The sequence below is a fragment of the Thamnophis sirtalis genome, unplaced genomic scaffold (genome assembly GCF_051295495.1).
Source record: "Thamnophis sirtalis isolate CommonGarterSnake01/CBP01778 unplaced genomic scaffold, rThaSir2_p1.2 scaffold_5, whole genome shotgun sequence".
Lineage (NCBI taxonomy): Eukaryota > Metazoa > Chordata > Lepidosauria > Squamata > Natricidae > Thamnophis > Thamnophis sirtalis.
In genome coordinates this window covers 136,449,404-136,593,582 of record NW_028261385.1, presented here as the reverse complement: position 1 = coordinate 136,593,582, position 144,179 = coordinate 136,449,404, and the positions used below count along the sequence as shown (strand labels likewise).

At 39.5% G+C, this 144,179-nt stretch overlaps 2 protein-coding genes and 1 non-coding gene across 14 annotated transcripts in view; all 3 read right to left on the bottom strand.

Annotated features, from left to right (window-relative positions):
* The window catches only part of SDC1 (syndecan 1), a 47,368-nt gene extending 35,057 nt beyond the window's left edge, over nucleotides 1-12,311 (bottom strand). The window contains exon 1 of the mRNA XM_087716973.1: nucleotides 12,022-12,311. Coding sequence (XP_087573099.1) covers nucleotides 12,022-12,087 — 66 coding nt within the window. The 5' untranslated portion in view covers nucleotides 12,088-12,311. The remainder of the gene's footprint in view (nucleotides 1-12,021) is intronic.
* A 2,871-nt stretch (nucleotides 12,312-15,182) lies between these two features.
* Nucleotides 15,183-15,285, bottom strand: LOC148045661 (U6 spliceosomal RNA). The gene has a single exon (XR_015696835.1). It is a non-coding gene; the product is annotated as a U6 spliceosomal RNA (small nuclear RNA).
* A 31,430-nt stretch (nucleotides 15,286-46,715) lies between these two features.
* On the bottom strand, nucleotides 46,716-122,160 carry PUM2 (pumilio RNA binding family member 2). Of its 12 annotated transcripts, none has more exons than XM_087716970.1 (21): nucleotides 122,037-122,160; nucleotides 111,590-111,658; nucleotides 99,335-99,440; nucleotides 98,995-99,182; nucleotides 97,563-97,735; nucleotides 90,126-90,399; nucleotides 89,445-89,538; nucleotides 88,610-88,732; nucleotides 82,816-82,958; nucleotides 80,544-80,682; nucleotides 73,029-73,172; nucleotides 70,116-70,397; nucleotides 67,427-67,663; nucleotides 60,484-60,751; nucleotides 59,844-59,973; nucleotides 55,363-55,497; nucleotides 54,580-54,717; nucleotides 53,743-53,868; nucleotides 50,373-50,494; nucleotides 48,950-49,142; nucleotides 46,716-48,518 (listed from the first exon to the last, which is right to left on the bottom strand). In XM_087716970.1, exons 2-21 carry the CDS (start codon nucleotides 111,638-111,640, stop codon nucleotides 48,387-48,389), a joined length of 3,198 nt encoding a protein of 1,065 aa, XP_087573096.1. In that variant the 5' UTR covers nucleotides 111,641-111,658; nucleotides 122,037-122,160; the 3' UTR covers nucleotides 46,716-48,386. The 12 variants fall into 12 exon arrangements, with proteins under 12 accessions (XP_087573096.1, XP_013922080.1, XP_013922081.1 ...); XM_014066605.2 differs by lacking the exon at nucleotides 122,037-122,160 and adding an exon at nucleotides 121,498-121,551 and having other exon boundaries at nucleotides 88,610-88,717; XM_014066606.2 differs by lacking the exon at nucleotides 122,037-122,160 and adding an exon at nucleotides 121,498-121,551 and having other exon boundaries at nucleotides 88,610-88,717; nucleotides 90,126-90,396.
* Between the last annotated feature and the right edge of the window lie 22,019 nt (nucleotides 122,161-144,179).

The window sequence follows — 144,179 nt, the reverse complement described above, 5'->3', positions numbered from 1 at the left end:
AAAATGTGTTTTGTGAGGAAGAGAAAGAGCGCGCTTCACCGATGCCCGTTGGCAAAATTTTGGAAGAGAGGCAAGAGACTTCAGGCACCGAGCCCCCACCCCTGGCTGCGGCAACTGGAGCGGGCAGGAGGCAGGGAAGGGGTGGGCAAGACCGCCGCTTTTCCACCGTGCGCTGCCCCCCATCTCCCCTCAAAAGACCCCCCCTGCCCTCGGCTGCCCGACGTTCTCTCTCTCTCTCTACCTCTCCCGCCGTTCCTTCTCACAAGCCAAGGCTGGGCGGGGAAGCCACCAGGGCCTCCAAGGGCTCTGCTTCCAGCGCATGGTCCGCCCCCTCCTCGCCTCGCTTCCAGGCGAGCCGACTGAGGTGAGAAAGGAGAAAGAGGCGGAGGCGTTCACTGAGGGGACGGCTGACTCGGGGAGGGGGCGGAGGTGGTGTAGTAGCGGGGGATTCTTCCTCCTCGCCTCACTTGCTCCTGTGCTTCCACGCAGCTCCCCCCCTCCGGCGACGGCGCTGCATGTGTGAAGAGTCGGCCGTTACATGGCCCCCGGCCGCTGCAGCAATCATGGCCCCCGGCCGCTGCACGGCCCGGTGCCAGGTACTCCACGGCCCGGCACCGGTCCGCGGACCGGGGGTTGGGGACCACTGGTGTAGGGTTTCCTGCCTAGGCAGGGGGTTGGACTAGAAGACCTCCAAGGTGCCTCCCAACTCTGTTATTCTGTTATTTAGCAATGGGAATTCCAATCTCAATTAAGTTGAGGACTGCCTGTAGTACAATCTGTGCCTTAAATCAAATGCCGGAATACAGCGAGGAAATCAAGCAAAAACATATTCCTTTGTGGCTTGCTTACACAGTGCCAATATTGCCAATTCCTCATGTAGCACCTGTACAAAACACCCTATTTTTCACAACTTGTTTAATCAGGCAAGCATAAATTATAGCTGTTAATGTGTGGCATCGCTCACACATAGGCACCTTGTAATACTGTTTGCTCAAACAATAGTTTATGCGCCTCTTCTAAGTTAACCATCCTTCTTGCTCCAGTTACAATAAATGACAATACTTTGACTTTTGACTTTAATAAGATTTGTATGCCGCCCACTCCCTAGGGACTCTGGGCGGCTCACAACAAAGTAAAAACATTTAAAATATATAAAATTACAAAGTTAAAATCAACACAGCATCCATTTCATCAAATGGGGCTGGAATACTCAACAGCCCCAGGCCTGCCGGAACAGCCAGCTCTTAGTCGCTTTACGGAAGGCTGGGAGAGTGGTGAGGGTCCGGATCTCTGCGGGTAGCTCATTCCACAAGGCCGGTGCAGCTACAGAGAAGGCCCTCCCTCGGGGAGCCGCCAGCCGGCACTGTCCGGTCGACGGCACCCGGAGGAGGCCCAACCTGTGTGATCTAATTGGTCGTTGGGAGGTGAATGGCAGGAGGCGGTCTCTCAGGTAGCCAGGTCCAATACCATGTAGGGCTTTAAAAGTAACGACTAGCACCTTGAAGCGGGTCCGGAGACCAATGGGAAGCCAGTGCAGCTCGCGGAGGAAAGACAATAGTCTTTCTCTTGGAATAACTGTGTGAGGCTGTCATTTAAAACTTGAACAGGCAGCGCGTGAATACTAGGCAGTTATTTCCAGTAAATATTTTATTTCCCCTTCCGATCATTTATTTCCTTCACAACTGCTATTTCCGCATGTCTAGATTTTAATCAAAATTACCATTTAGCATTTGAAACATGGGAAGGGGGGAAAGCAAGGAAAGAACTCCTTTACTTCGTGAAATGAGTTTTCTCTCTTTGATCTGGCTGGAAGTGTAAGGAACCTATACTTGACTTTGGTTCCACCACAAAACCGTGTTCGACTAAAGCGCGCTCGACGAAACTGCGTAGCTGACGTCATCACAGGGCGACAACAGCCCGGAGACAGAACCACGCTGTAAACGCTAAACCTAAAATTAATCCCTAACCCTAAACCTAACCCCCATAAACCTAATCCTAAACCTAACCCTAAACCTAACCCTTAACCTAACCCTAAACCTAACCCTAATCCTAACCCTTAACCTAACCCTAACCCTAACCCTTAACCTAACCCTAAACCTAACCCTAACCCTTAACCTAACCCTAAACCTAACCCTAACCCTAACCCTTAACCTAACCCTAAACCTAACCCTTACCTTAACTTGAATCGGCTTGCTTTCAAAGCGCTATTTAAAGCGCCCTTCTTTCTCCGCGCTCGCTGTTGTCACCCTGTTGATGACATCAGCGATGCGGTTTAATCGGGCGCGCTTTAGTCGAGCGCGGTTTTGTCGTGCCACGCTTGACTTTATCTTGAAGCAATGTACACAGCCCAGTACAGAAAATGTATCCATTGTCCCATAAGGACTTCAATCATGCAAAGACCTCAATATTAATACTTCATTATTATACTTCAATATACTTCAATATTAATACTTCTCCACAGAAAGGAAAGCCAGCTCCAAGCATAAATATGTAAGGATCTGCCTATATCGTTTAATAAGTAAGGAACACGGGTGAAGCTAGTCGAACTTCAGTCTGCCTACCGAATCCAATTTTTATGGCAGTATAATTAAAATGACCTTCATGACAGCTGATCAAGCAGTTTTGTCCATCCCAGAGTGTCTGGAATAGGTAACAAGATTACTAAGATACAAAGCACCTACGTGAAGTCTATTTAAAAAGAGAATTTCCCTATGCCATAAAGCAGCTTATCACAAAAACTACTAGAAGACCCTGACAGTGCATCAGAAAATGTGAATTTACAGGTGGAAAAATAATTATTGAGAAGAAAGAGAAGAAAGGGGGGTAGGAAGGAAGGAGGGAAGGAGGGAGGGAAGCAAGGAGGGAAGGAAGGAGAGAAGGAGAGAAGAATGGAGGGAAGGAAGGAGGGAAGAAAGGAGAGAAGAAAGGAGGGAAGGAAGGAGGGAATGTAGGAGGGAAGGAAGGGGGGAAGGAAGGAGGAAAGGAAGGGGGAAAGGAAGGAGAGAAGGAGAAAAGAAAGGAGGGAAGGAAGGAGGGAAGGAGAGAAGGAGGGAGGGAAGGAAGGGGAGTAGGAGAGAAGAAACGAGGGAAGGAAAGAGGGAGGGAGGGAAGAAGATGACTGTAGTTTTTGATGTTTAAAATGATTTTGTCATTATGGAAATGCCTCGAAATGTAGTCAAATGTAAAGCAAAACAGATGTTGATATTGTATTGTTTTTGCAATCTGTTGACTGTTGTATCATTTTTACTAATTAAAAAAGAAAAAAAAATTATTGAGACCAGCAGTTGAACCTCACATAGCAGACAAGAAATAAGAGGGTTTTTTTTTCCTTCTTTAATAATATTCCCAAATAAATCAAATAAGCACAGGTTACCATTTACCTCCTTTTCTCCAGAAAAAGATACTGTCAATTAGCATATGACTCAAAAGGAGATTGCAGATAAGTGTGAAGAACAATACATCAAGGACAGATGTAAAATGTAACAAACAGGTCTTCATAGTCATTCTGTCTGCTAGTAAATAAATTTATGATACATGTCTTTCATCAACGTGTCATCTCCTACTGAATTGTTAAACACTTCAATATACATTAACTCAAAGGTTTCTTAAGATGGGTATGGAAGACGCTTAGGTTTCAAATTTCAGTAAGCCGCAAGAGAAGCAGTAGTGCCCGCCAGCCAATGCTTAAATCACCCAGTATCAACCTAAACTGATATTGTGCCAAATTAGACCAGGCAAATGCCAGAATGCCAAGCAATCCCAACAGCCTGAATGATGGAACTGATTCTCAGGGGGGGAAGTGGCGTTATAGCAATAGCAGTTAGACTTATATACCGCTTCATAGGGCTTTCAGCCCTCTCTAAGCGGTTTACAGAGTCAGCATATCGCCCCCACAGTCTGGGTCCTCATTTCACCCACCTCGGAAAGGATGGAAGGCTGAGTCAACCTTGAGTCGGTGAGATTTGAACCGCCGAACTGCAGATAACAGTCAGCTGAAGTGGCCTGCAATACCTGCACCCTAACCACTGCGCCACCTCGGCTCTATCGGTTATCGAATTATTTAATTTGTTAGTGTTAAGTCACTGGCCAAAGCTAACATTCCACCAGAGCTTCTTGGCGCTTCTCCCCTCCTCTTTCATGACTCCAAAAGCCTAAAGTTCTCCATTAGGTTGACTCTCTAAACTGCTTAGAGCAGTGTTTCTCAACCTTGGCGACTTTAAGTCCTGTGGACTTCAACTCCCAGAATCCCCCAGCCAGCTGGCTGGGGGATTCTGGGAGTTGAAGTCCACAGGACTTAAAGTCGCCAAGGTTGAGAAACACTGGCTTAGAGGGAGGTTGTAAAGTTCTGTGAAAGTTCTGTGAAGTCTAAGAGCTATTGTTATTAGTTGAAGAAACTACACTTTTAGATACTGCAAATAAACATTATATGCAAAGGAGAACATCTTGATATTACAAATTTCGACACTGATACTTTCTTTCCCCCAACTGTTAACTTTGCTCACTCGAAACTACTCATAGTAATGGCTTGCTAACATTGCTATCTTTGGTATAAGACTCTGAATATAACAGCAAAGTATTTCCTCAATATCTGGTAATGCTGAATTTATTAGATCTGAACACCCTAAAAAACTACCTTGCTTGGAAATGACTATAGTCTTATATACCACCTTAATAATACTTAGATTCTCGGGTGGGATTTGAATTATTAAGTTTCCATCCGTCTTAGACGGTGAACCTAACTGTAGATTAACCACACATAATAATGAAGTTATAAGAGTTATTATTGCTAACACTACCATTCCTTAAATCTCAGATTTTGTGTTCAGATGTAGGAATGTCATATGCATATGCATCTATTCCCAACTAAAATGAGAATACTTTTGCTTCTTGCCCTCGTCTATATTTGGCATCATGTTTAATTCTTTAATGTTTCCATCCTCATAATTAACTCTGTTCTAGTTCCTGCTCATATTTCCCCTTTGTCAATTACTGTAAGCAAAGCCAATACACTTCTACAATTTACATCTACTTTGTGTGTGGGGGGGGGGGGGATGTTCCGTCAAAAAAATTTCCTATGCCTTTTTTTCCTCTGTCCCTGTATTGACCTTTGCCAACTAAGATATCAACTATTAACCAGTCATCATTTTTAGAATCTACGACGATGGAAACATTACTCTTATGACTGGAGCTAGTATGCTTTTTTTTTCTTTTTAAAATTGTGTTTCAAATCTACTTTACATTTTTCAGTATTCATATAACATTTAATGTTATGTCCTATTTCAATTTCTACTATGTTATCACTGAAAATTGCATGGCAAAATAGAGAAGAATTTCTCCATAAATATGTTTCTAGCCCACATATTTATAAATATTAAGTTTCTAGTCCACAGGTTTTGAGCAGGCAGCATTTATATTAGCCTGAGTATATGTGTGCCCTCATGTCAGTTTTTGAGTCTTGGTGATTGCCTGGACTAATCCTAGAATTTTTGTGGCAGGATTAGGAAATGCTTCGCCCTTGTCTACTTTCTAGGGCTGAGAGAGAGGGACTAGGCCATTAAAAAGGTTCCAATACTTAAGTAGTATTTATCATTCATGCTTTATTCACCCACTCAGTTCTCCTTTGCCTTTCTTATAGTTATAATGGGAATTGTAGCTTAACATACTTAGAATACATTAAATTGGGAAATGCAATTCATAATTCTAGAGTCTCCCTTGCTTTGCTAAAGGATTAATTTTCTAACAGTCTAATAATAGACTAAGAAGGATATAACTATATTTTATATTTCTTCCAGAAGTTCACTAAGATACTTCCTGAGAATTACAGATGAAGTTTTATCTACGTGAACAGCTATTTGTCTATCAATCAAATTTGTAAGGCTGCTTGACTCCACAGTGACAGTGATTGAGGTATAGAACATGACAAACAGATTAAGCAATGGAAAAGGAAACAAACGCAGACTTGGAAAGAATTAAATAATGCAACGTTAGAAAAGGTGCTTCTCACAAGGGCCCAATACCCATTCCAAGGCTCCAGGGGTGGGGCAAAACCAGGTAAGTAGGGGCAATATGAATCTGTTAATTTAAGTCAATTGATTTGTAAGACTTAACACTTCAAGGTGACTCTGGACAGCATACAAGATTCAAAACTGATGAAGAAAATAAAACAGCAATTCATAAAAAAGTACAAGTGATCCAGAAAAATCAGTAGGCCCCCACAATGGCGAAGAGCACTCCTAAGAACCAGTGGTAGGTTTCAATTTTTTTTTGAACCTACTCTGTGGGTGTGGCCTCCCTTGTGGGAGTGGCTTGCTGACCATGTGACCTGGTGGGAGTGGCTTGCCGGCCAGCTATTTTCTTTCTTTCTTTCTTTCTTTCTTTCTTTCTTTCTTTCTCTCTCTCTCTCTCTCTCTCTCTCCTTCCTTTTGTCTCTGTCCCTTTTTCCTTTTTTTCTTTCATCTCTCTCTCACTTTTTCTTTCTTTTTTTCTTTCTTTCTTTCTTCCTTTCTTTCTTTTTCTCTTTCTCTCTCTGTGTGAGTCTGTCTGTGTGTGTGTGTCAGTGGTGGGTTTCAAAAAATTTTGGAACCTCTTCTATAGGTGTGGCCTGCTTTCCGGGTCCACTGGTGGAACCTCTTCTAACCGGTTCGGTAGATTTGACGAACCGCTTCTACCGAACTGGTGCGAACTGGTAGGAACCCACCTCTGCTAAGAACCCATATTAACCCAAGAGAATGAATGAATCGGGATCTGAGGGCCTTTTTAAATGAGGCTAGGTGGAGACCGTGCAAATCTCAGGGGGAATGCAATTCCAAGGAATCATAACAGAGACGGGGAAGATGACCCAACAAATGACAATTCTGTCAGACTGCATGGGACAGGCAGATGTTATGGGACACAGACAGTTCTTCAGTTAACTGCATACCATGCCATGCTTTTAACTTCCCAAGCCACTTGATTTCGGAGGAGCTTCCAAGTGGCCTTCAAGGACATTTCAACAGTTTGCACCTGTGGTGACTACTCTAATATGAACGATAGCCCAAATGGCCTTCTGGCCTAGAAAAGCATGTAATTAGTATACAAAATGAATCTGTGTAAAGGCCCTCCTGTTTAACATAGTTGACATTTGATGACAGGCAAGTCATTGCAATTCCTGGCAATGCTTTTCTACTGGGATTTTCTAGTAGTATTTGATTGAACAGGTACTGCACCTAACGCTACCCAGAAACCTGTAGAAATCTCTAGTTTTCCTTCCCAGATGAACCTCTTAAGTTGCAAATTGCCATAGATTCCTGCTGTGCAGTACAATCACAAAAATAACATTGGCATTCTCAGAAAGTCTTAAATTTTCTGTGGGATCAAACAATTTCAACTAAATAACCATGATAATAATTATTAATGAAAACGGGAAGAGCACGGGCCCTACAACTGAGTTGCATTCTGTTTGATATCTTATTTTTTGAGTATAATGTTCAAGTGTATCGTACATCCACTTATCATTATCATGCTATCCAACCCACAGGTAAGCAGCTTTCCACTTAGAATATTATGGAATACTTTCTCAATTGGTTTGTGGAAATCAAGACATATTACATTTGCAGCATTCCCACAATCTGCTAAATAACTTTTCTTATCTTTGATGAAGATTCTCAATCATACAAATAGTTAACTGAAGGTTTTCTGAAGTTTGAATCATTGCAACTGGACTTAATTTTTAGTTTGATACACTATATTGCCAAAAGTATTCGCTCACAACTGCTTCTGATTATGTGGATGGGTGAGCGAATACTTTTGGCAATAGAGTGTATTTCGCTGCCCATCCAAGCAGCTTCATCATTCAGAGCAAGTCAGTTAGGCAGGGAGTTGTTGGAATGAACCAACTCCTACCACACTAACCTCAGAGGTTTCCTCCCCAGAGTGTCCAGTGGCAATGATTCAATTGTGTGTGGCAGGAGTTGGTACATCCCAACAACTCTGACTGAGGAAGCTGTCTGGATGGGCAGTGAAAAGTCTCTCAAACTAAAGATTAGCCCAGTTGCAATGATGCACCCTTCAGACAACTTTTCTTATCCAAAGTAAGATTAGCCTGCAAGATTTGTTTTCAACCAAGCCATGCTAATATCTGGTAGTTATCACATAGTTTTCAAAGTACTTACAGAACAATCTCTCTATGATCTGTTTTAAAATCTTTGCTGACACTGCCTTTACTTTTTCAATGCTAAACAGCCTCATATAGAAAAATCTGAAACACAGACTGGCAGCTTTTAAAGTAATATACTGCATTGCTTAGGTAGCCTAACAGAGAAAGTAAACAAAGTTCAAATTCATAGTATGTAGGTCAGATCAAAGTCCAGAAATCTGTTCTATTATACTTATACTTGTTTTAAGACAAGTCATGAATTTGATTACAATATTTCCTTACCTATATAAATGAATGTAACACATTCATTGGTCACCTAAAGTCTGTACTAATTAATAAGTTCAGCAATACACTATTTAAGTCATTTGGTTACTTTTACAGTTAACCCTCTCTCCAGTTGCAAAGCCAAAAAAACAGCTACTTTCAGCATAAATCTTTAAGAAGCTTCTTTTTAATCCAAATTTTCCACACAACTGATTTCCTTGATAAAAGGTTATACAATCTTATAAAAGATGAAATTGGACAGCTTATTGAGACTTCAGAAGTAGTGAAGTGTAGTTGTAAGCTTTTAAGTAAGTAACACATGAATTTTGTATTTAAAAAAACACTTATAGTTACTAGTGTACTAGAAATCCAACATGGGCTGAATTACTAATATCTTTTTCTTAAGTTATTTCTCTAATCACAGTATCTTGGTAGGGGGTGGAACTGAGACAATCTTTAATTTAGCCATTCAACTATCTCTCAGTTGTCTGCTACCCATGCTTAGAAGTTACAATAAGAATTGTGGTTGTTCTTTCTACCTTAACAGGTTTAAGGTGTACATTATTATTTACAAAAATGAGTGAACAATCTCTTTTACTACTACAAACCCTCTACCTGGAAGAATCAACTCCAACAATCTTTTCATAATGGACCACCATTATTTCTTGCCTCCTCTCCTTTCTTTTACCTACGCCTTTCCTGCCTGTAAATGTTGATAAGTAAAAAACCTTAAAGGTACATTTATGTACCTCAAAGGCCGTCACACCAATTGTGACTATCCAACTTTCTCCCATACATGTTCCATCTGAATCCCATTTTTACTTTTTTAAAAATACAGTCTGTACTATTTGTCGTCCCCCCCTTAATAACGAAAGTGCAGAGTTGCAGTTTGAATGACAGCCAGCAATCAATAACAAGATGGGTAGAGCTACATACAGAACCAGATAGGGCAGGCTACTTTCTGAATTAAAGCCGCCAGTACAGTACTAAATGGATTGGGTGGTCCTCCCATAGACTTAGCAAGAAGAGTCAGTTGCAAACTGTAGTATTGTTTGTAGCTGATTAATCCTTCAACAAGAGAGATTCATACTATAATGGAAATTATGATGAGTTATTAGACCCAAATAAGAGTAATTAAATTATTTCAGCAATTTGTTACCGCTGAGTCTCTGGGTAGGCGTTAAGATAAACTATACATAGTTTGTTCAGTGGCGACATCTGGTGGTTGAGGGGAAAAAAAGAATTCCCATGATAGCTTTAAAATACTGAATGCACTCTAGCACAGAGTAGACCAATATTAGCTTTTAAAGTTGCAACTCCATGGAGTGGTTTAATAGTTTTAATAAATAACATATTTGCTTTTATTAAACTAATAAATTATATTAATGTTGTGTTCATTTTTAACTAACATAGCACATTCCGTTTGCTAGGGAACTTTACACATCCATCTTTATTGAAGTCCACAGTGAAGAAAGTCTAAGTAAAGTACAACATCTCTTTTCTGATTTTAAATTGGGGGAATTTTGTAGTCTCTTGCTAGCAATAGGGAGGCATTACAGCCAAAAAAATTGACCCAGCCCTGAGGAACAAACACAGCAGAATGAGGTGAGCTTGTCTACAGGTATCCAGAGGCAGCCCTGTTTTCTATTAATCACATAAAACAAAATATAATTACATCATATCCTATTTCATCCATTGAATCACACCAATATGGAAATGTCCTCATTGTGATAAGACTTCTTGGAGGGGGGGGTCAAGTTAATCATTACCCTGAGTTATGAGGTCACTGGGAGGAAAGGTGATGTTCAGAAACTTCAGCGCTACATTATAGTTTTCCACTGTCATTTTAACAGCTGTAGCTGAACCCCATTAAACAGGCTTGGAGAAGAAAGTGAACTCTACTTCTGCTTAAGAGACAAAAGATTCTTGCTACGCAAGCAAAAAAAGAAAAAAAAAGCAGGCTAAAAAAATGTATCAGAGGACTTAGGTGTTTTCTGCCTTCGAGGCTGGGTGTTGAACAGTTTCGCTGTTTCAGGCATTTATAAATGCTAGTTATTTGGACCTGATAAACAGCCACATGTTTTATTCAAATTCTGTTTTAGGATCCGTAGATTTGGTAGTCTCTTTCCACCCTACCCTCATGATCCAAAAGCTTTACCTGCGAAAACTTGATATCATCAGAAGAGTATTTCAGAGCATTATTTTTTTACTATGATTAAAATTGTTTTAATGCTTTTGCTGACTGTAATAAAGACTGGTTGCTTTATCTGACGGGAGATAATATCAGAAGTAACTCAACTCATTACCTAACCTTCCTAATCCGCTTTGGTTAGTTCTCATGACGGCTTCATTGGCAGCTCAACACACCCACATGATAGATGGCCAAGCTACAATCTCACAAACGACCTATAGTATCTCAGGGAAGGTCATGCAGTGCAGTGCAGTGGGAACTGTATCCCCTCCTGATATTAAACTATTTTTCTAGAAATCACTTTTCTCGCCACCACCCCAGCATCCAACTGAATGAAAGCAGTACTTTGCAGGCACGTACGATGCTCCCATGTCTTACTGGGGGAAAATCCCTCCTCCCACACCAAAATTTCCTAACGTGCGAAAGAGGAGTCAACCTACTCTACCGGCAGCTTTCAGGTTAGCCTACTCACAAGAGTGTGTGTGTGTGTGTGTGTGTGTGTGTGTGTGTGTGTGTGTGTGTGTGTGTGTGTGTGTTAAACTGGCACCATTACCAATGGATTTGGCACAGAGCACACACAGCAGAGATTAGCGAGGTCCCGGGAAAGGAGGGCAGGGCCACCGAAGTACCGGGAGCCAGGCGCGCCACATCCTTAAAACTCGAGTTATAACTTGCCACGAAGAGTTTTATTTTTCATTTTTTTTTAAAAAGGCAGCCAGCAGAAAAGGCGCACCGCGGCGCCGAACTAGGCAAATATCTGGTTAATTGCAACAGGGAGGGAGGGAGCGAGGGAGGCTTGGAGGAGAGAAGACTTCCAAGCCAGGTTAGGAGGCTCTCCCTGGTCTGGTTTGAATTAGAAAGCTTTCGGGGGCAGCCAATAAATAAAAGCCGGCCACATTCCCGGGGCTCACACAATAGACTCTCAACCTCCAGCTTTTTTTCACTCCTTCAGGACCTGTTGAGGAATTGGGGAAAGGAGGGGAGGGAGGGACGAGCAGCAACGAGCCGGAGAGGAGCAAAAAAGAAGAAGGAAAAAAAGAAGAGCGAGGAAGAGGCAGAAATCGCTTCCCTGAGCGGTGTATCCCCCAAACATCCACGGGGACCGCTTGGCCAGCAAGGGCGAGGACGGAGGGAGGGAGGGAGAAGAAAGAAGACGCGGAGGGGGGGCTTGGAAGGGTCTTCTCCCCCCCCCTCTATTCCCCGCGCCGCTTCTACTGAAAGGCATTAGAGCCCCAAAACTCAACCTGGCTCGCTTCAAAAGAGGAAAGAAAGACTCCGCTTTCTCCTTCTCTCCAGGCTCCCCTTCTCGGAGCTGACCGACCACGTGCAAGCCGGGTTCCTCCAGGACGCGGCGCCGACCCGCCACGGAGAAGCTTCCTTTCTCCGGCGCCCCCCCCTCCCCTTTCCCCGAGGGTTGGTTGTTACTACTCACCGCGAAGACGGCTTGGAAGCCAAAGACCAACAAGGCGCTCAGCCCCGCTATCGCGCTGAACCTCATCCTTCGCCGTTCGTGAAAGCAGCAGCAGCCGCGTTGCAAAAAAACAAGAAACCCCCGGTGCAAGGCAACCTCTTGGCTGTTTCTTTTCCGCCGCCTCCGCCGCCTTCGCTTCGCTTGCAAAAAAAGAAATGGGGGGGAAAAGGGCGCTTTGGGAAGGAAGCGAGGCTAGAACTCTTTTGCCTTCTTTCTAATCTAAATCAAAGGGAAGAGAGCCTAACCTTCACCTACTGGAAAGGGTCCCTCCCACCACTAGGCAGCCCCGCCCAGACTTACCACGCCTCCTCCTCCTCCTCGCACCATAAGCGGCGTTTCCTGCTCTCGCCCGCTTGTGTTTATTCCTCCGTCCCGCGTAAAATTCCTCCTCTGCCGAGGGACTCTGGTTTCCCCCTCTCGGGACTCGATCTCTTGATTAGCCGGCACCACCCGTGGTTGGTTGCTCGGTCGACCCCACTGGGCGCCCTCGGGCTTTGCCTAAAAGCCGTTGAAGCTTTACGTCTCTCCCGGTTTCTATCTCCCTGCTCCGAGGTGCTTGTAGTAATCCCTCCATAGTACGGACGGTGCGGGAAGGAAAAACGCAGAGGGACGGGGAGGGGGAGCCCTTAATCCGTAGAGCTCCGAGTTAAACCGAGAGAAAGACCCTATCCGTGGATTGAATAATACTATTCAGACGGTCCTGTGTGTAACCTGCGAGTCCACCTAAGACAAACGAAAATGCAGAGACTGCGAATAATAGCAGTTAGACTTATATACCGCTTCATAGGGCTTCCAGCCCTCTCTAAGCGGTTTACAGAGTCAGCATATCGCCCCCAACAATCCGGGTCCTCATTTTACCCACCTCGGAAGGATGGAAGGCTGAGTCAACCCTGAGCCGGTGAGATTTGAACCGCTGAACTGCAGAACTGCAGTCAGCTGAAGTAGCCTGCAGTGCTGCATTTAACCACTGAGCCACCTCGGAATGAGGTTCTGGCCGGAGGAAGCGGGAGTCGGTAAGAAAGAGAGAGAGGCTGGATCAGAAGCAGCGCCCTTTTAATTCTCCCATTCGCTTCAGCATCTGAACGGCTGAAGAAATCCAGTGAAAAGGCTGATAATCCAATATTTGCCATCCTGTTTTCTTAACAGCCCTTGATCTACAAGCTCCTGGAGTGCGGAGGAGCTAGGTTTCCACCTCATGAAGTTATACCATTTACATGCACACACAGAACACACAGAGATAGCTATGCCTCGAAACAGAGCCGAGGTGGCACAGTGGTTAGAGTGCAGCACTGCAGGCTACTTCAGCTGACTGCAGTTCGGCTGTTCAAATCTCACGGGCTCAAGGTTGACTCAGCCTTCCATCCTTCCAAGGTGGGTAAAATGAGGACCCGGATTGTTGGGGGCGATATGCTGACTCTGTAAACCGCTTAGAGAGGGCTGAAAGCCCTATGAAGCGGTATATAAGTCTAACTGCTATTGCTATTGCTAACATGCTTGGCTTTCTGACATTTGAAAATTAGTAACTATAATTAATAGTTAAGACCCTTGATTTTTTTTTTCAGCTCCAACCCAAAGACTTTTGGGTCTGATTCCTGGAAACACTTGCATCAGGGGTGGGTTCCTGCCAGTTCTAACCTCTTCTATAGAAGAGGTTCCACAAATCTACCGCGCCATTTAGAACTAGTTCCAGCTCCCTCCGTCAGCACATCATCAAGATGAAGAGCGAGAGGAGGAATTCTGGGAGTTGAAGTCCACAAGTCTTAAAGCTGTCAAGTTTGAACACCCCTGGAGTTTTTTTTTCTAAAGGGTTAAGGGTGCAAGGGTCTTGTAACTTGACAGGTTTAAGACTTGCAGACTTCAATGCCAGAGTTCCTGAGCCAACATTTTGGTTGCTAAGCAAGAGCGTTGTTAAGTGAGTTTTACTACATTTTACAAATTGGCCACACCCACCCAGTCACATGGCTGGCAAGCGACTCCCACCCGGTCACATGGCTGGCAAGCCACTCCCACCCAGTCACATGGCTGGCAAACCACTCCCACAAAGCAGGCCACACCTACAGAAGAGGTTCTAAAAGAAATTTGAAACCCACCACTGACTTGCATCCTTTCAATTCCCTGTCAGCAAAAACTAAGCACATTTTCACAGCAAGGCAAGGTTATTTGACAAACAACCTAAGCAAATGTGCAAATGTTTCTCTTCAAGTCCATAATGTCCACTAGAGACTTCATCCCAGGTAGTTTTCCTGGCATAGTTTTTGGCAATACAGAAATGAGAGACCACTATCTCTTCTGGGATAGTATTGTATCTTTCCCGTCTATGGTTTCAGACTAATAGTTGACACTCTGCAAAATACTACCTAGCTTTGCTAGCAGTCAAAATTCACCAAGTGTTGCTCCCTAGTTTGGTGATTAATACAGAGCTCCTGTAGTAATAAATACTGTGTTTCCCTGAAAATAAGACATGGTCTTATTTTCTTTTGACCACCTGAAATAAGCACTTGGCCTTATTTTCGGGGAGGTCTTATTTTTTTTTAATTGAGAATTTTTAGAAAAAAAAACTTTTACAAATATTTACCTCCCCTCCCCTGCCCTCCCCACATGAACCCCCCCACAACCTTCCCCCCCTCCACAACTTCCCAGAACAAATACAGGGTATAAATCTTTAACAAAGATATTCTAAAATAAACTTAAAGAAAGTTAGTATCATCTTTCATTTGAGCTTTAACTCCTCTTTTGTTAGGCTAACTCTAAACAGATTATATCATTCCTTGCTTCTTCAGTCATAAACTATCTGGAATTTCTTAGTCCCGTATTTATTTTGAATACAGTCAATCCATCTTCCCCACTCCAGTTTATATCTCTCATTTGAGTGGTCCTTGAGATATGCTGATATTTTAGCCACCTCTGCTAGGTTTGTGACTTTTAATGTCCATTCTTGAATAGTAGGCAAATCTTCCTTCTTCCAGTATTGCGCCACCAACAGTCTTGCTGCGGTTATTAAATGCAAAATCAAGTTAGTCTCTATAACAGTACAATCGGTAGTTATACCTAACAAGAATAACTGAGGGGTAAACTTTATCCTTAAGAACATTTTGCATAATCCACCATATTTTTATCCCCCCAAAAATATGGAACGCTTCACGAATTTGCATGTCATCCTTGTGCAGGGGGCATGCTAATCTTCTCGGTATCGTTCCAATGCCGAAGCAAGCACGGGGAGGTCTTATTTTTGAGGTGCAGGAGGCCCGCGGATCCGCTGATCCAGAGAAGGCTGGAAGTTCTCTGTTTCTGGCACACTCTTGCCAGACCTAACATCCCTGGGCCTTTCGCTCTGTATTTCTTCTACAGAAGCTCGAATCCTTGTGTCTTTCAACTTTAGGCATATGGCCTTTCAGCTTAGAGTCTAAATGCAGCAATGTTGATATCCCAAGAACCCATAGATCCAGAGGTTGGAAAAGGAGGGGACCAGGAATCAGCTGCTATTCTAACCTAAATTATCCCTTGCAACAATTGTAATGCTTTCCTCATTTTCAGTTGGCAGTGGCAGAACACTCTGCACATGCTCGGATTCTTCTTTTCTTTCCAATCTGACCATTTTTGTGTGTGGATGGAGAACATGTAACAGTTGTATATGTAGACCTTATCCACAATTAAGGTAAAGGTTCCCCTTGCATATACGTGCTAGTCATTCCCGACTCTAGGGGGCGGTGTTATCTCCGTTTCAAAGCCGAAGAGCCAGCGCTGTCTCCGTGGTCAGATGACCGGCATGACTAAATGCCAAAGACGCACGGAACCCTGTTACCTTCCCCCAAAAGTGGTCCCTATTTTTCTACTTGCATTTTTACATGCTTTTGAATTGCTAGGTTGGCAGAAGCTGGGACAAGTAACGGGAGCTCCCTCCTTTATGCTCCCTCTTTTACGCTCCCTCCTTTACTAAGGATTCAAACTGCTGAACTGCCAATCTTTCTGATCGACAAGCTCAGTGCCTTAGCCACTGAACCACTCTTATCCACAATTACACAGAAGTAAATCTGACTGGTTTCAGTTGATAGGGCTTACTTCTCAGAAACCATACATAGAATTTCAGTATTAGATTCACACATACCATTCATACTGGTAAGAACTCCTTTTTCCTGATTATTTCAGAGTAAAACAAACTGATTCTTTTCCCGGGGTGTGTGTGTGTGTGAAGCTTTTTATTTTAATGGAATATGCTCATAGTCAAATTCCTGAGTAAGCAGAACTAGTTGTAGTGTGGGAACTTGGGCTATAATTTTTATGATTACTCATAGAAATTATAAAAAGGGTACCCATCATACACTTACCTGGAAGGAAACCACAGGGCAGTGGTTCCCAAACTTGGCAACTTTAAGACTTGTGGATTTCAACTCCCAGAATTCTCCAGCCAGTAGAGCTCTGCTGGCTGGAGAATTCTGGGAGTTGAAGTCCACAAGTCTTAAAGTTGCCAAGTTTGGGAACCACTGGCATAGGGCAAATTTTGCTCCAGTGAACACACATGTATGCATGCAGAAACCAAGTTCTGTGGGGAAATTATCACACTTGTGGTCTAACTAGTAGACAATTACCTGCAAATAACTGGTCTGTGGTTGGAAGCAACCCCTTCAAAACACCAATCATGTCTTTGGGATGTGAAAACGAAGATCCTCTCACCTTCTAGCATATGAATACATTCCTTGTGGGAGATCTAACTTAAGGACATTTTACAAGACAATTGCACCAATTAACATTTTTAGGTGAATGGTCTGAGGAAACATAACCCAGTTCATGCAGAAAAGAAGATCTGCAACCATAGCGGAAAGATTTTCCAGGAAATAATTAGACTTCAAATCTAATTCTGAATATAAATGTATTACTTTGGAATAAATGCAACCGTCTTCATTTTGTTGATCTGATCGAAGAGATTTTAGATGCCACATTATTGGATGAATGCCATTAAATTGGATAAATGTTAACAAAAGCAGTTTATTAAGAGCGTAAACAGAAAAGGCCTCTGGATCTAGATGGGAAGACTATCTTGGTATTCTCTTACCAGTCAGACATTCCTTCCAATAAACGGATAAAAGAGAGAATATTTCCCTTTGTCAAACACAAGAGTAATATAACAATATGATGATTCCTGGCATACATACTGTGAAACAGTTGAATGTTCCCTTTCATCTTTATGTTGTTAGGGGATTTTTTTTGCTCATAATCTGTAAATTTGAAACTGAACATAGATTTGACTTGCCATGTAAGTCAGTGGCCAATGTATTTTTTTTTGCAGTAGGTTTAAAAATTAACTGCAACGATTATTTTCGATTCAGTTTATTTGATAAGCCATTGTTCACTTCAGATCCTGATTCACAAATTTTTATTGGTTTGTAGATAAATGAAAGTTTCTGTTTTGTGAAGCACTAGTTGTTTGTTGGGAAATTAGGAGTTTATGGCTGCAATCCTAACTCTTTCCCAGAGCGTTTTTTTTTTTTTGTCTTTTCCCTCCAACATGAAACTCTTGCAAAAGTAAACCTAGTTTTCCATCCTAAAGGACTTTTTGAAACAATCAATATATCCTAAAGATATTTCTTGTTCAATGGCATAAAATAGAGGTAGTCTTTGGCCTATGTCCACAATTCAGCCCAAACTTTCTGTTGCTAAGTGGATTTTGCTCTATTTTACTACCTTTCCTGCCACAGTTGTTACGTAAATTACTGCAATTGTTAAATTAGTAACCTGATTGTTAAGCGAATCTGTCTTCCCCATTTATTTTGCTTTCAGAAGTTGGCAAAAGGTGATTACATGACCTGGGAACCAGGGGTGGGTTGCTAATCCCATTCCAACCGGTTCGGTTGGAACGGGGCCGGCGGCGACCTCGTGCACGTGCGCAGTTCATGCATGCATCTTAGCGCCTGCGCGATGCTCCAGCTGCTCGCGGAGACTCGCGCAGCACTGTATGTGCCATCCAGCTGCTCGCGGAGAATCACGCAGGCACTGTATGTGCCATGCGTCTGCATGGAAGCGCAGAAGCCTTCAAAGACCGGTAAGGAGCGCGGGTGGGCCCTTCGCCGTTCCCGGAAGTTACTTACTTCCGGGTTCGCCAACCAACCGGTTCGTGAGGACTGCCGCGAACCGGTTGAAAACCACCCCTGCCGGGAACACTGCAACACTGCCATAAATATGAGCCAGTTGTAGGCATCTGAATTTGATCACATGCCCATGGGGATGCTGCAACAAGCATAAGTATGAAAAGTAGTCCTAAATCACCTTTTTAGTGCCACTGTAACTTTGTAGTCACTAAATGAATAGTTGTAAGTACTACTTGTATGAAAAAAACACATATACACTGCATGTAAACATGAGCTCTTCACTTTTTACTTTTTCCTAAAATCTCATATTCCTGTTTTGGAATTGCAAACTGTTTCTAACATTTGAGTATTATGGTATTATAGAAAAAAAATAAGAGTTTCAATGTCTGAAGAAAGCTGTAGACATTTATTTCTTCTTGCAGCAACAGATAAATTCTGTTTCATTAAAAAACCGACAAGTAAATACTTCGCCTCGCTATGTATTAATATGTAGACAAATCCTCACTCCTTTAATAACATTCTTTGCTATGGTTTCCTTTCACAAACCGGTTCCTCTAATTATATTTAGTCCGAACAGAAGGGGGGAAAAAATACTTTTTGTCTTTCTCATTATCTAGTGAGAGAATGCAATATTTCATCTGCCATCTGTCCAAGTACAGACTTTTATTTATAGGGCTGCGTAACTGAAAGGCTGTAAAGACATTCTAAAGGATAGTCCAGTCCAGCCCAGTTTAAATAGAAAGGACCATCAGGGAAAAGAAAAAAGAAAAAAGAAAAGAGCAGAGTCCTTGAAGGAACTCAACGATGGTTGCCACCTGGTCAGCAGATGGGATAAAATGCAACTCATCTGCTTACAAGTCTCCCCGGAGCAGATGTATGTTATATTTCTGTTTCAATTCACCATATTTTCACTTCTACATTTGTACCTGTGCCTGTAAATTAGTCTCTGCAGATTTTAAACAAATCTGTGCATTCTCTATTTATTCGTTCCATCCCAATAGAAATTTGGGGGAGAAATTACATGGAAAAGAGTTTTGGTCTCTGACTGTCTGTCAGCAAAGTAGCTCCCAGAGTTACTCCGAAGAGAGCTGCACCAAATTGGGCAAGGGGTTGAAAATGGACCAAATCCAGTGATGTGGGGGATAAAGCAACAAGGAACAGTTTGGTCTAGCGCAGTGGTTCCCAAACTTGGCAACTTTAAGACTTGTGGACTTCAACTCCCAGAATTCTGAGAGTTGAAGTCCACAAGTCTCAAAGTTGCCAAGTTTGGGAACCACTGGTCTAGCTGTTAAGACACTAGGCTAGAAACCAGGAGACTATGAGCTCAAGTCCCACCTTCAACATGAAAGTTGCCTGGGGGACCATGAGCCAGTCGTTCTCTCAGCCCAGCCCACCTCACAGGGTGGTTATTCTGAGGAATATAGGCAGAAGAAAAGTATTAGGTATGTTCACCATCGTAAGTTATTTATAAAAATAATAATGGTGGCATATAAATAAATAATTTTTTAAAAAGCTCTGGGAGAGAGTCTTGGCCAGTGGCTTAAAATGCAGACAACGCCTTCATGCTAAGCCCGTCCCTCTTCTTTCCATTTAACCAGAGGTGGTATTCAGCTGGTTCTCATCAGTTCTGGAGAACCCGTAGCGACAAATTTTGAGTAGTTCAAAGAACTGGTAAATACCCACCTCTGACTGGCCCCACCCCCATCTATTCTCTGCCTCCTGAGTCCCAGCTGATTGGGAGGGAATGGAGATTTTTACAGTATTCTTCCCCTGCCATTGCCCACCAAGCCATGCCACGCCTACCAAGCCACACCCACAGAACCAGGAGTAAAAAATTTGAATACCACCTCTGACTGGTCCCACCCCCATCTATTCTCTGCCTCCTTAGTCCCAGCTGATCAGGAGGAAATGGGGATTTTACGGTATCCTTCCCCTGCCACGCCCACCAAGCCACGCCCACCAAGCCACGCCCACAGAAATGGTAGTAAAAAAAATGAATTCATTTCATTTCATTTATTATATATATATGCCGCCCTTTTCCCCCGAAGGGGACTCAGGGCGGCTAACAAATCAAATCAGGGAAGGGGGGGTACAGACAAAAAATAAAAAATAAAAACGAAACGTAGCAATACATAATTTAAAAACACACAACAGTCATACCATTCAAGATGGGGGCAACAGCTCTTTAGCCCCAGGCCTGTCGGAACAGCCAGGTTTTAACGGCTTTGCGGAAGGCCTGGAGGGTGGTGAGGGTTCGAATCTCCACGGGGAGTTCGTTCCAAAGGGTCGGAGCAGCCACAGAGAAGGCTCTCCTCCGGGTAGTCGCCAGTCGACACTGGCCGGCGGATGGAATTCGGAGGAGGCCTAATCTGTGGGATCTAATCGGTCTAGTGGAGGTGATTGGCAGCAGGCGGTCTCTCAAGTACCCAGGTCCAATACCATGAATCCCACCACTGCGGATGTAACATATAGCAGAGCTACTTCAAGGGACTTGAAATCCAAAACCTACATTCTTCATAATTTCCCTTTTGGGCGATAACATGCTCTTCTTTTTAGCAATCCTAATCGGCTGGCCTGACAGCTGACAAGTGCGTTTTGCCTCTTTCCTGTCAGTCCCCATGCCCAGCACTCCCAAAACCTTATCTCAGTAATCTGTTTCTAGCAGTGGCAAACCAGTCGCTTCCAAGAAGGTTACATGAAAAGGAGAAACACAACAGTTTTCTTTTACAATTTGCCTCCTAGTGATGAGACTTTCGGGTGATTTGTTAATAGGTGACTTATATGCCTGACTACAATACCTGAAGTGCCAAGACCCTGCCCCATATTCGTTGTAAAATTACCATCCCCTTTCCTTTATTGAAATTTCTGAGAATCTCCCATTTTTAATTTCTCTCTCTGGTATAAGTCTATTTCTCTTTAAACAAAATATAGCTTAATTAGCCAGAGAGTCTGTCTGGAGTCCTGATCTTCATGAGTCATTTCTCAGTGGAGAGACATGATGTTTCTTGTACACAGAGAATGGGTGGTGAGAGAAGAAAAATGATGGAAAGAACTTGGAGGTTTTGACAAAAAGCCTATGCCGTCAGCATTTCTAAGTGGACTTCCTCAGCATGGGCACGAAGAAAAATGGGTGCACACATGTGCCAAGGCATGCTTTGGTTAACCATGAATTGGCTAGGTTAATAAACATGCTGAGCCAGGAGTCTGGATCAAAGAGGATATTTGAAATTTAGAAAACGTAACTACCACGGGGAACACAATATTGCTGAAATTGCTTCTCGAGAGCTATTCCTGCCTTTCCGAATGCTCTCAATTTTTTTTTCTGGATTTCCAGATCACTTGACTGGTATCTGTCTCCCCATTTTGATTTTCTAAGAATGACTCTGGTGTACTTATAAATCTCAGAAGCACTCTACACTCTATGGTGTATGGAGAGCGGAAGAGCCAATAATTGGTTTTTCTTTTTCTTTTTCTTTTTTTTTCTGGGAGTTGATGGCAAGATGAACTGATGTAATTATTAATTAACACAACAGGATATTGGCTAGGTAATAGTATACATGTGATTATATGTTATGAAAATGGAAAATAAAAAAATTATATTTGAAAAAAATAAAATAAAATAAATCTCAGACGCACTCTGATAAATTCCTGAGGCTGGAGCTTTGCTTTCCAACAGGCTGGCTTCCACTTTATTTACTTATTTATTTATTTATACACATACACACACACACAGAGGATATGGAGCTGGGAATGAACCAAGAAAAAGTTCCTATTTGTGACATTAGTGCCAAACCATAAACCATAATGGAAATTGGGTTCCCATAGCATGGAGTCAGAAGCAAATTTGGTTATTTATTTATTTTATTTATTGTTCACATTTATAGGCTGCCCATCTCACTATCTCGCTGGGCAGCTTATAACATAAAACAAGAACATAAAACATTTAAACAATAAATATAACATGGTGTGAACCTAGCCATCATATTAGAGTGCGTAATGACTAAATAGAGGATGAGAAATGGAAGGATAAAGGGAGATCCGTATGTGCACAATCTACTAAGAAAACCTAGATTGGGAGAGATTTCTAACCCTTTGCAGTCCGTGTTTTAGACTGGCCTGTCATTCAAACTCATCTTAGAATGCTTTAAACTTTGATGTTATGCCTTTGGTTGGTTTCTTGTTGGTTACAGTCCCCGGGTATCCAAGATGACACCCATTTTTAAACTGAACAACACGAGTAGGGCACTTTGAGTAAAATACAGCACTTGGTATCTAATTTTTCTTCTTTAGCATGTCAGCTAAACACAGAAATTGCAAGGAGAAAAGGAGGCAGAGCTAATCTGTGGGGTAAAGGAATGAAGAATTCCAGACCAGAGGTCAGATATGATATTAATCCTTCTGCTACTAAAAATTAAGCAACACTTGTTGATGTTTCTTGTCCTTCCCATGGATACCACTTAGGAATCCTGACAAGAACCAGTCAGTCTTCTTGTTCTGAAGGTGTTGCAGAGCCTGAGGACCATGTCGTGAATTATGGTTGATGGGACAGTTTGGCAAGGAAGACTTCTTGGCAAACATTGCAGCCACTATGCTACAATCCAGCATGTCTTGCCTTAACCAAGGAATGGGGTAAAGAAACACACTGGTAAGGTGTCAGTCTGATACAGTGCACTAGGCTAGAAACCAGGAGCCTTGGAGTTCTAGTTCAGTTGTAAACACAAAGCCAGCTAGGTGTTTGAGCCAGTCCTTCTCTCTCAGCCCGAGGAAGGAGGCAAGGACAAATTACTTCTGAAAAAAAGCTCCTAAGGCTGCCTTGAATTAGGACAATACCTTACATCAGGGAACTTACCTCCACGCGACCTATTAGATCTCATCGATTAGGCCTCCTCCGAGTTCCATCTGCTGGTCAATGCCGACTGGCAACTACGCGGAGGAGAGCCTTCTCGGTGGTAGCTCCGACCCCATGGAACGATCTCCCCGTGGAGATTCATACCCTCACCACCCTCCAGACCTTCCGCACAGCCCTCAGAATCTGGCTATCCCGTCAGGCCTGGGGCTAAGACTGTAACCCGCCCGAATGGTATGAATGTTGTGTTTTTAATTATGTATTGTCTTATATGTTAAAAGTTTGTCTCACCCTCCCCCTTGGGTTGTGAGCCGCCCTGAGTCCCTCCAGGAAAAAGGGCAGCATACAAATAAACTACCATCTACTACTATCTACCAACTTGAGAACTTGAAGACTTGTGAACTTCAACTCCCAGAATTCCTCAGTGAGGGAATTCTGGGAGTTGAAGTCTTCACGTTGCCCAGGTTGGACGACCTCTTGCCTTAGATTTTTGCACAGCACATTCTGTGTCGCTTGCTTTGTGATGCTGACCCAGATTATTTCTGCTCCATTTCTTAACCACCACCCCTTTTTAAAAAAAAAAAATGATTTTGGCAGGGATTCTAGCATCACTTCCCCTTGCAACCCGGTATTCCCCTGAATTAGTGTTCCTTCCCTACTGCAGTTTTCTGTTTCCAGGCAGCCTTATTAGAGGAGGAGGAGGAGACGTGTCTGGAAACAGGTGCCTAACTGCAGCAATTAAGGCTTCCCTTGAATCTTCTCTGAGCACTGGGGGTGGGGTGGGGTGAGCTGCTGATTTCATATCACTATACTGTAGCATAAACACTTTTTGCCTTCTACGCTTCTTCCTACAGCGGCTTTTCTGGCTGTACAGGTTGAGTTAGAAAAATGTGTGTCACCTTGGAGGTGCTGGAGAGATCCTGCACTGTAGCGAAAGAAAGAAAAAAAAGTACATATTGACATTGGTGTCTGCTGCTAGCTTGCAATCTGGAACTGACGTTTCCTGCGGTTTAATGTTGATCAGGATATTGTATTGTATTGCATTGTATTTTATTATTTGTATGCCGCCCTTCTCCGGGAGGACTCAGGGTGGCGAACAATTCAAGGGGGGGAAAAAAGGGGGAACATAAAAGACAAAATACAAGTAATAAAAGTAGCCAACAGTCGCACAACCATACATGTCGAGAGGGGAGGGAACTCATCACCCCCAGGCCTGCCGGCAAAGCCAGGTTTTGACGGCTTTTTGGAAGGCCTGGAGAGAGGTGAGGGTCCGAATCCCTGCGGGGAGTTCATTCCATAGGGCCAGAGCTGCCACAGAGAAGGCCCTCCCCCGGGTAATAGCCAGATGGCATTGGCTGGTAGATGGCACCCGGAGGAGGCCAACCCTGTGAGATCTAATGGGTCTGTGGGAGGTAATTGGCAGCAGGCGGTCTCTCAAGTATAAGCCAGGTGTTTGGACTACGTATCCCCAACCAACAGAATCAATGGGCCAAGTATCCGAGGGTGATAGAAAATGTATTGCAAATGTATTTAGGGAGAGTTCCAGATTGGGGTGAGTCTACATGAGGATTATGAGCCAGAAGCTCAGTGCTGTTGCAAACTGAACCATCTTCCTGGATTTTTTTCTTTTTATTGACATACCACTGTCATGCTTCATTGTTTCTTCTAGCAGCTCTTGGAAAAACTTAGATGGGGTTGATACAGAGGTGGGATTCAGCAGGTTCTGACCGGTTCTGGAGAACCGGTAGTGGGAAGTTTGAGTAGTTCGGAGAACCGGTAAATACTACCTCTGACTGGCCCCACCTATTCTCTGCCTCCCAAGTCCCAGCTGATTGGGAGGGAATGGGGATTTGGCAGTATCCTTCCCCTGGAGCAGAGAGGGGATGCAGATTTCACAGTATCTTTCCCCTGCCATGCCCACCAAGCCTCACCACCAAGCCACACCATGCCCACCAAACCAGTAGTAAAATTTTTTGAATCCCACCACTGGGTCGGTACTTCCTGTTTGCAAGAATTCCTGAGGATAATAATCATTTCTTCTCTCAGAGTGAAGATCACTCAAGTCAGTGGTGGAATACGGCCACTGGTGCCTGCTGGGAGCACCAGGTACCATTCTGGTATGGTGCTCCGGAGGGCCCACCTGCCCTCCTTACCTGTATTTGAGCTGATCGGGGCTTACATGCACGGAGCGTATGGCGCCTGCGCGATGCTCCGCCAAGCAGCTGGAGAATTGTGGAGCATTGCGGGTGGTAAGTATGCATGCACGCACTGTACGCATGCTGTGCATGTGGTGGATGCCCAGCCCCATTGCACTGTACTGGTTACAACAGGATCCGGAACCCACCCCTGACTCAAGTCTATTATTCTTGAATAGGTGCCTGTTCTGACCCCGCTTCTTCGCTCGTTCACAGACGACAGTCAGACAGACTTAAAAGGAAATAACTTTATCAGTCCTGGCTCACGCTGGCTGCGAGCCCAAAAACAAACATAAACAATGTCTCTGGCAAAAAGATTACGCAGCAGAATGCAAAAACAAAGAGCTATTACAGCAACACCAGGTTTACAGAAAGAAAGCAAATCCCTTCTCCAAGTGTCTCTTTGAATCAGGGTTACAGAAAGCAAATCACTTATCCAAGTGCCTCTCACAAACAAACCACGACCGATGAACGACGAACCACGAACGAACGAGTGAACGAATGAACGTTGACTTCTGCAACCAGGGCATGGCACCATCAGTCCTTTTATCTCCAGAAGACGACACTAACGAGCCCCAGCTGCATTGTTATTCCTGAATCCCGACTCAACTCACAGCAAACTTCTGCTGAGTCATAACAGGTGCTTGGGTTGTTGTTTTCCCTCACTTCATGGCCCTTTGCATATCTACACGGGAGGGGGAGGGGGTTCTGGCTCTTATCAATTCCAGACTTAAAAACCCCTGGTAGGAGCTTAGAATCTAAATAAGTCTACCCAAGATGAGACATTTTTAACCTCGCTGCACTTTTCATAGGCTTGTGCACTGTGATTAATCTGATATCCATCACGTGCCCATTTTCTAGTCCTTAAATATTTACACTGTGCGTCTTTTTTCCTGTGGTGACAGTGTGACTGTCAAGGAGTTGCTGACAAAGGCCACATGCCATTTGTAATCAGAATCAAGAAAATCTGGCTCAAAAATCCAGATGGGCAATTTGTTTTAGGACAGCTGGCAACTCCAGTTCGGCACAGTAGAGCCTAGCTATTTTTTCCTCCCTAAAATCCTTCATTTCACACCTAGCTTTTTTCCTGCTTGTCAATACTGCTTCACACTTTTGCAGGAATATATATATATATATATATATATATATATATATATATATATATATATATATATATATATATATATATATATATATATATATATATATATATATATATATATATATATATATATATATATATATATATATATATATATATATATGCCAACAAATCCAGTTTGAATAATTCCTCCTTAAAGAGACAGGTATATGGTTCTGGTTACGATCTCTGCTTAAGAAAGAAAACCAGAGCTTTGAGTGATTCTGTCAGCCTCTGCTTTGCTGCTGCTTCGGCTGCCATGAAACGGGTAGGGGGGCATGGTATTTGGGAAGGGAATTGTTATGTGCTGGAGGAAGATTCTAGATGCTGACCTGACCATCTTATTGCGCATGCGGAGGAAGGGAGTTTCCCGCCAAGGTTAACTGTCCAGCATTCCATCCTGGTGATGTTTTTTGAAGATATCTCCCACCTGACAGTTGGGTGAATTATAATTGGACTATGGACTGGGGTGCCAAGGGGAGGGGATTGAATTATACATGATATTCTTTGCTTTCGCGCCTAATTAAGCAGATTCAGCTTAGCTTCGCTACTGTACATTTGTAATTAGTAAAAGTACACTTAATTTCAAACGAATGGAGTTGAGTGGTTTCTTTCCTGATTATTAAATGAAGTCGCGCCTGACACATAGCACTGGCTGCCAGTGTTCTTTGTTTGACTTGATTTGTATTGCTTTTTGATGATTATTTTTTGGTTGTTTGTAAGCTGCCCAGAGTCGTGAGTTAGGTGGCAGGAAGGCAGGAAGGCAGAAAAACTCTGCTAGCCAAGCAGCCATGATAGGGCAGGATCCTGATTTGTACCAAAGTCGTTGTAATAGGGAACATGCAAATTTGAGGGAGAGGAGGCCTCACGTGTCAAAATTGGAGGACTAAACATCGGAGGACTTTAAACAGATTTATTCAGATCTGAAACAGATCAAGCCTCCTTATCCTTATAGTTTAGCTTACAAGTACCGGTCAGAAATGATGGGAAATGTAGCTCAAAGTTCTGGAAGTTACTACTTTGAGTAAAAAGTACTTTACCACAAATGGGTCAACACATTGCTATCTTTCCCCTGCTTGCTCGGTTTCAATAGGCTGGTCCTGTCTCCTTTCACCTCAAAGACACCATTAGAATCAACTCAGTGGTGGGATGCTGCCGATTTAACAACCAGTTCGGTGAGCGTGCACCTAAAGTGGTTGCACGCAGCCCTAAAAATGGAGCATTTAGAACAGTGTTTCTCAACCTTGGCGACTTTAAGTCCTGTGGACTTCAACTCCCAGAATCCCCCAGCCAGCTGGCTGGGGGATTCTGGGAGTTGAAGTCCACAGGACTTAAAGTCGCCAAGGTTGAGAATCACTGTTTTAGAAGCTCAGCTGCTTACCTTCCCTGTCAGTAACTGTACGTAGAACAGCATGGGTGTGGGGGGAATCAGCTACGCCACATGATTGAGATGAACTAGAAAGCAGGAAATAAAGGACAGGATAGGGCAGGGGCAGGTGGGCGGGGCCAACTGATTGTCACCACTACCGGTTCGTCTGAACCGGTCCAAACCAGCTGAATACCACCTCTGAATCACCGGCCGTATACATTGTATGGGAATACATTGTAAACTGTCTTTACTGCTTTCTTTATAAATTATCTTCCGTTTTAGTGAGAGATGGATGTTCTCATTGACAGACACTGTTTTTTTGGGGGGGGGGGTCTTTCTTATGAAGAATCATCCTGCTTTTAAAAATGCCTTGCAAGTATGCTGAAATATATGACACATACACAGCTGCACAACATTCATCTTCAGATGTATTCCTAAGCATAAATCCCATAGACTCATTTGGTGTGATGACTGAGCATGTGTGGCCAACAGATATTATTTGAAGAATCACACTAACGTTTCTTCATGTTCTCAGAATGTTGGACCGAACTATGAATTGATCTCCTGCACAAAACTCAACGCTTGAGTTTGAGTTTAATAAAATTTGTATGCCGCCCACTCCTTTGGGATTCTGGGCGGCTCACAGCAAAACAAAAGAAACATTTAAATTTTAAAATAAAAAATACAAATATTAAAATTCCACACCATCCATTCCATCTAAGTGGGGCTGGATATCAATCAACAGCCCTAGGCCTGCCGGAACAGCCAGGTCTTGACGGCTTTACAGAAGGCCAGGAGAGTGGTAAGGGTCCGGATCTCTACGGGGAGATCGTTCCACAGGGCTTGGCGACAGCAAATTGGGCCAGGAAATTAGCGTTGACTTCTCCAAGCTACGCATGGCTTGTTTTTCAAGGTTGTGTGGGGAGCATCAGGTAATTTGCTTAATTATACTTATTTTACTGATTTATACTCATATTAACTAAAATATGTTTTGTCCTTCAGAACTGGTTTCCCAGGACCATTGTTTTTATGAATCAGGTAGAATAACCACCACAGTTTCGAAGGTCTGTGTAAGTGTATCTACCGTTGAATGTTGTTGAGAACACAATTAGGAAAGATATATAATGTATACTTATTTGGTGGTGGCCATATCAATACCACTTTCATCAAGATTTCTGATTGAAGTCTTAAAATAGTGGTGTTAGAGATAGTTTGCTGTATTTATACCTGAACTAGGTTCTTTTACCCTCAATCTCTCTGCTTTTACAGTGTATATATCTATAGGTAGCTTTGTGAAAAATTGCCCCCAGAAAAATTCCACCAGCTTGTGGCATGTAGAGTTTAGAGTTTTAGAGTTTTATTTCATTTGTATGCCGCCCTTTTCCCTGTAAGGGACTCAGGGCGGCTCACAACTCAAACAAGGGAAGGGGGATACAGACCATTGACAACAACACAAAACAATACATAATTAAAAACGCAACAATCATACCATTCGAGATAGGGGCAACGATTCTTTAGCCCCAGGCCTGTCGGAACAGCCAGGTTTTAAGGGCTATGCGGAAGGCCTGGAGGGTGGTGAGGGTGCGAATCTCCACGGGGAGTTCGTTCCAGAGGGTCGGAGCAGCCACAGAGAAGGCCCTCCTCCGGGTAGTCGCCAGTCGACACTGGCCGGCGGATGGAATTCGGAGGAGGCCTAGTCTGTGCGATCTAATCAGTCTGGTGGAAGTAATTGGTAATCTGGTGTACCCTCAACTTAGTACGTGGTCTAAAACCAAAGCTAGACCAGCAATAGATAACTTGTCATGTATCAGAGGTTGATGAACTACCATTCCTAGAATTCTCTACTATTATCCATGCAAGCTGGGAATATCAGGGATCGGGGTTATAATTCACAATCTTTGAAATGTCACAATATTTACCTCTCCCTTCTGGGGCCAAAAGAAGCTGGCACTAAGGGAAAGCTTTATTTATTTAATTTTTAATCCACCTTTACTATTTTTATACATACGTCAAGGCAGCAAACATACTTTATACTGCTTCCGCCTCCTATTTTACTCATAACAGCCATCCTGTGAGGTGATTTGGGCTGAGAGTGAGTGACTGACCCAAAGTTACCCTGCCAGACTAGAACTCACAGGCGCCTGGTTTCTTGCTTGGCGCCTTCACCACTTGGCCAAAATGGCTCTCAGATTGGGCAACCATGACTTGCATTGCCTATTAGGTGGGTCTCTGACCTCAAAACTGGTCCTCCCCAACTCCATGGCATACCCTGTTCTGATATCACCCCCGTTGTGATTGAGCCCTCAGGTATAAACTACTTCAGTGTTTCTCAACCTTGGCGACTTTAAGTCCTGTGGACTTCAACTCCCAGAATTCCCCCAGCTGGCTGGGGGAATTCTGGGAGTTGAAGTCCACAGGACTTAAAGTCGCCAAGGTTGAGAAACACTGAACTACTTGATCAGCAGCTTCAAAGGGATTGTAACTGCTGCAGCAATTTGTGTTCCAGTTCACTCACTCTTTTGCATAAGTGCTGATTCAGACACCAGGAAGCCCAGCAGAAGAGTTTTCAGGGCTTTTGTCTGGACCTGCCCTCTCCTGGTCCTTCCTGCACAGCAACTCAGGTGGGAGGAAGCCTCCGTTATCAACAGCTGGTCTTTCCTTGTCACGGAAAGGCCTTGCGACTTGTTCCTTTTCCCACGCTTCCCACCTGCGGAGGAGGAGGAGGAGGAGAAGGGAGTGGAAAAGGAGAAGCTCTTCGCTGAATAATGGCCTCGTCCCCAGAGTGGGAGGTGCCCTGGGAAGATGGATGACAGGTCTTCTCTGTGCTGGGACAGGGTCTGGAGAAGCACGGCCTGGTGAAAAAGGCAGAAAGCAAGCTCTGAAGATGGTCTCCAAGATGCCGACTGCTAAGGCCAATCAAGAAGATATATTGAGCTATGCAAGCTCATCGGATATGTAACCATAGGGTTAATTTTCCACTTAAGCCATTAATACCTCCTGGGATGCCGCTTCTCATTTTCAAAAAGACAAGCAGGAATTCAGCAACAGAGTGGTCAATGCCTGGAACGCGCTACCTGACTCTGTGGTTTCAAACCCCAAACTCCCATAACTTTAACCTTAAACTTTCTAGCATGGACCTCACCCTATTCCTAAGGGGACATGCATAAGCGCACCTGCGTGCCTATTGTCCCTGTCCTATTCTCCCCATTTCCTGTGTTCTTATTCATGTTTATTCATATTCCTGTTATCTTGTACATGAGTGACTAGATAGATAGATGATAGATAGATAGATAGATAGATAGATAGATAGATAGATAGATGATAGATAGATGATAGATAGATAGATAGAGATAGATAGATAGAGATAGATAGATAGATGATAGATAGATAAATAGATGATAGATAGATAGATGATAGATAGATAGATAGATAGATAGATGATAGATAGATAGATGATAGATAGATAGTTAGATAGATAGATAGATAGATAGATGATAGATAGATGATAGATAGATAGATAGATATAGATAGATAGATAGATAGATAGATAGATAGATAGATAGATAGATGATAGATAGATAGATGATAGATAGAGATAGATAGATAGATAGATAGATAGATAGATAGATAGATAGATAGATAGATAGATAGAAAGAGATAGGTAGGTAGGTAGGTAGGTAGGTAGGTAGATAGATAGATAGAGATAGATAGATAGAAAGATAGAGATAGATAGATAGATAGATAGATGATAGATAGATAGATAGAGATAGATAGATAGATAGATAGATAGAAAGATAGATAGATAGATATAGATAGATAGAAAGATAGATAGATAGATAGATAGATAGATAGATAGATAGATAGATGATAGATAGATAGAGATAGATAGATGATAGATAGAGATAGATAGATATAGATAGACAGACAGACAGACAGACAGACAGACAGACAGACAGACAGATAGATAGATAGATAGATAGATAGATGAGAGAGAGAGAGAGAGAGAGAGAGAGAGAGAGAGAGAGAGAGAGAGAGAGAGAGAGAGAGAGAGAGAGAGAGAGAGAGAGAGAGAGAGATAAATCAGTCATAATCCAACAGGGTAAAACCACTCCCTTCCTTGTTGTCCAAACCTTTCCTCTATCGTGATCAACATTGCCATAAGATTTATGAGTGCCACAGTCAATAACACATTGAAAGTTTGTGAACTCACAGTCAATCTTATCACTCTTTTCAAACAACTATAACCAGTGCTCTGGGTGTTTACTCAGGCTTCAGCCATGCATCTCTGTGTTGTTTCATGTGACCAAAGCAGAAGACCTCATGGGGAATGCCACAAAATTGTCTTCCCAATTTCTTGTTGCTGCTGCTGCTGCTGCTGTTGTCGTTTTGGTGCCTTTAGGGTAGTCTTGCAAACCCGAAAAAAGTTGCTGCTCCTTTAAGAAACCCATTCATGTTATTGAAAGTACTGCTCAAGCAGCCATATTATTATTATCGTCCCTGTGGAACGATCTACCCGTAGAGATCCGGACCCTTACCACTCTCCCGGCCTTTCATAAAGCCACCAAGACCTGGCTGTTCTGGCAGGCCTGGGGCTGTTGATCAATGTCCAGCCCCACCTACACTGAATGGATGATGTGCAATTTTAATAATGTACCTTTATTTTTAAATTTTTAAATGTTTTTATCTGTCTGTAAGCCACCCAGAGTCCCTAGGGAGTGGGCGGCATACAAATTTTATTAAATTGGAAATTGGAAATTATTATTTGTCATGGTTCGTCACATAATCAATTGAGACTGGATTGGTGTTTTGGATTTTGTCCACCTATCAAGGATTTGAATTTCTGGATTTTTGTCCACCTGTCAAGCCTTCCCAAGGACTTGGAATAGGCAGATGTTGTTGTTTCATAATATTATAGGTATTGTCACAGGATGTAAGTTGTTACAAGCTGCTTTTTAAGTCTGAGGTATTTTGTGGCAGGTACTTATTTGTTTGAATTGCAGTCTCAGAGCAATTTAGCTTTGCTTTTTATTACTTTGTCCGTTTTGTGGTCCCACCAGTTCTTGCAGGCAAGTTGTATTTCTTGCAGATATTCCAATATTCCAATAACGTTGCCATCTTGTCGTGCATTTATTTGCAATCTGTCTTATGTGATCTTGCAGCAGCTAACCAGGTGATCCACTGTTTCTTCAGTTTCTTTGCAAAGGCGGCATTTGCTGTCTGTTGCTGTCTTCGCAATTCAGGGTTTGCATGCATTTGTTCTTAAGACTTGGTATTGTGCAGCCAGAATTACTCCCTCTGTTTCTTTCTTCAAGTTTCCTGCTCTCAGCAAACTGCTAGGTCTTCTTATCTGCTTTGCCCGCTTATTTTCTTTATGTACTGGACATGTATTATTTTGCCTTCCATTTATCTGTTCCTGTTCTTCGTTTGGTCTTTCGAGTAGGCCGTTTTTTTCCTTCTTCAGCCTCTCTGATGTACTTGCCATTTTCCATACACACCCATTTTCCTTGGGGAACTGAGTCTGTGACATCATTGCGTGGCTTGGCTTTTGGTTCCGCTTGTGTCCAGTTCATTCTTCTACTGCCAAACTTGAGGCATCACGTGACGTATCACGACGTTGTTCCCCTTCGCGGAACTGGGGTGGGTGTGACCTGCATGTGATGCACCCGGCCCGCGGGCCGCCAGTTTGGCACCCCTGTGAATGAATTGGAATTGTTCAGGTGCTTGTTGCCTTGATATAGTATTTCATTAATTGACTTTGGACTTTAAAATCTTTTTCCTTCTCATGATATATATCTTCATTTCTGACTTTTTTCTTGACTTCATTGTGTGTGATGGTATCAGCCTGAAGGATGCTCAGTTATTTGTCCTGATTGTCTTCATCCAGACTCTTGATCTTATTTCCATAGGGCAGTGATGGCTAACCTTTTTGACCTCCTGTGCTAAAAGTGCACGTGCACGCACAACGGCACCTGCACATGTACCCACACCCATAATACAATGCCCATGCCCCTGCCCCGCTGTGCATGCGCGTGTGACCCACCCATGTCCCATTCTTGTCTAGCAGGCCTCCCTGAAGCCTCCTGGGCCCAAAAAAGGGGGCACAGTGCTCCCCCCTGTCCCCTCTGCATCCCTACACAGTTACAGGTGTTATGTCGGACTTGTATGCAGCTTTATTCCTCTCTAGCATTCATCTCCCTTGTTCAGTGATGCATTTCCTGCCTCTCTAGGATTTACGTCTATCTGTTTCTGTGAGGCACTTCCTGTTGAATATATATATATATATATATGTGTGTGTGTGTGTGTGTGTGTGTGTGTGTGTGTGTATATATGTGTGTGTGTGTGTGTGTGTGTGTGTGTGTGTGTGTATATCTATCTATCTATCTATCTCTATCTATCTATATCTATATCTATATCTATATCTATATCTATATCTATATCTATATCTATCTATCTATCTATCTATCTATCTATCTATCTATCTATCTATCTATCTATCTATCTATCTATCTATCTATCTATCTATCTATCTATCTAGTTATATTCTTGATGGCTTGTATAGTGTTTTGCAGAGGTCCGAAAATCAGCTGGCTGGCGGGAGGCACTCGCACATGCTTGGTGAAGCTCAGCTGGGCAATGGTTCGTGTGCTGGCAAAGAGGCCTCTACTTGCTACCTGTGGCACGCATGCCATAGGTTTGCATAGGGCATCTTCATTCCTTCAGTCTTCACTATTTTCCTCCTGTTGTTAGTAAGGGTGGTATATTTGTCCAGTCCTTCCCAATATCTTTGTTGTGTACTACAGTCTCCTCTCTGGTCCATTTGGCTAGGGGGGGGGGGCGTGCCCTTGTTACTGATTGGTTACCTGCTTGACACCTGGGGTATATAAAGAGCTGTCAAACAGGGCTCAGCTGTTGCCAGTTAGCTAATACGTGCGAAATGTGAAGTGCCGCATTAGGCAACCTGTTAGAAATAAACTGTTAGCTGACTTGAAGTCCTGGCTCGCCTCCGTTTGTCTGCCTGCGTTCTCCCAGCTAGAACAACCTTGGCTGTACATTCAGACAGTGTTGAGCAGCAGAAATTCCACTGGTGTTTTCCCATTCAGCATCAGACCATGCATGTTGGGTTTTCCTGAATCCTTTTAAGGCCTGTCCAAGGCCTTGTGTATCAGCTCGGGCCTTGCTTAGCATTTCAAGATCAACCAAGTACAGTTAGGTGCTGCCACCTGCTGACCGCAGCTTTCCCTAGTGAATGCAGGACATCCAATAATTTGCAAGGATAGAGCAAATTAGAGAGAGAAAACCTATAAATCTATGCCCCCAACCCCCCAACCCATTCGAGGGTCTTGTTAGCAGAACCAATACTGTGCAGGGAACAGCTTTAAACTACCCTGAGCAAAAATAAATAAATAATCTTCAACAAAACAAAAATGTTGTGGTGTAAAAGAATCCAGGATGTAGTTAATGAATAATGGACTGATGGAAGAGATGGGTAAACAAAAATCTGGGACAAGTGTAAGTAAGAAAATATTAGATGTTCATTACTAAAATGATAAGGTTAATCATTGTTCTATCATCTATGTAACTGCATCCGCCAGGGAGGATTTTTTTCTGTTTGTCATCGGAGTTTCCTATCATCCCACGGGGGGTGGGGGAGTAGGCTTTATGATTCATAGGACAGTTGAATGACAGTTGCCCTGGTCAACTTTATGGGTATACTTTTCATCATATAATAGCCCGTCCGCACATCATCAAGATGAAAAGCGAGAGGAGGAATTCTGGGAGTTGAAGTCCACAAGTCTTAAAGCTGTTAAGTTTGAACACCCCTGGGATTTTTTTTCTAAAGGGTTAGGGGTGCAAGGGTCTTGTAACTTGACAGCTTTAAGACTTGCACACTTCTATGCCGGAGTTCCTGAGCCAAGATGACTGGAGGAGGAATTCTGGGAGTTGAAGTCCACAAGTCTTAAAGCTGTCAAGATTGAACTCCCCTGGGTTTTTTTTTTCTAAAGGGTTAGGGGTGCAAGGGTCTTGTAACTTGACAGCTTTAAGACTTGCACACTTCTATGCCTGAGTTCCTGAGCCAAGATGACTGGAGGAGGAATTCTGGGAGTTGAAGTCCACAAGTCTTAAAGCTGTCAAGATTGAACACCCCTGGGTTGTTTTTCCTAAAGGGTTAGGAGTGCAAGGGTCTTGTAACTTGACAGCTTTAAGACTTGTGTGATTCAAATGCCAGAGTTTCTGAGCCAACATTTTGGTTGCTAAGCAAGAGCGTTGTTAAGTGAGTTTCACCATATTTTACAAGTTGGCCACGCTCACCCAGTCACATGGCTGCAATCCACTCCCACCCGGTCACATGGCCGGCAAGCCACTCCCACAAAGCAGGCCATACCTACAGAAGAGGTTCTAAAATTTTTTGAAACCCACCACTGCTCCCACCCCACCCCACCCCACCCCACTCATCAATGTGGACTATAGAGGTAGTCCTTGACTTGCAGCAGTTCATTTAGTAACCCCTCAAAGTTACAACAGCACTGAAAAAAGTGACGTAGGACCGTTTTTCACACTTACGACCACTACAGCCTCCCCATGGTTATATGATCAAAAACCAGTCGCTTTGCAACTGACTCATATTTATGACCGTTTCAGTGTCCCGGGATCACGTGATCACCCTTTTGCGACCTTCTGACAAGCAAAGTCAGTGGGGAAGCCAGATTCACTTAACAACCACCTTGCTAACTTAACAAATGCAGTGATTCGCTTTAACAACCATGGCAAGAATGGTCGTAAAATGGGGCCAAATTCACTTAACAGATGTTTCACTCAGCAATAGAAATTTTGGGCTCAATTGTGATCGTAGGTCAAGGAGGACCTGTAGTCACAGCCAAGTTATCTTTAACCATCGAAGATGTCAGCCTCTGTTTCACTACTTGCTTTCGGCTGTCATTGAAACGGGGAGAGGGGGGCTGGTATTTGGGAAGGGAAGTTTTAAGTACAGGAGAGATTGTTAATAGGGAGTTTTGCTGCCAAGGCCAAATGTCCTGCATACCAACCTGATGATGCTTTTTGAAGATGTCTCCCACATGACACCTGAGGGTTGTGCGGATTGGACCATGGGATGGGGTTACCAAGGGGAGGGGGTTGGGTCACATATTGATATGTATGATTTCGCGCGCTTTTGCCTCAGATCTTGCTTTGCTTAGCTGCTATCTACTCATGACCAGTAAAAGTACTCTCAATTCTGCAAAATGGAGTTAAGTGGTTTCTTTCCTGGTTGCTGAGGCTTGACAGAAAAGTCTTAATTGCTTCTCTGAGATGTTGATCTTCTCCGCCCGGTGAAAGAGTCCCTCTGTGTGATCCAGAGGCCTGTGTGCAGAACTGGCTTCATCCCCAGGTGTTAGAGGTGTGCAATGTATGCATCTTCATGTTTTTCTTTTTCTAAACAATGGTAATTGGGATTGGCAACTCCATCACTAAGGTCGTAAAGCTCAACCAGAGGTAGGTTCCTACCAGTTCGGACCAGTTTGGCCGAGTAGGTAGTAACTCCACCTTCCACGCCCCCAAACCGTGCCATCTTGATTTTTGATCCCCTTTTCTAACATGCGCATGCGCAGAACTTTTTAGGTGCAAATGTCCATGTGTGCTGAACCTACCCCTGAGCTCAATGTCGTGTGGTTGTTGTGGTGGATATGCCACGATGGGACGCCACAACCGTAGCCAAGCACCCAAGCACCCAAATCAGGATCATGTGATTACAGGGACACTATGACAGCCACAACTATGAGGAAGGGTGCTAAGTCTCCTTTATTCAATGCCATTGTAAGTATGAGCAGTCACTGAATGAGTATTTGCTGGTAATATGCCTCTGCAAGATCGGCACAGAGGTGGTATTCAGCAGGTTCTGACCAGTTCTGGAGAACCGGTAGCGGAAATTTTGAGTAGTTCGGAGAACCGGTAAATACCACCTCTGACTGGCCCCGTGTCCATCTATTCTCTGCCTCCCAAGTCCCAGCTGATCAGGAGGGAATGGAGATTTTACAGTATCCTTCCCCTGCCACGCCCACCAAGCCATGCCACACCCACCAAGCCATGCCCACAGAACTGGTAGTAAAAATATTTGAATCCCACCATTGATGGGCAGCATAGAAGTTTAATAAATAGACAAACAAACACGCAAAACCTCTCTGTCCAGGAGGCTCTGAATCGATGTGATTGAATGATCGATTTAGAAGAGTTGTGTGGCTGCCTGTCTTATATGATGATTCCAGGCCTCTCAAAACAATCCATAAAGAGATGGGTAAAATCAAAACTACCCCCAGGAACCAGAGTAAATAGCCTCCTACTGAAACCTGATCTTGGCCCATCATCTGGATGGCAGAACCAGCTTTTCATGTGATATGTAAAGCAGCTCATCAAGACTTCCACCGCCATGAAGCTGGGATTCCTTATGTACTTTTTGGTGACACTGGAAGTAAAATGTTAATTATTTATGGATTTGTGTATGGATAAGGGATGGTTTATGTGAAAAAGAGATAGTTGCATGTAATGCCATAGGGCAGGGATATCCAGCCTTGGCAACTTTAACATTTGTGAACTTCAACTCCCCAGCTAGCAAGATCCAAGGTTACTTATTTTTATATTTTTTATTACATACATACGCGCACATGCACACATTATATAATACCCGTTTCCCTGAAAATAAAACAGGGTCTAAAATAGGAGAATAGCTGTTGTTATAATGATCATTATAAACTTGCCTCCTTTCCCTCCAGGGAGTGAAGTGTTAAGTGTTAAGCTGAAAAGCTGACCACCATTTTATGTAATTGATTTATTACTTTATATGCATAAATTATGATGGTTTCAGTGTTGAACTTGCCCGAACAAGAAGTCCTTCAAATTATTACCAACACAATTTTCTATCATCTAAAAAAGCTTAATGCAACCTCTCACAGAGATTGATCCCGCCTCTGATAACTATAAATCACTGAGTGATGACATATGAAATAGTACATATGCAGAATATGAATCAGCTAAAATCAATATTCTTGGGAGGGACACACAGACTGATAGCGTGCAGCCAATTCTTTGTGGGCGGCTCCTCTCAAAACATGAATTTCATGCAGTCATTTGGTAGCTTCCCACAGGCCCAGCATCTGATTTCATTTGTGGGATGCTTCCACACATAGGCAATGCATATTTTCAAAGGCATTGTGTGGTCTCTCCTGGCATTAGTCATGCATGCATAACCAACAGTGGCCTTACTTACAAGCAGACCTTGTCATAAAAAGGAGGGTTAAGTAGCAGAGGAAGAAACTACACCGAAGAGCTCCGAAGAGCAGAGAAAGAAGTATGTATCCCGTTGGGATCATGTGGAACAACTCTCTGGCAGACTTTATTTTATGACATTCCTCTGTTATCCCTGAAAAGTTACCTTCATTCCAAAATGTTTTATTTCTATCTCAAATTGTTGCAGCAAAAATATGATAGGCCTAAGCGTATCCTATCACTTTCCTGCTTTCAAAGAGTTAAATTTTAACAGTGCTCCATTATTATTGTGATAACTGTTGGAGGAAATGTCCTTCTGGGTTCAGTTCCAAGTGGGGGAAAAAAGACACTGGAAACGTGGAGGCTGCTTGGAAAGATGGTTTAATGGTGGACAGGATCACGTGGCTTGAGCTCCTAACAGAAAAGGGGGAACTCTTCCAGATGTTGGGTGAAGAAGAAAATAGAAGGGGGGGCTTGCTGAGGTTTTTATACTGTTCAGCCCCATCTCTGTTTCCTGTTCCTGTGTAAGAAATGTATTCTGATTGGTTGTCAGACTCCCATGGGGCCATGCAGGGGCAACTCTGTAGGCTGTGTTTTGAGTCCAAGTTTGGTTGAGTTCCCAGATGCCACGTGGTGAGTTTCTGTAGGCTAATCCTACCTTTATTATGTAAAGTACACTAGCTCAGGCTTTAACGTTCATTGACAAAGAGGGTGGGGTGGGCAAGGAACTGCAGGGACCTTTGTCTTTAAAAACATGTTTCTCCGTTTTCACATCCAGGGGAAACATAATATTCTGCTTTCTTAATAATTCCCAGGATATTAAAGTTTTCTAGCAGAGGGGTGGGTTTTAACTTCTAACATAACGAAGCACACTTTCTCTTCTATCACTAGAACTTTTAACCAACTTTTCTGGATGTGGCAGAGCTACTTCCCATTCTTTTAAAGTACAGTGGAGAAATATTTACACATCATTTAGTATTTATACCAGATAATTGTTATTACTTTTAAGGTAAGATTAAAAAAAAAAATTTAATGACCAGTGATACAGAATATAGAGCATGTATTTTCCTTTTGTAGACATCTGTTGATCATGCAAGTATGCAAAACAAGCTCATTCTGACAATCATAGCCAAAAATGGATGCTGTTCAGATACATTATTCAGTTTAATCCAGGTCAGCAAGTAAACTAACAACTGGAAGTGCAGCTTTCTAGATGAATAATAATGCCTGAAACCTGAGAGTGTTCCTCAAAAAGGAGAAAAGGCCCTCCACATTCTGATGATACCTTACAGAAGTCTTCTTAAAGGAGATAAATCTTCAGGCTCACTGAAAGCAATTGGTAGGTGGTGATCTTCTTTATTAGGTGCAGATTGTCTTTGTTTTTTTCTATTTGTATTCACCCTACACCTTCCAAGAACTCAAGGCAGAGCACGTAACCATTCGCCCTTCAATTTTATCTGTGCAATGAACCCCTGAAGACTAAGCTGAGACATGACAACTGGCCAAATCACAATTGAACGGGGTTAATTATAAGGCTTTTCCTTGACCACAGCCAACATTTTAACCAGAATATCAGACAGATGACCTAATCCGGTATCAGTTTTCTTGCTTTCTTTAAAGAACTCTCTTAATTAAATTTATAAGGCCACCTTACTCTATAAAAACTCTGGGAGGCATGATAAAAGCAAGTAAAACCCTATGTCTAGCCTGCAGTGGTTCCTTTAAGAATCTTTGGCCTGCCACATACTCATTAAGGGGGGGGAATTAGCAAGGGGTAGAATGTGTTGTTTTCCAAATAAAAAATTCCTTTCTAGAAGCTCAAAGTCATCTTTTGTCTCCCAAACCTTTGCACCTGATCGGAAGCAGTTGGGCGTAGGTGCTAGCGTGGAAGAAGAAGATTGGACCATGTGATGGACTGTGGGTGTGGGGCAGGGGTGGGTTTCTCACCCTGTTTAGATTTTTAGATTTAGACTTTATTTGTGATTTATAGGCCGCCCTTTTCCCTGAGGGGACTCAGGGCGGCTTACAATTCATGGGAGGGGGAGTGCAAGACAAAACATAAGACAAAACGTGAATAAGAAAAAAATAAAGCAATAAAACACAACTTTCATTCAACATTCGGGTGGGGGCGAATTAGAATCTTATCCCCAGGCCTGACGGGATAGCCAGATCTTAAGGGCTGTGTGGAAGGTCTGGACGGTGGTGAGGGTGCGAATCTCCACGGGGAGATCATTCCAAAGGGTCGGAGCTACTACTGAGAAGGCTCTCCTCCGCGTAGTCGCCAGTCGGCACTGACTGGCGGATGGACTCGGAGGAGGCCTAACCTGTGCGATCTAATAGGTTGAAGGGAGGTAATCGGCAGGTTCGGTTGGAACGGGGCCGGCGGCGTCCTTGTGCATGCGCACGGTGCACACATGCGTACTAGAGTCTGCACGATGCTCCAGCTTCTCCTGGAGGATCACGCAGGCGCTGTATGCGTCCTGCGCATGCGTAGAAGCGCAGAACTCGTCAAAACTGGGTAAGGACCGCGGGCGGGCAGGCGCGCCATTCGCAGTTCCCGGAAGTTACTTACTTCCGGGTTCGCCGACCAACCGGTTCGCAGGGACCGCCGCGAACCAGTTGAAACCCACCCCTGGTGTGGGGACAAGATCATGAACTTTTAACTGGGTGGGATCCTGATGTAACTTCCAAAATTGGGATCCCATAGCACAATGCCAACATGCCTGCCTTATTAAATTGGAACTTTAAGCATAGTTTTGCCTTTGACTCTGATTTAATTCTGCATGATATTTGAAACGCTGACACCCTAACTATCTGGGAAAGGAACAATGGCTTGACAACAATGAAATACCCAGGACTTGGCACTTGTGCTTACTTGAGGGGAAGTGCCAAGTTTTCAGAATTTCTGTAACCATGGCCAAAGCGTAGACCAGATATTCTCAGGTGGCAGGGTGCTCCAGAAGGCAGAGGCCGAGAAAGCAAAACACAAAGGGTTGTGTGCGTGTGATTTAAGAGTCAAGAAGAGGTGTCAAGTTCTTGGGCAAAATTTAAATAACTTTTACAGGCATCATGAGGAAGTGTGTAAGCAGCTTATTGAGGCTGATCAATAATAATGAAATCTGAAAGAAGTCAGGGAGCATATCACCTTATTTCTTAGTCATACTTCTGCTTTGTTTTCTAGCTAATAAGGAGAATGTGTTGGGAAGGAAGCAGCCAGCCTGGAGGAAGGCTCAAGCGCGGAGTTAACCTGGAGTCACTACCCAACTGCAAACTGACTGATCCAAAGTTCCTTAGAACCGTATCTATTTGTCCCCAAGAGGAGGCTGCTACTGTGGAGAGATGCCTGTATATTGTAGACAGAACATAATAAAGTAGTTCGCTTGAATTCTTTCATGTGTGCAGCTGGTTGTTTGCACCTGACAGGATAAAGAACCCCTCATTTATGGGAATTTTCTCTTGTCCTGAAGTTGGATTCAAAGAACTCTAGTTCTAACTTCACTTAGACAAATAGGCTTTGGAATTTATTATGGACCTTTTTTTTTTTAAAAAAAAAAAAACAAGTTTGTAATCTGGCGCCCAGAATGTGTTGCTTTCTGTTGCCCAAAAGTCAAAACTTTTCAGCAGCTAAAACAAGTTAAAGGGAATTTTGATGATTCAGTTTAAGTCACTGGGAAAATTGTTAATAAGTGTTTAGTGGCGATAACTGAAACCTAACTGAACCATTATCTAAAGGTTGTCAAAACTATTGTTGCCAGGAACATGAGGCATTCCCCAAAGAAGCAAATTCAGACTTCCTGTTTCTAATACTGTGAGTTTGGTAAAACATTAGCTAGCTGGAATTTAAAAACTGGAGAGAAGTATTTCTGGGTTCATTTATTAAAAGGTGGCCACCTTTAGGTCAAGTTCAGTCTGTAGTAATTCTAAAGGCACACATGTTTTTCTGCTGATAGTAAAATAATTGGCCATTGCTGCCTAGAAAGGGTTTTTTAAAATAAATAAATAAAATCCAAGGGCAACTGAAAAGTCCTACTTATTGTTACATAGTGGTTTCACATGCAAAAGTAATAGGCAGAATGGCCTCTACTAAACTTTTGCAATTATCATTTCCATTTGGAACAGTCAATCAAATAAATTATGACTACTTGTGTATCTATGGTAGAAAAGATTATTTAAGAAAAAGTAAAATGAGAACTGTTGTAAACACATCTAGCTGACAAACCTTTTGATTTTACGGTACTTTTTAAATGGTGAAGGAAGGAACTTATAGGAAAAACCATCACTTACTGAACCTGGGCTGATTGCTCCTGCCTCCATTTTTATTCCCAAGTGGACTTTTGGGGGCCCCTGAACCTCAGGAGGTTGGGGATTTTATTCCAATGCCCACTTTTTAAGCAGGCCTCCGCTGCCAATTACATTTTCTCAATCAGCAGTGCACAATGGTAAATGTATCCACATTTTAGAAATGAATACTTTGTCTCATAAACCCATAATGTAAGATCCCAATGCTTGTAGCTTATCTGGTAATAGAATAAAGGTCAGGATAGATCCCTCTAAGGCAGAGGGTGCAGTGAAACTGAAGAGCTACCATCACCATCAACTAGGACAGAGATAGAAACCCAGACTGAAATATCAACCCTGGTTTAAAAAATCACATATTATATACCAATGTGATGGTCGGCCAACGTTCCATTTTTTGTTAGTGCAGAAGAGAAATTTGACATGTGACTGTTAGTGTGCTGGATAAGAGCACTGGTGCAATTCTTAGGCCTAATTAATTGAAATTCAATGCTGTGGAATAAATTATACATTCTAGCTATATACAAAGTGCTAAGCCTTAGGCTGGAGAACCTTTTTTTTACATTAGACAACAAAGCCAATAAATTTATGATAGTTATGGACTAGAGCAGCACTAGTGAGCCACATGGGATAGGTATATTGCCATTTCATTTAGAAGGCATTATTTAAGACCTTTTCAAGTTCTCCCATTCATTTATTTTGACAGTATCAATTTGCAAGGGAGGCCTTAATGTGCTGGCTTAGAATAACAAAATGAATTTATTTCAAACCAAAATAGATGTTATTGATGATATTCAAGAATGTGACCTAATTTAAGAATTATTAGGTCCTTGAGAAAAGGTAAAGCAGAAATAATAACTTGGCTGAAACAAGACAATTGGAAGTCCGAATAGTTCCTTTCTCTGATAAGAAAATGGGGATCAATCTGCACAGATAACATACAACTTCTGACAAAATGAAGCCAGCTTGAAGTTATAAGACAAAGCTATATGCAGAAATATGTATGGAAATAAGAAAAATGGAGGGATGAGGAGACTACGGTAAGTAGAAGTGGAATTTACTGATACTGATAAAGAAAACTACTTTCGTGCCTTGTTTTGAGAAGTTGCCAAGAATAATACATTCCAGTTAAACTTAAGTAATTGCTATTTTCATTTTCTCATTCAGTTCAATAGGGGTAAACTGGAATCAATACTAACAATTTTGAAAAATTAGGATGATGATGAAAATCCACAACTCAACTGACTTGTGAAGAATAAAGGCAGGTGAACTCTCTTTATCCAATATGTTTTTCTGACTTGTTTACTGCTCCATGAGCCTTCCAAGTCATTTCTAAATATTAAGGGGTTCTATGATTGGTGTAAAACATAGTTTCTCAAGTTTCCCAAGGATAATGTCTCTTGAATAGATTCACTCAGAAATATTTCTTCACCAATTTTATAGAGGAAAAGATGTTTCATGCATCCATGTCAGATTTCAAAAAACAGATATCCCTTCAGGTAATTTCTAATTTATAAAAAAGCACATTATTAATTTAAAAAGTGAACTCTTTTCTTATACACAGGTAAATAACTGGTTTAGATATGGTATCTAATTATCATTAAGAACATTTTCATTTATACAATAGTAATTAGACAATGGGTGTTAAAATGTATTTTATCCAATATATACATAAATGTGACAGATATACAAATTTTGGACATACAAAACATTGGGATCTCAGGTGTCCTGTACTTTCCAGTGGAAACTTTACAAGGAGCATACATAGAAGCTTCTATAGAAAATACACAGATCAAATATTACTACAAAGGTTCGTTTTAAACAACTCCCATTAGCTTCAGCTACCAAGGTCAATTGCAAGGGATTGTTTTATAAGTGGCCTAACAAGTGGGAAACTAACAGATAACTGAAGCATAATTGGTACTTTATTTGATAGGTGGCATATAAATACTAAATAATAATATTAATATCAAGATCTGGAAATTGAAGTGACATAAATCGGGCATGGTGGTCCTAGTGGTTATCCTAGACAGCACTTAGAAAATCAGTGCATTGACAACATTTCCATTTATCAATTGCAAAAGGCCACACTGCTTGGATTGCCAGATATACTAGGCTGATACATTTTGACATCCTAGGTTCTTGGGTGTATGAAGGCCAACAGCAGCTAAAGAATGGGCAGCTGCGACTTCACATTGTTGTGAACAGGTAATTAAAAACTTGATAAGTGTATTAATAATGTCAAATCCAGTCTAACCATCTGGCTGTGTGACCAATCATAATAATGCAACAATACCTTTCATATTATCAAATAACATTTACTTATTCCAGTTCCTTAGGAAGGACTCAACAGGTGGACAAAGATGCCAAATCCAGTCTAAGCATCTGGCTGATTGCATAACCAATATTTTATAATAATAATATATAAAAATCCACCAAGAAAAAAAATGATGCACCTTATTTCATCCTAACATAGCTAAAGTTTCCAACAAAAGTAGAGTAATTATAGTCAGTGGACCACCACCTTTTGGAAAGAAGAACATAAACTTACACATTTTCATTTTTCTATACAGAATATTACAGGTGAACATTACATCATTCAATATGAACTAATAGCGGCCTAGATGCTGAGCAGACCTAAATAAATCTACATCAAAGGAGATATCAAAGAAGGGTGTCAGGGGACTGGGAGAATTTTTCAACATATGTAAGATTGATTCCAGCTACTAGCTGAGGAAAGCCATTCCTGTTGTTCCATACTTCTACTGTGTAAATATATTTCAGTCAGATAGCAGAACAGTGTTTCCTGTATTATAAATATGACACTTCATTGAGCCAATAGGTTATAGGACAGACTTGCAATATATTGAGGAGCAGTAAATTATATTTGAATTAAGTTTTATACACATGTAGGCTATCTAACATATAGCAGAGTACAAAAGATCTATGTTTTTCCAACTCTTCAAATCATATATTCTTTGCATCAGAAGATAAATTTTACTGGAATTTCAGAATTCTATCAAGTTGCAACTTCTATGAGAAAACTGTTCTATAACCAATATAATTATCACATATTTAACAATTATGCAAATGGGGAGAAAGCTATTATGAACAGAAATTACCATACATTTTTATTTATGTATTTTAGGTGGTATTAATATTATTTTAAAAACATCAACAATCGAATAAACTATTTTTATGGTATGCAGGTATTTGCATGTTTCTATTAAGAAGCTGCCTAAATGAGGTGCACTGTTCTTTTTCATTTCCTGGAACCTCCACCCCAAAACTTTTCCATATGCTGTAACTGTCACTCCCTCCAACAAATCTGAGGCAAAGCACCTATATTATGTCACAAAAACGAAGAAGTGCTTATACAAAATGCCAGCTTGAACAAGATACAATGCATTTTATCTTTCAGAAACTGAATATACAAAGTAAATATCTTTCCAAAATATCTTCAAAGGCAAAGGATTAAAAAGGATTTTAATTATACACATATAGTCACAATTCTTGCCTTAAAAAGGAAACTGGGAAATGTACATAAGGCCGCTTGTAAATGTACACCTTTATCTTACTGTTACAGTGTTGTGTTTAAATTGACAGTATCATACATATTTGCTTTAGGATGAAACAAGCTGTTCAAAAATACAGCATTCTTCTATACAAAAACAAATCGTGCCACATTTAAGATGGAAGAATCACTGGTTTCTGTCATCAGTATTTCTGTCCATTAATTATCTTTATTCTCATTAATGTTTAAACTTATTTAAAATTTCCAAAATGTCCATATTAACAGAATAGCTATGTAACAAACAAAAGATTTTTGTAACAGATCAAAGAAAGCTGATTCATATTTCTGAAACCATATAAAGATAGACTTTTTTAAAAAACCAGTCTTGATTTGCTGAAATAAATTTACATTATACAACACTATGTCAGGGTAGAGGGGCAGGGATATGAATATACACTAAAATGCAAATTTTCTTCCCAAAAGGGGTAAAACAAATTACATTTACAGCATGAAGGTTTACAAATGTACATCTGTACAACCAAGGTAAGCATCACTACTTAATTAGCAAGGCTTTTAAAACATTGAAAACAAGGAATCTGTTTACAAACGGTAAACTTACATCTATTAACTATACTTATATAATGCTTATATTTATAAGGAAGCAAAAAAATCTATCTGAATATTTAATCATGCTTTAGATGTTGCACTATCAAATTTAAGTAGGCTCTTTCCTCCATCAATTGCCTACAAATTCATCTACTACTTCAAGCATATGCTCAATTTTCAAATCCCATCTTACAATTGTATATGCAAAGCAAAACACACATCTTACACCAACTGTCTGCCTATTTATTTATTGAATTTACTCTTTCCCAGACAGTACATTGCTGGATCCAAGTACTATCTTGATTTTATACCCTATTCTTGCACCATTAGTTAAATATTAAATTATATACATGGCTTCTGTACACTGCCGGAGAAAAGGGCACCATTTTTTAAAAAAAATATTTCCAGAGTAAAAGGTGGAAACTACTCATCATTGTTCACATTTTATGACTTCTTTACTGGTAATTGCAGTACCCTGATTGCTTTTGGGACTATAAAATTGTGAACCACCAAAATACAGAACTTAACTTTCTGTATCATGTTAAATAATAATTATGCAATTGCTTCATTTCCAACTGTTATAAAAAAGATTCCACACAAAGGGGGGAAATGAAAACTAATTCTATATACAATTATATAAACATGTTGTGCAATGATGGTGGACAGACCTACCAGACTGTAAGCCAGTATATTAAAAGAATACTGTACTTTTTCCCTTTAAAAACTATTTTATTCAGTGACTTTACAAGGTAAAAATTTACAAAATGGGAGAGCTATTCCGATAGTTACATCATTTACAGGCATTCTGTGCTTTGTAAGCCTTGCAATCTGATAGGTCTCTGTTAAGAAATGGCAATATGTTGCAATTCATTCCCCAAAAATATACACATGAATAAAATTTTTTACAAATGGATGAAGTCAATAAATATATTTTTTAAAAATCACAAAATTTTGGTTAAGTTGGGTGTTTTGATAATTCACAATACAATTCATCTTTTGGACTGCTCCTTCAACTTATCTTCAAAGCATCCCATTTGGTGGTCCTCCAACTGGCCCCAGATCGGCATTGTTCTTCAGGTAGTATTTTTCCAGCTTGGCAAGGATATGCTTCCCATAGGTGTATTTACGCAAGGTTGTAATATGGGGTCGAATCTGGAAGGAAGAAATTGAGACCATTAACCCTCCCATCAGAAACATTTGAAATTTTACAAGGTAAGTTATTGGTAATTAAAGTTTGTTTCTGTCAACATTTATATAAAGAGAAAAGTTTTCAGAGAGAAATTTGGAAGAATAAATACTTATATAAAATGAGAAATTAGAAATGGCATTAGAGGAGATGATTGGTAGACATAATGGCATCAGTCTAATTACAAATATTGGAAAGTATTTAATTTTATGTTAAGACTTTTTAAACTCTTGCAATAAATGCACAGGAAAAAGCCAGCACCTGTGACAAGACATATTTCCTTTCTTCAAATCTATTTGTATGACAACATGGAAAAAGGGAGGAGGAATTGTTCTTTTTTTTGATCTGCTGATGGAAGCAACTCTTAAGCAGAGCAATGTAAGGATTTCATTCTTACTTTGTGCATTATAATCTTACGCTGAGCTGGTTCCGCCATGTCAATCATCTTCTGAACAACATAGTTTGCATATTGGTCCTTCATCATGGTGTATAAGGCACTGTGAGGACCATCGTTCTGGCAACATACTTCATCAATAAGCAAAGCTCTTTCAGCACGAGATGCATGGGTCACACATTTTTCCACCACATTGCTGTAAAGGTTATGAGATTGGACAATAGAAATAAACATAGATTTTTACCTGAGCCCTCTGTCAACACAACAAAATTATTGCCCTCGTGCTAAATGCAATTCACACAAGCTTCCTTTAACCTTTTCCTTGAGAAATTGCTGGGGTTCCATCTGATATCCAAAGACTATGCTGATGTACATATTACACAGTTTCTTTACTATGAAGTAAATTGAGATTTCCTTTCTATTTGCACAAAAGTAAAGAAATACCCCCCTCCCATTTTTATCCACAAAGTAAGCATCCTGCCCTTCATGGGGGATCTATTGGATTACAGAATGGAGATCAAAAGCTCTAGTGGACAATTTTTGTATTTTTAATGACAGAAGAACTGTCCTCAGCAAAATGAATAGATTTCGTCCACATCCTTGTATAGAGAAAAAAAACTTTCTGATCAAAATTGATTAATTAATCAATCAATCAATTAATTTCCCACTTTAATTTTTTTATAGACAAGTCAAGGCAATGGGCATATCCAACACACCTTACTCCTACTATTTTTCCCATAACCACAACCCTGTGAGGTGAGCTGGGCTGAGAGTGAGTGACTGGCCCAAAGTTATCCAGTCAGCTTTCATGCCTAAAGCAGGATTGGAACTCACAAGTCTCCTGATTTCTAGCCTGGTGCCTTACACCAAACTGTCAGCCCTCACACATACACACCATTTGCATTCTTTTTTTCCATGTATGTGAAAAAATGTGGGGCAAGTGAGGGAGCCAAGGTATTAAAATCAGCTGCATTCAACTTCCACATTATATTTATAAATACATTTACGAATATTACACTGCTGTACATGGACTAACTTGGAAAACTCAAAACCATCCGTCATGTACTTTAATTTCTGGTTTCAATCATGCTACTATCAGCCAATATTCTTATATATTATCTTGCTTCAACACTTATTGAGTTAAGTGCATTTTGCCTATAATCTCCATCTTGTTGCTGACTTTTAACTAAAATGTCTGGCTAAAAATTGGATTTTTGGACTCCTTTCTATTCCTTTTTGTTTGTTTTTTTATCATCTTCCTAGCAGAACAGGCATGGAGAATATAAAGGTTTGCAGTTTTTTGTGTTCAGTTTTGCTTAGGGCTGTTCCTAATTTTCCTCTTCTTCAAGGATTAACTCAGCTACTCTTTTTTAAACATCCAGCCAGCAAAAGGCCAGTACAATTGTGAATTTGTTATTTACCATACCTGGCAAATTTATGCTGACTTAAAGTCAGAACTTTCCCTCTGATTTCGGTAACAATTTTACTCTTGTCTTCAGGGCGGCCATGTTCCAGAACATGCTGAATAACGTAGTTTCCATACTGGTCCTAAAATTAGTTGATAAAGTCATATCATTAGTTTTTAAAATGTTACAGTCAAAGAGGTGATTATTCACTGCATGAAAATGCTTCAGCATTTAAAAATGAAAAGATATAGGAGCAATTGTCCATGTCCAAGACAAATACTAAGCCAAAATAAATAGAAAGAAAGCACAATATTTCTTTGGATTGGGCATATCTGTCTAATATGCTAAGTGACAAAATCAACTAAGCATGGGTCACTCATGAGGCACCATTTAGACAATTATACAAATTGCTACACTTCCTGTGTACTCCGGATTCACATATTCCAGTCACTTTTCATGGAAAAAGATGCAGTATGCCATTACATTGCTTCTGAATTTTTTTAGAAAATGATTTTTGTATAAGCAGAGTGAGATATCTGGGGTCTGAAAACTCAAATAGTCTTGGGGCTACATAGGTTTTGGAGGAAAACATTTATTCCTCTTCTACTTGTGTAATGTGCATCCAGTCACATTCCAAGCCATTTGCTCCTAGAGCCGTGATGGTGAACCTATGGCACATGTGCCACAGATGGCACACGGAGCCCTTTCTGCGAGCATGCGAGCTGTCGCCCCAGCTTAGCTCCACCACGCATAGGCGCGCACCTCTCATTGGCCAGCTGATTTTCTGATCTCTGCCACACATGCACAGGGCATGTGGGAGATGTGGGGGGGATTGTGCGCACATACGCGGGGGCAAGGGGAGCGTGGGGTGGGTGGTTGTTGCATTCTCATTGCATTATGAGTGTGGGCTTTTGGCACACAACGACAAAAAGGTTAGCCATCACTGCACTGGAGTCAACAGTTAAAAGGTGCAGGCTTTCCACCCATCCCATCCATCTTTCAATTGCTATGCCAGTTGGAGCTGTTCTAGATCACTCTTTGCCCCAACAACAGTCCCAAACAAGCTCTTTCCCATTCTCATCTAGCAAAAACAACCTGCTCTCCTGACTTGTTCCTCCCATGGAAAGCCTCCGAGATGCACCAGATACAGGCTGCCTGGCTCTGCTAATTTTGTCTATGGGATCAGGTTGGGAAAAGGCAGATTGGAACAGTGCATTGTGATCGTTGCTTTTTTTTTTGGTCCGGGGGGGGGGGGGGTGAGAGGAAGGAACACTTTCATATGATGGTTTTGTTCTTCTGAAGCCCAGGTATAAAACAGAGAGAGAGGAATCCAAAGGTAGCATACTTTGCCATTCCCTTTAACTCTCCTTTGGCCAAGATGAGATGCAGGAGAAAGGCAATCACCCTGGCAAATCACATCTACCATAAATGGGAACCACTTGGAGATTAAGGATGTGCAATTAATCCAGATCCAAAATGGGAAATCTGCTTTAGTGGAATTGTAGTACCTCGTCAGTGCCTCCTTAAAGAAGCTGCTTCTTTTCCTGTATTTACACACATAGTCCCCCCAAAATACATATCTAAGAAGGTTCCGATAGTGCTTTCTTCATTGGTGTGTGTGTGTGTGTGTGTGTGTGTGTGTGTGTGTGTGTGTGTGTGTGTCCTGGGATTGTTCCCTGGAAGCACTGACAGATTCAGTAAGCATCCCCAGCTTGCAAAGCGTCTTTTGTGCTTGGAATCCAAATAATTGCACATGCCTAGTGGAGAGGCATTAAGTATTATTATGGAGCAATAAGGCATGGGCAGGTTGCAGCAAAGGCCCATATAAATCAGTAAAAAGCTAGGTCTTCATCTGACATTAAAAACAATGTTAGCATTTGTTTGGTCTTTAAGGAAAGGACATTCCAAAGCTGGAGTACCATAACGGAGACTATAATTACCTTTTACAGCTATGAACCAGTAAAGAGAGCCCCTCATCCTTGCAAATCTTAATGTTTGTTCAGATGCACACTAGGAAAATGCTCCTTCAAGTATTAATTAACATATAGAGTCTTAAATGTAATACAATCAGTAAAAGATAGCTACTGGTAGTACAATTAATTTAGAACCAGTGACTTACAAACCAAGAGATTAAAAGCAAGAGGTTTTGCTTTGTGGTCTGCCTTTGTTTCTTAGTGGTCTCCATAGCTTGATCATGAAATAATAATACAGCATGTTTTTGTTGTCTGGAGGCCGTTAAGAACTGGATGAGTGCTAACAAACTGGTACTCAACCCGGATAAGACCGAGTGGCTGTTGTGCTTCCCCCCCAATAATTTGGCTAATACACCAACGCTTAGGCTGGGGGGGTCAAATTTTATACCCCTCAGATAGGGTCCGCAACTTAGGAGTCCTCCTGGATCCACAGCTGACTTTTGATCACCAGCTGTCAGCTGTGACCAGGGGGGCATTTGCCCAGGTTCGCCTGGTCCGCCAGTTGCGGCCCTACCTAGACCGGGGGGCTCTCACAACAGTCACTCGAGCCCTTGTGATCTCTAGACTGGAATACTGCAATGGGCTCTACATGGGGTTGCCCTTGAAGTGCATCCGGCGACTACAGCTAGTCCAAAATGCAGCCGCGCGAGTGATAGTGGGCGCACCGCGGTTCGCCCATGTTACATCTGTCCTCCGCGAGCTGCACTGGCTACCTGTTGGTCTCCGGGTGCGCTTCAGGATATTGATGACCACCTTTAAAGCACTCCATGGTAGTGGATCTGGGTACTTGAGAGACCGCCTTCTGCCGATTACCTCCCTAAATCGACCAATCAGATCGCACAGACTGGGCCTCCTCCGAATTCCATCTGCCAGTCAATGCCGACTGGCGACCACACGGAGGAGGGCCTTTTCTGTTGCTGCCCCGACCCTGTGGAACGAGCTCCCCATGGAGATCCGTACCCTCACCACTATCCAGACCTTCCGCGCAGCCCTCAAGATCTGGCTCTCCCAGCAGGCCTGGGGATAGGCTTCCAATTACCCGCCCGAGTGTTTGATTGCTGAATGAAAGTTGTGTTTTATCATTTTTTCTTTTGTTCACATATTGTTTTGTTTTGACCTTGCACCCCCCCTCCCCTGTGGTTGTAAGCCGCCCTGAGTCCCCTCAGGGAAAAGGGCGGCATATAAATCCCAATAAACCTTAAACCTTAAACCTTGTTTGGCTCAGAAACTGAGTTTTAGCTCTGATCACATTCTAGCCGCATGCCTATATTCACAATTCTGCCTAATTAAATCATACAATATAATTAGCATAATTAAATTACCTAACATAATCCAATATCCATTTTCCCCAATGTTATCCACCTATAATGATTTTGCAATTGTTTATGTTCATCTTGGCATTTTAGTACACACCAACCTGCACAAGCTGTTCTGTGTGTTGATGCAATTCTTCCAAAATGGGCAAGGTCTGTTCGGCAGTACAATGCTCAAGAATACGTTGAATTACTCTGCAGCCATAAGGGTGAGTTGAAAGCACAAACACCTTGAAATAACAAGATTTTAATTATAAGAATATATTATCTCATCCCTGTGTGAAATTTTTAGAACGGTTCCCATCCTTATTTATGACAGATTATGGGAATATTTTAATTTCACAGTTCCCAGGGAATGTATTTAATAACACTTGAGGCAGTCTATTTCACTTCAAGAAGAAAATAAGGAAGTGACTCTTCTGAATATCTGTCTTATTCTCCAATGCATTTTGGATAGTTATTTTGCAGTTCATCTTGATAAAGCAATATACTAAAAAGGTAGATATTATTAAAAGCACCTACGCAAATAGTAATTGGAAATCTACTCAATCCAAGAATGGAACACTTCAGAAAACTCTGAAACATTCCATCGCCAGCCCTAATAGGAAGTTCTGCATAGTGCAGTATATATAAAGCTAATGGGTCAAATGGTTCATAGCACCTGCTAGAAAGATCTTTAAGTGTTAAGTCAAAAGCAACGGGAAGGTTGAAAGTTTTGAAATTTGTATTTCATAAATATCTGTAGCTGCAAATTGAATAAACTAAACTACTTTCAGTACATGCATGAAGAATTACAATATAGGCACCAAGGAAAAATCTCTTATGGAATAAAAGGCTACTATGTACAATACAAATCCAAAACTGAAGTTGTACGCTCGCAGTTATTATTTGCCTAAATATGAATTATGGAAGTCGTTCCTCATTCACAAAATAATAATTACCTGTCCTTTAAAAGCATCAATAATAAATTGGAGTGATTGTGGCTGGACACATTCAATACACTTTTGTACGACATGATTTCCGTTTTGATCCTTAACACATTTTAGGACATGACCATCTAGTTCCTTCACCATTTCATTCTACAAAGAAATAACATGAGAGATCAAGTTATGCATGTCCTTAATTGATGTTCCTCTCACAAAATATTTCAATAAATAATTGTCTAGATATGTAGTAACAGCAAGCTAATATTTGCTGGCATCAAAATGTGAAGTAGGTTACTCTTGGTTAGCATTCAGGTGAGAGTCCCAAAGGTGCTTTTTCAGGAGGCAACTGAACTTTCTCATTTTTCTTTGAAGACGTTTCACTTTTCATCCAAGAAGCTTATTCAGCTCTGAAGAAGAGCTGAAGAAGCTTTTTGTATGAGAGCAAAACATCTTCAAAGAAAAACTAGAAAGTCCAGTTGCCTCCTGAAAAAGCATCTTTGGAACAACCATGACCTGGATGACTGAGCATCTCCATAGATTCAGATGAGAGGCCACTAGAAAATCCCAAGGCTGAAGACTAGACTAAGAAGTCAAAACAGTAACTCTGTAAAAAGCAATAACAATCCACTTATTGCTGGATTCAACCTATCAACCAATCAACCTATATGAAGTCACCAGAACTCAAAAGAGTATTCTTAAACTAAAAATTAGATTAGCACTATAAGTATGTTTCAGAACTAATCAAAGGGATTATATTTTGATTATAAATATAAATACAAAAATATTGATCTAACTTACAATTACCTGCTGGTCAGGTGAAATAGACTCTAAAGCTTTCTGAATGACTCGACACCCATACATCTGTAAAGCTAATGGGAGAACATGTCCACGAATGCGCGTTGCAAGTGCTAACTTCTGGTCAATGCTTCCAAACTACAATGAAAGTGAAAGCACTGTTTAAAAAATTTAAACTTTACATGTTCATCTGCAGAAAATTACAAGTTTAAAAACTTAATGAGCAGTACCCTGCATTGTTAGCCACTTTATCATTTATTACTAGGATCTCCCTTATGTCTCTTCCCAAGGATTTGTATTTCACCACTTGAGAATTAACTACACATGTAATTTGCAATCTCAGAAATAAATCATCCAGTGAAGGAACTCCAAATTCAGTTTTCATCTATACAAGTTGTTGTAGAATGATAACTCACAGCAGCCCCAGGAAGTATGACCAAAGGAGGAAGATGTTCAGGTTTCTTATGACTTAGGTAAGCAAAATGGTTTTAAAGCAATACAACTTGATTTTTATGAATTTTAAATTATCAGAGATGTCTTTTTAATATAGAACAAGTGAAATAAATCATTTGGATCTCACATATAATACAAATAATACTGATCCTCTCAAAACAGTTACAATTTAAATAAACCTAATTCTTCAAAACTGCAGGACATACACAATTGATGCTTTCAGGATAATATTGATTAGGGTGGGGAAACTGTTCCATTTCTTCTAGAATTTTAAAATCCTTTGAATGTGATGAAAGGGAGATTTCAGTTTGCATTTCTTGCTTAGAGAATAATGGAGGAAAGTTTCTGTAAGCAAGAAACACGACTGAAAATTACTATGGCCTGAAATTGTTGTCTTAGGTAAGAACAAGGGATCTTAATCTTTTTGTACCATCCATGCCATTCAGAATCTGAAGAAACACCTCCCAAGGGTTCCATGGATTGGAAGTTAAGCTTTCCTGGGTTTAGAGGTACAATATAAGATGTTTAATTTTTTAATATTAATCTAGGAGCTACTGTATTTTTCAGAGTATAAGAGGCAGCAAGGTTTTGAAGAGCAAAATTAACAGAAAAAGTTTTTGCACTCTGCAAACCTCCCAAAAATGCAGTTTTTTTAAAAAAAAAAAGAAAGAAAGAAAGAAAGAAAAAGAAAGAAAAAGAAAGAAAAAGAAAGAAAAAAAGGCATGAATAGCCCTTAGGAGGCTTGTAGAGTGTTTTTTTTGGGGGGGGGGATGAGCAACAAATGGCCCATTTTTCGTCAAAAAAGGCATGGAGAGCCTTTAGAAAGCTTATAGAATGCTGCTGGGGGAGCAAAAATGGGCAGATTTTCACTCATTTCTGCCCTCCCCAGCCCCAGGAGCTCTCTGAAAGCCTTCTAAAAGCTATGCACGGCCATTTTGGTGAAGGGGGCGGAGTTTTGGGAGGCAAAAAATGTTGTATTCAGTGTATAAGACGCACCCAGATTTTCAGTCTCTTTTTTGAGGGAAAAGGTGCGTCTTATATTCCGAAATATACGGTACTCTAAAAAATTGAGACTCAGATTGTAAGTTCTTCAAGCAAGGGATGTGCAAAAATTTGGAACAACCATGGAGTGTTTTTGACTCTAGAACTTTGTCTTGATTTTGAGACAAAAATTAGTTTTGAACGACATCCTTAACTGTTCTAACATTAATCATTAACTTTAAAAAAACTCCCTAAGTGAAGGAAAACTGTAGACTGCTTTAGTCAACAAGCAGCAGGCACAAGTTCCACTGAGGCTGCTATTGACTGGAGCTGGTGAAGGAAGGAAGAAAAAAGGCTGAGAAATAGTCAGTTGAGCACATGTTAAATAGTAATATCTATTTGTGATTGCTGACTCATAGAGGCAATCTTGAGTTGGCAATCACAGATATAATCATAGAAATTAATTGGTGAAGAATGGTTATTTGCAGAGGTTATCATTTCTTTCCCACTCTATTCCTTATAGTTAATAATGTTTTCTCTTACTCAACTTTACTTACTAAGCAGTACAAGGGACAGTTCAGAAGGTGAAAGATAGGGAACCTCCTTCTAATTTACATCCCATCTACAGCTCTACAGCTCTAATTCACACCCAGAACCTGCTTGTTTATTTAGAAGGAATTTGTTTATATTGAGTAGCATCTCTTATGCTGCAGGAATCCTCCAAGGCGAGGATTTTCTCTCATGTAGCAAATTAGATGCAGACGCCCTCATCACCTCAAGACTGGATTACTGTAACACACTCTACATGGGGCTGCCCCTGAAGAGTGTTTTAAGACTACAGCTGGTCCAGAACGCAGCCGCGCGAGCGATATGGGGTGTATCTAGATACACCCATGTTACACCTATCCTCCGCGAGCTGCACTGGCTCCCCATTGGTCTCCGGACGCGCTTCAAGGTGCTAGTCGTTACTTTTAAAGCCCTACATGGTTTAGGACCTGGCTACCTGAGAGACCGCCTCCTGCTACTTACCTCCCAATGACCAACAAGATAGCACAGGTTGGGCCTCCTCCGGGTGCCGTCAACCGCACAATGCCAGCTGGTGGCTCCCCGGGGGAGGGCCTTCTCTGTTGCAGAGATCCGGACCCTTACCACTCTCCCGGCCTTTCATAAAGCCGTCAAGAGCTGGCTGTTCCGGCAGGCCTGGGGCTGTTGATTGATATCCAGCCCCACTTAGATGGAATGGATGATGTGGAATTTTAATATTATATTTTCTATTTTTAAATTTTAAATGTTTCTTTGTCTTGTTGTGAGCCGCCCAGAGTCCCAATGGGAGTGGGCGGCATACAAATTTTATTAAACTTGGAAACAGTGGTCCATAACCTGAATGATGGTTGCAGTCAGAGATGCTAAATCATGGGTTCTAAGTCACCAACACAAAGGACAAAAATTTTTTTCTCACTTGGCAGGAATTCCTGGTCTTAAAATGGTCAGTTCCAAAGTTACCCTGTAGAAGTTGGTATTATAATTTGGAATCTTATGGGGTACACTGAAATTACAAAATACTTCTATTGCTGTGTAAAAAAAGAGGAAGAGTGAAATCAGTATTCTGATTCCTGCTTTCTGTACACATGCAATAGAAGTCTGCCTACTTTGTTTAAATGGCTACCTGAGGTGGGGCTACACAACAGGGATAAACAGAGGTAAGCTTTCTTAACGAACTATAATAAAAATTCGTTTTCACATTTGTCTATCAACTCATCTAAATTAATGCAGATTCTGCTCATATCAATTTCTTTGAACTTCAGTTGGGAGTCTGAAGAAGGCTGACTGGGAACTAATGTAATCTACTTTCTGAAGTAGCTATGTGATAGAGTACTCAAATGAAGAAAATTATCATAAACAATAAAGTTCTACATGTAGCCCATGCAGAGGTCAAGAGATTAGGCTGTTGCCAGGAGGCAAAGCACAAATATTAAGCTGTATTTCAATTCTGGCATCGGTAGCAATCAGGGGACCAGATCCAACAGTGGGGTTCGCTTGGCAAGCATAAGAATGTACCACATTGTGCGTGAGGAAAGAGGAGGGAATCTTGGCTTATGGAAAAAGGCATAAGAGTTAACTGTAATCTCCCTAGGTATGTGTTGTAGTTTTTTTCATAAGCCAGAAAAAGGGAAATGACAAAACACTGTTTTAGTCATCACGGCTTGCAACTAGCCAGGTTCATCGATGATTACACATTGGAACACTGTGTTTTCCAAGGCAAGTGACATTCCATGTCTCATGTGTAAACGCTGCCTTGGTAGAAAAGCTGGTTTCCCTGAAAAACAGTCTCCTACTACTAAACTTCTCAACATACCATTGGAAGATAATTAAGAACTAAGCCTTTCTCTCACCTTCTGACAACCGGCAGTCACACGCTAGCTTTTTTTCTAACAATTAGGGCTAAGCCCCACTGACCAACCAGTGAATGTTAGAGTGCGCTGGTTCTGAGACTATATGATGCTGCAACAAATGTGATAGCTAATTGCTCAGAAACAATATTTTTGCTTACCTGACCTGTAGGTATACTACATATTTGTCAGTTTTGTGCTATGGAGAAGTTAAAGAGTTGCTGGATTGTAATACTGCTGCCTCTATGTATTTTATAAGTTGTATTTACTTTTTAGTCAATAAACGTGTCCATTGTCCATATGGATTATATATAAAGAGTTATTATTCTGTTCAGCTTTCAAAATGTCAAACACAAAAATTATACATTATGCATGTCTATTAGAAAGCCCCAAGCCATCTGCCAGAAAAATCTATTTTTAATGTTGCATTGTTTATGGGTTGTGTTACTGGTTAATCCATTGCGGCTGCTCATTTACTGAGCTCTGTCCTGTAGCTATTTACGCAAGACAGACAAAAATGTGCATATTTAACTTTTATTTTCATTGCTTGTTAAAGTAACTCTATCCCTAAGGTTTGTTAAGTTTTCCATCCGCGAATAATCTTCTATTTAAATACCTTCATATGATTAAAATTGTAAACAATATTCTTAACATATTTACCTCAAAGAATTTCTGTATTACATAGTTTCCAAACACATCTGTCATCAGCTGATACGCTGCTTGTAGAATTTCACTAAACAACATTTGGCGCTCAGCCGGAGTAGCTCTCTCTAATTTCTGTTGTATAAATCTGTAAATGTCAGAAATGTACAGGCCAATATAAATAAATACAGCAAGAATTTTAAAGCTTTTTGTGATTATAATGACTATAGCCAATCATGCCAATGAGATACTAAATTCCATATACAAATTTAAAATTCTATTTCAATTATTTTGTAAGTGAAATATGGGAAATAGTAAAATAAAAGCTACTTTTAGGTTGCGTTGGAGGAAAGTTAGGTACAGCTTTTATTATTTACAATCACATCAATCCAATTTCAGTGAGGTACAATTAATTTAAGTGGGCTCTGATTCACTTTGAAAACAAAATTTGACTTCATATTGTGTATCCCATCTTGTTATAAATGCCAATCGAATCCCCAAATTTAGGTCTCTGGGTACACAGAGTGTGAATATATGTTTAATCAGAATGATTCATCAATATTGAATATTAATATATGCGACGTTCAATATATTCCCCAAAGACATTACTAAAAGAAACATATATTCCCCTATTTATTCAGGAGAGCTATATGCTTACCTAGAGCCATGCTGATCCCGTGAAAATTCAACTATATGCCCAACAAGGTCTCTTAGTTGAAGGTTAGGAAAGCGATTATTTCTGAAATCCTCCAATAACCTACTCCGCCCAGAGGGCATAATGTCAGATCTACTGTAACGTAGCCGTGAGGGAGGAAACAACTGGCTGCTTGAGCTGAAAAGACTGGAGGTATTTGCAGCACTGCGATACTTGGCTTCTGCTCCAGGGGCTGCTGAAATATAGCGACCACTACCATTGGTCAATCCCCCTACAATGAAGCAGTTTGGTTAGTACAGTGTTTTAAGTATGTGCTACTCTAACTCTACTCAAACTAAGGAAAGCTAGAATTAGTTTCTATTTACATTTTCTTAACTACCACTAGTAACCAGACAAGTAACCAGATATTACTTAAGAAGAAAGGAACAAAAGACATTCTGATTGTTCCTTTTTGTCCCAAGTATAATAATTTTAAAAATTCAAGTCTAAAAAGCAACAGCTGAAACAACTCTGAAAAAAACAACTCCAATAAATAACAAACAAGCTTTTGGATATTAATGTTTTTCCACAAAAGGTTATATAATTTTTATTACTGATTGTTGTATGTATATTAAGTTAACAATATAAATTACCCCTTTTAAACCTTCTAATATTGTGGAATACATTAAATAACTAAATCCCTTTTCCTGATAATACATTTTACTCCCTTCTAAGGAATTAGCATTAACAAATTGGCTAATTAAGTTAGAGATCTGGAATATTCTAAAACATATACACACGAACATATAAATGCTTTTTATCATAACTCCAAATCCTGCTCAAACTAAATCCTGATTTTACCTACTTTATTATTATTTAGATTAAAATAGCTCAAGCATCCTAACTAAATGTTACTTCCTAAACAACCCATTAAAATTATTCTTTTTACCAATATGCTCAAGGCAGTTAACATAAAATATACATAAAAGAGCAAAGGTAGTTAAAATACTAAAACTGACCAAAATAAAGCATTTCAATAAATAAATAGTAACAGGTACAACTGTGGAGTCTTTGGTGATATCTGAATTTGGATACTTGCTTGCAAAGATTTCATTACCCAACTAGGTAACATCATCTGTGCAAGTAAGTGGGGAGAGGTTTTCTCCTTACTTATATTTAGTAATATGTTCTGCCAGTTTTGGTGGGAGGATAGTTCCTTTATCATCCCATACTCATTCACACTGATTATTACCTAGTTGGGCAACAAAATGTCTGTAAGCAAACAGCCAAGCTCAAAGGAACAAGGACTTCACAGTTCAATCCTGAGCTACATGTATTTTATCATGTCCTCAAACAAATAATTGTTATTAAATTTGAAATACTGGTGAACAAGATGTTTTCATCTACACTATGTGTAATAGCCAGCATTCAAAACATACTAATTGAAACACCTTCCAACTGAACCACCATGGCAGCAATCCTGAGCACCAACAGATCAGATGTGGAACTACAGAAAGTATCTATCTGGTATATAGGGGAATGAGCATGTTTTGATGTAACTATTAAAAAGAACATTTTGTGTGGGAGAAGAGTCGATTACGTAATACTAAAATATATAATTCTAAGTAATATGGATTGGTTGACTAATTGTCATGAGGATGGCTCACAAGAATCCCTTACTATTTCAGGGGGAAGAAATCAGTTGCTCAATACATTTTCTGCTTGTTTAACCTTTTTCTCTAATTCATTTTTTTAAAATAGCCATACCAAGAGAAACATGTACATAACATAAAATTAGTAGAAGTTGACTTCTTTACATCCTGCTTTAAAAAAGTTATTTTTAGGAGTGAAAGGCCTTCCTGAATAGCATTGGAAATGGCATACTATTGAAAACTTCTGAAAATTCAATACAGGGAAGCTCCCAAGAAAATTTTTTGGGAGAGTGGTGTAGGCAGCTCAGGAAAAGGGAGGAGGAGTTAATTTTATCTAACTGAATGCAGTGCCAAAACAGCATGATATTAAGGGTTTAGAGAACACTCCTATAGTAATGGAGTTGAAACAACTCAAGTGTTTTGTAAAATTTGGAATATTGGCTTGTGATGGACTAGCAATTTCATCATGAAATATATTATATTTATTGTCTTATAAAAACTATTCTGCTACAGAAAACAAATTCAAAACTAAAGATTAAATGTATTCACAAGGTTAAATGCCTGTAAACCAAAGATTACATTAACATTTAATAACTTACAACCTAAAACTCTAGTTTCAAAGACTGGGATATAAAGAGTCTCCTGGATGAATAGAAGACCCTTCTAATTGCACCAAGAGAGTTGCTCAAAGTTGTTCCTTCTTTTTCCTCTATACCATATCTCAGTGTTTCTCAACCTTGGCAACTTGAAGATGTCTGGACCTCAACTCCCAGAATTCCCCAGCCAGCATTCGCTGGCTGGGGAATTCTGGGAGTTGAGGTCCAGACACCTTCAAGTTGCCAAGGTTGAGAAACACTGCCATATCTCACACAGTTGCAGAGGGGACTCCAAATCCATGAAGATGTCTTTAGAAGGACTTATTCTCTTATAAAATTCTATGTACCTGTTTTTTTCTGAATCTGCCCAACCAGACTTCACTTAAACCATTCAAACTACTCAAACTTGCCCACTTATATTTTACAAAAGTGCTCTGTTTTTTAAAGAAACATGACAGTAATGTCTATCTGATTAATTTAAAAAAACCTGCCGTTGCATTAGTTATTTGAAAATAACTATATAGAAATAGCTTTGTATCTAAAACTAGATCCCAAAGATTGTTTGTGCTCCTTTTTTTAAAGTACTGACAAACAAAATAATAGTTTCTTGTTCTGGAGATAACCCTGAATAGAGATGAAATATATTACGTGCAAAAGTTATTAATACAAGCATAGGAAGATTACTTGTTGAAATCTGGTCAAGTGAAGTGCATTCACAACGTAAAGCCCAAAAGTGACAGCAAATTTCATTTAGTATATAGAGTAAAGCATTATTTACCATTTTCAATATTTGAGATAACTACCAAAGTCTGCATCTGCAGCAATAGATTTTTATGGGAATGAAATTCTTATGGATTTAATGATGTAAACAGCGCACACAATCAAGGCAAAATAAACAAATCAGGACTACCTTGCACACAATTTGTTTTGTTTTTAAGCAAAAGGTCATGAACTAGATATTTGTAATTTTTTATAAAATGTATGCAATTATAAAATCTTAAAAGCAGCGTTAAACAAGGTTACTAAAATCATATGCCATGTGACTGGATATGCATCTAGCACATGATAATTAGTATTATTAAAAATATCTTACTAAACTTATTCGGAAAATTGTCCCTGGAAACAATTTTTTCTATTAATATTTGGCAGTTTTTATTAAGTATGGAACAGATACAAGTTTACTTTCATTTTATTTTTTACAAAATATCCAGACCTATTTCTATAAAATAAGCTATGAATAAATCCATTCTATCATCATCTTCATAATTACACAAATAAACAGCTAAGTTTATGAGAAGAATTAAAACTCAGTAATACATAGAAAGACCATGATAATGGGAAGCATAACATTAGCAGAGGTGGCAACAGCTTATTGGTCCAAGTGGAAATGGAACAGGGAAAGGCAAAAAAGCAGGGAATGAGCAAAAATGCTGCAATAGCAATTAATTTAAACAGGTAGAACAAAGATTAATACACCAAGAAAAGAATTTTATTCTGAGGTACTTTTAATCAGATTAAAGCATTAGGAACCATGGGGGCCCAGTAGGTAGAATGCAGTATTGCAGACTAATTTTGCCCACAGCCTGGAGTTCAATCCTGACCAGCTCAAGACTGACCCATCCTTTTGAGGTCGGTAAAATGAGGACCTCATTTACCTCAAATGATGTAAAATTATTGGGGGCAATATGCTGACTCTGTAAACCGCTTAGACAGTGCTATAAAGCACTCTAGAGCATTTTATAAGTGCTATTTCTATTAGCTTATTCTCTTTAGCATAATGATGATGACAGATATGCACAGTTAAAAAACTCTTTCTGTCATGGCAAGAAGTCATGGCAAGAAATTTCTCTCTGTTTATATGGCAATAATTAAAAAAATTAACAGGCAATGATATTTGTCTTTAACCTATTCGGAACTTAGAGTTTATGACAACCATGCTATAAGCCTCCTAAACATAGGATTCTGTCCCCTCAAATATCAAGGGAGACTTCCAATGCCCACAAAAAAAATCCACCATTGAACCTCCTCTGTTACTAAAGAATCTCTGAGGCTGCCCCAAAGTCTTTGGCCCAAGATATATTAGTTTTTAGGTCTGCACAAAACATCCAGAAGCACGTGCAAAGCATCTCTTTTTAAAGTGTTAAAGAAGCAACATTTTTGGCTATGATTCATGCAGCTGCTATAACAGTTTCCCTTCTTATTGCAAATCTCTGTCCATGCAAAGATGTATTCCACAGGACTGCAGGCTTTGTAGAAAAATATCAGACCCAGTATAGTAATAGAGGAGGGGGGAGGGTTTTATTCTATTAGAAGAGCATCCTGAGAGAATTCTGCTAAGGAGTATGCTTTTGTTGGAGAAAGAGAAAAGATGACGGGTCTATTTTGCAATTTAGACATTATTTAATAAAAAATTGTTTTCAATAAAAACTTACTTCTGAACTTTTAAGGATTTGATTAATACTTCCTTTCCACAAACTATAAATAAAAATGTGTATTAATGTTAAATATGCTATGTATTTTAATACTCATGGGAAATGTTTTAAAATGTTTAAATCAAACATTAAAATATTTTTGGTTTACAATGCATCACCTAGTAAATTATAATGTGGCACATTTTGCAAAGTTATTAACAGACACACACATTCAGTTCTTGTGAGAAGTCTTACAAATATTTTTCAGAATGTGTGCTTTATCTAAACTTTCTCAAGAAGGTAAATTTTAGAACTACATGAATACAGAATAACATCAGTTGATGGCTAGCCAACATTTGAAATATGTATTTCTCATTTTTAAAGTCAGCTATTTTTCAAAGTTGACACAGAATCAAGCTTTTACACTTAAATGATGTTACTCCGTAGGTGTTTTTATAACTTCGATCAAACACAAAATCCTATAGCAGATATAGTGAATAAACGGTTCTATTGCCATTTTAAATGATTTAAAAATGTTTGCTATAAATTAAATTGAAAGTTTATGCCTACATGGCTGAGAACACAAAGTTAAAGCTGTTAATGGAACACCAGAATCCAGTGGAAGTTCCAAGTCCAGCACTGAAATAAACAAGGCTGAAATGTTTGTGCATTCATCTTTTGCTCTTCTCTATGATTAGTCAGAAGCAGAATACGTGATATAGTACAAATTATGTCCAATAAGTAATAGATAATTCACAAAAAGTATATTCTAGCATTTGGTGAAGAATGTATATAATTTATATATTACACAAGTGAAATTGGTTATTTACTTTTGACGCTTGAAGTACATTAATGTTATTTATCTTGAAGTAATAAATCATCCTTTGAGCACTTAAGTGTTCGATTCTGAATAAAATCCAGAGAGCCATGTGCATAAATGATATAGGAAGGGTGAATATTAAAACTAAAACTATTGTCTTCTTGCTCTGGAAGTCCATATTTTTAGGAACAGCCTTCCAGATGGTATAAGGTTGAAGTTGCAGTGAGAAATGATGCATTATTTGATATGAGAATGGTATTGCAGAAAAATTAGGGATAGGTGAAAAAGTAAAATATAGCACAGTCAAATATCGCGTATTTGTATTTATACAAATTTATAAGTAGAACTTCATCTTCTACCTATTCCATTTTGTTATTGGAACATTATTTAGTCCATTTTTTCCTCATTGTAGGCATGGACTTGAATTTTAGTATTTATTTGGACAACATACCATAATTGAGCAAATTTTGTTTAAGAAAGTTATATGATATGTGAATTTTGAAACTTTTTTAGTATTCAAGTTTGAGATGTCATTTATGGTGAGAGACCTTTCGCTAGTAAAATGCCTATACAATAAAGCATATAAAGTGATTTATTCGCAATTTACATTAAATACATAATTAATAATAGGGAATTATATGACTAAATACTGCACAGCATGCCACAGAATAATGTAATTTTAACATATATTACTCAACAGTATCAATCTGGATACAAACCATGCTTATATACATCCTTACTGGTTCAAGCATGAAATTACTACAAGTGTATGTATGCTGTGCATGCTGTGGCACAGCATGCCACAGAATAATGTAATTTTAACATATATTACTCAACAGTATCAATCTGGATACAAACCATGCTTATATACATCCTTACTGGTTCAAGCATGAAATTACTACAAGTGTATGTATGGAAAGGGCACATTACAGATTGAATGCCACTATTTCCCTAAAGCCTTTCATTTTCATTTTTTCTTTCTTTCGAAAGCGAATTTGTAAAATTTACTGTGAATTCATTACTCTGTTTATTTAAAAGCAGTTTTTTTTTACTGCATACTTTGCCGAGCTTTGTTTTTTTAAAAACCGAGATGCAAAACTTGTATCATTACCATGTACTAAACATTAGCCTAAAGCTGACTCCATTAAAAAAGATGCATGATTTACAATAATACGGAAAAAAAATATATATCTTTGCCTGTCATACAACAACCACAACACAACAACAACCCACTCTTAGTTTACTAAATATCAGGATTTCATTTTTATGTGAAAAATCTGTAGGGTGGCATGGGCCAACACTTAGCTCCCAAAGCTGATCGCTCTCAGTGGCCAATCAATTAGCAACATATTGGGACTAGGCCCCCTATACAACGTTTTACCAAAAAGGCAGATTGACATCTTTACCCAACATAAAATATTGATATACATATAAAAATACATATACACACAAACATATACAAACAAAAAAGGGCTTTGTTTTTTTTACCTAAATGCAAACTGGATGAGGATCCATGTGATGAAAGTGATGGCGGTGGCGTAAGTGAATGTCCTGGAGTTTGGCTTGGCAGAGGCATGCCTATTGGGCTTGGAGAGGAGGAAAATCCCAGACTATTGTAAAATGGCTGCCCTATGGGTGCTAGGCTGCTACTAGATCTTTTGTACAAGTCAGAACTAGTAGATAGAGACTCTCTCCTTGTGGCACTACTACTTGCAGAACTGCCAACTGAAGAAGAAATAAAAAGACCCTATTACATACAGTGTCAACCAAAGAAAACCTAGCCCCAACCTACAGCTGGGCAATACAAGATATGATCATATTCGTTATAACAATCAAGTTATGCTAGAGACAATTACTGTGATAACCACACATGATTTAATAAATCACAAATGAGTACAAGCATTCCTCAGATATGGAAACAAATTTGAGCAATCTCCAAGTCTTGATTCACTCAAGACTTAGTCACATTGTCATAGTATTTGGCATTCTGGAGTCAGGCTTTGGGACCAATAGTTAGGCATGTCTTAAATGTGTTAATACAAACCAATGAAGTTGAATCTTAAGTGCAAATAATTTCTGCAAATGTCTTCATTTTTTTCTTTCAATTTAGGTACTAGTCTGAGAGGGGGAACTACTCAAGTCATATTCTAGGCATGCAACAGAGGGTTTTGTATAGAGATAGCCTAAATAATAAATTCTTTCATCCTGTTTTACGCTGTTACTAAAATTATCCTTAGATTCTGCACTCTTTAGAAATAAGATATGGTGGCCACACTATACATTCTTGTCAATAAAAAGTCTAAAGATACTTTGAAGGAAAGTCTTAAAATGATTTGGATCACAGACAGATAATATAGGGATGGGTGAACAAATATAATAACAAAATTTGATGTGTTCATAAAAGTATGGTTTAGGAATTTAAATAAATACTTGTTATATATTGATCAGAAGGTTTTACCTGAGCAATTTAACTAATATAAATCTTGAAACACCACTTATTATGAACATTGAGCTGTTTAGCCATATTAACAATTTTGTATCCCTATTTAGTAAATGTATATTTTATTTAGAATTTCTTAATTTCAGTCTAATGCAGAAAAAGAAACTGCAGTGATTTCTAAAGATTAAGACATCAGTGAGCCAATTAATTTACTAAAATATGGGGGGGGGGATGAATTGTTCTTTCAAAATTAAAATGAAATTTAGATCGATATTTTAAAATCCTGATTCAGCTGTCAAGCTCACTAGATGACTGACAAATCACTTAATATTGTCTCCTTGAGATAATATTCTAAGAGTAGTAAGGTATTCTTTTAAAAGTAGCATTTAAGAAATTTACACTTTAAGACTAGTTGAGAATAATTGTATTCAAAATGCAATGAAGGGAAAAATGAGTGATTGGTACAAAAAGACTATTTCTTATACAGTTAAAAAAAACTAATTATGCATTTGAATAAATGTATTTATATAAAAGCCAGGATTTGTTTGAGTGGAATACTCATATAGAGCATTAATTATTCATAAAAATGCTGAAAAACTGCATATAAGACTGAAAGGCTACAATTTTAAAAAATATATATTAAGGATATTATTCTCCTTAAGTAAAAAAAATCACAGAAACATCATCCTTGATTTTGCCATCAATAACTTTCAAGTAAAAACATGTAATGAATGACTATGCATTTATTAGATCCTTTCTTTTTATAGTGTTTTCTTTCTACTTATTTATTTCAGTGGACATCAACCAAAATACAAATTCTACAAGACAAAAAAGTGATGAGGAATTCCTTATAACAATCAATAGGAAGAGCTTTAAGAAGTCCTCTAAATATTTTAAAAAATTGTTTCACATGGGACATTTTCCAAGATCAAGGTGTGCAAGCCCCCTTTTATACAGTGCACAAAATTGTGTGTGCTTCTTCATGCCTTAGCCTATGCAAAATAAAACAATTCATACATTATCCGATGAGAAAATAATTTTCACAATCTAAGAACTTTATGAATTCTAAAAGGGGGGCCATGTACCATCCCATTGTGAATAAAGTAGCAAAGATTATACAATAGAAACTATAGAAAATGACAAGATTTAGCATCTGTGAACTGAAACAATTAAAACAAAGTTTACCTACTGCAAGATGTTTGAAAGACAAATGCTACATGAATTTCCAAGACAACTGCAAAAAAACATGTCTTGCCTCCATATAGAAGCAAAATGTCTTTAGGCAGGAAATGGAAGGTATTTGCTTCTACTCTTGCATATTATAAAATGCCTGGCTTAAAACAGTGAAGAATGCAAGGAGAGCATCCTTGCAACACTGAGAAAGGAAACTATAGTTCACTTCCAGCAACAGTCCTCCTGATAATTGACCAAGCTGGAGAGAGGAGGAAGCAAAGCGAAATGATATTTCTTGCCCACCCCTTATGTCAAAAGTAACCTTTTAAATACTTACGCAATGATCTTGAATATAAAATCACGGGAGCACAAAAATGTGAGTTACCTTTCATAGTCACTAATGCAAATTGTTTCTCATATGCCAGATCTGCCTGGTCAAGCTGACTTTCTTTCAAATCAAGAGATAGCAATGCAATGCATCCAAATAATTTAAAGAAAAATTATTTGAATCACATCAACCCATACAACCTCTTCCCCTGTTTTCTTTAAAAGTTAACAACTTACCGGTTGAGCCAAATCCACCAAGTGCAGACCCAATGGCAGCTCCCAAGGAGCTGCTACTTCCAAAGCCAAGAGATGTGTTTCCTGGTTGACCAGGACCATGTGAAAAGAGTGAACTACTCTGAGAATTATTGGTTAAAGTATTGTTGCCATAAAAGGAATTAGACTGTAGACTGTTGTTTGTCTGCTGTTGCTGCTGTTGAGGCTGAGGACCAAGGGGCCGAAAAAGCCCATTTGTGGTTCCTGTGATATTGTTTGCTGTTCCTCCAGCTGAAGCTGCAGCAGCTGAAAGACACCATGGTTTTCAATAATCAGTAGGAATGTAGAACATTTCAAGTTTTAGAAATAGAGCACTTAAAATTTTCCATACAAAGAGTTACGATGTCTAAGAAAAAATATTAGTATTCTGAGAACACTATCTTAAATAAATGGAGTTGTTGCACACAAATGGCTTTGAGTGTCCCTAAACACTCTCATCCTGTGATGGACAAATGCAAAGATCTGTGCTGGGCTCTGACAAATATTGCTAATATAGCGTTGAGATTTTCCAATTCTAAATTGTTAAAATACAAATGCAATGGCCCTTTAGTTTGTTTGTGAGCTTTAATATGTCTATCTATACGCACTTAATGAAGTGAAAGTTCATGCTGTATGCTAAATATAAAAATTGAATATAAATATAATGTATATAAGAAAAATTACAAATATTTAATTTAACTTTCAGTGTCATACTAATAATATGGTCAACAGCTGTTTTCCTGCATAAGCATTAAGAAATACTAAGACACAATCATATAGTTTGAATTAAAATTATAATTAGCAGTCAATATAGACTATAAAAATGTTTAAGTAAAAACAACAGGAGAGCCAGAAGGTTGATTTTTCTTTCCCCTCTGTTAGATAAGTGTAGACAAACTGAAAGCAATGAGTGAAGAATTTCCATGGGCATAGCAAATATAGATTCATCCCATGATCTTTCCCCTTCATAAAGACAACACAATTCTTGAGTTTGTTTAACTCTTTTTTTGGAGGGGGGGATAGAAGAATATGGTTCTTTGAAAAGTAAAGTTTATTCTAAATCGTATGAATTTCACACCCAAGTATGGCAAAAGCAGGACATGCACAAATCACATAAAAAAGCTTCAACCCCTGAACCTCTAAAAATGAACAAAAAATTGCAGCACTTTCAATGCATTTTAACTTTATATTTTACTATCAATTTGGTACCTTTACAATGCCCAATTATTTAATGCCCCCCAAAAGGAAAAAAATTTAGCCATTGAACCACTTCTCTATGTCCCAACAACAACATTCTAATCAAGATTTCTTAATGTAAAATGGCTACACAGATAACCTTTATAACAAATATACAGGTAGCCCTTGACCTAAAACCATTGGCTTAACAACAGTTTGTATTAACAATAGAGTCAGAAAAGATATTTTACAGTGTAAAGAACTTCTGTCCATCACAAAGCATCATGGTCAAATGACTAGGATCTGGGTGCTTCCCAATCTGTTTCCACTTGTCCCTGCAATCACGTGATTGTTATTTGCAACTCTCTCTGCTGACTTTCCCAGAAAGTCAATTGAGAAACTGAGAAGGAAAGTTGAAAGATGATGCTGCCTGCCAAGAAGATCTCTAGATTCTGGGGGTGATGGTTTCCTCTTGTCTCCGACATCTTTCAGTAGGCAGTTCTTGCATTCTTAAAAGAGCTGCCAGTGGAAGAATTTCAGCTCTGTGCTGCTTGAACTTGAAATCTAACCAGGCAGGCAGATTTTTCTCTCTGTTTTGCAGCTTCTGAGGTCAGAAACAGTTATGTGTACCCTATACTAGAACTCCCAATCCTCCTAATTTGGGACTCTGTCCATTTAATGACTTGCAAAATTGGTTAATGGCCATTGAGTATAACATCTTGCTTAATAACCGATTCACTCAGTGACCAAGATACTGGTCCCAATTGTGATTGCAAATTGAGGACTACCTGTATTTGTAATGGATGGAAAAAATATATTTTAACTATAGCACACTGGGACTATTGCTTCTTACTCTGTTCACTGTTGTTTCATCCAGACATTTTTTACACTATGCCACAAATAAAAAGAATGGGGAGTACTTCTGAATTAACCTAAGAAACTGTAACTGAAATCTTTTATGCCCTTGGGACAAATGACAGAATAAATGTCAAGAGAAATATACTAGATGAGAATGTTCCTGCATCTATGTCTGTGTGTATGGAAATGAATAAATATTCTGAATAACTGAATGATTGCAAAGCGGGAAAAGATCTGTTAGACCATTTAAAAAATAAAATTGCAAAAAAGCTACCATATTTTTGGAGTATAAGACGCACCTTCCCCCCCCAAAAAAGAGGGTGAAAATCTGGGTGCATCTTATACACTGAATACAGCATTTTTGGCCTCCCAAAACCCCACCACGCGCATTGCATTTTTCACAAAAACTGAATTTTTGTGAAAAACGGGGCATACAGAAGGTTTGGGAGGTCTGCAAAGTGCTCCTGGGGACTGGGGAGGGCAGAAATGAGTGAAAATGGGCCCGTTTTTCACACAAACAGGAATGTTTTTGCCCTCCCCAGCCCCCAGGAATACTCTGCAAACCTTCCAAACTCTCTGCACACCGCATTTTTTGTAAAAAAAAAAAAAAAGGGGCCCATTTTGGTGAAAAATGCACCTGTCTTTCACCTCCCCAACCCCCCAGGAGCACTTTGCAGGGCTCCCAAACTCTCTGTATACCATGTTTTTCACAAAAAAGGGGGCATGTGGAGTGTTTGGGAGGCCTGTAGAGTGCTCCTGGGGGCCAGAGAGGACAAAAACCTTTTTTTTTAATTTACCTCTTCAAAATCTTGGTGCGTCTTATACTCCGGTGTGTCTTAATAGTCTGAAAAATACGGTACTTACCTGCTTGTGCAGCTGCAGAACTGATGATAACAGGTGCTGAAGCCACCAACCTGACAGGTGCTCCAAGTCCAGTTCTGGCCCCTGGACCTACCACCAAGGCACCCGTCTGATCATAATAGGCAGTGGGGGCTAGCACTTGATAGCCTAATCAATAGAAAACACACAATCTAATAAGTTTTAGTGAGAATATTTCTTTTTACAGCTAACTGCCTATTTTAACTTTGAACAAGTGATGGGTGTCATCTGTTTTCTAGAACTGAAAACCCTTATTCTTTTTGTGCTTAAATATTACTGAGTACAGTACGCTATATATGTTTTTGTTCAAGGCTAAATAGATTAATACCAGAATGAACAAATAAGGCCATGCACCTGTCCTTCCCTCCTGCCTTCATCTAGTTATTCACTCAGGTGCCATCACATCACACTCTCCTGGTCTTTCCAAGCTAGGAGAAAAATGCAAGATGGATCCAGATCATTTTTCCTAGCCAGACAAAATGACGTTACAGAAGTGTTGATCACCCTTTAAAGGAAGCATTACGATAATACTGTTTCAAAGCAGACTATGTAAAAGATGTGTGGTAAAACAATAACAAATGAACTACAAAAGAATGAGAAATGCTGGTCATCCTAGCAACCTCTTTTACTGGGCCAGCTGAAGTCTTTGAGTTTCAAACATTTCATCAAAGAAGTTGGTCAAGGAAAGTGGGGGAGCTTAGCTCTATCAGATTATAATAGAAAGCCATATATTTAAGATCAGCGTCAAACTATGGAGTTTTCAGTGTTTGCTGAGCTTGCTTGTTTGTTTGCCGATGTTTCATTATCCAATTAAGTAACATAGTCACTATGAGCGTGGGGTTTGCTCCCTGTTTATGTATAGTAGCTTGCCCTGCCAATTTTGATGTCTGTAAGGGTGTTTCACAGCCTAATCAAGGAACTATCAAGGAGAAAACCTCACCCCCATCAAAACTGGCAGGGCAAGCTTTTGTATATAAATAGGGAACAAAATTCACTATTGCACAAGTATTACCTTTTTGGATAATGAAACATCAGCAAAATAAACAACCAAGCTTAGAGAGCACCAAGGTCTTCTTATATCAGATTATATTATTGGATGGAATGTAAACTGCAGATATATTAAATTTTATCAGGTACCAAGCAGTATAAGGTTGTGATAGCACTCTCCTAAAGCTTATTGCAAAGAAGCAGCAAGCACATGCTTTTAGATTCCACTTTATGAAATGTACTTTATATATTACAGCAATTAAAATAAAAATAACCTAGGCAACTTTTTTCTTATGGCCAATATTGTTTTATATAATACTCAAACAGATTCTAGCCACCCAACAAAGCAAACTACATTAGTAAGAATAAAACAGTATTGTAAAAACAGTTCCTGACAAATCTGCAATAGAAGATCAAGTTGTTTCTTCTAATGTGTCCTTGGTAGCAACATATGCCAAGTAAAAGGACTTTCTTGTTGAAAATGGGCAAGCTAATAACTGTCTTTAAACTGAGCCCAAATAGTTTAAGCTTTGAAAGTTAAAATCCTAACTTTAAATTGGATTGGAAAATGCATTGGAACAAATGCAGCTGGAGCAATATCGGCATCACATGAATGATCAGCAGGTTTCAACCATTATTTGTGCATCCCTATTCTGCAACAGGTGAAATGTCTGAATTATCACTGAAGGCAGCCTCATGCAGAACGTATTCAAACTGTCCATTTCAGAAGTCACCAAAATATGCACAATCAGCCCTTTTCAGGCAGGACTGCACTAGGGGTACTATTCCCACTGTGTAAAAAAGCAATTGTCACAATTCCCATAGGTTTCCCCAAAGTAGTGTCAAGTTATATGGCACTACACTGATCATTTAGTTCTTCATTCAGGGCAAATAAAACTAATCTACAGCCATAGTATTTCCTTTCCGAGGTGGCGCAGTGGGTAGAGTGCAGTACTGCAGGCCACTTCAGCTGACTGCTAGTTCAGTAGTTCAGCGGTTCAAATCTCACCGGCTCAGGGTTGACTCAGCCTTCCATCCTTCCGAGGTGGGTAAAATGAGGACCCAGATTGTTGTTGGGGGCAATATGCTGACTCTGTAAACCGCTTAGAGAGGGCTGAAAGCCCTATGAAGCGGTATATAAGTCTAACTGCTATTGCTATGCTATTGCTATTTATCCAGATTGGTCATTTTATTTGAACACAGCACCTCAAAAGCTTCTAGAGCCTCCAAAGTCCCCGATGAAATATACATGTCTAATCTATATTTTATTGGCTTGTTATTCCAAAATCATGAATGTTTACTTCAGCAGATTAATGTGCATAATGAACAACATAAGGATAATATTGATTACTTAGGGCATTTCTTAGGCTATGTGTATGATACAGAGGAGTAACATGCAGGCAATACAGCCTAAGGTAATTTTCCAAGGACTTTGGGCATCCTGTGCTCCTCCTGTTAAGTAATTTAGTAAAATACCATAATAAACAACATAATTCACAAATCCCAATTTTCTCCAAGCTGTCAAAATTTCCAGGTTATTTCACCTACTTATGATCTGATAATTTACCAAAGTAACAATAACTTGTGATTTTCTGAATAGTGTGCTAAAGGTTCTAACTCCTCCAGCTGGCATGGCCAATATAGTTACTAATATAGTAACTATAATATAATAATATAGCATAGTGATTATAGTTAGTAATTTCTGCATGATTATAGATATGTAATTGTGGTGTACCAGGAGGTCTGAAGTTATTTCTGTCTCCAAACCAATAGTAAATCTGAATTACAATGTATCTAAGTAGTCAACATAATTGAGAAAGTTCTGCAGATAGGGCAGAGGTGTTCTAATATTTGATGCTATTGCTTTGTTTGGCCTCTCCTAAAGCCTGTTCTCACCCAAAAGGGATCTACAAAATTACGTTGGCGAAGTGATCACTTCATGCTCTTATCACCATTGCTAGAGTAAGATCGAAGGCAGACTTACAAATTTCCTGGCATTCATGCTTCCGCGAGAACCCTTGATACTTTTATTGATCTGAGCCTTCCAAAATATTATGTGAATACTAGTATGAATATTCCTTAATTCCAAATAAAAGAGGAGGAAATCTTAACAAGGCTATATTTTCTAGAAAATTCCCAAGGCATTACAAATCCATATGATCTATCATTCCTCTGATCTCATGAGGTAAAATGCGACAACTAAGTTATAGTGGCAATTCTCTCTTGATTTTAGCAAAATGCTCCTCATGCTACTGTACCTATCCTTATTAACAAGAATACTAACATCCATCAAAGAAATTAAAGCAAGTAGAAACTTCAGCAGCATGATCCAGCATCCCATCCTTAAAGAGCAGTGGTTAATCATGTTCTGAGTGACAACATTCTACAGACATAATCCTAGAAAAAATTGTTATCTGATGTCTGGCATACATCTTTCTTTAGCATGAAATAAGCAAATATATATAACAGGCAAAAAGATAGCAAAACAGATAATGCAGAGTTAAGTCGTGACTACTCATGTATTGTCAGGAGAATATGCTTCTGGAAAATGGAATTACTGTGTTTCGTATTATAGATGCATATACAAAACTAAACTGTGCTGTTCTGTTCTACTACCTTCGCTAATATTTTCACGTGCTAGCAAATGATCAGGTTTTCACTGCTTTCTGCTCACTGCTTCTCTGTAAAGAATGTAGAATAATCTGTTAGAGGATATTAAAAGTAAAGTAACAATTTACTTAAAACTGAATGTGCATCATAAGCAGTACTAGATATGTAAGAAATAAGTACGTTAACATCATAAGATGTTCTAAATAGTATGGTGAGATTAGTCCTAATATTATGCATCTGTCCATTCCTGAAGTTTGATCGGGAGGTAAAGAATAAAATTAGCTTGTCCCTCCCCCACCCCTAAAATAAGCAAGAATTCTAAGGAATAATGTCAAGTTTTTCTTATTTGGTTCTCCTACTGGCTGAAGCAGCTGTAGTAATCAGGATCTTACTAATACAAAGTTGGTTTACATCAGTCTTGTTACTGTAGAAATTTCCGCTGGCAGAATGAAAGCTAAACTATGCCAAGTAAGAAGAGTACTTGTCAAGAGGATAGCAGAGCAGAATAGCTACTCATTTAAAAAGGTGTATATGAATACACTTCTCTTTGACTGCCATTCATGGCTGTGGCATAATTTCACAACAGAATTGTTAACTATATGGAATATACAGGTAGTCCTTGACTTAAGACCACAACTAAGTCCCACTTTTCCATTCCTAAGAAAGACAATTGTTAAGTTCTGCTCCATTTTACAACCTTTTCTTGCCACAATAGTTAAGTGACACACTGCAGCTGTTAAGTTTGTAACACAGTTGTTAAGTGAAAATCTGACTTCCCCATTGATTGTGCTTGTCGGGTTACAAAGGCTGATCAACATGACCCTGGAATACTGTAGCCATCATGAAAACATGCCATTGATCAAGCATGTCACCATAGGGATGCTGCATGGGTCATAAATATGAAAAATGATAATAAATCACTTTTTTCACTGCCACTGAAACTTTGAACAGTCATTAAATGAATGGCTATAAGTTGAGGACTATCTGTACTCCATATTGACTTTGAGTTCTAAAAAGAAGGGATTACTTAATTATTCTACAAGTATGAGCATGCTAGTGATGTAGCACCAATCATTTTTTATTTCAATTCTGCTTACTAAAAGATTCTCCTCAGGTAAAATACACTTGAAATATCCAAAATTGAGATCTACAATGTTTTCTTGGAGTCTTTTCATAATACTGAATTTAATCATTCTTGATTTACCTAAGCCACTTCAATTATCGTTGGACGAACTTAATCAATGTGAAATGGATTAACCTTATCATTGACTTAATCATTATAGCATTTATTTGACCTTGTATTTTAGCAAATATGCTGATTCTTTTTTTCTTTAAACTTTTTCTTTTTAAAAAACAAATGTACCTGTTTAAATCTACAAAAATACCTAACTGCAATTTACTGTACAAAATCTCTGGTATCTTTATTTTACTAGAATAATTTTAAAAGAGCAGAGGGTGAGGTGGAAATATGATAGGACTTTGTTCCAAGTATACATGGATAGATACCCATTATCCTAACGAAGAACTATATGTGTTTACTTCGCAAGAAATGCTATTATGTTTCCTTAGACTCTCTTTAATGCTTAAAATTATAAACAGTCTGGCTTTGTCAACTAAAATTGAATTCAATGCGAGTGAAACTACATGGCACTGATACATAATGAAGCTATATGCAGCATGATTTATATTGTAACACAATATATTTGTATATTTGTACCTCTGAATGCTAAGGGTTCCTATGCCTTCTGTTTGTTAGTTTAACAGTTAAATGCAATTTTAAAAACATTCTAAAAAACTTTAAAAAGCAATATTATGCAATGGCCAAGATCAAATTTCTCACTAGCAAATTTGTGCCACAACAGCAGTATATGTAAATACCAACTGACGTTTGTCTAATATAATATGTAAATCTCAACTGCAAATGTTTGTTCATTCTTTTTTTTTTCCATGTAAGGACTGTGTAACAAGTTAGATTACTATATTTAGAGAAAAGGGTACCTGGTCCTTGCAAGAAAATGCAAGGAAGGGAAAGAGGGAGAGAGGATGGATGGACATAGATAGAAAATATTCACGCAACAGACTTAATTAGATCAGAGAAGAGACACTAATGTGTGATGAGAAACATGATAATCCAGTCAATAGTAGAGGCAGGACCAATTAAAAATTCAAACTATCTCCACCAAGCAGTACTACAAAACTGATGCTCATCAAGCATCTTCTTTGTGTTCTTGTTCTGTTTTACCTACTGCAAAAGGGTGCATGGTTAACCCACACCCATCCATGATCAAAGCACCCTGGATTTCTTATTTGTTCCAAGGGGCTGAAGGGGAGAGAGAGAGAAGGAACTGACAGGCTCTCAGACTTCTTTGCAGCAACTGAAAAGAAATCTGAAATGGTTGACTGAAGGATCAACTGAAACTGTAATCCTGGTGGAACAGGAGTGATTCAACTGGCCAAAGGAACACCTGACTTTTGTGCCATACTGCACAAAAAGTACCACAAAGTTTCACCTTCTATTCTGAATATCATCCAATGATTCATTTGCTAGGAAGATGAAATATTCCAAATGAAAAGTGCCCGAAATTACCCTTTTGCACTCATAGGCAAAGCAACTATAGCTGTGGATCGTGACCCGTCAAAACCGCGTTCCACAAAAGCGCGGTCGACGAAATCGCGTATGTGACATCATCACAACGCGGCGAAAAAGATCGAAAAATTGAAATAAAAATTAAATTACAGCAAGCCAATTCACATAAAGGTAAGGGTTAGGTTAAGGGTTAGGGTTAGGTTAAGGGTTAGGTTTAGAGCGTTAGCGTTACGTTTAGCGTTAGGTTAAGGGTTAGCGTTAGGTTTTGCGTTAGGTTAAGGGTTAGGTTTAGGGTTAGGTTTAGGGTTAGGTTTGGGGGGGTTAGGGTAAGGTTTTCGCTTTATTTTTACATTTTTCGATCTTTTTCGTCGCGCTGTGATGACGTCACATACGCGCTTTCATCGACCGCGATTTTGTCGTCCGCGGTTTTGTGGTGGAACCGCTGTGGATTACTAGCAAGTTTAAACTGTTTGACAAAATCTTACCATTACGCAATAAAGAAACTCCATAATAGCTAGTTGCAGCTTTGCGGTTTGCATAAAAGCAGAGAAACAGCTGCATTATCAGCAGTGCAAAGCTTAAATGCTATGCATGCAAATTCAGTTTCTAATTTAGAAATGCATACATTACAAATCTAGTTTAGTGTTAACCAAAGGAAAGAATACATATAATGTTGATATTAAATAAATTAGTGTAGATTAAGGCAGAATACTTTTTAAAAAAAATATAACATTTCTAAAATGTTGATGAACTGAGTTATAAATTATGTATTACATATTATAACAAATACTACATACATTTTAAGATTAACACATCAAAATGGTGCTGGATACAATGCACATAGGAACTGTCTTTCATTTATGGTTCATTTTCTATTTTAGAAGGTTCCTGACATGGATATTTTGGAAAGTACCCAATGCTGCAGCAGAAAACAAACTACAGAAATAAATCAAGGGCCATTTTTAACATGAACGCTATTATCATTCCCTAGTTTTCCAACTCTATTAAGTGGGAGATTAGAACTAGGGAATTTTAATTTGGGGGGAGATAGTATAGATACGACACCCTAGGATAGAGGGCTGGAACTAGGTTACTACATTAAATATCATCCCCAACTCTTTGCTTTTCTCCCAATGCATTCTTCTGTGCTGATCCTGACAGCTATAAACACGTCGAAAATCACATTTCAGAGTTTTATTCGGGCTAAATAACAGTTATAAAGAAATTACAGCTAAATAGGCTATTGCGATAACATCAAGATTTCAGGATGTTTAAACTGAGTTTGTTTTTAGTTTTCTGGACTCATCGTTATATACCTGGCATGCCGGTGGCAAGACCCTGGCCAAAAGCCAAAGCTGGATTTGCTGCTGCAGCTGCTGCAAGGGACTCTGCCTGCTGCCCTTGCTGACTCTGGTTGGGAGTGAGAGGGCGCTGATTACCTCCAGTACGAAGAACCTACAAAAGACCAACAATGGCTTTCGTTGTATTTTTTTACATGTATAAACAAAAGAAATGTGTATTAGGAGCAAATTATGTTGATAGAAAATATACAGCACAAGAGGTGCAAGTTCAAGACATGAAGTTTGGTAGAATCCAATACTGCTCAATATAATTCAAGAAATGGCAAGGAATTAAATTCCACACATTGCAGTAGGTGAGCATGGCAAACAGGTAAGAATTTCATCTTTATAGCCATCTTACGTTTCTTAACGTTCTTAAAATTGCAATTATCAGAAAATTGGGATTACTAGGTTTAGTGAAATATTTACTCTCTTAGATCATTGCAGATGTAATGCTTGTTGGCTCAAAATCATATAGAAAGAATTGTTAACCGATAATAATTATCTCTTTCTTAGCACATCTTGTTTAAGTGGAAGTTACTTCAGTACTTTTAGCTATGGTCAACGTTTTGCCAATCACAGTCAGTACAGATCAGGCTGAGCTCCCCAGGACTGTATTTTTACTCTACAAACATTTCAAATTATAGATAATAAGCATCTTTAACCTGTTATTCAGATGAAACTGAACAAACAATATGGTAAATCACAAAAAGGGCATTAGGTGTAAAAAGATTAATAAACTAATTTGACATATGACCTCAACAACAATTCTGGAAAATGTCAATTGGTCTTACCTGGAACTGTATTCTCATAGGATGGGGGAAGTGTCCATATACATTATTCATGATTTAATGTTCTGTCTTCTTTATCAAAGTTATTTTTTATAATTTTTTTTACTAGATAATTATTTTAAATTGCCATGTGTTTTAAGCAATTTTTAGCATTTTTGTCTAAAGTTATATATCCAATTATTATTATTAACTATCCTCATGAGAAATAAATAAATTTCTCAGTTTTGATGTGTAATAGGAAACAGGATGAAACAAGAAGTGTCACTCATAAAATTCTGTCCTAAGGCCTAGTGCAACCAAAGTCTGATGCAGTCATTTTGCCTCAAAATCATTATCATATGCAAATTTCTTGAGTTTTTCCAATTAATCATGAAGTAAGTGAATAGGTTAATAGTAGTGATCATTAACAAAGTTTAAAAATTAATTTTAAAGCCACTTGTTAACTATCCTTCAATTACCGTATTTTTCAGACTATAAGATGCACCGGTGTATAAGACACACCAAAATTTCGAAGAAGTAAGAAAAAACAGTTTTTGCCTTCCCTCAGCCTCCAGCAGCACTCTGCAGGCTTCAGCAGGGCTGGGGCAAGGCAAAAATGCCCCCGTTTTTGCCTTGTCCCAGCCTTGCTGAAGCCTGCAGAGTGCTGCTGGGGACTGAGGGAAGACAAAAAAGCCTCCATTTTTGTGAAAAACAGCCCGTTTTTCTCAAAAATGGGATGTGGGGTTGGGGCTTCAGGAGGCCAAACGTGGCTGTATTCAGTGTATAAGATGCACCAACATTTCCATGCTCTTTTAGGGGGGAAAGGTGCGTCTTATACTCCGAAAAATACAGCAACTTATTACTAAACTATATATCATTAAATCATTAAATTTGTATGGTAGTTGGCAGGTAACTATGGAAATGAGAAATAGTGTGATCTACAAATATGTTGTAGGGCATGCTAATGGGATCAGATGTCTCTGTGATCTTTCAAATATAAATTACAGTAGGGACCAGGTGAGAGAAATCAATAGCTTTCCAACTTATTTCCAAGGTAAAACTTAGAGCAAGTCATCCTTCAGGTTGATTTATTTCTGGCTTTCTGCCATTTTCTGAATATGATCTTTGTTGCTGCAGAGTGTTGCATACACACACACAAAGCCAACATGATGCCTATGTGAATTCAACTGGTGAACAGGGGGAAAAAAAGCTTAAGTATCTCTGGTTCAAGAATCAAGTTTAGTCAACATCATGGTTTATAGAAACTAAAAATTGCAGGCCGACCTGAAAATGAAATACACTTTAATCAAAGGTTTTGGATTGCTACATCTAAGAAATATATCAAGCCGTATAGAAGTATTTCCCCAACACATCACACCACACCACACCCACACACACACACACAGAATATATAGCTTGCTAGATGTCAAAATATACAAGCAAAGAAATATTTTGGCATGTCTGTCTGTCTGGTTTACCTGCTGCTGTCCTTGTTGTGCCTGTGATGCAGCCTGCTGATTGGCAGTGCTGTTTGCTGCGGCGGCTGCTTGCTGTTGAAACAAATTGGCTGGATACACGCCCCAAGGAACTCCATAATACTGAGGAGGAACAACTGCTGGCCCTGACAAAGAAAAGATTTTTATCAAAATATTTATATTTTTAATTTCTAACGCTTTGGCAACAAAATTAACTTGATCATACTTAATATTATCATTAATAGCAAACATCACTACATATGTGATATCAACATTCCCCCAAGAAAAACCTTAAGCCCCCTGTCAACCAAAAGATCTTTTGTCCCTAACAGTTGAAAACAATATATGGGAGGTTAGTATAGAATCAATTAAAGAGTATGTCTGAAACACAAGCCGATCAAATCGAATCTTTTACAATTTGATTTTAGTGAGACAACTATGGTTTTCTTTCTTTCTCCCATTAAAACTAATGTTTCCTGTGTAATCTGATATATAATATACGAAGAATAGTTCAAGTGAAGCTTTCCAATAATTTTATCAAGTTCTTGCTCATTTTCCACCCATGCATCATCTGAGGCACATAAGGTAGCAACATTTCCTAAGCAATCTTTTTAAAAATTGTAGTGTAGAAAACACACAGTGGAAAATAAAAAAATCCATTTAATATTAATACTTATTTTTGTTTTAGACTGCAATGTTTCCCAAAGGAGACAAAGTGGCATACAAAAAGGTAACACGATTAAACCATTAATCCAAGACAATAAGAATGCCACAAATTAAAGCAGTTTTAAAAAGCAACCAGGGTTGTCTGATCCTAAACAGTTATTTTACAAATACTTGGTTGGATAGGCATATTTTAGTTGGTTAAAACACAGTAAGCCTGGGGGAAAGCCATATACTTAGAAAAAATTTCATAATTGGAGTTTCATTAGAGAAGGCTGTACTTTTGTCCACTGTACTGTGAACTGAAGCTACCAGTGGGACTATGAATAAATCCTCCCATATTTTCTTAATGCACAGACCAGATAATTTACTAGGAAAGAAATTTGGATACTAAACTGTTTTATAACAGTAATGATTCTCAAACTATGATTCCACAAAAGAGTCCTTAATTTGTCTCTCCTTTTTAAAAACTTCATTTTACTATAAAATACTAGTAGCTATAGCACATGTAGTCCTCAATTTACAACCGGTCATTTACTGACTGAAGGGACACAATATAGCCTGTAAAGCCCTTCTGGCAGTTGTGAAATGTCATGCTACCTCCCTACAGTCACAACCATATTTCAAGCAGTTGACAACTGGCTCAGATGTACAACTGGTTTCAACATCCCACGGTCATGTGGCCCCCAATGTGTGATCCAAAAATGCCCAATTGGGAGAATAGATTAGGACCTAAGATGTGATTTGCTTAATGACCACCACAAAACAATCATCAAACAAGTCTGCTCATGTGGGAGTCTCAACTTACAACTGTCATGATTTACAACCAAAACTCTGGTCCCAATTGTGGTATTAAGTCAAGAACTACTTGTACTGTTTAAATAGTATTGATTGGAGATAATTAACTCTCTAACGTTTAGATAAATTATTTTTTTAAATAAATATGCCCATTTAATCCTTCTTCAAGAGCTGCACTGATTCTGCTTGCCTCCAGGTACAATTCAAGTTGCTACAAACTTTTCTACGGCAGTGTTACCCTCTAGGACAGGGGTGTAAAACTTGATTTCATTGAGGGCCGCATCAGGGTTCTGTTTGACCTCAGAGGGTCAGGAGGGCTGACCATGGTTGGCATTTGACACGTGCTCAAGGTGCATTTTTTCCCTTTTCTTTCTTTCCACAGTTCTTTACTATAACCATTTTCCTATCTATTCTACCAGATGTTACTGACAAACTGTATTTTTTGGAGTATAAGACGCACCCTTTTTCCTCAAAAAAGAGACTGAAAATCTGGGTGAGTCTTATACATCGAATACAGCATTTTTTGCCTCCTGAAGCCCCACCCCTTCACCAAAATGGCCATGCATACCCTTATCGAGGCTTTCAGAGAGCTCCTGGGGGCTGGGGAGGGCAGAAATGAGTGACAAACGGGCCTTTTTGCCCCCCCCCAGTCCCCAGCAGCACTCTATAAGCCTCCATAAGGCTATGCGTGCATTTTTTTGACAAAAAAATGGGCCTTTTTGTGAAAAACAGGCAGTTTTTTGCTAGTTTTGGGGGGGCCCAACCCCCAGGAGCACTCTGCGAGCCCCACCCCAGCTATTCATGCCTTTTTAAAAAAAAACAGGCCTGTTTTTGTGAAAAACGGGCTATTTTGGGGAGGTTTGCAGAGTGCAAACCCCCCCCTTTTTGGAAAGCTGTTTAACTGATTGATGAGAATTACATTGAGAATTACATTCTGCTGTGCCAGCAGAAACAAAGTCTTAGGTGCTGCAGATTGTCAGCTATTTCCTTCTCCAGCACATGGATAAGTACACCTGGAAACATCTACCTACCTACCTACCTACTCTCTCTTCTGTAGCAATAAAAATGTAATTACATATGCAAATATGGTATATACTCATACTCTAAAAAGACAGCAAGAATACTTGGGGAAGGCTAGAAGGTATCTTGGCTGATGTACTTACACACTGCTGGAAAGTGAAATCAAATGTCAAGAAGGAATGACATTAAGAAAAAAAGACAGAATTTTGAAACACTCATACAAAAATAGCACCATCTGTTAGGGAGTCTATATAAATTTTTGCTTAGATATTTTACACCAAGAGAGAGAAAACAAAAGCTGTATGATAAAATGATGCAACATTTTAAAGAAACAGTTACAATACTGCAATGGGAAGAATTGCCAACTAAATCTAAATCTAACCAAGTTAAAATTTAAAAGAAAGAATTAAAAGAAAATCGGTACAAGATATTCTACAGTTGGTATACAACTCTATCAATAATATCTAAGATAGACAAGTCATACAGTAATAAATATTGGAACTATCATAAAACCAGTGTAGTGGATATGTAAAAACCCACAAAAGTATTAGAAAGCTATATATAGCACAACACAGAAAATTTTGGAATTTTAAGTGAAAATGAAATTGTTTTTTATTAGTTATAATGTCAGCAAAACTCAACAAGAAACATTAGAATTTAATGAAAGATATGTTTATAGCAGTGAGAATGAATTGTGTTTAACACTGGAAGAAAGATACAATTCTATCCGATTGGGAACTTAAACATGGAGTATTCAGCAATGGCAAAACTAACAGTATATATAGATATAGATATATGCAAAGAATTTTAACCAAATTTAAGCAAGACTGGTTCTCAAACAAACATCACAGCACAAGGTAAATATAATCACTTACCATCAGGCATCTAGGGGGCTTAAATGTCTACAATACTGTAAATCAGCAGATATACCAAAAAGGGAAAGTTAGAAACCCAATAGTTCTTTTTCCTCTCCCTCTTTTATTTATTTGGTATTTTAATAATTCTTGCTAAATCTGTAATCTTCCCCCCTTTTTATTTACATTATATACAGACTTTAATGCGACCTGTAGGAATCTCTTTTTTTAATGTTATTTCAGTTCTGGAGGAAAAAAGTCAAATAATTTCATGCTTGCAATATCAATGTCCTAAATTGTAATGAATTCTGATAAGAGTATTTATCTTCTTCTTTTACTTCTAATGTTCTTAATTTATCTAAGCAATGTCAATATATTTTAATTAATGCTGTACAAGCATCACTGCCTTGAAATAATATAACAGATCCAGACTTCCAGAATATAATAAAAAAAGAAAAAATAACCTCACATTAAAAAATAGAGGATGGGCAACAAAATACAAACAACACAAATCATTATTTTAACCATTCAAAAATGAACTCCTTAGAGATCTAAATATAAGGAGGAGGATTTATCCCATACTTTCCAAACATTTATTTAGTACCATGCAATGGACACAAAAGTTTAAAAAAAAAAAGTATATTCCATTTATTTAACCTTTCCTTTCAAACCAACAGCTGCTTTTCTTTAGCAGCGCTAATAGATTAATGCTTGATGTGCCAACTTTTGATCGACCACCTTCCCCTACTTATTTCTAGATAAGTGAAGCGATTCTAAACTGTATAATGACTGAACCTTTCTCTCTTATTTAATATTATGTAACGTAAGATTTTTCTATGGATACAGTATGAATGCACTCTATAATCTTGTCTCTCTGTCTGACTGTATTCTATTTCTGCAACCTACCTACTTCCTTATTTAGAATTAAGGAACGAATTATAAATTACTGACACCAATTTTCCCTCTGTTAATTAGGCTGGCAGCAGGCTTCTCTCCAAGTGGCAAATCTTTGATTTTCCACCCTCTTGAGAAGGACAAAGCAGACAACAACACCTAATGTATCTTCCCAATCATTCAGTACTCTTTTCTGAATTGTGCTCAAAACTCTTCAGCTATCTTTTCCAGATCTCTCAATAAATTAATAAAGACTGTCAAACCCAACTGAGCTATATATCAGCCCACATTATACCCTATTATTACCACTTTAATACCATAAATCTTCAACAACCAGAGCAGTCTAAGTTCATTTTAGTTGCCAGTCACTTTGTATCTTTCTTTCAAATTTTATCCCAATTCCAGTCAATATTTTAGAGTTCTTTTGATAATATAAGATTCCACCACTAAGGCCAATGCAATAGCCCTTCCTCCTTTGATGAGAAAGGCTTCTTTATAGAAACTTTTGCCTTATTAGCAAAATTGTTACACAGCATTTGTTTCAGTCACTGTATATATAGTAAAAACTGCCAGTAGGAGTCAGGCTGAAACCAGGCTATCATAAACCAAAAAATGAGGCTGTAAAGGCATATGCCAATTACACCGGGCTATAGTGATCCAAATAAGGTTGCAGACTAAATATTTATTAAGAATAAAATTAGATGAGACTAAATAATATGCATCAACAGACAACAATAGTAGAACAAGAAACGGTGGCACTTATAAACATTATTGGAGGGTAGGGGCTAGTAGAATCTGTCTTTTTCAGCCTTAAATAATATCTGCCTCCATCTAGATCTAGAGGACCCCTATGATAGCCTGGTTTGTGCTTGTCATCATAGGTTTACCTGGAATTAGTATTTAGAAAACGTATTCTATGCCTACAAATCATATAGATTAATAAAACTGAGGATAAATCATATTCATTTATGATTTCAATGAGCCTTCCAATCAGCAGCTTCCTAAATAACAAAGTCCCTTAGATAGCCATACAGAAATAATTTAAGCCCAATAAAAAGTAATTTAACTATGTACATATTAAGGTAGCAAGTTAGATGATGCTATCTATTTGATTAGGGATTTTAATCCAAGAATGACAATCTCTGTTCTCAAATGTCAGGTTTGATTCATTTTATCTGATGGTGTCAATTTATAATTAAAATATTGAAAATAGTGATATGCTCCTCTTTTCTGCCTTGTCCCAATCTTGTGACACCATTCAAAAGAAAGACAATAAATTCCCAACATTTGGTTTAGTTTTTCTGCTCCGAGTGTTGGGCGAAGAGGACATGAGACTTGGCAGACTAAGAAAAATAGGAGTAGAAAAGTCAAATTAAAATCTTGGTTTGAATTCATTCCATAGACATGGATACAAAATGAACAGGATTGAATGCTATGATGTCCATAGTAAATTTGATATTTGAAAATCTAGGGGAACAATCTGACTAACCTGGATGATTAATACTTTTTAAAGCAAAGGTTTTTAAAATATGAAATACTAGAGTTATCTGAGAACAGTAATGCCTTACCTGCTAAGGTAGCTGCAGCAGCCAAGCCTGCTGCTGTATATGGGTCAGCACCTGGGGGAGCAGCACTGATAATATAGGGATTTGGCACAAAAGCAGCTGGAGCCAAGCCTGCCGAAAATACACCTGTTACAGTAACAAAAGGTTCAATTTCACCAAAAACAAACACAGCACATAGTTGTACCACACAAGTTTTTAAATGCTACAAGTTTGATGTGATTTCAGAGAATAGTGGTAGAAAATTAAAAAGGTTTTAATTTGTAACTGACAATTTCATTTTCTCTGCTGATATTAAAAATTCAGTATGTAAAATATAGAAGTAATATGCAATAGAGCATTTTGTAAGCTCATTCCACACTAGAATGTATATTCCAATAAAATATTTTTATTTTGCTATTACTGTGACTCTACTTCGCATTTTCACAATCTTCATTGTCAAGAAGGCTCATATACAATGTAGTGCAGGTAGAAAGCAGTTCACACAATGCCTGACCTGCATCCACTAAAGATCAAGTGGAAGAATCTGGCACTTCTCATTAAGGTTCCCGGGTTTAGATAATTCCTTCCCTCCAACTGCAGCAGCTAAAGCATGGCTTAACTATTCGGTAAGATCTACCAATCCTATTGATAGTCTTTTAAGGAGGAAACAAGAGCCATTTTGCAGTTAGAGGGAGAAAATCAATTGTACATATTTCTGCTTATTACCACTGGCAAAAAAAAACCTAAATGTTTCTACCAAATCTCTCTCTCTCTCTGTGTAGACACACACAAAATATCACAGTTTCCTATAGCAGCTGAAATCCAGAAACTTTTGATTACAAACTTTAAAATGTCTCACCTATATGTGGTTGCTGAGCTGCTGCCAGTGCATACTGTTGTTGTTGTGCTGCTGTTAACTGCTGAACAGTAAGAGGATTAGTCCTCTGAAATATCTAAGACAAAAATGACAACAAGCAAAAGGGATTTGATTTTTGAAGGAACACACTTTCTAGTCCTATTTAATTTATAAAACTGGCCCATTGTTATTCGATGGAGTGTTATGTACAGGACTGTTCAACACTGTGAATTTCAAATTTAAATAGAAATAATTCTTCAAGAATATTATGAAAGAGTTCCACATTATAATGGACTACTACCAGAAATGCTACTTCTGCTTCTTCTTTCTCTTTAATATACTAGCTGGTGATAGAATTAATTAAATTAGATTAAATTATCTTGAATAAGATACAACTCAGACACCATGTATAATATTGAGCTATGAATTATGATTCATAAATGACAATAGCTGAGTTTATTCAGAGTAAGGCATTATGACCGAGATTATATGAATCCAGACAGTGTCTTCCCTTGATAATGGAATCGACCTGGCGTAAACAATTTTTTTTACTACTTTTTTTTTTAAAAAAAGGACAACAGCAACAGTAAAAAGAGATGGAGCTACGCTCCCATTTTTAGTTGAAGCCAACATTATACAATGCTGTAATTCCAACCATTAATATGGCTATAAAAAAATACTAACTTGTTGTTGTGAATTGTAATCGAAGAGTCCCACAGTAGCTCCTGAAGAATCCATTTGTACCTGATTTCCAGGATAATCAAACTGCAGAGAATCAAGACCCACTTGTTCCATAGCATCCAAATTCTGAGATTCGGAGTTTGAAAATTCTTCCACCAGTGGCTTGTGAGTTGAAGGATTAGAAAGCGAAGACAAGCCTTCAGCGGTGTTAGGGTTTGGACCCAAACGCTCAGTTACTTCAGTTGGGGATGCTTGTCGGCTTCCAGGAGTACGACTGCTTAGAAAAAAAATGAAAAACAAAAATCAGCTTTTATTTTAAAAAAACTGGCTAAAAAGATGTTGAAAAACTTTATATATGTAAAGATGTCATCATAATTTTTTGCTCCTTTATTTATAAGAAAATGGCACACAACTGTTCTATAAGATAGTTGAAATAGTTTGAAAATCAAATCCATCTATAACTTTACATTAACTGGTATCTAATTCAAAAAATGACGTACAAAATAACTGTTATTTTATGTTATGTAAATAATTACGTTCAGGAGCAGTGGAATGCTAACAACGAATGGGAAAATTAGCATGCTTGAATGATTTATGCCCCAAAACGTACACATTAAAATATACATTCTCAACTTTTTGCTAAAAAATATGATAATCTTATAAAAATGCATTTCCCTTTTTTCTCAATAACTCTAACCCTAAAAAAAATATGTTTTATTTGTATCTGTGATAAATATAGCTACAATTAATGTTTGTGATCAAAATTTGTAGTAACTATGCTATAGTAGAAAGCTCAGACTTTAAAAGAATAGATCTACAATTTGAGGGTAGTGGTGGTGATGATGATAGGAGAGCATGCTTGGCAGGATATGGGAAGCTCAAGCTCCAAAGCTAAGTTCATGTCTTCAAAGCCAACTTAATTGTGAATCTTAAAAGGGCGGCATTAAAGAAATCCTATTTTGAGTCAATTAATTACACAGCAGGCCTATAATAGGAGCTATAACTGTATTTCTTTTACACTGAAAAAGATACATAACTGAATACCATTTCTACTACAACATTTCAGGCAAAACCATATTTTGAAGATAAAACGAAGAAACTAGTTTGTATTTTTAAAAAACACTTGGATTTTGGCATAATATAGATCGAACAATATACAGCAGCTAGAAACAATGTATATTCTGCATTGGGAACATTTAAGAGCTATCAGACCACAAATAGTCAATTTGGGAAGTATTGACTCTCTGGTCACTTATAGGACAAAGAAGCAACCATGCTCCTTTTACAAGAGAGAGCGCCTATATGATTAAAATATGAACATAAAGTAAGCTAGAACCATGGATTCCAAACTCTATTCAGTGAAAGACTCCAAATGAAAATGTACCACAAATCTGGCTTTCTAGGTTCTACCCACTGTTTTTCTAAAAATTCCTAAAAAGGTGGGGATTTTTAGCAGTCTTAGAGATCCCAAGAATGTAAGATGGTTGCATTATAAGTGAGATTTCAGTGAATTCTCCTGTGTTTATATTTTGTTTAGTTTATGTAAGATTTGTTTTTAATTGATTTATTGTACAATGCCCAGAGTCATGATAGTAGGGTCGGCTGCTATATAAATGTAATAAACAATCAAACAAATATCCAATGAAGAATAGTCTTCTAGTAGATAATAGTCTACTATCTCCCTGGGAAATAGGTATCACGTCAAACTGCATTTATAGACAGATATTTTTTTCCTCAGATTCAGACGCGACCTGTCTTCCTGTAATAATCTATCAACTGTTTCTTGTACCTGGGACACAGAAGAATAGTCTTGACTTCCTTCTATGTGATTTGTTTTGGGGTATAGGTCTGAGATGGTGAACCTATGGCACGCGTGCCACAGGTGGCATGCGGAGCCCACTCTGACAGTACACAAACTGTTGCCCAGGTCAGCATCACCACACGTGTGCACACGCCTCCCGCCAGCCAGCTGATTTTCAGGTCTCTGCTGAGAGACCCGTGCGCATGTACAGGGGTGGGGGAAGCATGGGGAGGCACAGCACACACACCCAGCTCCATTTTTTGTGCCTGGAGGCTTTGAGGAGGGCCTCTGGAGCCTGGGGAAGTCTGTTTTCACCCTCCCAGAAGCTCAAGGGAAGCCGCCGGAGCCTGGGGAGGGCGAAAAATGGGACTTTCTGAAGTTCCGGAAGTCCACAAATGGGCCTGTTTCCGGCCTCTGGAGGATCTCTGGAGCCTGGGGTAGGCCATTTCGCCCTCCTGGAGGCTTGAGGAAAGTCTCTGGAGCCTGAGGTGGGCGAAAACTCCCCTCCCCCAGTGTGGTGCAGGAGGATGAGTAGGCTGCGTGGGGGGGTGTTTCCGCACGCATATGCGCAGGGTATGAATCACATTGTATTGTGGGTGTGAGCATGCGCGCACACAATTTTAGCACATGAGGATAAAACGGTTAGCCATCACTGGTATAGGCAGTCCTTCTTAATAATGATAATAACGACTGGAATTTCCATCATTAAGTGATGGAGTCATAAAGCACATTATGTAACCCCATCGTTTAGTGATGGCAATCCTGGCAGAATGTTTGTTCATAACTGAGGATCACCAATTATTAACTCGGGACTTCTTCCTGATTTTCTGCCAGCTTTTAAGCAACGTTAATGGGGAAGCTGACAGGAAATTGTAAGAACCAGCAGCTCATAAGCAAGCCAATGCAAGGCCAAGTGGCTGTAGGTGCAAGCATGGCCATGTGGAAGGTGGGAGGACATGCAGGAAAGTGGCTTGAGTGGGAATGATTTACAGGAATGGTTTACAACCTTCCTTGCCAACTTCCCCAGTGACTTTGTGGGAAGCCAGCAGGGAAAGCTGCAAATGGCAATCATATGATATGGGATACTCCTGAGTGCAAGCCAATTGCCAAACCATGGATCACAGTGCTAGGACACCTACAACTTTGACAGTTGTAAGTACCACTTGTTCAGCATTGTTAATAAGAGTCTCTGAATGATGGTCAGTAACCAAGTATTTCTTCAAAAAGGACTGTTTGAACTGTTACTGTCATATCATCCTTAGTCTTTTCTCATTTTTTTCAATCTCTCCTCACACAATCTAGCTTCTAGTCCTTTGATTAGCTTCATTCTTTTTACTAGAACTTGTTTGGATTTTTCTGATTCCTTATAACTCCCAGAACCCAAGATAGGATCTGACCAAAGCAGAACAGAGTGAAATAATTTATTTCCTTAACTAGGAAATAGTATTTCTGTTGCTGCAGCCTACAACTATATTTGCCTTTTGGGGAGTTGCATCACATGGCTAGCTCATATTTCATTTGGAATCAACTACAAAACATTATTCCACTTACAAACTTTCGAGTTATGAACTTTTACCAATATGGAAAAAACTGTCCACAACTCCAACAGAAAAGGTTCCAGAAATTGGGAGGTTAGTTTACAGAATGCCACATAAAATTTGTTTGGACTTGCGAACAAAAAAGATTTATGAACAGCCTCTCAGAATGCAACCCATTTGTAAAAAGAGCATTGCCTATATTCCAATCTTTTCCATAACTATTGCCAAGCCAGACTATTTACTATTAATACCAAGCCATCTACAGTTGTACATCTGATTCTTGTTTCAACTTGATTCTTGATTCTGTTAAACTCATTCTACCCTTTTCAGCCCATTTCTCCAAACTATCAAGATTTTGAATGTAATTTATATCTTCTGACCCGCCTTAATACTGAGTATTTTATTAATTGTTTTGTTGAAGATATACAACGCTCCCACAATCTATTATGGAAGTTACCCTATAGGGAAAAAACGAGGAAATTTATTTATTCAAGATAAACCCAATTAGCAATTATCGCAATGCTTTGAAAGAGCCTACAGACAACCTCTTTATCTCCTACCCAGATACTGATGTCAGACTCACTGGGCTGTAGCACAAGGGATCTTCCTTTTCTCCTTTTATCTTCCTCAACTCATCTGGAACTTCATCTGTTCACCAGGATAACAGGCCAATTGCCTAGTTCCTTCAGCACCCTATGATGCAATTCATCTAGCCCAAAAGATTAAATCCCATTCAAAGTAAAGAGCTTTCCCCTGATCATGTTTCCATCAATCAGAAGCTTCAATCCTACTCTATTATTCTGGCTTCACAATTTCTTTGTTGTTGGAAGAATGAAACCAATTACGCCGCTTCAGTGGTTCTGCTTGTCACCTGTAAATACTTTTCCTTCTTTATTGATCAGCTGGTGTAGATTCTTTTCATTTTGAACTTATCCAACAAGATTGTTTTTTGTTCTTCTTACATCTCCACTAACCTCTGTTCATTTTGAGTTTGGTATTTTTTTATACTAGGCTAAACAATTCCAGGTTTATTGATTTGGCTTTATGGATAGGAATTGATTTTTTTAAACAGACAGTGCAACTGCTTCTCTTCTTAACAAAGAATGGTTTTCTCTTCAAATGCCACACTGCATGCAGTCAAAGGAGTCAGACCAGTCATTTCTGTATCTTTAAATCATATTTACGCTTCTATCCAAAGAGGAGCAAGCTCATCTTATTTTATACATTCTGGACATTAACACAATGAAGACGATGAAAGCAAGCCTATTTTTTAACTAACTTAAAAGTTCATTTCAAGAACAGTTATGTATGGTACATAAGACTTTAATGAAGAGTCTAATTTAGGAGTGTACATATACTGATTCAATTTAAAGCTCTTCTAATCAACCTTATCATGTGTGGCTCAGACACATTTTTCATTCCTCGTGACATACAATGTATCTTATGTCAGTAGTTCTGAATGAAAATACTTTGGACCACAGGCCCCAGTCTCAGAAATTCTTTCTTATTAACCTAACTTGTATAGTTAGGTTAGATACTTGTAAATCATTGATTTGCAGTATTTTTCTTTTCCTTTCTATTCTTCTTTTATGACGTGAAAGCCCCAGGGTTTGTTTTGTGATTTTCAGTATCTATGATAAAACATTTCAGTTGTCCTCTGCATTATCATGTGCAGTATTAATTCCCATATATATCAGCAGGAAGTAATTATTAGACTTGATATTTGTTCTATCTCATCCCTGATTCTTGCTCACAAATAGCACAATTCACAAGCAAAGCAGTGGTGGGTTTCCAATTTTTTTTACTACCGATTCGCTCATGCGTGCACGCTCATGCGTGCACGCTCATGCGTGCATGTGTGACATTTCTGCGCATGCACAGAAGCATCCAGGCGGGTGGGCGGAGGATCCCCCAACTACCAGTTCATCCGATCCAGGCCGAACTGAGAGCAACCCACCTCTGAAGCAAAGGGTTCTATGTGATATGTTTGTTTCAAAGCCTCATAGTAATGACTTACCAATTACCATAACTCTTTTTTTTTTTTTTACTTCTTCTGAATCTTCTCTTCCCTTTTGGGGTGTTTCTCTTTTGATACGCTTACATTGTCCCTCCCCTTCTTGGCTCCACTCTCCCATTTCTCATATACAGTCTCTCTCTTACTTTCCTCCAAAGCTCAGAGCTGTTCATCTGCATGAGCCTGAAAGCTACTTTGGAATTTCAGCAATGCAGCATATATTCTGTTACTCTTGCTTCTAGATGTTACTCTCATCCACCATGTTTATCATATGATAGACAACTTTTAGGGTCTCTTTCCATTGTAGAGTTTCCTTTCTTTAAACTAACAATTCCTTGTCTTTTCCCATCAACTGGAGTTTAGCTACTTGCTGCACCAATTTTTGGGTCATTTTCTTCAGGCACTGCCCTAAATAGATATTTTGGGAAAATTTACCCCAATGTGTTTTTAGGGGAAAAAAAGACAGTCCGGTCCAGTGGTTAAGGCACCAGGCTATAAACTATTGTAAGAAAACAATGAGTTTTAGTCCTACTTTAGGCATAAAAGCCAGCTGGGTGACTTTGGGGCAATCATTCTCTCAAAGCCCAACCCACCTAACAGGGTTGTTGTTAGGAAAATAGGAGGATGAACATTTTTGTTCCATTAAGTTATCTATAAGAGCAATAATAGTGGGATAAAAAAGGAATTAAACTCATCAGTAGCAGTCGAAGTCAGAATAACAGACAGACCCCCGATTTAAACTTACCTTGTTGGAATTGTTATCTTATATTCCTTGTACTCTCTGGTTATTCAGCAGGAAGCAGCCATCCAATCATAGACACTCGCTTCAACTTTGAGCTACAAATATTCTCCTTTATCAGTCACCCAATCATATACAATGGTCAATAAGCCCTTCTGATCAACAGTTAATTCAGGAAATGACCTTTTCATCCCTTACAGTTTTGTACACAATCATTCAAAAGATACATTGGGTGGGTGGGTGTCATTTTTCTCTCTTTGAACTTCCCAGGAAAACATTTGTTAATCTTCCCTGTTTATATACCCATGCACCAATGAAATACAATATACACATTCTTTGGGTTTTCTGATAGCCATTAGTTGGCCTCCTTTCACACCAAGCTGCTAATATCTCTGTCAGAATTTAACAAAGTGGACACTGTTTGGCAGACTGTTTTCCATGATAATATACAACTAAGCTAACCAGGACATTTGTTGTACAGGTAGTCCTGGGTTAAATGGCACTTATTCAGCAACTTATAACATTGATCAAAGGGGTATACATGACTGATTCAAAGGTCTGATCATCTGACTCTTGCTGTCATATGATCGCAATATGGGCACTTGGCAACAGCTTCACCCTTACAATAGCTGCAGCATCCCAGTCACTTGAAGCCAGACGGAAGCTGCAAGGTCACTTAATGACCTGTAGTAAGATTGCTATTGCTAAACAATGAGGTCACCTGATATTGCACCTTATGACCACATCGCTTAGCAATAGAAATTCTAGTCCCAATTGCTGTTGCTAAGTAAAAAGACTGAATGATAAAAAGGAAACATGAGCAGGGAGTTCAATATCCTATTTTCATACATATATATAGGTAGATCTGAACAACAAGTTCAAATCAATGCAGAAAACCATGGCTCATCCATAAATGTAGCCAGGGGAAAAATATTTTGAAAAGAAAAAGTACAAATTATCATATCCTTTAATGTAGTCTCAAAGATTGAGAATAGGTTCTCTACTTGAAGATGGATTTTGACCTACAATTTAAAAGAATGGAAACCTCTTGGAAGGGTGTACTTTTTTTTAGCAGAATAGATAACTTACGACCTCCCAGAGGTTGCTGATGAACTCCAATCTCCATTAATTAAGTTTAGTGATAGCCACAGGACACCTATCTGTATTACAGCCTGCACAGATCCCATATTTAAAACATAAAACTTAACATGTATAACGATGGCAACCAATATGCAAAATATCAGAAAACCTAAATGAAACTTTGAATCTGAACCCATACATCCATAACTTTTATTTATTGAAAACAATTATATCTTCCTCCCCACCCCCCAAAAAATCTAAGCCTTACTTAAAATCTTTGCTATCAGCATCCATTCCATTTGGCAAGCCTCTGCCATTTATTTTGGTAACATCGTCATCATCAACTTGTTTAAGATCTCTGTTCTTGTCCTCCTCAAATGGAGAAACCTTGCCTTTCTGGTCTGCTTTCTCAGGTCCATCTGTTTCAGCTTCTCTAGTGCCCTAAGTAAAAAAACATGTTTGGTCTGAATCTAGCAAAGAATAAATGTAGCACCCACAAGGTATGATTATCAAATCTAACTAATGTTGTAAGCTACCTTGATTGTCAGGTATCATTCTTAAATAAAATGTGTTGTACATACATAAAATAAAGCTAGCTTTCAGGATAAAACTGAAAAATCAACATTAGCTGAAGGTAAGTTTCCTACAAAGTGAGGGTGGCTTTTCCAGTTGTGAGAGGTTTTGATGATCCAGAGGAATCTAACCTTGCACATAAGACAGTGAAGAGAGTAGAGGAAAGTTTTTGGTACTCCCTTCTTCCCTGTTATACAGTCTAGAGTGAAATACTATAAAACATATGAAATTAAGATGGTTTAAGCTCAAAGAAGCGGTTACAGATGGAGAATCCAGGTAAAATTATCTTCATCAAATCATGAAGAATTGGGAGTCACTGAATGACTGAACAAAATGCCATTTTATGCTTGGTGTGTCCTTTTGCAAGACATCTTGCTCTTTCTCATAATGGAAAGTGCCTTTGGAATAAATACAGCTATTCAAAAGGATGTATTATGAACAGAAAGCCTTTGAAAAATCTTTGGAGGGCATACCTCCCAGCGCCCAATAAGATCGCACAGGGTGGGCCTTCTCCGGGTACCATCGACTGCACAATGTCGTCTGGTGGCTCCTCAGAAGAGGGCCTTCTCTGTAGCTGCCCCGGCCCTCTGGAACGAACTGCCCCCTGAAATCCGGACCCTCCCCACTCTCTCGGCCTTCCGAAAGTCTGTTAAGACCTGGCTGTTCCGGCAGGCCTGGAGCTGCTGATCTTGATTGATCTTCAGCCCCACTAAGATCAAGTGCATGTTGTGCCTTGTTTTAATTTGTTCTGTTTTATATTTTAAATTTTTAATATCTTCTTTTTTAAAACTGTCTTTTATGTTAGCCGCCCGGAGTCCTCCGGGATTGGGCAGCATACAAATCTATTAAAATTGACAAAATTGACAAATATGGAAGATCTACATACAACACTTCATGTTACAGGTATGATTTTGAAGCCATTTTCCCAACAGTAGCATGAAACAGTTGAGTATAGACACATAAGATCTTGTTTAGCATAAAGCACTGCTTTCTGGAGACCACAACGAAAACTTAAATAATTAATATACTTGCTGCTAAATTACATGGTAGCATGAGGGAAATCTAACAGGTAGTAATATTGTAGACTAGCCTGCAATAACTTTTATTGACACAAACAAGTTACTTACAAAAGCTCCTTTCCTAAACCGGGAGTCCAATTTATCAGCTGGAGAAGAACTTAGCACATATTCGACCATGCTCACACCAAGGCCACCACTCTCTGATCGAGGAGATAAGACAGCGTTTACTTCACTTGTTCCATGAAAAACATGTCCAGGCTTTCTTTGAACCATAATAGGTTGTGACATGGAGTGGTCTATTTTAAATTTTAAAAAGAGATATTAAAATCAATATGCAAATTAATACAGCATAAATTAATGTAGATTTTTTCATCACTGAACCTAGGAACAGTCTTTTCCCACACTAAATTGTATAGTTTACATAATGACTTAAACAAGGATCACTTACGAGGTGTTGCCCAAGCAGTTTCTCTCCACTCATCACCAAGAAATATCCCTTTTTGTCCATCCTTTGCTGGATCATCTGGTTCCCAAAATTTTTTGGCAGGTAGCAGCTGTTATAAAAGAAACATTTGAAATTTAATGATCATTTATTAACAAACTAATGCCCAAATGTATAGTCATAAATTATATGTTTATAGAAACGAATCTAGAGTTTCTGCATTTATCCCTTTTGATATAAATGTATTTATTAAACAATAATGCATTTAATTAGCCAATAATGCACTTTATTATGTGCATGATGATAGGCAGGTATGGTAATGTTGGTGCAGTGGCTAGATTGACTGTTAGATATAAAAGTATTACCTCTGTTATGAATTTTGCTTTTATTTTAAATTGTTTTATTGTTCCTATTGCTTTTATCTATCTTTAATTTTTTATCCTGCCTTATTACTTTATAGGAAGATGGTAAAACCTAATATTCCTTCATCCTATTTTTCCTACAAACATCCTGTGATGTAGGCTTGGATTGTGTGACTCAAAGTCACTCTTTTTTGGATTGGTTTGCTATCTTTTTATTTATGAGTTGCCCAGAGTCTTGTATGGAGATTAACATCTGTATAAGTTTTATAAATAAATATGAACTTGAAATACAATAGATGCTAAATGTTCTCCAACCAAATGATGGGATTACAGTTTCAAGGATAGTATACACTTCAACCAGGTCACATTCATACCAATTCCTTCTGGAAACTGGTTTTATTATAAAAATGTTTTTAGTATTAACAAGAGTTCACCTGTTATAAAATTGTAGAGTTGGAAGGGACCACAAGGATGATGTAGTCAAACTCTCTGTAGGCTACAGGAAAACATATTAACCCATTTTCATGAGGGTTTACTCTAAATTTCTAAATACTGTTTGTATATTTTAACATTTTATTGTACCCCACTCAAGAGTCCCTCTCTGATGGAGATGAGCAGGTCAAAACTGTGAATGAATGAACGAACGTTTGGCCTCTTAAAATAATCTCCAGAGAGAGAATCCATAATCTCCTTAGGCAGACTATTCTCCTGTGCAGATCTTATTGTCAAAAAGATTTTCTTTATGAGAGTGAGCCAATGTCGCGACGATATGGTCCTGCGGTCTCAATGCTCTGAGACTAAAGCCAATACTTTTGCCGCTGGGTGGTCCAAACAGACCTAAACCGTCCCGAAGAGACGGTGAACAGGAAGAATACGTCTTGTTGATATCGCAAAATCCCTGAAAGAAGCAAGAGAAGTTCTTCAAGCCAGCGACAAAAAATCCAGCCAAGGCTGACGAAGTCGGGGAGGCTCCAAAACGGAAGTATACGGAAAGTGAAAGTGTTTCTAGCTGGTGAGGAACTTTTACTGTTTTGAGACTGCCTATAAAAATTTAAAAATTAATTTAAATTGAAGAATAGAAGAATCAAGCGGCGGAATTAAATTTGGAATGGTTTTGGACAGTAGTTATCTTATTTTTTAAATACTATCTTCATGGATGGAATTTATGCAAGTCTTTTGAAACAGATGGATTAAGTTTTCTTCCTCTACCTTTTCTTTATGATTCTCTGTAATCTGTAGACTAAAGTTTTCTCTTTCATTGCTGTGGGTACTTTTCTAATTCATTTAAAGATTGGACTCTTTTTTTCTAACTTGAAATACAAAAAAGATACAAAAGGAAACTTTTTAACAGTGTTACCGCTGCTCGGAGGCTGGGAGATTTTGTTGATCGGAGTGTTGTGTATTCAAAATGAAACACTTTTTTTTTCCTTCCCGGATTGTTTTGACTTGGCACCATAAGGTTTTACTGCTTGGCTACAGAGAGTGATAAGAAGGGAAGCACACAGATGTCCCTTTGAAGTATGTTTCTAATCAGAGAAAAGTGAAAACAATGTTCTTTGTGAATCTACGCTATAATCTTATTAACCTTCCAAGCTAGAGCAGCTGTGTTAAAATAGCACAACTTCAAAAAGAATATAGAAGTCTCAAATTTGCAAAAGATACTTTCAGAAATACAGAAATTATCAAATATATATGAAAGAATAGAGAAAAAACTGGAATACTTAGAGCACATAACAATAAAATATGATGAAAAAATTGAGGATGTTTATCAAATGCAAAACAGACTGATTGAAACTCAAAAAACCGAAGTGGAAAATGAATATAAAGAGATTAAACCTGCTGATATTTATGGCAATTGGTTTGTTCCTGAAAATGGAAAGAATGGAATACTGAAAGAGGAATTAAATGGAGAGGAAATCTATTCCAGATGGCAAGATATAGAAGAAAAAACTAAAGAATCTATGGACTTAAAGAAATTCTATTAGCAAAAGCATTGATAACACTGCTGACAATCAAAGATAAGCTGAATAAGGAAACAGAAAGGCGACATCAAGATTATATGAGAGATCTTATAAACAAGGAGCTGCTAAGAGAAGTCCATACAAAGCTGATCAAGAACATGATTAGAGGATTGGCACCACAAATGGCAGAATATATGAGATTGTTTTGTTATTGGAAAGATGCAGGTTCATAGATGGAAGAATATAATTTAAAACTAGTTAAATTTAGTGAAATTTATTGATAATAGATATAGCTTAAATAAATAACTGATAATGTTGCTAATGTATACAATGTGTAGTGTTAAGATGAGTATAATTGGATATGAATATTGAATGGTACCCATGTAAGGAAGATTAGCAATCCCTTTGGATTATACAACAACAACAACAACAACAATTAAGGTCACAATCATAGACATCGCAATACCAGGTGATAGCAGGGTCGCCGAGAAGGAACATGAAAAAATAGCAAAATACCAGGACTTAAAAATCGAAATTCAACGACTATGGCACAAACCAGCAGTGGTAATTCCAGTGGTAATTGGCACACTGGGTGCTATTCCAAAAGCACTGGAATTACATTTAAAACAGTTAAAAATTGACAAAATCACCATCAGTCAAATGCAAAAAGCCGCACTGCTTGGATCTGCACGCATATTACAAAAATACGTTACGACGTCCTAGGCCCCTGGGTGGGGCCCGATTAGTAACCAATGCCAAATCCGGCAAAACAACTGGCCACTGTGATACAATTGTATAATAATAATAATTAGACTTTGCAAAGAAGCTGATGAAACTGTTGATCACATACTCAGCTGCTGTAAAAAAATCGCACAGACTGATTATAAATTGCGGCACAACTCAGTAGCACAAATGATCCATTGGAATTTGTGCAAAAATTATAATATTAAAACAGAAACAAACTGGTGGGAACATCAGCCTGAAAAAGTCACCGAAAATCAGATGGTCAAGATCTTGTGGGATTTCCGTATACAAACGGACAAAATACTGGCGCATAATACACCAGACATCACACTGGTTGAGAAAAATAAGGTGACAATCATAGACATTGCAATACCAGGTGATAGCAGGGTCGCCGAGAAGGAACATGAAAAAATCACAAAATACCAGGACTTAAAAATCGAAATTCAATTACTATGGCACAAACCAGCAGTGGTAATTCCAGTGGTAATTGGCACACTGGGTGCTATTCCAAAAGCACTGGAATTACATTTAAAACAGTTAAAAATTGACAAAATCACCATCAGTCAAATGCAAAAAGCCGCACTGCTTGGATCTGCACGCATATTATGAAAATACGTTACGACGTCCTAGGCCCCTGGGTGGGGCCCAACTAGTAACCAATGCCAAATCTCGTGAAACAACTGGTCGCTGTGATATAATTGTATAATAATAATAATGATGATGATGATGATGATGTTAGATGCAATTAAAGTTTTGACTATTAGATTATTACAGGATATAATCAAATAAAGGAGGGATAAGAATAACAACGTATATATAGATATGGGTATAACATAAGGAAACTGGATGTAAACTTTAAACAGTGATTTGGAAAGGAAGATTAGAAAACTTCATTATTAAATATTATGGATGTTTAGCTAGAACAGGACATAAGGACTCAGTGTTAATGGAGGATTTTAGAAATAGTAAATGAAAGGCCAGTATGTGGTTATGTATTAAATTTTGGTATATTTTATGATGGATGTTTAAACAATTATAGTCAAATGAAAATGGAGATATAATGATGGTGGCATGTATAAATATTTGAGTTAAAATACTTAAGTTAATATGAACTATGTTTGTTGACTGTGGAAGAGATGCAAGAATTTTTTTTTTGTAACCAACTGATACACTTTCTATACCATGTAAAGAAGGATCATGTATTTGTTTTAAATTAAAAATTATTTTTTTTATTAAAAAAAGATTTTCTTTAAAGATAATTTGGTAGTTGCAACTTGCACTTGTATCTGATTTTGTCTTATATAGTATTAGATTCTAAATATCTTTTTCATGATACTCTTTTAAGGGTCTGAACACTTGCATTTCTGCCTTCAGGGTTTGTTTCAAGCTGAACATCTCAGGTTCTTCTAGCCTTTTATCACATAAGCTTTGTCAAAAAATCTCTGTGAGCCTCTTAAGGGACCATCAATATATTTATGGAAATGTTGAGTCTAGAACCGTACACAGGTCTGCAGAAGTGGTTTCATCAATAGGGGAGAGAATAAGAATTTTTATAACACAGCTCAGAGTTGCATTTGTGCTAGTAGCTACCTCACATTCAGCTGACAATCAGTGATTAGACCCTTTACTGACATAATGTTCTCAAGCTATAAATCCTGCATCTTGTATATATGCCATACTCCTCTCTTTTCTAAATGTAATACTTTATATTTTCCTGCTGAAGAGCATTTTGTTACTCTCCGCTGAGATGTCTAATCTTTCCAGATTAAGTTGTAGTCTCATTCAATCTTCCTGGATGTGGCCACACCTCTGAATTTTGTACAAATTGGACAAACAACTCAACCTTAATATTAATAACATGTTGAATACTACTTGTCTTTTGATTGATCCCAGCTTGAGCCCAATAGTTACTGCTCTCTAGCTCAATGAAGTGCCATTTATGTCGAGTGTAATTTTGTCAGCTACTTATGGATCCACCTTAACATACTGTGATCTAAATCAGCTTGCCAATGAGAATGTCTTGTAAAAAGCTTGCTTAAAAAAGCTGACATTGAGGCACTCATATCCAAACCCTTTTCCACTAGCTATCTTATCAAAGGAGACATGGTTAATCTCAGATGATTGCTATAGACCAGTGTTTCTCAACCTTGGCAACTTGAAGATATCCGGACTTCAACTCCCAGAATTCCCCAGCCAGCATTCGCTGGCTGGGGAATTCTGGAAGTTGAAGTCCGGACATCTTCAAGTTGCCAAGGTTGAGAAACACTGCTATAGACATTGACATAAACAAAATAGGATATGACTTCCTTTATATCCTCTTTGATATCTATGAAGATTTCTTCATTTGGAGTAAACAATGAGCCGAATGACTCATTTGTTTTCCTCCTTCTACTGTTATATTTGAACAAACCTTCCTTGCGGGTTTTGCCACTCATTAGATTTACCTAATTTTTCATTTTTCCCACATTTATGAATCAAACCTTTGTAGATTTCCTTGGTCCTTAGTTTCTATTTTTAAGAAGCATGTAGTCTCAAGATATAGATATAACAGACTTGAATAAAGATCAATTTGTAATTCAATAATTAAATGCCAAAGAAACCTTTGATAGTAAACATAAACAGTGCAAGTTCGCTCTAATAAATAGATTCAGATTTCTTTTGGAATTCATAAAATGGACGATAATATGAATCATCCACAGGTGAAATAAAGGTTCATGGCATGTTATCTCCTAATTTTCCACTACTCAGAGAAATTAGAATAGGATTTCAACATTTACCTTTGCTTTTTGATTATCTTCATGGAACCCTCAGCTTATGCTATTTGACAATGTAGGGAGATTTATGTAGTAAATAACTCAACTGGACACATTGGTTTTATTTGCAGATAACATTATTTTGTTTATTACTAAAGCTTATGATACTATCCCAGTGTTGATGTAAGAGACAGATGCCTTTAGCAAAATAGCAGGATTACTCTATAAACTGGTCCAAATTAGAACTGATGCCAAAATTGGGTTACAAATTCATATAAGGCACATTAATTCCGTATTTGTACTAAATCCATTAAATATTTAGGTATGTGTATACCAAATGATACAACTAAATGAATAACATACCATATAAATAAAATATAGAGGTTTCTTCAGATATTGATACATGGGAGTTATTAAAATATACTCTCTTGGGAGAGATGAATGCTTTCAAAATGAACATTATTCCCAAATTAATTCATATTTTGTGAGGAGATTCCAATTTATATATCTGGAAAATATTTTCAAAAATGAATCATTGCAGTAGTTACCGTATTTTTCGGAGTATAAGACGTACCTTTTCCCCTCAAAAACGAAGCTGAAAAACTGGGTGCGTCTTATACACTGAATACAGCACTTTTGCCTCCTGAAACCCCGTCCCTTCACCAAAATGGCTGTGCATAGCTTGTAGGAGGCTTTTAGAGAGCTCCTGGGGCTGGCAAGGGCAGAAATGAGCAAAAAATGAGCCTTTTTTTTGCTCAATTTTGCCCCCTCAGCCCCCAGGAGCACTCTATAAGCTTCCTAAGGCCCTTTTTTTTTGACAAAAAATGGTCCGTTTTTTGCTCGCCCCCGTCCCCCCCAGAACACTCTACAAGCCTCCTAAGGGCTATTCATGCCCTTGGGAAAAGAAACAGGCCATTTTTGGGAGGTTTGCAGAGTGCAAAAACTTTAGTATTTATTTATTTGTTATCTTTTTATTTGTTATCTTCAAAACCTTGGTGCGTCTTATACTCAAGTGTGTCTTATAGTTTGAAAAATATGGTAAGTTAGTAACCTGGTTGTTAAGTGAATCTGGCTTCCCCACTGACTTTGTTTGTCAGAAGGAAGTAAAAGGGGATTGCAAGACCCAGGACACTGCAAATGTCATAAATATGAACCAAATGCCAAACATCCGAATTTTGATCACATGACCATGGGAATGCTGCAATGGCTATAAATGATCATTTATACAAAATACAAGGTTAGAATTTATCGTCACATAAATGTGTTAGAAACATACTGGTATATGTAATTAAATAGTTAGGCAAGTATTCATAGAAATATGGCTTTTTATGCTTTGCTTTATATTTTTTGCTTTGTATTTGTTCATTTACCATATTTGTTAAGGCACTTTTAATGTGTATTTATTTTTCTTCTCTTTGACAAGGCATACGTACATCCCTATCAATATTATCTTTGTGTTTTGTTTTCTTTTTGTTATCAGATAACGGTTTATACTCCACTCCTTTTAATTACCTGTTTCCTTTGTTTTTTGTGAAAATAAAAAAGTTCCAGAACATTTCATCACTTTCCCTCTTAATCACGTGATAGGATTTTTGGATGCTCAGCAACCTATCTGCATTAACAACCATTTCCAGTGGTCCAGTCACATGACCCCAATTCATGACGTTTTTGCTGTAAATATTATTTACTTCTGGTTTCCAGCAAAACCTCCCATTGAAAACAATGGATTTGCTTAATGACCATAATGTTTGCTTAACTACTACTACAAAAAGTTCATTAGATCAGGCAAACATGTGATGACCCGCTTAACAACTGGCAAGAATTACGACTGTAATTCTGGGCTCAATTACAGACATAAGTTGAGGACTATGTGTTACTTAGCTCCCACTCTTTGTTGTTATCCCTTTATAGCTGTCTAATATTCCTACTCTAATCCAAATCTTGATTTTTAATCTCTCTATTGAGCTTTAGTTCTAGTGTAACTATCTATTCAGGTTCCAGAAACTACTAAGTATTCTTTCTTGGCTGTCTTTATTGTTAGTCTAATTCCTGTTGCCAGCTGTTGAATCTGGGCTTAACCACTCTGAAGCTGGGATTGTTAATGGTCCATCTGTCTGGACTGAGAGCTCTTATTCTTTCAGCTTGGTCTATATCAGCTGCCAAGTCCCTCTGAAGTCTTTAGCTGCCAATTTCTTCTCTCCTGCCCTTCAGTGCTCCAGAAGAATTCTTCAATCACTCACTGTAATCCCTCCCAGATAAACCAGACTGGCAACACAATTAGATGAGCTACCGTAATTCTACTTTATTGCAAGCTTACATTAATCATGGCAGTCCGAAGGCACAGAATTTCTGCCACACTTTTAACTGCTTAATCAATTAGATCAGATCTTAAATTTCTTTTCCTGACCATAAGCCATTGGGAGGCTCCTCTTTCTCTTGTCCAATTGTTTCCTAGACAGCATCTCTTCCACTTGCCCCCCAGGTTCATCCTTACTCAGAGTTTTCTTCTTTTCCCATCAACTTTTCAGCCTTCTGACATTCGGCATCCATCCCATAACCTAAGTGGGGTCCTTCTTAAGCCATGTTTGGGGGTTGAAATGGCCATTTTCACTTCTGCTTCCTCACACACTATTTCCCAAATGCATTAGGAAAAATTAAATACATTTAACTATAAACAGAATTTATTAGTTCTGCTTATTTATGTAGTTTAGCAAACTCACACTATTCAAACTATTTAATGGCAACAGCAGGAAATTGTATTTTTCCTCCTTTTTCCCAGGCCACTTCCAACCATGTTGCTAAGTGGGTAATCAAATCAGCCCCCCCCCCCGCATTATGGGGGCCTTGGGAGCTCTGCTTTCTCCTTTCTATTATTTAACATCTACTGGACACCACTGAAGGAGGTCATTCACTGGCATGGGGCAAAGTATAGTATAATCAGTATGCAGATGACAACAAATATACATATCTGTCCCATTTCAACCAAGTCATGTTATCAAAATTCCTCCGATGTCTGGAGGCTTTGGGAACCTGAATGGGGAAGAATAGGCTTAAGCAAAACCTAGTAAAAACAAATGTATATAGTTTTGAGCCCTTTTCTGTTAGCCCCATTACTTAGACCAGACCAGAAAATGAACTCCACAGGAAGACTAAAATTATATTTTATTGAGATAGGCTATTATTGTGGTGATCTGCCTTATGCACCAAACATACTAATTTTTTTTACCGGAAGGCTCTACTTGTAGTAACTCAAGCCTTAGACCTCTCCTCCAGCCCCAGCTGGATTTTTGTAATGTGTTCTACTTAAGGACTACCTTTAAATACCATCTAAAGTAACTGATGTAAGATGGGTGGCTATATAAGCAGCATGCATAAATAAAGTAATTCAAAGATAATATACATATGTCGTAAAACTAATTTAGAAGCAAGACAATATAACCTATTTAACTAGACCTTTATAGAATTTCTTTCAAATCTTTTGCTTCATTCATTCTTTTTTCTCAAATTAGTGTAACACATCTTAGGGAAAACAGTAATATGTTTCTATACAGTTTTTCAGTCCAAAATAATTTAACCCTACTTTAATAAATGTAATTTACAACAATTTGAATATTTTATTTAACTTCTTATTTTACACAAGAGCTTCTCAAATTACCTCAGGAAGATAAAACATTTTCCAAGTTATTCTTCTTACATTGAAAATAATTATTTTTATTGATGGGAGGGTTAGGGATTCATCCTGCTATTGGTATTAATTATCACATTACTGGTAATAGTCACGTATGCTGTTGACAGAAAGCTAACTGGTAGAAGAAGCAAGCAATGAGAGAGACTGAAACAAAAGCTGGAAAGAGAGAAATGGCAGATAGTGAACTGGGATGAATATGCTAGCCCTGTCTTTCTCTTGCTGCAGAGAACACGTTTTTAGAAGCAGCTTAAAACAAGCTCATGAAAAGGGAGTGCAAATAATGAATCTCCTGGCTGAAACTGAGGAGAGGACGAACAAGTGAGATAAACATACTAACCCTATTCTCCCCTTGTCCTCTTGCATGTGTAAACAATGCACAACTTTTTCAGCACTGAAATGCTTCTATTCAATAGAGACTCTCCATGTAAATGAGGGAACAAGAAGATCAGGATCTTTACTGAATGGGGACTCTGTAAATAAAGAGGCTCTTCATTGAAGTTTCTTGGTCTCAATGTAAGACAGGAATGAGAGGGGAGCCAGGCCAGCATCCCAGCTGATAATACTACAATACAATACAATACAATAGCAGAGTTGGAAGGGACCTTGGAGGTCTTCTAGTCCAACCCCCTGCCTAGGTAGGAAACCCTATACCGTTCCGGACAAATGGCTATCCAACATCTTCTTAAAGACTTCTAGTATTGGGGCATTCCCAACTTCTGGAGGCAAGCTGTTCCACTGATTAATTGTGCTAACTGTCAGGAAATTTCTCCTCAGTTCTAAGTTGCTTCTCTCCTTGATTAGTTTCCACCCATTGCTTCTTGTTCTAACCTCAGGTGCCTTGGAGAATAGTTTGACTCCCTCTTCTTTGTGGCAACCCCTGAGATATTGGAAAACTGCTATCATGTCTCCCCTAGTCCTTATTTTCATTAAACTAGACATACCCAGTTCCTGCAACCGTTCTTCATGTTTTAGTCTTCAGTCCCCTAATCATCTTTGTTGCTCTTCTCTGCACTCTTTCTAGAATCTCCACATCTTTTCTACATCGTGGCGATGAAAACTGAATGCAGTATTCCAAGTGTGGTCTTACCAAGGCATTATAAAGTGGTATTAACACTTCACGTGATCTTGATTCTATCCCTCTGTTTATGTAACCTAGAACTGTGTTGGCTTTTTTGGCAGCTGCTGCACACTGCTGACTCATATTTAAATGGTTGTCCACTAGGACTCCAAGATCCCTCTCACAGTTACTACTATTGAGCAAGGTACCACCTATACTGTACCTGTGCATTTCGTTTTTCTTGCCTAAATGTAGAACCTTACTTTTTTCACCATTGAATTTCATTTTGTTAGATAGTGCCCAATGTTCAAGTTTGTCAAGATCCTTCTGTATCTTAAGCCTGTTTTCTGGAGTGTTGGCTATTCCTGCCAGCTTGGTGTCATCTGCAAATTTGATGAGTTCCCCATTTATTCCCTCAGCCAAATCATTGATGAAGATGTTGAAGAGTACTGGGCCTAAACAGAGCCTTGGGGTACTCTACTGCATACTTCCCTCCATGTAGATGCAGCTCCATTGAGGACTACATGTTGAGTGCGGTTGGTCAGCCAGTTACAAAGCTATCTGGTGGTGATGCTGTCCAACCCACATTCTTCTACTTTATCTAGTAGTAGGTTATGGTCTACCTTATCAAATGCCTTACTGAAGTCCAAGTAAACTATATTGACAGCATTCCTCTGGTCCACTAATTCTGTCACTTTGGTCTAGGCCTAGATGACCTCTGAACACAATGGGTTTTATTGCAGTCAGTCTGCATAACTTTGTTAACCATCTTAAAGTTATTCTGCATGACTATATGTACTTGTGTGTTTGTGTAAGGAAGCATTATGTATTAGAGAATGGCTTGAATATGTGTATGTATGCCGTGTTTGCATGTATATGTGTATATTGTGAGTATATCTATATATTCAAGATACACACTCCCATAGATGGGGTTAATTTATGTAAATTAAACAAATTGAATTAAAGCACTTTTAAACAATAATGTTTATTAATTCAATTAACATTTTGTTCTGTATTCTTTTTGGAGTGTACAAAACCATTTTATGCATAAACCAAATGAATCACATATGCACTCTGAAGAATTCATACTCAGGATTGGTTTCAGGGAGAGATGACAATTCTAGCTGGCAGTACAGGAAAGATTGAAAGAATGTAGTTTTTTGGTGAATGTATACCTTATTTTATTTTTTAAAAGGGATGCTCTTAAATTCAAGGCAACGTTTCTTTTAGGTGAATATGTAATTTTTAAATGCTAGGAATGATTAACACTGTCAATGTATCAAAATGTTTTTTAAAAACTCGGTGTAACCCCATGCAGAATAAAAAATTTGCATGTAACAAATGTTAGTCTTTGTTATAATAAATACATCTATGATTTGCATACTCCAGGAAGCCTCTCTTCCTTGCACTTTCAGTTAAAGAATAAACATTAAGATCATTACTTTTCTGTATATTTAAAAACACAATTGAAAACTCTTGAGGAACCACAATAATTAAACTTTTATTAACAAGCAAAAAGTGTTTTTTAAAATGAGAATTATATTAAAATTGATCTCATTTGTGCATATATTATTAAAATAATTATGTTTTGGAAGAATGATTATATATTCTAAATAGAGTAACACTTCTAGGCCTTAGAATTTGCAATTAACAAATAAATATAAATATTTTGTAAATTGCATTTTTAAATATTTACCTCTCCCATTCCCCGAGATTCTAATGCAAGAGCTTGAAACTCATGATTCATTTCATCCACAGAACAAACCTAAAAAAGAGACAGGAAAAATAAATCAAAACAGAATACTGATTGATTGTATATGAAACATTATGCAATATCAGATTGCACAGAATTATAGTATAGGTGATAAAACTAAATTATTTTATTTTCAAGCAATGATTGTTTAAAAGATAGTTTTTACTCATTGTTTCTACTACCACTTATTTTTATGAAAACATTTCCTATAAATTATATTATTTGTCCTCAAAAAATATTAAAACTTTGTGAATAAATATTTGCCACATTCAAATATTAAGGAATTTTTAAAAATACAAACTACTAACACAGAACATTAAATGAGTTTATATTGAGAAACTTCTACATAAATAAAGACAATTGAAATATGAATCAACCATTCTAACAAATAACACTTCAAGGATATATACCCATTTTGAGACAACACATGCAATGCAATTTAATTTTGTATTTAAACTAAAGATGAAATCCTTATACAGAAGGAGGTTCTCCTGTCTCACATACACTTCCCAATTCTGTTCCAGATTTTTATCCAGTCCATATGTTCCCCAGCCAGGAAATAAAACTAGTCAAACAAGGAAGAAACAGTTCTGTTCTTCAATGGTTCCACCCATTCCTTACTAATTATTTCGGGGGGGGGGGGGGAATCAGGAAGAGGCAATCCCAGTCTGGCGTGGATGTGCCTGGCACCTCTCTGATCTTTTTAGGAATGTAACCAGTAGCACTCTGCCAACTTTTTGACTTTCACATTGTAGGCATCTGACTTGAACAGCCTCTAAAAGCTTTGTGTCAAAGTGTGTTTCCATCTTCCACATCACAAAGCTATTCTTTTCTGACAAGTAGCCGTTGGCCCATTTGATTTCTTAGACCTCACACTCATGCGCTATATCTGTAAGGAGCTTTTCCATTTAAGGAATTCAAAGTTGAGTTTGGATAAGAGCTTCTTCGGTTGGTTCCTTTGCTATTTCTCTTACCTTTCCTAGAGGGACTCCTGTGAGTCATATTAAGACCACCCTAAGATCTTTAGATATGAAAAGTGATGGTTGATGGCTCTTCAAACCTAAATGAGCTCTGAACTGCTTTGGACCAGTCCAATGAATGATTCAGCAACGAGAACTCTACTGTTTTGCTTGATAATTGGGAGATTGCAGTTTGTATCCACCCAAGAATCTGCCACTGACTCCACTAGGAACTGCTCTTTCCCATAATTGTCGGCGCATTAGACCTAACTAGCACCAGCTTTAGCGGAGCCCACATCCTCTGCAAGCACATCTCTAATTCAGTACTCTCAACACTTAAAGGGGGTGAGGGGACAGGTACATGTCCTAATTTAGAAGCTGCAGAAGGCTTTCTGTTGCAGACAACTGGAATCTCTACCACCAGCCATTAGCTGGCACTGGATGGGAGATTACCAGGGAACTGGATTTACATCTTTATCTGCCAGCTCCTGCTGGAGAGGGGAGGGCCATCAAAGGGCACCTCAACTGAAGCCAACTACGTTACTCAACTTCTCAAACTGCCTGTGCCTCTTTGCAATCAGTCCCGGGTGTATTGAGCCATGAGTCTCTATTGCTTGTGACTGGAGAGAAAGTAGATCTTCTGCAATTAGTGCCAGTCAATATAGTTGACTCTTGCAGGAAGTATACAGAGATGATAGCAGACTAAATACACAAAAACTGGGAGGAGATATGAGGGACTTCTTGGCCTATTGCTGAATTGGGGATCAGAGAAGAACACCAATAGACTCTCTTGGCCAGATTGCAGCTAACACAGCTACTTTCCATTAACTGGCTCTCCATGACTGGAAGAAAAGCAGCAGAGGGTACTGATGCTGGAGCTGTCTGCTTGTCACTTCTTGCACTGTGCTTCCAAAAAGGATTTTCCTTCCTCCATCTTTTTTTTTAAACCCCTAGGCCTGAAAATAGCACCAAAGAGCCTTTCTTGGTCTGCAAAAGGTAGAACTAAGATTGAGAAGCAGTTAGCTGTCACCAAATGCCAAAGAACATTAAGCACTGCCTTTTAACTAGAAAAGGTGAAGTTAAATCTTTCCTTTTGGCTCCTTCTTCTGCTATCCAAGAACAGCTTTATTTTCCTTAGAATTCTCTGATATAAGTCAGAACTCATGCTTCCCTTGAGCTGTTCAGATCCTAAGGCAGCAAAGCATCCTTAATCCATGACACTATCACCTTCAAGCTTGAGAACTGGTATGAAGTCCCCATCATATTATTCTCTGTGCAAATGAATTCTTTAAAATATTTTTTCTCTGTATTTATTTAATTTGGAATGTACTTTTTGAAATAATTTGAATACAGGTAGTCCTCAACTTACAGCAGTTCATTCAGTGATCGTTCAAAGTTACAATGGCACTGAAAAAGGTGACTTATGACCGTTCTTCACTTATGACCTTTGCAGCAGCTACATGATCATGTGATGAAAATTCAGATGCTTAGCAACTGGCTCATATTTATGACTGTTGCTGTGTCCCAAAGTAATGTGATCTCACCTTTTGTGACCTTCTGACAAGCAAAGTCAATGGGGAAGCCAGATTCACTGAACAACGGTCACTAACTTATCAGCTGCAGTGATTCACTTAACAACTGAGGCAAGCAAGATTGTAAAATGGGGCAAAACTCACTTAATAAATGTCTCACTTATAAATTTTGGGCTGAATTGTGTTCATATGTTGAGAACTACCTGTATTGAATTGTAAATATTCTGTAGCATGCTTATTATACAAGTAATAAGTATTCCATTTGAAATTGTGTGATTCAACTCATACACATTCTTAAAAAGAGTGCAATGACAGCAGTGAAATAAAAAGGGGAGCATTATTTTAATATCATTCAACTATAGTTATCAGTTTGGAAAAAAATAAAATGGAAGACTAAAATGGAAACTCAGATTTGGGACCAGGTCTCTATAAACTACCTGGTAAAAACAATAAGATTGTTATAATTTATCCAAATTCCTTATCATGAAGATGGGTGGAGAAGTAATATTTCAGTTTAAAGTGAAAAACTCATAAATGAAAATCTTTAACAATGGTTTCCATTTATCACTATCACCTTGGTTAAGTGTCCTGCTATAACAAGTATACCTCTCCAATTATTCTTCTATTCACAATTAGCCTGTCCAAAATAACTTAATGATTCAAATACTATGCTAAACAAATAGGCATAGAACCAAATAACATGTGGTGCATATAAATCTTGTTAATGTATTTCTATTGTAAAAGTGGTCAGCAACAAGATACTTGCAAGTTAACATTAAAAAAATGTTCTCAAAATTGGTCATAACCTCATAAAATCACCGTCCTACAAAAATGTATGAGTGTGCAAGCTTAGGATAAAACAGTTCCAGTTTACAAAATTCTGTCAGAGCTGAATCCTTTTACAGTAGAATAAAAGATGAACCATTTAAAGTGTTCTGTCCTAAGACATAATGAGAACTTGAAACAAACCTTTACTCCATCAATTTTTGTCAGAGGTTCACAAAAACATCACTTGGAACTCAGGGTCTCTGAACACCTCAAATATTTGGGCTCCTGTGAGATTGCCCATGGTTCAATCTTGCCTGGCCCCTATTTTAACAATATTCAATGAATTCTTTAAACTCTAGCATAGTCACCATATCTGAAAAACTCAAAGTATTCTTCACATTTATGAAATGTGGGTATGGATAAAAACAACAGAGGTATGCCATAGATGAAATCTATGTTATATTACAGTATTAAACATAGAGGACAAAATACATCCTTAGAATTGATCTGCCAATGAAAAGCTGAAACATGAACTACAGGTATTCACAGTATATCACAGTTATGGTCCTATCTCTATTCTCCCAAAGTCTTCCATTTCAGTAGGATAATTTCAAACCAATAAATCTGCACAAGACAAATTCATGAATTCCATGGCTATGGAAAAAATAATGACAAAGTTACTGTCCCAATAAAAGCATACAAAATTCAGTAATTCAAGCATAGAGCAGCCTGAAACATAACAGATCCTCCTCTAGACCAGGCTGTTCTTAAATATAGTTTGTTGATTTCTGAAAGTAAATTGTTTGAACCAGAAGTGAGTTGAAGTATCCCAAGGTTTCAGTTGAAGTATTTATTTAAACAATTGCTTCACCTAGAACAGGTGTTAAACTGGTGGCCGGCAGGCCAGATGCGTGACACATAGGCCATGCCCCCCAGCTTTGCGAATGGAAAAACAACACAAAATGGCATGTGACAGGAATGTGACGCCGGGGATTTGACACCCATGATCTAGAATAAGCATCCAGAAGAAGGGCAGAATGTTTCAAAATTTTTGAGTATGTTGTTTTCTTTTATTAATGAGTTTCACACAACCCTATGCCCCAAATAATCAGGAACAGTATAATTCAGCATCCAAGAACAATATAACATCAGTTCCTATTAAAAGCTAGACATGTAATCCACAATTCAGATAATATACAGACTGTTATTCTGGACTTGTAGTCACTTATATGAAAGAAAATTCCACTAATGGAACCAATGGAATATACTTTGCAATAGACAAAAGCTAAATTCAAAACATATGAACTGAACTACTGTGAAGTATTTTGAGGCACTCTCTTCCTAAAATTCTAACCACCAATCTTTGAGATTCCCTATATAGTTATCCTCTCCTTACGACTAATACTGAGCCCATTTTTTTTGTTGCTGAACGAGACAGTTAAGTAAGTTCTGCCCCATTTTATAACCTTTCTTGCCACGGATATTGGCATTAACTGCATTAACAATACAGTTAAGTGGGTAAAACAGTTGTTAAGTGAATCTGGTTTTCCCATTGTCTTTGCTTGAAAGGTCACAAAAGGTGATCATATGACTCTGGGATACTGCAACTGCCATACGTAAGAGCCAGTTGCCAAGCGTCTGGATTTTGATGATGCGACCATGGGGATGCTGCAATGGTTATAAAGCGTGAAAAACTGTCTTAAGTCACTTTTTTCAGTGTTGTTATCACTTTGAACAGTCACTAAATGAACTGTTGTAAGTTGAGAACTACCTGTATATCCATCCAATAATCTACATCAGTGATGGCGAACCTTTTTTCCCTCGAGTGCCAAAAGCATGCATGAGCTATAGCACACCCATGCCTACACCCATAATTTAATGCCTTCCTACACCATGCCCCCTGTGCATGCACGCATGATTCTCCCTGCTGCCCTGTACATGCGCGCATGACTTTTTTGGGGCATGGGGATGGTGAAAACGACCTCCCAAGGCCCTCCAAAGGACAGTTTCCTGATTTCCTGTGGGCCTGTTTTTCACTCTCCCCAGGCTCCCAAAGCTTTCATGAAGCCTGGGAAGGGCGAAAAAGGCCTCCCCTGCCCTTTGGAGGCTGAAAACACCCTCCCAGACCCTCCGTGCGAGCCCTGTACTTACCTGGTATTGTGTGGAGACTCTTGGGAAGGGCAGCATGGGCGGGCCAGCTGAAAATCAGCTGACCAGTGCACGCATACGTGCTGGAGCTGAGCTAGGGCAATGGCTCGCGTGCCCTCTGATATGACTCCACGTGCCACCTGTGGCACGCGTGCAATAGGTTCGCCATCATGGATCGTACATTCTCTAATAAAGGATAGGGTGGGGGTGAGAACAAAATGTTCTGGCCAGGAAGTAAGAAAAAATAGTGCTGTAAATATTTTAAAAATGCTTTGCAGATAGTCCTCAATTTACAACAGTTCGTTTAGTGATTGTTTGAGGTTACTAGCATTAAGAAAGTGACATCACCATTTCCCCCTCTGCAACCACTGCAGCATTCCCATGGTCATGTGATTTACATTTAGATGCTGACTCACATCTATGACGGTTGCAGTGTCCCAAAGTCATGGGATCCCTTTTGTGACCTTCTGACAAGCAAAATCAATGGGGAAGCCAGATTCATTTAACAACCGGGTTACTAATTTAATAACTGAACTGCATTGATTCACTTAAGAACTGTGGCAAGAAAAGTCATAAAATTGGGCAAAACTCACTTAACAAATATCTCTCTTAGCATCATAAATGTTGAGCTCAGTTGTGGTCCTAAGTTGAGGAGTGCCTGTAACCATCTCCTATTCTCAAGCCCTTCACTCATATATGAATATCAGCTTTTCTCAAAACATCCTCATAAGAAGAAAGCATTACTATTCAACTACAAAATATGCCTTCCAACATAGGTAGACTTTCTGGTGAAAAAAGTAATGTCTTCTGCTCTAATAATTATAGCTGCAGGCTCAACACTCATTGCACTTATTTGCCTTGCAGCACCAAAACCAGGCCTGTAAGAAACAGAGCAATCTATAATTTAACTGCACACCACTATCAGCTCTGTAAACAGGAAAGCTGTTTACAGGTAGTTCTTGATTTACGACCACAATTGAGCCCAAAATTTATATTGCTAAACAAGCCCATTAAATGAGTTTTCCCCCATTTTATGACCCTTCTTGCTACGGTTGTTAAGTGATTCACTGCAGTTACGTTAGTAACATGGTTGTTCAGTGAATCAAGCTTCCTCATTGACTCTGCTTGTCAGACAAAAAGTGATCACATGACCCTGGGACACCGCAACTGTCATGAATACATGCCAATTGTCAAGTGTTCAAATTTTGATCACAAGGATACTGCAACGGTTGTTAACTGTGATAAACAGTCATAGGTCATTTTTTTCAGTACTATTGTAACTTCAAATGGCCACTAAGCACATGGTAGTAAATCAAGGAGAGCCTTTACAGGATTTAAATACCATCCATGAATGTTGGTGACTTCATTCACTTCATTTACCTCTAATTTGTTGACCAAAAAATAATTCACTGTTCATCCAGGAACCATGCAACTGCTGAACACTGTTCTTTCCTCAGTTTATATTTTGCTCTTCATAGACTGCTCTCCACAGTAACATGATAGTTCCATGCAGAATTGAAAGACTCACTCTGTGATTAAGAAATTTCCAGAATGGCTTCTTCTACAATTCATATGATTGTAGCACACATTAGATCTTTAGCCTGAGCAACATATGCCTGGCATTTGTATGTCTGTCATGTTCAACCACATGAAACTGTCTCTGATATTTACAATATGGATTTTAATCCATCAGTTCAGTTATCTTTTGCCTCTAACATCAATGATCCTGATCAAGCAAGTAAGATATTAAAAGTTGCTTGTCCTTATGCAGGGTTCTTTGCCTGTTCAAGTCCCCTATACTTCATAATTTTTTTCTCTTCTGAACTGAGCAGTGACATGCATTTGAATGTAGGAAATCCAACCAAAAAAAGCTATATGAGTCTTCTTCATTTTAACTGTGCAGTATGATTTTAAAAAAACAAAGCTATTAAGTGTATGTACGGTACAAGAAGAGAAAATCTCATGTCCAATGTTTTTCTGGACTTTTTGGTAGGTTCAATCTTGGCTGACTCACAGGCATTGTTATATCACTATGAGGGAAAAAGGACTCCACTGCCACTAGAACACTATCTCTTTCTAGGCCTTGAATAATATAGACCCAATGACTGCAAAGATGTGATTAATGTGAACTATAAGTGCATTATAGGTTGTGGGTTGGGGTTTTTAAACATGCTTTCTCCCCTTAGACTTAGTACATGGAAAATATCACAGCTATTGAAGCTCTGCCATTTTTTATCCCCATGAGTTGTGTTAAGGAGTGTTTTTTTGAAAATAGTGTGTCAACACTAGGCTAGAATACAAAATTATTGTGAATGTAGGTAGCACCTCCCTAAATCTTCCTCCGTTTTATCCCCCAAGAAGTTGCTTTGAGTGAGACAACAGTCCATAAATTTGATACATAAATAAATAAAAATAATGAGAGAGAATAGTGTCAGAATATTTGGGAGGAGGCATTAATTGGACATAGCTTTTCAAATGCTATTCTACACAGAACTCTATGCAGAAAGTAGAGGAGACTGACTCTCAGTATATGTTATTTCTAGATATAATCCATGAAATGTTTTTGGTTTGTTTTTGTTAATGAATATTCAATTTTACTGGATCATGAAGAATCTCTTAAACTATGTTTCTTTTGTCAGAGACAAACCCTATAGATTTGTGTGTAAACAAATGTATCTTTATATATCCTGTCCTACTGGCTTGTACCTGCAACAATAATTTAGATTCTTCAATGAAATGTACAATAACACGTACTATTTAAACTAACCATTTTTAAACAATCTGAATTGCATTATTCAATATATACTGAAAGGGACATCAAGAATTCTGAAAAAAGTTTTTTTCTGGTTGCAACATTAATTAAAACCAAATTTATTGTCATCTATACCATATATATCCTACAAAAATACTTACTATTCTAAAAACAAAGGAAAATGATATTCAGAACTATATTTATTCAAACTTTTAAAAGAAATGCTAGTTGCTTTATTCACACATCACTCAGATTTAAGTTACTTGAATTTAAAACTGCACTGTAAAACACACGCTTATCTGCCTTCCTTAAATCATGACTTTATGCTTCACAAATGTATTAGAATATCTTTTTTTAAACCAAGGCATAGTTCAAGGCCTTTTTTAAAAAACTGAGTATCTTGTTACACCCTAAAAACCATAGTACACAATTTCCCCACGTTATTTCCTGTTTGTTGACCTTTGTTATATCATTCATAATATCTGGTTGCACTTTCCAGATTCTCCCCACAGGCACCAAAACAAACTGTTCTTACACATTTCATTTAACATCAGCTTTTTAAAAATTCTGTAAGAATGGCATGTTGAACTACACCAAACTCTACAATTAATACATTATAGTACAATATACTGAACTACAATCACCAGCCAATATTTTAGCCTAATACATTCTGCGAGCCTAACTCACGAAGTCATCTTAGAATGGATCACGTCTAAATTAACAGCTAAATTGTCCCTTTGAACCGTCTGTATTTTCTTCCCAAGGATCATTTATCCTACAAAGAAGCAGGTCCAAAAGAACGTTTATATTTCAAAGGGGCAAACAAACCACATTATCTATTTGCAACTAGGATTACCACAACAGACCTTTAAAATACTTTCACAAAATTTTCAAGCAGAAGAAAATTCTAATGATTATTGTCTCCACTTCCAGCACTGTTTAGACTTACATGTTATGTTCATACTTATACTTGTTCTCTCATACATGCTTGACAAACCAAAATAAATGTTTCCTTGCATTCATTCACCCTTTCTCAGATTAACAACAGACTACTTATTATACAATGAAAGCAAGGGATCAGTTACCATTCCCTGGTAAAAGACCCATGCTAAAGGTTTCTTGACATTTTAGCAACCAACGTAAACGCTTGCAGGGGGAGGGGGGGGAAACCCGCGAGTACGCAGAGACAAATCCCGTCTCGGAAACAAAGACAGCAAGTACTTTATTCGCCACCGATCCAGGGTATATATCTTCGGAGGCGTCGTTCCTCCCTCCCGGCCGTCGCTCGATTTCCCCCCAGCGAAGAATAGCCGCCCCCACCCCCCCCAGCACTCCTTTCTGCAAACGATGTCCGCTCGGTCAAACGCTGCCTCCTCTCCCCCGCCCTCCGTTTTACCCCACACATCCTCCTCAAAATTTGGTGGGGAGGGGAAAACTCCACCGTTAAGCCCCGTGAAGCCCACCCACCCCCAACGAAAACAACCCCCAGTTACCCCCACAAACAGCCCTTCCATTAAAAAAAGACCCGCTAGCCACTTCCACCATTCCTCCCCCCCCCCCAATACCGTTTATACGCAAGCCGCGGTCCGAGGCACCCACCCACCCCGTCTCTCCGACTCCTCCTCGCCCGAAACGCAGCCACAATAACAATGAGAGAGAGAGAGAGAGAGGAAGGAACGGAAACAAACCCACCCGGTCGAACGTTCCTACCACCACCATACTGGCTCCTTCCAACCACCACACCCACCACACGGAGCGTCTCCTTTCTTCTCTCGGCTGCTGCGCCCCTAACCGCCTCCCCTTCCACCACCACCTCCCCCCCTTTCACGCAAGGCTTTTTTTTTCTTCCCCTCCTCGCTTCGGCCAGCCCGGGCCTGCCTCACGGGCCTACCAGTTTCCCCGCAACACAAAGGAGGAGGGAAGGAAGGAGGGGAGGGGGAAGGTTGGAGGCGAGGCTGCGACGTGCGCGAAACCACCAGCCCCAAGGCCCCGGGCAGCAGCTGCTGTTGCTGCTGCTGTTGCAGCCGCTCTTTCCCCGGGAACGAAACAAAAGGAACGTGGGTGAACCGCTGTGTGTTTGTGGGGGGGGGGGGCGGAATGGGAAGGCGCGCGCGGGTTGGGGTGGGTGGGGGGGGTGTTTACCCTTTTGCTCCTCCCTCGCGCGCTGCCCCTCCGTTCCATCTCTCCCCCCTTTTTTTTCCCCTCCTCCTCTGCCACGGCCGAATACTCACGGGCTGAGGTGAGCGGGCAGCGCTGTCGGTTGTAACGGACACGGAAAGGAGGGGGCTCCCTCTTCCTCCCGGAAGACTCTTGCCAACAACGATCCAATTGCCCCCTCCCTGCCACCCTTGCCTTCCTGCCACCGCCCCTCCCCCTCCTCCTCCACCACCTCCTCCACCTCTGCCGCCGCCACCGTCGTTGTCAACGGGAAGGAAGCTCACAACATGGCGAGTGAAAGGCAGAAAGAGAGAGGGACGGACATACACGGCGGCGGCAGCGGCGGCGGCTGCCCACTAGTGCGCATGCGCGCCGCCGGCCCATCGGCGAACGCCGGGCACCAGGGAGGTACGATAGGACGGCTCGGCTTGACAGCGCTCGCGCGTGCGGACGCGTGTGCGTAACCGGCGCGTTCCCCCCCCCCCCGAAGCGTGCGGGCGCTCGCTTGGCGTCGGCTTTTGCGCGTGCGTACGACGGAGGCATGTTTGAGGGGGGGGGGCATACACCCAAACAAAGCCCGTACCCCGTTCAAGCAAAGAGTGCGAGTCGTCATAAGGTAGTAAGAAGACTTCCGGCCCTGGATTGCAGTCTTGTTTTAAAAGTGGGACGCCACTGGAAGGGAAAGGGCGTGAAAAGTCAAAAGCTGCGCAAGCGGTAAAAGGTGCCTTTTTATTAATCGAGTGTTCTGGGACAATTGGACCTTTCCTCCGAAATTAGGCACGCAAAATCGCTACGTTATCTTGAACACCTGCGAAGAGCCACGCTTCCATCAGCAGTTCGCGATCAAGGTCACCTGCAGCACCCTGAGCGTCCCCGCCCTCCCTCCCGCCCCATTTATTCCTGTGGCACGTTCATTTATAGCAATAGCAATAGCAGTTAGACTTATATACCGCTTCATAGAGCTTTCAGCCCTCTCTAAGCGGTTTACAGAGTCAGCATATTGCCCCCAACAACAATCTGGGTCCTCATTTTACCCACCTCGGAAGGATGGAAGCCTGAGTCAACCCTGAGCCGGTGAGATTTGAACAGCCGAACTGCTGAACTGCAGTCAGCTGAAGTAGCCTGCAGTGCTGCATTTAACCACTGCGCCGCCTTCCTCACTCCCGTTTCACAGTCTTAGCGATCATGTTCTCGATACGCTTTTTGGAGAAAAATGAAAATACAGGAGTAAATCAGAATCAAAATAGAGCCGGAAGGGACCTTGGAGTCTAGTCCCCATCATTTCAGACAAGTGGCTGTCCAGCCTCTTCTTAAAAGCCCCCAGTGATGAAGCATCCACAACTTCTGAAGGCGAAGCTGTTCCACTGGCCAGTTGTCCTCACTGTTAAGAAATCTCTCCTTAATCCCAGGTTGCTTCTCTCCTTGATTAGTTTCCATCCATTGTTTCTTGTCCTGCCCTCTGGTGCTTTGGAAAATAGCAATAGCAATAGCAGTTAGACTTATATACCGCTTCATAGCCCTCTCTAAGCGGTTTACAGAGTCAGCATATTGCCCCCAACAACAATCCGGGTCCTCATTTCACCCACCTCGGAAGGATGGAAGGCTGAGTCAACCTTGAGCCGGTGAGATTTGAACCGCCGAACTGCAGATAACAGTCAGCTAAAGTAGCCTGCAGTACTGCACCCTAACCACTGCGCCACCTCGGCTCTTTGTGGTATCCTCTCAAATATTGGAATACTACTATCGTGTCATCTTTTTTCTTGACTAGCCAAACCCAGATCGTGCAACCGTTCTTCATATGTTTTTAATCGTCTTAAATGCTCTTTGCGCTTTTTCCAAAGTCTCAAATGTCTTTTTTTGGTAATGTGGCCAAAACTGGATGTAGTATTCCAGGTGTGGTTTTACTAAGGCTTTATAATGCGGGACTAATACTTCACTTGATTTTGATTCTATGTCTCCGTTTATACAACCAAGGGTTGTATTAGCTTTTGGGGATGCTGCCACACATTCCTAGCTCATGTTTAAGTCAGTGTTTCTCAACCTTGGCAACTTGAAGATGTCTGGACTTCAACTCCCAGAATTCCCCAGCCAGCGAATGCTGGCTGGGGAATTCTGGGAGTTGGAGTCCAGACATCTTCAAGTTGCCAAGGTTGAGAAACACTGGTTTAAGTGATTGTCCCTTAAGACTCCAAGGTCCCTTTCACAGTTACGGTTTTTTGAGCCAGGTTTCACCTAATCTGTACTTGTAGCTTTGGTTTTTTTCTGCCCAGGTGTAAAACCTTGCTTTTCTCTACATCAGGGGTGTCAAACTCATGGCTCGCAGGCCGGATGAGTCACAAGCTGACCACTCCCCACCCCGGTTTTAGCGACAGGGAAAAGAGTGATACGTCACATGACAGCATGACGCCACGAGTTTTGACACCCCTGCTCTTCATTAAATTTCATTTTGTTGAATAGAGCCCATTGTTACAGTCTTGTCAGTCGTTAACTGATTGACAGTTTGTGTGCTGCCACTTATGTCAGGGGTGTCAAAATGGCTGCCCATGGGCCAGATGCGTCATGCGCAGGCCATGCCTACCGCAGTTCCGTGAAGGGGGGAACCGCAAAATGCCACGTGATGGCAATGTGACGCCGTGAGTTTGATACCCATGACGTATGTCTACAGGTAGTACTTGACTTACAGCAGTTCATTGAGTAACCGTTCTAAATTACAACTGCGGTGAAAAAAGTGGCATTGCCGTATTCACACGTAACGACCATTGCAGCACCCCCATGGTAACGTGATCAAAATTCAGACACTTGGCAACTGACTCACATTTATGACAGTTTCAGGATCCCCAGGTCATGTGATCCGGTTCCACCACAAAACCGCCTTCGACTAAAGGGCACCCGATGAAACCGTGTAGCTGACGTCATCACAGCGCGACAACAGCACGGAGAAAAAAGCACGCTGTAAACGCTAAACCTAAAATTAACCCCTAAACCTAACCCCCCTAAACCTAATCCTAAACCTAAACCTAACCCTTAACCTAACGCTAAACCTAATCCTAACCCTTAACCTAACCCTAAACCTAACCCTAACCCTTAACCTATCCCTAACCCTTAACCTAACCCTAAATCTAACCCTAAACCTAACCCTTACCTTAACTTGAATCGGCTTGCTTTCGAAGCGCTATTTAAAGCGCCCTTCTTTCTCCGCGCTCGCTGTTGTCGCCCTGTTGATGACGTCAGCGACGCGGTTTAATCGGGCGCGCTTTAGTCGAGCGCGGTTTTGTCGTGCCACGATGTGATCCTTTTTACGACCTTCTGGCAAGCAAAGTCAATGGGAAAGTCGGGTTCACTTAACTGTATTACTAACTTAGCAACTGTGGTGCTTCATTTCACAACTGGCAAGAAAAGCCATAAAATGGGTCAAAAGTCACTAAACAACGCTCGCTAGAAATTTGGGGTTCAATAATGGTTGTAAGTTGAGGACTACCGGTACCTTCTCCAATATGATCTTGCCCTTCAGGACTTCCAACAATGCAACCATTGCTCTTGTAATGAAATCCATCCACCTTGCTACAGGTCATCCTACCTCTTTCAGCATTCTCAAAAGAGCTAGATTCTTGCCTGAGGTATACAGAATATGATCATTTGAGCTTGGCCATTCGTTCCCCAGGTGAAAACTCTGGGTTGATTTGTTTAATGATCCACTTGTTTGTTTCTTTGGTATCCATGGCATTTTCATCATCTCCAACAACAAAGTTGTTGGCAATAATTCTTTTGTCCTGCTTCTTGAAAGCCTAATTTTCACCTCCAAGGAAAATGACTACGCACAATTCTGATCTTTATGTAGACATGTCAAGAGACCTGAATATTTTTCCCAAGGCCTTCATTGCTGCTTTACCAAGTGGTAGTGTGTGAAGCATTTTAAAAATTCTGCTTCCTTATGATTATGTGACATGAGTATAATAAGCAATTATTAGTAGTATTGATTAATAATTAATGGTAATTATTTAATATTATTATAATAATTAATGGACAAAATTTCCATCTGTCAGTTGCAAAAGGCCATGCTGCTTGGCGCTGCATGTGTACTATGTCCGTGATGGCGAACCTATGGCACGCATGCAAGCCATTGCCCTAGTTTAGATTTAGATTTTAGATTTAGATTTAAAGTTTATTTATATGCCGCCCTTTTCCCTGGGGGGACTCAGGGCGGCTCACAACTTAAAAGGGGGGGGGGGAGACAAACTTTTAACATATAAGACAATACATAATTAAAACACAACATTCATACTATTCGGGCGGGTTGTAGTCTTAACCCCAGGCCTGACGGGATAGCCAGGTTCTGAGGGCTGTGCGGAAGGTCTGGAGGGTGGTGAGGGTACGAATTTCCACGGGGAGATCGTTCCACAGGGTCGGAGCTGCCACCGAGAAGGCTCTCCTCCGCGTAGTTGCCAGTCGACATTGACCGGCAGATGGAACTCGGAGGAGGCCTAGTCGGTGAGATCTAATAGGTCGTGTGGAGGTAATTGGCAGGAGGCGGTCTCTCAAGTTCAGCTCCACTGCGCATGCACGTGCGCCTCCCGCAGGCCAGCTGCTTGTTGGGTCTCTGACGTGCATGCGTGGGGGTCGGGGAGCATCCAAGGGGGTGTGCACATGGGTGGGGGGGCATGGGGTCTGCGCACATGCGCAGGGAGAGGGGCACATGCAGGGTGTACATGCGCAGGATGGGGTGCATGCAGGGGGCCATGCGCACATTGCATTTTGTGGGTTCAAGTGCGCACATTTGCAAGCACACACACACTTTGGGCACTCAGTCTGGAAAGGTTTATCCATCACTGTACTATGTCAATACATTACAATATCCAAGGACCTAGGTTTTTGGGAAGAACTCAGTGTGCCTGAAATCCAATATCAGCTAAAGAGCTGACAGCTGAGATCTCATGTTGTGAACAGATAATAATGATTATATGTTTTACATTTTTAATATTATATTTATAATAATTGCATAATGTTATATAATTTAAATATTTAATATATTTTATCATGTAATAATAATTATATGTTATATGCCAGTGTTTCTCAACCTTGGCAACTTGAAGATGTCTGGACTTCAACTCCCAGAATTCCCCAGCCAGCGAATGCATTCGCTGGCTGGGGAATTCGCTGGCTGGGGAATTCTGGGAGTTGAAGTCCAGACATCTTCAAGTTGCCAAGGTTGAGAAACACTGGCATATGCATAATAATAAAGATAATAAGTGGAATAAGAAGCCAGTTTGGTCTACTGGTTAAGGTATCAACGTTACCATTCATTCTTACGTGCTTAGTTAATTGTAAACTGTTTTGCATTTTTTTAAAAACTTGAAGTAGCATAGAATTTTTAGAAATAAATAAATAAATCAGCTAGCAACTTTTGGAGGGATACAGGAACTGCAATGCAAAAATTGGGAGGCATAGTGCCCTATGTCAAAAATTATCCTGGTCACAGCCAACATAATAATTTATTTTTGTTAGCTAGGTGAAGTTATAGAGCTGCCATATGAAGCTCCCCTCAAAGCATGTGGAACTCAAATTGTAATGTTTATAGCGGTAGGAAAAGCAGTTTATATTTATAAGTGTCACATTTTATTAGTTTAAAATCAAAATAAAGGGAAGGGAAGGGTGGAAGGAAAGGGAGAGAGGGAGAAAGGAAGGAGATGGATTATCCATTCATTTATTTCTAGATCACCCAACCCAAATGATTATGAGCAAACAGCAGTGGAAAGAAGGATTGTCTGAATACTATAGCAAGCAAACCAGGGGTGGTTTCACTTACTTTCCCTACCGGTTTGCAAATGTGAGCATGCCCCATCTGCTTGCCTTCCGCACATGCGCTTTGGCTTGAAAACGAAGGAACGAAGGAATGAAAGAAAGAAAAGAAGGAAGTTTGGTTTGTCAGTCGGTCGGTCGGTTGGTTGTCTGGTTGTCTCCTGGTCTCCCATTGCTCTCTCCTGGTTATGCCCAAAAAAACATTCCAAAGCCCAGCTGTGCAGACCAGCTGTAGAGGAATTACTTTCAATTTATTCACAAGCAAAAGCAAAGTTGTCAGGGCATTGCATGCCGGTGTGAGTCCAGTGTTATGTCTAGTCTGTGCATTATTATGCAATTTTACACTCTAAATATAAGAGCTAATTCTTTCCAGTCTAAATAATTATGTTGCAGAAGTGACAAGATATGCAATACAAATAATATTACATTTTCCAGACCAACAGTCTTCCCACCTCATTAAAATTAAAAAGAATCATTGCATCTTAAACCAACTCTCCATTAAGCTCCTTTTTACAGCAGTTATTTTGAGCATGTAATAAATTCTTGAATATTCATATGTCTGTGCTGTAAGAACTACTTGGAACAATAAAGAAATGTCCATAATGAGTCTTTTTTTTTAAAAAAAAACAACTGCAATAATTGCTTTAGCATCTTTTGGATGAGATTATCTTATTAAATACCGGTATCACAATTGGCTTTATTTCCCTATTATAGGTATAGGACTCAGACCCATACTTTATATGTCACCATTGGTGCAAAAGCATTCAAAATTTTCTTTAATTACAAGTTATGCCCTTTACAGGAATTTTATTTTCTTAAATGTTACAATTTATTAGTTTGAACAGTTGCAACTACTGTAGTAGCTATGGGTCTGCTTAATGCAACAGAGGTCTAACATGTTAGGTTTTGAAAATAGCAATAGCACTTAGATTTATATACTGCTTCATAGTGCTTTACAACCCTCTCTAAACAGTTTACAGAGTCAGCCTATTGCCCCAAACAATCTGGGTCCTCATTTTACCCACCTCAGAAGGATGGAAGGCTGATTCAACCTTAAGCCTGGTGGGATTCAAACTGCCAATCTGTTTGGAGCCAGCAGTCAGCAGAAGTAGCCTGCAGTACTGCATTCTAACCACTGTGCTACCACAGCTACCGCCATGAAGCAACACCATTGGAATTACTTTAAAAAACTGAAAAAAATAAGGATCCGTTCAGTGTTCTGCAGATGGACGGGATACCAAAACTTTGTGAAGCATTCATTCTTTTCCCAGAATATAGGTAGTCCTCGACTTACAACATTTTGTTTAGAGATTGCTCAAAATTACAACATTACTGAAAAAAGTAATTTATTTTTCACACTTAATGATCCTTGCTATGGCCATGTGATCAAAAGTAGGGTGCTTGGCAATTGACTCATATTTTTCGCAACCTTCTGACAAGCAAAGTCAATGGAGAAGCCGGATTCACTTAACAAACGTGTTACTAACTTAACAACTGCAATGAGTAATTTAACAACTGTGGCAAAAAAAAGGTCATAAAATGGGGCAAAATTCACTTAACCAATGTCTCAACAACTGACATTTTGGAGTCAATTGTGGTCATAAGTCGAGAAATACAGTTACAGTTAAAATGCAGTCCTTTTATCCTTGAGTCAGGAAAAAATAGTACATTCGTTGTCTCCGCTACCAACTTCTAGCCTATCTCTATTGGAAAAACTTGCGTTTAATTAGTCCATTTTTGGAGTATTAACGTATTGCTTATAATGCTCCATCCAGCATTACAAGTGCCCGCTTTTTGAATAGCTTCTAGCTCAGTGTTTCTCAACCTTGGCGACTTTAAGTCCTGTGGACTTCAACTCCCAGAATTCCCCAGCCAGCGAGAGCTGGCTGGGGGATTCTGGGAGTTGAAGTCCACAGGACTTAAAGTCGCCAAGGTTGAGAAACACTGTTCTAGCTATAGATACTCCCCACTTGCCAACTGCCTTGTGTAGTGACCGTTCAGTTATGAGAGTTGAAAAAAGAGTTTGCGATCAGTCCTTTCATTTACAGCCATCTGTGTGCCCCACAGTCACATGATTGCCATTCATTCAACTGATACACATTCCCAACCACTGCAGCCTCCTGTGGTCACCTGATTGCCATTTGTGAGCTTGACAATTGGCTTCCCACAAGCAGAATTAATGAGAACACAGAAATGAAACTGCCAGTTGTAGTCACGTGGTGTCTCACTTAATGACCATGGGGATTCATTGAATGATGGAAGCAGAAGGGATGATGTATATATAAGTCTGGTGCGGTCAGGCGATTTTTTTTTTTTTGCTTAGCAACCAAGTTGCCAGTCCCAATGATGTTTGGTAAGTGAGGATTGTGTGTACAGACTCCTCTGATACTGAGGTTGTCACACACCCATGAACTGGTGGTTGACTCAGATAGCAAGGACTCAATCCCTGACCTTGGGAGAGGGCCAGGGGTGGGTTTCAGGCGGTTCGCGGCAGTACCCGTGAACCGGTTGGTCGGCGAACCCGGAAGTAAGTAACTTCCGGGAACGCCGAAGGATCCACCCGCCCGCCTGCGTTTCTTACCCGGTTTTGACGAGTTCTACGCTTCCACGCATGCGCAGAACGCATACAGCACCTGCGCGATCCTCCAGGAGCAGCTGGAGCATCGCACAGGCGCTAGTACGCATGCGTGCACTGCGCGCGTGCATGAGGACGCCGCCGGCCCCGTTCCAACCGAACCGGTTGGAACGGGGCGAGAAACCCACCCCTGGAGAGTGCCAAGCCATAAATCATACCACAAGCTAAAGAGGGCCGAACAGCAGAGACCATTCTCTTCAAGAGAATGGAAGGTATTAATTCCTTTCATTATGTGAAGTTAAAATCTCTAGTTTATGAGAAAACACTCCAGCCTCCTTCCTGTGCTGGAAACAATTCCCTGCCTGACTGGTTTCCTTTTGGTTTCTTGTCAGTTGCTGTCTGAATTTACTGGCAGTTCATTTTTGCACCATTTTTTAGAAATGTCTCTGATTTTTGGCCCCATAGCTTGCTTTCAGATGAGCTGACTTCCCAGCCTGCAGTTACTCCCAGTGATCCTGCGCTATTGATATATCAAACATCTAATTTTTATTTTTAATATTTTTATTCATGTATGTATTATAATCTGCTTCCACTGATTACTGCTATCTGAGTCCGTTTTTTTAATTACCGCAGCTGCTTAGAGCTGTTTTGGGTAAAGCAGCATAGAGTTTCCAGTAATAAATAAATACAAACAAATAAATAATATGCATGGGAAAAGCTCTGACTTTTACTTTTTGAAATCTTTATCGAATTTGGATCAGGATAAAAGAGAGAGAAAAAACAAAAGTGATATATTGTGGAAGTTTATTTGTAAGACATGATGAAAGAAATGTCCTTCTGGGTTCGGCTCCAAGTGGGGAAGAAGACACTGGAGACACGGAGGCTGCTTGGAAAGATGGTTTATTGTTGGAGAGGGCCACACGGCTTGAACCCTGAACAGAAAAGGGGATCACATGCTTCAATGTTGGTGGAGAAGAAGAGAGGGGCTGAGGGAGGGGCTTGCATTCTGGTTGCTACTTCCAGTTCCTCTTCTTGCTTTTTTGTCTTATCGGACAGTGACACTCGTGAATCCTGAACCCCTAGCCCAAAGAGTTGGACTAAATGATCTCTATTGTTCCATCTCTCGGATTCTACTAGCCTGCTCTTATTTTTGACTTGCAGCTATTGAAAGATTTACAACTGAGCAGTTGAAGCTCATGAAATCAACTGATTTGCTTCTTGTTTGCCCTAATTCTAAGGCTTACGTAGCACATTAATACTGCAAAAGAACTCTACTTTAGGAAGCAGGTGATTGCGGTGGCTAGAAGATCTGATTTATAAACGTTTGTAATCACCATATGTGCAGCAAGGAACATCTGCTTTTAATATAAATGCTACCTTGGCTATCCATGGTGCAAATTTCGCAACTTTATTAATGATCCCTTCACTCTTATTTTCTGTGAACAAATAAAGACAGTGTGCTTTTACTTAATGATTCTATAGTGACTGGAGAAGCTTTGTAGCTAAGTCAAAAGATGGATTCTGTGGTTCAGGCTGTAGTCATGAATTTTTCATCACTGATACCACATACTAGCTTGTCCCTTGCATCTCTGTCAGAGTTATGTTCTAATTATAGTTCTGAGAGGTCTGGCTCATACTTGTCTATGTCTTTCAAGGCATTATTTATAAAGTCAGTTTGAAATACTTCTACTGTTTCTTTCTGGCATTGATACAGTAGGCTCCTCATTAAGCTTTACCATATGTAGAAACCTCTGTAATCCTAGAAATGCTTTAATGTAGAACTGTGCTCCCCCCCCCACCAAAAAAAACCCCCTTGGGCAGTAAAGCCATGACTAAGCATTTCTTAGGCTCCCTCCCAGCATGCTGCAATTGAGGGAACTGTGAAAGAATTCCATGTATGGCTACCATTATTTAGGAGTGCCATTATTGATTGATTACAAATGTAAGCTTGATTACAAATGTAAGTGTTCCTTTCTTCCTGGTTTGCAAACATTATGTGGAAGCAGAGAAGGAAAAAGTAAAAACTTTCAGAACAGAAGTTGCTGTCGCTGCTGTTTAGACATGACACAATACTTGCTCTAAGTAGAAAAGTTATTGTTAGGGGTATCTTATAGAGCCGAGGTGGCGCAGTGGTTAAATGCAGCACTGCAGGCTACTTCAGCTGACTGCAGTTCGGCTGTTCAAATCTCACCGGCTCAGGGTTGACTCAGCCTTCCATCCTTCCGAGGTGGGTAAAATGAGGACCCGGATTGTTGTTGGGGGCAATATGCTGACTCTGTAAACCGCTTAGAGAGGGCTGAAAGCCCTATGAAGCGGTATATAAGTCTAACTGCTATTGCTATTGCTATCTCCATTGGGAAACAGAAAGTAGCGCAGTGGAATACACAGCTAGAGAGAATGTACGTTGCTAGTAGAAGAAACACACGAATAGAGTCTCAGACACTGCTAGTAAAAACAAGTAGCTTTACTACTAATAATAGCTTCACAAGCAGTGATAGTAGATATTTGTCCAAACACAATTCAAAGAACAAACAATTGCTTACAGTCACAGTTCACGTTCCAGTCATCAAGCGAGCAAGTAGTTATCAAGCATAGGACAAACAGAGAAAGAGGGAGAGATCTTTCCTGACTCCCTCTTATTGTAAAGTTAATTACAGCTGATAAGTACATTCACCCATTTAAAGCAACATCGACCATTTGTTATTGTATATGAATCTATATTGCCTATCCAACACTAGGAGTATACTCCCAACAGTTATTGCAGATGTAGAGAAGTCTTCCTAACCTGACACCACCAGGTGCTTTGGTCCATAACCCCAACAACACCTGGTATGGGGCAGGCTGTACTAATTGGCAAGAATGAATGTTCTAGTGCAGAGGTGTCAAACTTGCAGCCTGCGGGCCAGATGCGTCACGTGCTGGCCCCGCCCCTGCCTAGTTTAGCAAAGGGGGGAAAAGTCCCAATACGTCACATAGCAATAGCAGTTAGACTTATATACCACTTCATGGGGCTTTCAGCCCTCTCTAAGCGGTTTACAGAGTCAGCATATTGCCCCCACAGTCTGGGTCCTCATTTCACCCACCTCGGAAGGATGGAAGGCTGAGTCAACCTTGAGCTGGTGAGATTTGAACCGTCGAACTGCAGATAACAGTCAGCTGAAGTGGCCTGCAGTACTGCACCCTAACCACTGCGCCACCTCGGCTCTCATGATGCCACCGTGACAATGTGAGTTTGACATCCCTGTTGTAGAGCATCATTTATAGTGGAAATCAGTCGGTGGAGAATGGCAATTCAGATGAAATCAGAAAGTAAACACAAATAAATGTTTAGATATTAGATGTATGTATTAGCAGTGATGGGATTCAGCCAGTTCGCACCAGTTTGACCAAAACATTGTTATTTTTTTTGCGTAGCTTGGCAAACCGATTGTTCCCACCATTGGTTGGCCCCATCCCACCCCACCCCGCCACCAGGGTTGCCATTCAGGATGGGGAGGCTGCCATGGCATAGCATGGAGCCACACTGATCAGCTGGGAGGTGGCAATGGACCTGCTGAACAGATCAGCTGGGAAGCTGATTAGTCAATTCAGTCAGGCCTTCCAACTTCGTGATATCTCCCCCCCCCCTTGAGAAGTTGAAAAGTTTGACTGAACTTTTTTAAAAAACTGGTAGTCACATGGTCTTCTTTTGTTGCCCTGCATGCAGGGTAATGGAGCTAGAAAGCAGGTTAGTGAGGAAATGGTGGTTGCTCTAGGATGGGGTGGCAATGAGAATTTTGTATTATGATGGCTCTGGAATGGGGTAGAAGTGAGGATTTTGTATTATGATTGCTTATAAGTAAGTAAGAACCAGTAAAATAGGAATGGAAAAATCCCTCACTGTAGATCTGCGTTTTCAGTCTTGGCAAGTTTAAGATGGGCAAACTTCATGCGGCATTTGGGAATTCTTGGAATTGAAGTCCATGCAGCTTAAAGTTGCTAAAGTTGAGAAGCATGGGTCTACACAACAGTTAGGATTTTCCATTCCTGTTTTATTTAGAGTTTGGTGCAATTAAATAAATCAGATGTGGTTTCTTTAACAAATAGTGATTAAAGTGATATGAACCATTACTGGACTTTTTGGGAGAAACTGAAATTAAAAGTTGATCTGGGCTTTGATGATTAGATATGGGGTTATGGAAATAATGTAGACAAATGTTAATCTTAGAGTAAGGGTTTGATATATTTTTAACTTATATCTGTACCAAAGAAAGTTGGAAGTTATTCTTTTTTTGTTTTCCTTCTATTCCTCTTTTTTTACACTTTCACTCTTTTTCTTTCCTGAGCCTTTTCTTTTTTCAAATCTGTTTTTATTTGTTTATCCCTTAGCTTTGTACTTTTTGATGTATGAAGGATCAAATACTCAACCACTATAATTCTAGATTCCTTATTTACAGAAATCATATCAAAGTTTAGAATGAAATCCACAGGGAGCCATCTCTTATAAGACAGGCTTGGAGCCCCTCTTATTTTCATATTTTAGTGGCTTCCCCGTCAGTGTTGATCAGTTGCTTCACAATGTTTTGATTGGTGCCAGGTCTCTACAGCCTCAGGCAGAGAAGGGCTATTCTCTGCACCCCTCCCTCAAATGTTCTTTAAAATAAAGAGTTTCCCAGCATTCCTCCAACATCCAGCAATCTCTGGTTACTCATCCTAAAATGAATCCGCTTTACCTGGAGTTTCAAAATTTGCTGTTTGCTAGGAAGATGTGTAGCTAAAAGTCAGTCTACATTTAGTGTACATCTGACTTGGGGGATATTTCTTCATAACCAAACAAAAGTGTATGTTCTGTGCAGTTAACACCCCTGGTTCCACCACAAAACCGCGTTCGACTAAAGGGCGCTCGACGAAACCGCGTAGCTGACGTCATCATAACGCGACAACAGCGTGGAGAAAAAAGCAAGCTGTAAACGCTAAACCTAAAATTAACCCCTAAACCTAAACCTAACCCCCCTAAACCTAATCCTAAACCTAACCCTAAACCTAACCCTAAACCTAACCCTAAACCTAACCCTTAACCTAACCCTAAACCTAAACCTAAACCTAACCCTTAACCTAACGCAAACCCTAACCCTAACCCTAACCCTAAACCTTACCTTAACTTGAATCGGCTTGCTTTCAAAGCACTATTTAAAGCGTCCTTCTTTCTCCGCGCTCGCTGTTGTCGCCCTGTTGATGACGTCACCGACGCGGTTTAATCGGGCGCGCTTTAGTCGAGCACGGTTTTGTCATGCCACGAACACCCCTTGCTTGCTGTATCTGGATGTCACAAAGCAAAGCCCACATTTTGTAATTAACCCCTGCGCCCCGTTTTGACTGGCAGAGTGCTGCAGGAGGCTGAATGCTGTTACACCCTTTGGCCATCCTCACCCAGCCACACTCACCCAGATCTTAGGGCAGAGAACGTGTTGTTATTGAATCCCACCACTGTGTATTAGTAAGTTTCATTTATGTGAAGCCTCCTGGAGAAATCATCTCTTAGTTTGGGACGAGATATCAGTATGTTGATGGTACCCTGATATACCTCTCTAACACATGCCGAGCAGTGATGCAGGAGAAGCCTTCAGCTGGTACTTCAAGGATTGGCCTGTGGAGAAACAAGTTGAAGCTCCAAGAAGACTGAGTTGCTATTTTGCTCAGAATCCAACTAGCTCTCTCTTGGCTCCAGTGATGACTTTGGATGGCAGTACAAAAATAAAGTTAAAAGTAAATAAATACATAAATGTAAATGAAATGAAACATAATAGGTCTCATTGTCAATTCATCTAGAATGGCTAGAGTGAAAAGCAAAAGCTCATTGAGTTAAGGCTAATAGAGGGTGATTGTCTTCCTCACAATCTTGTGAAAATCAGAATGAAGAGCAATTATATAATGTGCTCTGTGATCTTTACACCTATCCTCCGCGAGCTGCACTGGTTACCAATTGGTCTCCGGATACACTTCAAGGTGCTAGTCGTCACTTATAAAACCCTTCATGGTATTGGACCTGGGTACTTGAGAGACCGGCTGCTGCCAATTACCTCCCAAAAACCCATTAGATCACACAGATTAGGTCTCCTCCGGGTTCCGTCTAATAGCCAATGTCATCTGGCTACTACCCGGGGGAGGGCCTTCTCTGTGGCGGCTCCGGCCCTTTGGAACAAGCTCCCCGCAGAGATTCAGATCCTCACCTCTCTCCAGGCCTTCCAAAAAGCTGTTAAAACCTGGCTGCGTCGGCAGGCCTGGGGTCAATGAGTTCCCTTCCCCTCTCGAATCGTGCGGCTGTTGGTTGTTTTATATTCCCTGTACTTTTTGTTGTAGTTCTTGTGTTTCCCTTCCCCTCCTTGGGTTTGTGCGCCGCCCTGAGTCCCGCCGGGAATAGGGCGGCATATAAATAAAATGAACCTTGAACCTTGAACCTTAAAGAACTATTTAATATCAGCATGAACCATGTTTCTCTTCATAGATACACAGAATGGACCTGCAACCATGTTGTTGGAGTTCCCCACTGGCCACCTCAGCCATTCAGAGGTATTTTATTAAGTATAAACACCAAACAGCACTTAATACTTGAATTGGAGACCACTGCCCTGAGCAGAGAGGAAATAAAGACAAAACATCATGGAAACAGTCAAACCACTTCCATAGAAATGCCAAGAAAACAACAGAGGTGTGTCCATGGCATTACCAAGGATCAAGCTTGACTGGAGGAAGTTTGGTTCACCGACAAAAGGGCGACCGACAAAAGCGTGCCCGACTAAACCGCGGTGACAAAACCGCGAGTTCTAAACTGCGCCAATGAATGAGCGCTGAAGTGCACCGACAACAGCGCGCCGACAGAAGCTAAACCTAACGCTAACCCTAAACCTAAACCTAAACCTAACCCTAAACCTAACCCTAAACCTAACCCTAAACCTAACCCTTAACCTAATGCTAAACCTAACGCTAACCCTGAACCTAACCCTAAACCTAACCCTAAACCTAACCCTTACCTTAACTTAAAACACACTTCTGTCGGCGCACTGTTGTCGGCGCATTGATGACATCGTGGCACAGGTTGACATCGCGGTTTTAGCACCGCGGTTTTGTCGGCACGCTTTTGTTGTGCGCGCATTTGTCGGGTGACGGGAAGTTTCACTGCCTGTTTTCCAAGTGTTCTTCTGCATCCATATATTTTTTTAATCATTAGTCAACTGAAGTCTTCACTGAGCTGTTTTTTTACTAGATCTTCCATCTTGTATTGTTTAGTTTGGGTTTGTTTCCTTAATTTTTTTACTTCTGTAAAATGCAGGGTTTCCACCTGTCTTCCAATGATAGCTCTCCTTGTATAAAGATTGTATAATTTTGTGCTACGGTTCTTCATTGGTACAATTCTCCTTTGAACAAGAAGTTTTCCATGACTGCCTTTATCAGCTATTTTTAAAAAAAGCATTTAACAACCTCTTGCCCTTTTGTGATAATTCAGATCAGCTGTTTAAGGTAGCGGTCTTTCTCTGCCCAATGGTAAAACGCAAACCTTTTCGGTTTATGCTCCTTCTCTGTAAAGTACTAATCCTGCAGAGCACATGGAAGCAGTCTCTGAGAGCTATGGGCAACCTGCAGACATTTCATAAAATAAAGCTTTTGCTATTTAAAGGCCAGTAGATGGCAATAGGGGTTCATTTCAAAAAAAGAAGTTAGATGCAGAAATCCAGTTTCCAGAAACACTACAGAATGTACCCATCTGGTTTCCAGAATTAGCTGTACTAGAAGTGGGAGTTTCTCTCCTGCCTGTGTTTCTGTTGTGCCTTTATTAAGAATCACTAAAGGTCAGATGCCACCCACTGTCTTCATTAAAGAGTTATGTCATGGGATATATCCATTCTCTTCTAAAGCATGGCTGCATAGCTCATCTTACTTCTACTCTGTATCAAGATGATAGGCCCGCTCATAATTGTCCCTAAAAATGACACTGATATGTATGTCCCATACAGACTTTTGCTTAGATACCTTTATATTAAGGCTTCATGATCTTTTTGTTTGTTTACATTATTCATTTTTCTTATTGCTGATTAGTGGAGACTTGTGACCCTTTATAGAAAAAAGGCTTTCATGCTAAGTCTAAACTTGTCTGGTTTATAAAACTTTAACCTTGTAATTTAGCTTGTCATGTAAAGTCAACAATTGTGTCTTATTGAATAAACCGTGGCTAAGCAAATCATGGCTTAGTAGTGTAATATGTGAACTCAATTAATGTATGTATTGATTTCCTTTTCTGTATCCAGTAGTTCCAACTTTTAAGGAGGATAAAATTATACATTCATTTGTCCAAATGCAAGACAATTTATTTCAAAATATACAGCAATCTATTCAGTGAAGAACTGTCAGCACCTCTTCATTGAGTAATTAGGAAAGAAGACCACAAGACTCCATTGATAGAAATCAAATGTACTTTTACTAATTATAAATGATTAGAAGCGTAGCAAAGCGAAGACTGATTATTTAGGCGCGAAAGCAAATGATATATAAAATAACCCATTCCCTACCCCTTGGCATCCCAGTTACAGTCCAATCATAATTCTCCTAAGTGTCAGGTGTGAGATAACTTCGAAAGGCATCACCAAGATGGAATGTCGGTGCCGTTGGCCTTGGCGGGAAACCTCCTCCGCATGCGTAGTCCGACAGGCAGCAGAACTCCAGAATCTTCCTCCAGCACAATTAGTAAACCCCTCCCAAATACCATGCCCCCCTCCCCGTTTCAATGGCAGCCGAAGCAGCAGCAAAGCAGAGGCTGACAAGAACAAAATAGAAAAGAGGGCAGGAACTGAATGTTATAACTTGGGAGAATATTTCAGGTACCCATAGCAAAACAAAAATAACATTGTGTTAACCCAACACTTTTCAGAAAGTTCTTTAATCAAGAGTAAGGTGCCTGCTAGCTAATACATTTTAGGTAGAAGTTGCCAATATAGTGATTTTGATAAAACTATTTTCTGAAATAAGTAGGGTTTCTGTGCAGTAGTGAACAAGAACACTGAATGACAAGTCTATATAACCACAACCGGAGATTTGTTTCAATTTTATTTGTTTTAAAAACAAATTCAATATATTCAGAAAAAAAAAATCTGTACCCACGTAGGTTAGCCATGACCAGTGGGCACTGCTACAAAATGTTGCAAGGGCTTCTTAGCTCTGAAATGGTTAAGCCAACAAAGGAGAATATTTGTTCTTGAAATATGGTGTTCTCTCTGAGTGTGGTTGTTTTTTTGCAGAGGTTTCATTACCCAAACTAGGTAACATCATCAGTGCTCACTTGTTGGTAAACTTCAGCCAAACTGGCAAAAAAGACTTGAAATCCAATTTGGGCCTAGAAATAAGGCTAGGCAAAAGGAACACATATTTTCATAGCCAAATATAGAGAAATACAACTGCATATAACTGTGTAGAGCAGTGTTTCTCAACCTTGGCAACTTGAAGATGTCCGGACTTCAACTCCCAGAATTCCCCAGCCAGCGTTCGCTGGCTGGGGAATTTTGGGAGTTGAAGTCCGGACATCTTCAAGTTGCCAAGGTTGAGAAACACTGGTGTAGAGTGCATGATGAAACAGCTGGGGCAAACCCATAGCAGAGGAACATTATTTCAGCATGGCTAATCCCTTCAAATCACACAAGTCAGGACTTAGCCAGTCCTCACAGCAGTGGTGGGTTCGGGATCCCCTTCCAATCGGTACGGTTGGAACGGGCCCAGCGGCATCCACATGGACGCACGCAGTGCATCATGCTTCTTAGCGCCTCCGTGATGCTCCAGCTGCTCAGCGGAGCGTCGCATAGGGGCTGTACGAACCATGTATGTGCGCAGAAGCCTTAAAAGACTGGTAAGGAGCTCAGGCGGGCAGGTGGGCCCTCCGGAGCATCGTACCGGAACGATATCCAGTGCTCCGGGCAGGCTTCGGTACGCCGGTACCGGGGCGTACCTCCTGCATCCCACCACTGCCTCACAGCAATTTTTTTCTCAAGTAAATGACAACTAAGGGTTTTCTGAGGTATCGTTCAGTATAAGAGGATTAGTATGAATCTTCATATCCATAGTTTCTCTCTGATGAACCTTGCATTTTATTTTCAGGACTTCCAGAACAATACACCAGCCCTGGGCAAACTCAGGTGGATGCAGTTTTAATAGGGAAAAGAGAGAAGCCAGCAATCCCTTTTAGCCTACTGGCTAGAGATATATTCTTTATCTTCCACGCTTAGAAGTGAGAATCATTGTTTTATCGTTCAGTGGCACTGCCCATACTATTGACAGCCAAACAAGGTAAGAGCCACAAGGCAACACACATTTTGCATGTCAGCTTAAAGGGAAAAGTGTAAAAAACCCAGACCCTAAAAATCCAAAAAGCCCAAGTAAGACTGCTTATTTGCAGCAACACTGGAAATCTAGCTGGCTGCCAGGAGAAATGAAAACAAAATAGTCAAGAAAAAGAATATCTTAGAGGATGACATGGCTGATTGGCTGGAACACTGGATAACTTCACACCATATTGTAAACTTGCTTTGCTGGTCCCTGGAATGCCAAAAATGAGTTTAAATATTAATCCGCTTTATATTCCTGTAATATAGCCCAGGCAAATATGCCCAGGATGTTGAAGGAATACTGGAAAAGAAACTTGGCCTTTAACAGAAGCTTCTCATTTGGCCCTATAAATACTTTACAATTCTTGGCCAATCATTGCAAAAGATAGCTTCAAAAGATAGCTTCGTCTTGAAGTTCTATATAGGAAGACTATCATTCTGTGAGGCTCACCGCAATAGCAATAGCAATAGCAATAGCAGTTAGACTGATATACCGCTTCATAGGGCTTTCAGCCCTCTCTAAGCGGTTTACAGAGTCAGCATATTGCCCCCAACAACAATCCGGGTCCTCATTTTACCCACCTCGGAAGGATGGAAGGCTGAGTCAACCCTGAGCCGGTGAGATTTGAACCGCCGAACTGCTGAACTGCAGTCAGCTGAAGTAGCCTGCAGTGCTGCATTTAACCACTGCGCCACCTCGGCTCATAGCAATCTTATATTTCCATAAACATTATTAGGCTGGGTAAGGAAAGTAAGATATAGATCAACCACCGATTTTGGTTAGCTTGTTTGGAGTAGCTTTCCAGGATCTCTGGTATAACTGCTGCTCGTGGTACCTAATCCGTTACCTGCAAATGCCAGAATGAAACCAGGCCTTTAGCTTTGCTATGAAGCATTCCCTTTGACCCACATCATGGTCTCTTCCATCAACAACAGGGTTACCTTTGCAAGCAAGGAGGTACAGCCAAAAAGTGGTTCACTTGATTTTGGCTTAATGTGATATTTATATATTTCTTGACCTTATTATATAACACAAATAGCCCGATTAGCATTTAGTGGTTCTAGCAGGGATGCCTGTGTAAAAACAACCAGTTTGAAGGCACTGGATACAAGGTTCCTGATATCCTATGAATTCTTGTGGAAAGAAAATGCTGGCAAAGTTTCATGATACCACCAATCTCTTTCTATTAACTAAGCAAGCAGCAGTAGCGATGAAAAGAGAAAGAGAAAATGAGAGTAGAAAGAAAAGGTTACCAAAAACAGTATTGCAAGCACTGATTCAAAAGACGGCTTAGAATCCTTATTCACTCATCCTGCCCCTTCCTTTCCAAATTCATAATTCTTTTTATCCAACTTAAATCTTTCTATTAGCTGAACAAAAGGAAATCTGTTCTGACCCCCCTCGTCCCACACCAACACACTCCAATCCAAAGATACTTTATGAGAATTTATTAACAGACAGACAGGTCCTTGGCAGCAATCCAACACAGATAAGCCTTGGCAGCAATCCAGCCTGCTAGGCTCACAGTACTGTTCTTCAACATTCGTTCATGCGTTGACTTCTGCAAAAGGGCCGTGTGCACAAGCAGTCCTTTTATAATCTGGAGAGGAGCCTAATTACCAGCAGCTGAGTGCAATTACTTCCTGTAACTGTACAACTGTTCCTTACGCCTGTTAGCTCTCCAGTGCCGGGCATCCAGGAACAACTCACTGCTGTCATCAGGATCACACTCCCTTGTCTCCTCCCACTGGTCCAAGGCTCAGGTGCCTCCTGCTGGCCAACCAGCCTCTTTGCACCCTGCTCGGAGTCGGAACCCTGTCCAGGGTCCTTCACATCCTCCAGAGCCGACTCATAGGGCCCCTCGCTGTCGGAGTCTGGTGGCAGCTCCAACGGCTCCTGCTGCGCCACAAAATCAATGGCATGTAAAGCCTTCCAAAATCTTCTCTTGTTTTTTTTTTTTTTAAAGTTTGAATGTTGAATGTTTATTTTATTTATATGCCTCCCTTTTCCCCCGAAGGGGACTCAGGGCGGCTCACAACTCAAACCAAGGGAGGGGGATACAAACAAAAATTAAAGCAACACGCAACAATACATAATTTAAAACACACAACAGTCATACCATGCACCCCTTGAGAAAAATTCAGCAAATCATTTTTGTTTAGCTATCATTTCCCTTCTAAAAATGGATTCGGGGGCTGCCAAACATAAAAGAATTTTAGGAAACAATTTTGCCTTATAACTCTTCCAAATTCTCAATATGGCGTATCTGATAAAATGATTTTTTAAAAATCTATATTCACCGGAAAGATCTCAAATAGCGAGCAGTTGATTTAGAGCTGCAAGCACACTTTCCAGCCTACCCAGAAATACCTTCTTGAGCTTCTCTGAACATCCTTCTTCAACCATCTGGACATCTCAATCGCATAATAATCCCAACATCCAGCAGGTGCTTCTCCTTAGTCAGATTTGATGCCCTCCGAACAGCTGCTACTGAAGGAAGATACCAAAAAATCCCCTTTGAACAGAGGCTGTTTCTTATGTAGTGGAGGAATAATTGAATCAATGGAACATGCTATTCTCTATTGCCCTCTCCATCCAGGGGCTTGTTAACAATGATTATTTCTACTCTTTATTAAATATCCTGAACAGTCCCATCTGTTTTATCTCAAGATGCTATTATTTCATCAATCTGATTTAATTTCCTTGACCATAGTCAAGTACTGTTCCCTAATCTGCACAGTACATATAGCATTAACCCTAACCCTTTTTAGATATTTTAGAATAACTACATTTTTCTTAATTGACTTTTGTATTTTATTTGCTGGTCTATGACTGAATAAAGATTTGATTGAGTCATATTTTAAACCAACATCTTTTTGTAATCTAGTTCTTTATCTTAAAACCTGCTGGCACAACAAAACATTTCAGTTTTTTCATCAAAGAATCAATCCCTTTCAGGGGATCCTATAAAATCAAAATCAAATCATCAGCAAAAGCTCCCAATTTAAAGGTCATTTTTTTTAAGCCCATTATCTTCTCATCTTGTCTAATATCTCTATTAAAAGCTTTACAAACCAAAATAAACAACAAAGGGGACAGAGGACAACCTTGTCTTGTCTATCTTCTGAATATCACATGGTTTAATCAATTCACTGTTAACTATAATTTGAGCCTTTGGGGATGTACATATCATTGATTTGATTCTATGAAGAAGTTCTCACTGAAGTCTGATGTGATTTTATGCACTAAGACCTTGTCCAACTGTCCCACCATCTGTTCCTCTTCCCAGCTCAACAAATCAACTAATGCCTGAATAAACATTTTTCTTATGTTTTCAAAAGGGTTCTGATTAGAATAACCCTAAACCTCAAAGTTCCTTCTCTCTGAGTTCCAACAGAGCCAAATTTGCCCTGCCAAGTTGTCCAGTCCTCTCCTCAGATCCCTAATTTCTGATTTTTGTTCTCTCTAAAAGTTCCATCCTGTCCAATGGTGGGATTCA

Coding starts and splice junctions, on each gene's coding strand:
- PUM2 (XM_014066601.2), bottom strand. CDS start 121,524: ATGGTGGTGGTAGGAACGTTCGACCGG. Junction 73,173..80,543: donor TCTTGCCACCGGCATGCCAG/GTATATAACGAT, acceptor TCTATTGATTAG/GCTATCAAGTGCTAGCCCCC. Junction 67,664..70,115: donor TGGTGGATTTGGCTCAACCG/GTAAGTTGTTAA, acceptor TTTCTTCTTCAG/TTGGCAGTTCTGCAAGTAGT.